The sequence below is a fragment of the Balaenoptera acutorostrata genome, chromosome 10, assembly GCF_949987535.1.
Source record: "Balaenoptera acutorostrata chromosome 10, mBalAcu1.1, whole genome shotgun sequence".
NCBI lineage: Eukaryota > Metazoa > Chordata > Mammalia > Artiodactyla > Balaenopteridae > Balaenoptera > Balaenoptera acutorostrata.
In genome coordinates, this window is record NC_080073.1 from 72449171 (window position 1) to 72593349 (window position 144179).

Consider the following 144179-nt stretch of genomic DNA (forward strand, 5'->3'; position numbering starts at 1 on the left):
ATAAGGGTTAGCCATCCAAGCCAGCATGAGGAGGAAAGTGACTAAAACCCAAAGGAATGGTGCTGGAGCCGACAAAGAGCCCCAAAGGTAGACTGGTCACTATTTGTTGATGGTTTGGCCCGGCGCTGGAACCCACCTGCCATCTCACAGCAGGCTGTGGTCTCCTGAGCAAGAGGAGAGCCCTTCATGCCCTGTAGTCTCAGGGCCACTAGAGTCGGTTTAGATGAGAGCACTATCAGCCAGCCTAAAGTCAGTCCAAGTCCTAAAATGCAATTCCTTGATTTTATTTTGTTATAAACTCTTAGACACAGCACAGAATTAAAAGTGGGTTCAGTAATTCCAATCCCAGTAATTCCAATTCCATTTAGCATTTTGCTTATTTCATTTGGCTCTCCCACCCCTACCTAGCACACACCTCTCCCCATCACCACTGGAGAGGCGTTCTGTGTTTTAGGTAAGTCATAAATGCCATTGCCCAGTCTGGCAAGTCTGCACAGGTCAGTTTCTCAACCTCACCGCTTGCATTTAGGAGAGCTTAAGATGGGTAAAGAGATGATACTTCGTTGCCACAACCTCCAGAAAGCAAATTGGTAACTTATACCACCATAGACATTTGAAAGGTCCATGTTGAATACTGTGCACAGACGGCCTTTATACACCTTTCATTAAGCATAAAAATGACATTCCTCCCTCTTTAAACTCCTTACTGTTGAGCTTGAGCATTCCCAAGAGACTGCCACCTATACTGGCAAGTTTGTCACTACTCTTGACTGCACGGCTGCTGGATTATGCCTATCCTTACATAGGATCTAGATCAATCCTGAGGAGTTTTATAGACACTGCCATTTTGGGCTACAGAAGTTTGAAGTTTTGTTTCCTAATAAAACACGGAAGTGAAAGACACTGTGTCCAGGATTTTGGAAGGCATTCTGGTCCAAGAGTTTAAATTTCTTTAAATCAGAGAAGGTATGATAGAAGGCAAATAGCAGAACTACTTTGCAGGTTACTAAACAATCTGCCACACCACTATTTAATCCTTTACCTATTTGACAACAATGCTCTCTTCATAAGAGTAGTTTATATATTGGGGTAGTTTCTGACTTCATGTTTTACAACAGGAGTAGCTCAATAGAACAGATCACAATTATATGAATTAAGTGCACAAGTAGACTAGCCACACGAGTTATCAATGGTCTGTCATCTTGTTTACTATTCTAGTAGGAGCAATAGGTCAAGTTCACAGTTGTCAATGGGCTGAGGTCTCCTGTTTGAGGGCTTATTCTTCAAGAGATAAGAGGTACGTCTGAGCTGGTCATCTGGCTCTGGGGACTTCAGAGCCAGTGAAATCTCAAAAATCAGGTCTTCAGAGTTTGTCTTCTACATGTCACTTACCAGTCTGGTTTCTTCCTTTCTGACATTCAGTAATTGACCTTGGACTCATGGCTAAACTCTGCCTTTTGATTTTGACTGGGATGGATGCTCCAGCTCTTGTTTCTGAAGCTGATGCTCCAGTTTGGTTCTAGAACAGTCAGGGTACAATGGTATTCCAGCTGACCAGAAGCATCTTTGGGGAAGCCGATCAAGGATGTCATAATTCCTCATGCCCCACAGGGGAACCTCCTTTCCTGAAGTCCTCCAGAGTGCTATTCCATGGTTAAAGCCATCCCTATACCTCAATGCTCAGCAGCTCCTAGGCTTATGTATCCCAAGTGGCCCCTGGGAACTCCATGAATCTAGAGGACTCATGGGGTCCCTGTGAGTATCCACTTCCCATGGAATGTGGGAGCATTATCAGATACCTGAATTGGAAGAGTGACCCAACAACAGGCCATTCAGGGATTATTTTTGAAGAAATTGTTCGATGTCCAGCTGGATCTGGGGACTCCTAGGAAAACCATGCCAGCATATCACACTCCATGTTCATCAAGAAAACTACAATCTGAGTCACCATGCCCTAGCAGGATCAGAACTGACCTGAGAGCACTTCTGTGGAAGGAGTATCTGAATCCATCTGGGATAAGTTGGCTCATACACCCTTGGGCAACCTACAACATGGTAGATTGATTACCCTGAATCTGGCATAAAAGATCCTTAGCTAAGATATGCTCTTTAGCAGTGAGGAATGAGTTCAAATATGATATCTCTAGTCTCTAAGATCCTGTTCTCCTTTTAGGCAGAGAGCACTGGAAAGAGATCAGATAAAGGATGAGCCACAAGTTAGTCAAGCAATAATAACTTAAATCTGCCTGGGCCCATTGAGTTAGGTCAAGGTTCCATCCCAGCCAATGTCATGAATGAGCATCTGGTCTGACAGAGGCTACTAGTACTCTCAGCCATAGTGTTCAATACAGTAAGCAATTTGACATCAACAGTATGGAAAAGGCATGGTGAGTTTGTTAATGCTGAATAGCAATTAAGTCACAGCACCTGTCTTGTCATCCTGCATGGGTGTGACATCAGCAGAACATGAGCATCAGTTAATAGAATGTCTCAGGGCATCTTATTGTGAGGACATTCTAAATGTCTAAATAATGCCCCCACATTCCATGGGAAGTGGATACTCACAGGGGACAATATGCACATGCCCCACTTAGGGCTATGTGTACTCATAGTTCCCAATTTCACATGGAATACCAAGTCCATAGCTTTCCTCTCCTGCATATATACCAAGCAAAAACAGGGGTCAGGGACATGTTGATCAAGAGCAACTGGTCTCCTAACCAAGCCTACTGAATCCATGGGGCTGTCTCCCATTGCAACCTTACAACAGACCTCATCTGAGGTCTGGGGGTTAAGAGTTCTAGTTCCTTACCTACCAGGCCCATGGAGGTGGTGTCCTAGATCACCCAGGCAGTGAGTTCTAGTTGTTAAGGACATGGTATGATCAAGGTCTGAAGGTCTAACTTGTATCTGGTACTCTGACCTCATGAGATTTTATGGCCCCATTCTCTAATACTTAAGTTCTACCCCAGCTGGGGTTGAAGGAAGACACATTGAAAGTGACCAGGAGGAGTTGGGTGGTGTTTTTCTTCATTTCTTTGCTTTTTCCAACCACCAACCCTTTGGATTCATCCATTCTGATCTCAGTAATCTGCCTCAACAATTACCTCTTCAGGATTGGCCTTAAGCTAGACCAATTTTGGTGACAGAAGACACCTGCCTCCTAGAATTGTGCTTTGAAAAGTCCTTGCTTTGTCCCAAAGTTGAACTAAGGCTACTCTCGTTCAGTAAATAGGCTAGATGGTTCTCTGCTCCACTAAGGAGTTCATAGTATTAGATTTTACTTAAAGGATGAAGGAGATCTAACTTTTAGGAGTTGACTTTCAATTGTTTAAACCAAGATACATAAGCCATTCTGCATTCTCACCTCATGTGGAAGTATCTTCTGTAACAAGTTACTTGACCTCCATAAAGGACAAGTGTCATGGACTTGGATTTTGACAGCTAAGTAACTGCTGAGAGATAGATGCAGATAAGAATTTCCATTCAGAAATCAACTTTCATGGGTCATGTTGGAGAAGCTTGTATACAAGGAATGCATGTCCCTGAGGGCTCAGTTCTAATATTGGAAACACTCTCAGTAAATCCAGGTCTTTATCAATGTCTAGGAGACAGCTAATAGCCAACCCAGGCAGCTAACCAGGATACGTTAGCTTGTGCTACCTGAACACTCAGGATTAACTAAAGTCAAGTAGAGGCTCTAGGTTAACAAGGTTAGGTCACAACACGGAATGAACAGTAAGGTCTCTGCAATGGGAGAGAGTGGGTTATTCCATGGAAGAACTGTAGAATTGGGTTAACAAATATGAGCAGGAACTGGAACATTTCTGAGAAGTACAGAATATAGAGGCTGTACGGAGGAGAGTATTGATCAGGAGTATCTTGTGACTCAGCATTTAACATCTCAGTAAGAATACCTGGAACCAGTCCTAACATGCTACTGGAATGGTTCCCTGATGCTTGGACACAGTGGCCTGTAGTAAATGGGATGAGATTAAGGGGTCCAAAGCCTCTGAAAGGTGGTCATGGTAGCATGGGTAAAATAACCAGAGAACCCACCACCTGACCATGTTCCCTGGAAAAGCCTATCCTTCACTAGAACAGTAAATGTACTAGCGAGGATCACTGACATTCCAAGAAGCCCAGAGGGGGCTGTCCTGTGGGTCAAAGCTGAAAGATTCTGCCATGAGACCAGGCTCCCTGGTGTCAGTTGTAATGCTAAGAGTCTAGTGTAGGGGCCAGGTGGCTGCATTTAACTGCTAATGGTAGAGCGGTCTTAACAGGTAGCAAAGGCAGAATGGTCTTGACCTGTAAGAATCTTTGGCAATAGATCAGACCACGGTTCGCCTAGGGGTGAGAGGTTGGCAGCCAACAAGATTACTGCTTGATCTGTATGATCAAAAAGATCAAGAACAGGGGAGAAGGCAAGTTAACCACTGCAAAGAAAATTCATGGCCCCTGTGATGGATTTTTTGATGTCAGCTTGGCTAAACTTCAGTCCTGGACATTAAGCCAAATATTAATCTAGGTGTTGTGAAGGTATTTGAGATTGATTAAAAGCCCGTAATTATTTGACTTTAAATAAGGGAGATTATCCTGCATAGTCTGTGGGCCTGATTCCATCAGTTGAAAGTTCAATCCCACTCATGATCCCCCTTTCCTAACTGCCTACTAACAATAGAGAACTCTGGCCCATGCCTGTGAATTCTAGCCAAGTGTGATCTATCTTGACTGCCAACCCTACAGCTTTAACTTGCTTCACCAGCTTCCACAATCACATAGGCTGAATGTATTATAAGAAACTGGCCTGTAGATATATCTGTCCTATAGTTTCTGCTTCTGTGGTTGAATCCTGGACTGATACAACCCTCACCCCAGTTTCCATAATTATGTTGCTAGACTCAGGCAAAAGACTGAAGGGAATGGATGGTTCCCTTATAGAGGACCCTGCCATGTCATGGCAAATATAGTATTCTCTCATCCTTTCCCAATAGGAACCTATGCCCACTTACCTGGGTAACTATTGAAGGGGAACACTCAGACCTTTCATAGGTCATTGGATAGAGGGTCTGAATGGACACTGATAAAGGGATCTCAAGCCTGATCAGTCCCCTTGATAGAATGGGGCAGGGTATATGGAGGCTAGGTGACAGCAAGACCAGGAATCTTGCAGTGGCTTCAGTGAATCTATAGAACTACTGTGGTTATTTTCCTGATCCCTGAGTACCTAGTCAGATGAAAATGCAGCCACTGACAGAAACCTCACACTAGTTCCCTGGCCCACAGGGCAGAAGTCATCATGGTGGGCAGAAGCCAAGTGGAATCTCCTAAAACTGCTCTCCACCCACAGCCAAGAGTAATTCAGCAGCTGTTCCATACCCTAAATGGGTGGTAGTACAAGGGGTAGGGGCTCCCTATCATCTGTATGATCCATTAGGATGGCTCCTAGAAAACCAGGGTGAATCACGGCATAATTCTGAACTATAAACAAAATGGCTCAACTATAGCTGCTGTGCTGGATGTGGCATCTCTACAACTGATTGAGGCTATTGATCTGGGAACTCCTTCTTAACCCTTATGAGATTGCCAGCCATTCATATTCACTAGGTATGAGCAGCAATACACTCATTGTCTTATACCAGGGTTCTGGCAGTTCTTCCTGTTCTGCCACAATAACCTCCAATGACTTTTATAATCTTGATTTTTGAGGACCACCATACTGGCCCACTATATCAATAGCAAATGTTCAACATTACAAGCAAGTGTTTGATGCCCCTACCAGGACACACGCATGCCAAAGGGAAGATAAACCCTTCAGATATTTAGAGGCCTGCCATATTTGACTTAGGGGGGCAGTGGTTTGAGGTATGCCCGGATATCCACTCAAGAGACTAGTTGTTCTATTAGCATCTTACCCCTCTTTCCCCTTGGGTAGGCCTCTTTGGATTTTTAGGGACAGCATAATCACATGCATGGGATAGTACTGTTTTAAGCAGGGTCTAGAATGAGAGGGCTGAGCAGCAGGTCCAGGAATCAATACAATCTTCCCTGCGGTTTCAACCGTATGACCCTGAACACTGGTGGTGCCAAAGGTACACGTGGTAAAGGTATATCACATGTGTGATATGGAACAGACAGGTTGTGTAGCACAGAACTATTCACTGTTCATAAAAGCAGCCCCTGATCTGTTTCCAGGCTCTAAGATGGACAGAGTGACTGCAAGACATCAAGTGACTAAGGGAACTAGAGTCGCCATTTTGTACATGTATTTTGAACTCAGTTTTGAGTACATCAAGAACTTATTGCACAATAGAAATGGTATGGTGGGTACAATACACAGGGGCAACTCTCCAGCTCACATCTAGACCTTATTGGGAGTTCAAGTTGGTTGAAAGACTCACGTCTTGTTCAAGACGGTCAGCTAAGTATTGGTTTGAGGCAAAAAAAAAAAAAAAAAAAAAAAATTGCTGCCCTGCAGTTTCACTCACAGCCCTGAAAGTTGTGGTGAGAGAAGTGTTCCCAGTCAGCAGAGACTCAAGCACTGTATCTGGTCATGTTCTTGGTGAGGAAGAGGTAGACAAGGATATAGACTCCTGGCTAGTGACTAATCACTTGACTGGGTGGTCAGGAGCCTATAAGGGACAAGATTGTAAAGTGAGACACAAGGAAACTTGGGAGAAATTTGATACACCTATGGGAGCTGGCACAGTATGCTATCTTGTTCCTTTATACTTCTATAGCTCAGAATATTTCTGAAGGTTTTTAACCTTGCATTTGGCCCCTGTGGTCCCTCTGGAGCAGTGAATAAACATTTGAAGATATTGAACCAGATATTCAGGTTGGGAAATTGGAGCTGAAGCTTGACCACAAGTCTCATCAGGAGCAAACTTAGGGTATGCCCTCTCCAGAAATAACTCACCCTCAGGCTGCAGATTAAAGATTAGTTTTGTGTACAAATGTAAACATGCATCTGTGTGCACTGACATCCAGATTCTGTTTGTTATAGTTTACATGACCCCTAGTCAATCCTTTTTTCTAACTCTCATGCCATGGGTTGGGGGTCCTAGGCTGAACTAGCTACTTGGAAACACTAGGTGGGGACTCCCCTCCCTCCATTCACAGGCTGCCAGGCACATCTACCAAAACACCAAGAGACTCAGTGGGACCCCAGTTCTCCCCTTGGGTATGGAGGAAAAATATGTTAGGGGGCCCGCATCCCCTCCTAAGCTAGAGAGACAACTTTCTCCTGCTCAGGGTCAGAAGCAGGAAACTGAATTCAGCTCACGTGGTTTGAATGAATTTGATGAAAGAACCTTAGTGGAATGTGAAGGATTAAGAACAAAAGATGAGGCACTAGGGACTAGCAATGATGGGAATCTACTGCCAACCATAGGACCAAAAGGAAAGAGTTACCTGAGCCCATTGAGAGCCAGAACTATGGAAGAGGGACCCACTTGGCAAAAGCAGCAGGCCTGGAGGGACCTACCTACCTGTGAGATGTAGCGGTAAAGCAGAGAGGGAGTCAGGAAAAGCTACCCAAACCTCTTGTCTTCTAGCCAGTGCATCCCAGTGGCCAAACCCACTTGGAATGTCAGCTTTCAGGGGAGACTGGGGGATGCAGTCCATAGAAGTCTACTCCCACTGGGGCATGGAGCAGAGTGGATCAAAATTAAGGAGCAATAGAGAACAGCCACCTCACTTAGGGGCCAATGCAAAGGGAGGATCAGAAGGGAACAGCCATAGGGAGTTAAGATGGCAGAGGAGTAGGAGGACGTGGAGTCCATCTCTCTCCACGGACACATCAGGAATACATCTATAGATGCAACCATTCTCACAGAACACTGGCTGAACACTAGCAGAAGATCCTGGACACTAGAAAGGACTATAAAGATCCCTGTGTAACTGGGTAGGATGAAAAAAAGAAAGGAGGAGGAGGAGGAGAGGAAGCAGGACGGGACCTGTACCCTGGGACGGGGGAGCTGAAGCAGAGGAGAGATTCCCAAATTCGGGGAAACCCCTCTCCAACGGGGAAATCGATTGGGACAGAAGGGAAGCATTTGAGGCTGTGGGAAGAGGGTGAAGTGGCCAAACTGTGGCAGATGGGACAGAGTGAGAAATACACAGATGGTCCATACTGTGGTCCTACGTGCCCTGGACTGAGACGTGTGTTCACAGGTGTGCAAGGGGCTGGGAGCTGGAGCATGGGGATTAGAAAACAGGCCTGGAGCGAGAACTGCTATTGGTTGTGGGGACGGGAGGGAGGAAATCTGCAGCAGAGAATACCTACGGAGGAAGACTGAACTGCCATGGAAGCAGGGCACTACTGCTGAGTCACATGCAGAAGGAGGAGCCACTACTGTAGCCTCTCTCTCCCCACACGCCAGCACCTGCTGACGACAATAAAAGAAGCCCTCTCAGGGCTGGCCCTCATGCGCTGGCCACTGAGCAATAGAAAAAGTCCTCTCAGGGCTGGCCGTTGTGTGCCTACTGCTGGGAGCCAGAAAAAGCCCAGCCAGGGCTGGCCCCCACGTGCCTTATGCCGGGCGCCAGAAAAGGCCCTCACTAGGGCCATATCTCTTGTGCCCGTGGCTGCCGGCTTCCTTGCACATTTGGCACTGCCAGAGCTCCCAAGACCCAAGCAGTCATACCACCTCTGCACCTTGTCCTCACTGGAGCAGATCCAGGAGCTCCAAGGCAGGCTGAGGACAAGACTCCTGTGGGTGGACCACACACAGAAGTGGGGATAAAACCAAAGCTGAACCCCAGGGATGGGGCGACTAAGGAAGAAGATTGAAAATCTTTCCATCAGCTGTACAAGCTGCAGATTAAATCCCCACAATAAGCTAGGTAGACCCTAGCATCTATGGAATACCTAAGTAGACAATGAGTGTTCCCACAAATAAAAATGGTCTAGCTCTGGCAGCTGTGGACTTTGGGGGCAGCACATGTAGGAACTGGGGCAGATCAGAGTCTGAGTGGTCCCCAAGGGGCCCACAGCAGGTCCAGGGAGCAGCCCAGAGGCAGAGGAAGGTCTCTTGGGGAGGCAGAGGTGGGCTGTGGCTCATGGCGTGTGCAAGGACACTTAGAGAGGAGACCCCAGGGGAGCATAATTATTACTATTAATGTCATTATGTTCTGATTCATTCTGCTGTTGTTTCTGGCTTTTTGTTGTTGTTTCAGTATTTTTTCTGAATTTAGCCTTTTGGGATCTTCATGCTTTATAACATATTTTTTGTTTTTATTTTTTTAAATATCTCTATTTTTACTTTGCTTTTCTGTTGTTCCGTGTTCTTTTCCATTTTTTCCTTTTTTCTTTAATATTTTTATGTTTTTTTATATTTCCATTTCTAATTTGCTTTTCTGTTGTTCTGTGCTTTTTCCCTTTTATTTTATATTTTAAATCAGTTTTATCAGTTTGTACTGTTTCCTTGCTTTATTCTTCAGTTGGCACACTGCTTTGGTTTTGTTTTTAGAATCAAAACTAAGAAACAAAACCTAATTGTTTGATTTCGTTTTTGGGTTCTTCTGTTTCTCTGGTTGTTCTCTTGCTTTTTGTTTTGTTTGGTTCTGTTCTTGTTTCTTTTGCATGTGTGCATGTTTCCTTGTTTGTTTGGTTTTGTTTTTATCATTTCTCTGGGGTTTTGTTAGTTTTTCTTTCTTTAATATATTTTGTTTTATTTTATATTTCTATTTCTACGTTGCTTTTCTGTTGTTCTGTCTTCTTCCCCCTCTTTCTTTTTTAATCATTTTTGTCAGTTTGTTTCTTTGCTTCATTCTTCAGTGGGCACTCTGCATCGGTTTTGTATTTTGGTTTTGTGTTTTTGTTAGTTTTTTTTTTTAATTGTTTGATTTCGGTTCTTGGGTTCCTTTGTATGTCTGGTTGTTCTCTTGCTTTTTGTTTTATTTGGTTCTGTCTGTTTTTTGTGTGTGTGTGCATGTTTCCTTGTTTCTGTTTTTGTTTGATTTTACTTTTTACCATTTGTCTGGGGTTTTGTGAGTCTTTTTTTTTTTAATCCCCTTTATTGCCAGGATGAGCAACTTGCAGGGTCTTGGTTCCTTGACCGGAAGTCGGGCCTGAAGCTCTGGGATGGGAGCACCAAGTCCAGGATGCTGGACCACTAGAGAATTCCTGGCCCCAGGGAAGATTAATTGCTGAGAGCTCTCACCGAGGCCTCTATCTGAATCCAAGACCCAGCTCCACCCAACTGCCTGCAGCTCCCAGCACTGGATGCCTCACACCAAACAACAAACAAGAAAGGAACACAAAGCCATATATCAGCACACAGACTACCTAAAGTCATACTAAGCTAACAGACACCCCAAAACACACCACCTGACATGGCCCTGCTCATCAGAGGGAAAAGACTCAGCTCCACCCACCAGAATGCAGGCACCAGACCCTCCCATCAGGAAGCCTACGCAAGACACTGGACCAAGCCCACCACCAGGGACAAAGAACAGAGAAGCAAGAGGAACTATGAGCCAGAAGCCTAGGGAAAGGAGACCTCAAATAGTGTAAGTTAGAGCAAAATGAGAAGACAAATATCTTGCAGACAAAGGACCAAGATAAAAACCCACAAGACCGAATAAATGAAGAGGAAATAGGCAAACTACCTGAAAAAGAATTCAGAGTAATGATAGTAAAGATGATCCAAAATCTCAGAAATAGAATAGAGAAAATACAAGAAACGTTTAACAAGGACCTAGAAGAACTAAAGAGCAAACAGTAATGAACAACACAGTAACTGAAATTAAAAATACTCTAGAAGGAATCAATAGCAGAATAACTGAGGCAGAAGAACGGATAAGTGAGCTGGAAGACAGATGGTAGAAATAACTGCCACAGAGCAGAATAAAAAGAATCAAAAGAATGGAGGACAGTCTCAGACCTCTGGGACAATATTAAGCACACCAACATTTGAACATTATAGGCGTCCCAGAAGAAAAAAAAAGGGTATGATAAAATATTTGGTGATTATAGTCGAAAACTTCCAACATGGGAAAGGAAATAGTCAGTCAAGTCCAGGAAGTGCAGAGAGTCCCATACAGGATAAACCCAAGGAGAAACACGCCAAGACACATATTAATCAAACTAACAAAAATTAAACACAAAGAAAAAACATTAAAAGCAGCAAGGGAAAAGCAACAAATAACATACAAGGGAATCCCCATAAGGTTAACAGCTGCTCTTTCAGCAGAAACTCTGCAGGGCAGAAGGGAGTGGCAGGATATATTTAAAATGATGAAAGGGAAAAACCTACAATGAAGGTTACTCTACCCAGCAAGGATCTCATTCAGATTTGATGGAGAAATCAAAAGCTTTACAGACAAGCAAAATTTAAGAGAATTCAGCACCACCAAAAATGCTAAAGGAACTTCTCTAGGCAGGAAACACAAGAGAAAGAAAAGACCTACAAAAACAAACCCAAAACAATTAAGAAAATTGTAATAGGAAAATACATATCGATAATTACCTTAAATGTAGATGGATAAATGCTCCAAAAGACATAGACTGACTGAATGGATACAAAAACAAGACCTATATATATGCTGTCTACAAGAGACCCACTTCAGACCAAGGGACACACACAGACTGAAAGTGAGGGGATGGAAAAAGATATTCCATGTAAAGAGAAATCAAATGAAAGCTGGAGTAGCAATACTCATATCAGACAAAATAGACTTTAAAATAAAGACTATTACAAGAGACAAGGAAAGGCACTACATAATGATCAAGGGATCAATCCAAGAACAAGATATAACAATTGTAAATATCTACACATCCAACATAGGAGCACCTCAATACATAAGGCAAGTGCTAACAGCCATAAAAGGGGAAATCAACAGTAACACAATAATAGCAGGGGAGTTTAACACCCCACTTCCACCAATGGATGGATCATCCAAAATGAAAATAAGGAAACACAAGCTTTAAATGACGCATTAGACCAGATGGACTTAATTGATATTTATAGGACATTCCATCCAAAAACAACAGGATACACTTTCTTCTCAAGTGCACATCGAACATTCTCCAGGATAGATCACATCTTGGGTCACAAATCAAGCCTCAGTAAATTTGAGAAAATTGAAATCATATCAAGCATATTTTCTGACCACAACACTGAGACTTGATATCAATTAAAGGAAAAGAACTAAAAAATACAAACATATGGAGACTAAATAATATTCTACTAAACAAAGAGGTCACTGAAGAAATCAAAGAGGAAATCAGAAAATACCTAGAGACAAATGACAATGAAAACACGACGATCCAAAACCTATGGGATGCAGCAAAAGCAGTTCTAAGAGGGAAGTTTATAGCTATACAAGCCTATCTCAAGAAACAAAAAAAAACTCAAATAAACCACCTAACCTTATACCTAAAGCAATTAGAGAAGGAAGAACAAAAATCCCAAGAAGGAAAGAAATTAAAGATCAGATCAGAAATGAAAAGTAAATGAAGGAAACAATAGCAAAGATCAAACTAAAAGCTGGTTCTTTGAGAAGATAAACAAAATTGATAAACCATTCGCCAGACTCATCAGGAAAAAAAGGGAGAAGACTCAAATCAACAGAATTAGAAATGAAAAAGAAGTAACAACTGACACCACAGAAACACAAAGGATCATGAGAGACTACAAGCAACTATATGCCAATAAAAGGGAGAACCTGGAAGAAATGGACAAATTTAGAAAAGTACAACCTTCCAAGACTGAACCAGGAAGAAATAGAAAATATAAACAGATTAATCACAAGCACTGAAATTGAAGCTTATTACAAACCTTCTAACAAACAAAAGCCCAGGGCCAGATGGCTTCACAGGCGAATTCTATCAAACATTTAAAGAGAACACCTATCCTTCTCAAACTCTTCCAAAGTTTAGCAGAGGGAGGAACACTCCCAAACTCATTCTATGAAGCCATCATCACCCTGATACCAAAACCAGACAAAGATGTTACAAAAAAGAAAATTACAGACCAATATCACTGATGAACATAGATGCAAAAATCCCCAACAAAATACTAGCAAACAGAATCCAACAGCACATTAAAAGGATCATACACCATGATCAAGTGGGGTTTATCCCAGGAATGCAAGGATTCTTCAATATACACAACTCAATGTGATACAACTTAACAAATTGATGGATAAAAATCATATGATCATCTCAATAGATGCAGAAAAATCTTGACAAAATTCAACACCCATTTATGATAAAAAGAAAATGTTAGTATTCAATTATAACCCCCACAAATAAAATATCTGTGAGTCCATATGCATATAAATACATAGGTGAATGAATGAATAAAATGGATAAGTAAATACAGGAAAAGAGGAAAAAAACTCTCCAGAAAGTGGGCATAGAGGGAACCTACCTCAACATATTAAAAGCCATATATGACAAACCCATAGCCAATATCATTCTCAATGGTGAAAAACTGAAACCATTTCCTCTAAGATCAGGAACAAGACAAGGGTGAGCACTCTCACCACTATTATTCAACATAATTTTGGAAGTTTTAGCCAAGGCAGTCAGAAGAAAAAGAAATAAAAGTAATCCAAGTTGGAAAAGTAAAACTGTTACTGTTTGCAGATGACATGACACTATACACAGAAAATCCTAAAGATGCCACCAGAAAACTGCAAGAGCTAATCAATGAATTTGGTAAAGTAACAGGGTACAAAAGTAATGCACAGAAATCTCTAGCATTCCTATACACAAACAACAAAAAATCAGAAAGTAGTTGGAAACACTCCCATTTACCATTGCAACAAAGAGAATGAAATACCCAGGAATAAGACTACCTAAGGACGCAAAAGACCTGTATGCAGAAAACTATAAGACGCGGATGAAAGAAATCAAAGATGATACAAACAGATGGAAAGATATACCATTTTCTTGGATTGGAAGAATCAACATTGTGAAAATAACTATACTACCCAAAGCAATCTACAGATTCAATGCAATCCCTATCAAACTACCAATGCCATTTTTCACAGAACTAGAACAAGAATTTTTACAATTTGTATGGAAACACAAAAGACCCTGAATAGCCAAAGCAATCTTGAGAAAGAAAAATGGAGCTGGAGGAATCTGGCTCCCTGACTTCAGACTATACTACAAAGCTACAGTAATCAAGACAGTATGGTACTGGCACAAAAACAGAAATATAGATCAATGGAACTGGATAGAAAACCCAGAGATAAGGTGACCACAGGTACGTGGGTTTATCTTTGACAAAGGAGGCAAGAATATACAACAGAGAAATGACTGTCTCTTCAATAAGTGGTGCTGGGAAAACTGGACAGCTACATGTAAAAGAATGAAATTAGAACAATTCCTAACACCATACACAAAAATAAGCTCAAAATGGATTGAAGACCTAAATGTAAGGCCAGACACTATAAGACTCTTAGAGGAAAACATAGAGTGTTCTTCCTAAGACATAAATCACAGCAAGATCCTTTTTGACCCACCTCCTAGAGAAATGGAAATAAAAACAAACAAATGGGACCTAATGAAACTTACAAGCTTTTGCAAAGCAAAGGAAACCATAAACAAGACGAAAAGACAACCCTCAGAATGGGAGAAAATATTTGCAAACGAAGCAACTGACAAAGGATTAATCTCCAAAATATATAAGCAGTTTATGCAGCTCAATATCAAAAAGACAAACAACCCAATCCAAAAATGGGCAGAAGACCTAAACAGACATTTCTCCAAAGATGACATACAGATGGCCAACACTCACATGGAAAGATGCTCAACATCACTAGAGAAATGCAAATCAAAACCACAATGAGGTATCACCTCACACCGGTTAGAATGGCCGTCATCAAAAAATCTAGAAACAATAAATGCTGGACAGGGTGTGGAGAACATGGAACCTTCTTGCACTGCTGGTGGGAATGTAAATTGATACAGCCACTATGGAGAACAGTATGGAATTTCCTTAAAAAACTAAAAATAGAGCTACCATATGACCCAGCAATCCCACTAGTGGGCATATACCCAGAGAAAACCACAACTCAGAAAGACACAGGCACCCCAATGTTCATTGCAGCACTCTTTACAATAGGCAGGACATAGAAACAACCTAAAAGTCCATCAACAGATGAATGGATAAAGATGTGGCACATATATACAATGGAATATTACTCATCCATAAAAAGGAACAAAACTGAGTTATTTGTAGTGACGTGGATGGACCTAGAGTCTGCCATACAGAGTGAAGTAAGTCAGAAAAAGAAAAACACTGTATGCTAACACGTATATTTGGAATCTAAAAAAATGGTACTGATGAACCTAGTGGCAGGGCAGGAATAAAGATACAGATGTAGAGAACGGACTTGAGGACACAGAGGGGGAAGGGGAAGCTGGGACGAAGTGAGAGAGTAGCATTGACACAATTACACTACCAAATGTAAAATGGATGGCTACGGGGAAGCTGCTGCAAAGCACAGGGAGATCAGCTCGGTGCTTTGTGACCACCTAGAGGGGTGGGATAGGGAGGGTGGGAGGGAGATGCAAGAGGAAGAGGATATGGGGATATATGTATACATGTAGCTGATTCACTTTGTTGTACAGCAGAAACTAACACAACATTGTAACGCAATTGTACTCCAATAAAGATGAAAAAAAAGAATGGAACAGCCATATAACACTTAGTGAGAGGACGAAGTACAGGCCTCTACACCTGGTCTTTCCACAGTCCACACATGCTGGAGTGAGCCTGGACCGGAGCCCAGTGGGCCCTCCTAAAAGGAGCAAAGTGGGTTTCCCAATAGCTAGCTGGGGAATTCAGAGCAGAGTCATTTTGATTTGGAGACAGGAGAATTGCAGCATCTTATTCATCCAGAAATATGGAGTTAAATCCCTGCTGGTTACAGAGCTAAGTAGAAGTGAAGACCCTACATGTTCCCTGCATGTGGCTTCCAGGCTCCGTGTAGCTCCCATACACCCTTGCTCCCTAAACAAGATTAATCTCGTTTTCTTAGTCCTGTTACCAGGGAGGTCAGCTACCTCCATTTTCTCATGGAGTTCAATTAGATAATAAATCAATTCTGATTAAGGAGGCATTATCCTCCTGTTAGAAGAGGTGCCAGAGTCTCAGCTTGGGAAAGCTGCTGTGTTGGGGACTGTTTGAAGGAAAAAAGAAAATCACTATTCTAGGGACTGTTCTCCTCCTAACAAGTGTAAAGCAAAAAAGTTAATATATCTTTCTTCAACTTGTTTTTGGTTTAGCATAGCACTCTTTGCTATTTGAGAACTTTGTCAATGCTACACAAGTGTAATTTCAGTCCATGTCAGAAGGGTGTCTGGCAGTTAGGACATAGCTGAAGAGGACACTGTGTAATGTATTTGTACTACAAAAGTTTTTTAAAAACTTTACATACAGATTAACTCATCTCAGAAATAAAACATTCCGCACAGTAACAAAGATTCCCTGGGTTGCCCTCAACATGAGCTCATGTCCCTCAATATCTCACGTCTAAATGAACAAGGCTTTGAAGATGGAGATGACATACGTGGAGCCCCAACTCAAACTCAACCTGACTTCTTATTTCAGCCATGGCCTGAATTTGAAGCCTTACTTCAAGATTTCAGACAGCACCATACCAGCAACTCACTTCAAGCTTATAACCCTTTGCCCAGAGTGAGCCCCTCTGCATTCACTTTCCGATCCAGGGCTCCCCCAATTCCGTGGATGAAGGCAGGAGCTTGCTAAGCTTTAAAGAAGTTCACAGCACATAAACTGATGGTTAAACACTCCTGGCTCTTCATCCTTCAAGCAAATAATTCCTGGAGGTGTTTTGATGGATCTGAGAGGTCTCAGCAGAATTAAGCCCCTGATATTAACAGCAGGGATACCAATGCCCTTTCTTCCGTCTCCTCCTACTTTGACGACACCCCAAATAAGATACCCTTACACAAGTCCTCCCTCATGTTTTTAAGGGAATCCAGGCTAAGACAGGATCCCTTCACACCCAGCCAGGTGAGGAACCCAGCCTCAGCATGGGTCAAGTTGAGTATGTTTTATAACCAAGTTGGATTTGTTGAGAAACTTCTATTCTTAAGTTTTTGGCTCAGGCAAGAAAGTCACTTGACATCTACCCAAGTTCATTTCCATCAACTAATGGTTGCCTACCACTGCTCAGGGACCTGTCCCATAGATCATTCAAGTTTATAACGGGAAAGTTTTAGAAAGACAGGACTAAGTTTGAAGCTTCTCAAGGATCAGAACAGAGACAAGTTAGTTAATTCCAGCACTTTTCCAATCAACTCAAGGAGAACTGAGTTTGCGCATGCCTCTTCCTTCTCCCATGTTCTTTGTTACTCAGTTCTGACCACTGAATAGCTTTCCCCCCATCTTAGACCTGAGACCCTCTTTTCAAGAGACATTTAAGAAGCCTTCTTGAATCTTAACAGGAGTTGGAAATAGACATTTGACAAATGCATGCCCCTCAGAAACTTCAGAGGTATGTCTTGAAGCAAGTGAGATTGTTGGTGGTGGACCAGTAGAAGAGATGATTAAACCTGCTCAGGCACTTCAAGGACGCAGGCCCTGGAGAAAGGCATCATATACACGTGCACACATTAAGGGATTCTCCATGCAAGTCCACCTTGACATTGCCTTATGGAGCTGCTAACTCCCAAGTGCCGTCAGTTAGTGGTGTTCACTTCAATATGGAATGCTTTCTCAGTCCTCCAAACTCCAGCTCACACACTGGCATCCCGTTAGAACCCTACACTTCAGAATTTCACTTACATCCATAAGCATTCTGGAGTCTTACATGACTAAGCAGCTAATGAATATTCTATTTAATCACATAAGAACTGTCCCTTTACATAAGTCTGTGCGGAGTTGCTTGTAAGCCTGAGTAGGCATTAATAGCCCATAGTTACCCAACTCCTATGCAATTCAAGTCTGAATTGACAGTGGCAATACTAAATCTTTCCTCTTGAAGTTAATGTCGTATGAAAGTTAAAGCTTCAGTCATAAGACTTAAAGCATCTTAATCTAGATTTGTTAAATTGCTACTTAATTGTCTTGAAGCTGGAGGCTGGTGAGCATCCGTTAGGCATGCACATATGCCGCTTTTAGCAGGGCGCTGAGTACCCTCAGGGTGAGGTCAGAATAAAGTTTCTAGAAGGGTTCTCAGAAGGTTGAGTTTCTTAGGGCTTCACCCACTTTAAGGAAGCATGCTAACGGCTAAGTCCATGGTATATTCAGTTTGATGGAGCTCATAGGAAAGGTGGCCATCCTAAAAAACTGTACCCAGATAGAGCTAGTTTCCAAGAATCTCAGAAAGCTCATAAACCAACTTCAAATAATGTTACTATTAGTGTTACTTTCTAGTTCCAACAGTCACCTTTCCAGTCCTGGAATTTTACCATTTGAAATAGTGGATATGAACAAAGTGAAAACTAACAAATAGTCCAGAAGACCAGAAGTGCTGGGTTGAGGCTAAAATGTAAGTAAATGCTCAAGTTAGCAAGGACAGTATGCAAACACAGCTGGAGGGGGTGATAGGAGCCTGGGTCATTCTCTCTCCAAACCCAACTTCCCAGTGTCCCCAGGCTGGCAGAACAGGTACAGAGAAAGCCCTACTGTTGAAGAGATAGGTCTGGGTCTCACCTGAAAGCATCTCTAACAAGATATGCGATGATCTAAAGTTTTCCCACTAGTGCATGTCCTATTTTGTGTAGTAGAATCTTAGCCCATCACCACCCCCTACCCAGCCACTACCACGGTAGGGGGTACCTGAAGCCCGTGGGTTGTTACAGCCTCTGCTGAAGCCTTTATCCTAGAGTCTTCCTCTCAGCCACATTCTGCTCCTGGCTTCTGATCTGATTCACTCTCCCACTTTGTTTTTATCTCCGCCACCAGTGCCTGATACTATTCCTTTGGAGAGGGCGTTCCTTCGCCTAGGACAATTCACGTTGTTCCTTTAACCCCACATGCTCCCACATGGTTACCTTCTCTGCTGCTTGTCCAACCCTGTAGGTGGTACCTAGTTACTTGCAGCTGGAGCTGGGTAACTCCAACACTAACCAATTCCAAGCATGACTTGCATTCTGTTCAATTTAGTAACCAAGATGAAAGACCCTTTGGTTCCTTCTCCCCACCGTGCTGCCAGCTCTACCAACAACCCTTCTTAAAGCAAAGGGAGTCTCCAGAAACTCACGTCTCCCACTCCTTAGGTAAGTCAGCAGGTTCCACTCACACGTTGCCCCTCAAAGAGGGACACTGGCATTGCTCCAAGCATGCCAGGAGGGGGTCCTGTCACATGGAATGCTGACAATCTGCCCGCTTAAGCAGTTAGCCCAGGAGGTGAGATTGACATACTCCTGCCAGTCAACATGCATATTTGCCTCTTGTTAATTAGATCATCTGTTTCTTCATTTCTAAGTGCTTATGTCAAAGGTGCGGGTAGCTAATTAAGCCAGAAGGAGAGATCGCTAGAACAAGTTTTTCCAGCTGAGTACAAAACACAGCAGACATTCCCATCTCTGGTTTGTGGAACTTCCCAAGGTAGTTCTCAGAAGTTGTCACAAAGTTCTCACGTCCAATCCCATGTCTAATGCCTGATGGACAAGGGAAAGTAGATCTTCTCCTTCTGAGTGTGTGCTCAAGAGACTGAGGGTTGGAACTGGCCAGGAGAGGGAAGAAAAGGGGCCATCAGGTATCAGAATGGAGGCCTACAGATCCTGTCAAAGGGGGAAGGCTTGAGGCCACAGCTTAGGAACAGGCGATGCGGATATTCCGAAGTTATTATATAGTGAGCTTGTCAACGCCCACACCCAATCCTGCCCACTACTAACCAAACAGCACCCAAAGGAGTTTGACTTGGGTGAACTGGGCAGGTGGGGAGTCTTGTCCTTAGCTGGAATCCTTCCCAGTTAAGTCTCTGCAGTGAACCATCTGAACAAGCAGCTCAAATAGAATTAAGAGAGAAAAACGCATGAAGCAGAACAAGAGTTCACCTATGGCAGAGCACCAATGGGATGGATTTAAGGAGACCATGTCCCCTCTCTGGAGAACTCAAGTCCCTGTAAATGACCAGATCAGGCAATGCACAACTTGGTGGGCTTACAGCACTTGTGACTTGTGATTCAGGAGGGGGAATTTGGTCCTGAAGAGCTTTGAAGGGCTTTCTTTTCTAGTCATTCTGAAGCCTTACGCCTATTACCACCTGTCCAAATGCTAGCAAGTGAGGAGCCGGCATCTGAGAGATTACTCCAGCGACATGAGACAGCCGTACTGGAAGATCTGAAGCTTCACCACTGCTTTCCACACAAAGCAAGGCAGGACAGAGCGTGGAAACTCGCCAGCTGGAGGCGAGAAACAGGACTGACTTCCCAACAAAGCACCAGAAGGAAGAGACCCCCAGCCATACGTGCGCTCAGACCTGAAAAAGCCTTGAGAACCGGTTTCTATACTGCCCCTCACAGATCCTATTCCCCACTCACCTCCAGCCATATGCAGTGCTGGCCTAGAGGGACCCGTGGACTCTCAAGCCGCCGTTACTTTTCTATCCTTTCCTGCTTGGGGGCAGTGCTCGTGTTTCTCATCTTCCTAGCTAGGCAAGGTACATCTCCAGGAGGTTGTTCTGTTGGGGGGATGTTTCTCTTGAAGACCCTGGACCCTTTCTCCATGCCCAACACCACGCCCAGGAGGTAGAACTCGTGAAAGTGCAGAGCCCCCTAAACCTGGGCCCCCTAAAGCTTATCCTCAGGTAAGTGTACACTGAGCCTCCATCGATTTGTTGATTATCCTTTAAGTGTTCCTGCTGGTTACTCACCCCAGCCACAGCTTTCATTCCTGGCAAACTGGTTTTTTCTCTCTCTCCAGTTTTCAGGGCAGAATTTTGTCGTGTGGCCTCAAGCCTCTGAGATAAGAGTTGTTGCTTCAGTGAATTCCTCTCTCCTGTCCTTACAGCAAGAAAGCCAACTTCCAAGCTCTTTTCATCTTGAGGCAGAAGGTCAAAGTCTAGTTAGGTTAACTTAGAATAAAAGCATCTCAAGTCAAAGAGGTTGACAATCCAGTACCTTTCATTGAAACGTTTTGTAGTAATTTAGAACAATATTCCCTTTGTCTTTAAAGGGATGGAAGCCTAAAGTTGTCCTGTTTCATTCTACTATTGAAGCAAGGAAGGCCTTTCTAAGAAATTCCAGCTGCCCTGAAGAAAGCCACTGGCCAACTAGGTATGAAAGAAGCATTTAATTTACAAGGTTGGGCTTCCCTGGTGGCGCAGTGGTTGAGAGTCTGCCTGTCAATGCAGGGGACACGGGTTCGAGCCCTGGTCTGGAAAGATCCCACATGCCGCGGAGCAACTGGGCCCGTGAGCCACAACTACTGAGCCTGCGCGTCTGGAGCCTGTGCTCCGCAACAAGAGAGGCCGCGATGGTGAGAGGCCCGTGCACCGCGATGAAGAGTGGCCCCCGCTTGCCACAACTAGAGAAAGCCCTCGCACAGAAACGAAGACCCAACACAGCCATAAATAAATTTAAAAAAATAAAATTAAATTAATTTACAAGGTAGTCTTCAAGATGGGCAGAAAATCTGCAACATCCTTGAGATAAAGTGCGCCTTTCTGAAACAAAGGAACTGGGAGAGATTGTTGACGATTTAAAAGACTTTATAGGAAAACCAACTAGTTCTGAAATTATGAGTATGGACAGATCGATCTGCAGGATCTCAAGCTTCTCCGTGACTCTCATCTTGATAAGGTAAGAGCAGGAATCATTTACTCTAAGATTTTTCTTCTGCCAATTAGGTTTTCCTTAAAGAGAACAGAATTAAGACTGTCATGTGAAAGTGTACATGGGATTGTGGAGACTTAGAAAAAGCCAGTTCCGGAAGAGTCTATATCTAGTGGTAAGACCTTGGGTCTCTAGGAAGTGGCTGAAATATCATTCCTGTCCTTCCTGGCCCTGCAGTGCTGTCACCAAGGAAGATCATTCTGGGGCATTCCGGAGAGGAAAGATGAAATCAGGGACTGATGCTGAAACAAGAGCAAGGTGTCAGTCTGCCTTCACCTCAAGTATCCTAAAGAGTTTCTCAAAGAAAAAGGATGGCAGAAGAGGCCATTTCTTCCCGTCTCCCCACCCAGGGCTACCTCTTAGCCTGAGTCTGTCATGCAAGTCCCTACATTACCTCAAATCACCCTAAGAGTTTGGGCTGCCATAGTGCCACCACTTAAGATCAGACCAGACATGCTATGAGCTGGTCCAAAATCTACCCAGACCCACGAAGGGAGCCTGATGGGCTGGAGAACAGGAGTCAAGAGTTCAGAGACTAAGCCATCTCTGTAGAGGCCCATGGCTTGTGACAAGTGGAGTCTGGCAGAGGGGTGGGAGCCCCTATAAACCAGAGCTGCCCTCAAGAGGGCCTCCTCCCCCAGGGCCCAAGCAGGGAGGCTCCTTTATTCCTCAAGGAGTGGCTTCTGTCCTTCCTGTGAGGAGGCCTGTGCTTGAGGACACAGCTACATGAACCCCGCCACTACATCTCACCTACCACTGGTCCCAGGATAAGTCCAAGTTACCCAAAGGCTATGCAGTTTAGTGATGAAGAGGGAACCCCAGGAACCAACCTGGAAGAGGGAGATGAGGCCCAGGTAAGGTTTGAGGGTAGCTTACACTAAGGGGAGGGAGCTACACAGAGGATAGAAGCCTCTCAAACACACCTGGATGGAACTGATACCAGGTGACTTGGGCAGGTACGTGAGGACAGGCCTGTCAATAGTTAGTCATAGGACTGGAAATAAGTCAAGATTCCTATGATCACCATCAAAGCCTCATGGCTCAGAGTTAGCTTTCAGTTTACCCATTTGCACAGGTCAGATGCTCAGAGAACTTAAGCAACTCATTCAAGACATGAGAAATAAGCAGCAGAATCCAGGGTGAAGCTGTATGTGGCCCTGAGGCCTGTGACCTCAACCTTTTGGCTTTAAGACCCTCCATGGCAGAGAATGTGGTGGGCCAATTTAGAGCTTTGTTAGGAGCAGCTTCCCTGTAACGAACCTACAGTCTAGATTCTGCCTAGTTCTGGACCCATCCTCCTCTCCACTCAGATGGGAGGAGTTCTCCTGCTGTAAAGAAAGCAGGATATGGAAGTTAAGTCCAAATAAGCAACTGGATTTATCAGCCCATTATCAGCAGCAGCTGGCAGCCCCATGTTAGCCGTCGCTTTGCATGTTCCTACCTGGCTGCCAGCTGAGTAAGGCCAGGACCCCTCCAGGACTATAATGTGCAAGTGTGTGCACTTCAGACTCGCGGCTTGGCACACAGCCCAGTGTCACCCAGGTGAGGTTGGATCCGAGGGGCAGCCCAGACTGCACAGCACCCAGGCCCTTTCAGGCTCAGGCACATTCTGGCCCTGGGTTTCAGTCACTGCCTGCCCCCAGGGACTTGACGCTAAGCGGAGCGCTGGGCTGAATATGAGTTCCTGGCTAATCTTTACGGAATAAGTTACAGCTGTGGTTACACGACCCTGAGGCCGAGAACTCAGGTTGCAGCCAGTGGCGCTTGTAGACAAACTGGCAAAGAGAGGCTTCAACCTAAAAGATCGAGATTCTATCTGTCCCCCTACTTTTAGTCTTTCATTAGGGCAGAAAATGCGGTTTTAAGTGAACTCTTCCAGGTGAGCTGGCCTGGCTCTGACCGTGTTAAAAAAGTCAGCCGTACTTTGAACCCTGAGCAATTAACAAGCAACTTTCATCCAGGTCTTAACATGTGGCACTTGAAGCAATTGTTCAGGATAAGAACAGGCTCATACAATCCAGGGACAGAGTCTGCCTGGGTAGGTGAGGGAGCTATGCAAGCATGAGGTACCCAGCTGGGTTCAGAGAGCCTGCCAGGCTACAGGGAGGTTATAAGAGAATTCTAACAGATTAACAGGAGGTTCCATGCTGCAGGAGGGAAGGTGCCAAGTAAGACACCTGTGACACTGAATGCCAGGAGCTCTGCGCCAGGTGGGGCACTCTACCGGGCAGAAGCTAATGTGTACTGAGCACATACTACGATGGGCACTGCTCTAAGTCTCATCACATCACAAGATCTGTTTAAAGCCAGTTTCCCAGAGATCAGTCACTTGCCCAGGTTCTCAGAGCTAGTAAGCGACAGAGCCAGGGACATAACCCAGGTGAGCTCCAGCCCATAGCCTGTCACACACCACGTGGCTACGAGGGCACTTCCGTGACACTGAGGCTCTGGTCAACAGTGGCTCCACTGCAAGTCCTGAAAGCAGACAGATCCCAGACCTCAGCACTCCCACCTCCAATTTCAACAAAAGCGACAGCTCCTGAAACTAAGTCGTTTTCAGAGGAGCTGCCTTAGAAACTGATATTTAAGCCCTCATCAGGTTTGGCCCAGAACTGGTTCTGCTGGGCAAACTCCACACCAACAGGCCTCGCCCAATTTTCAGGTGAGGTCGGCACTGCCCACTCAGTTTCCCAGTTCAGCAGGCTGAGCTGCATCCAGGCCCTGGCTTCTCCCACTTCTCAGGCCAGCACATGTGGTCAGTTGCCTGCTGACTCCCTGGAGTTCCTCTTCTGAGCACTTAAGACTTTATTTGCTTCTTTAAAACCTTCTTCAGCCTGTTGGAGTTTGTTTTAATACTGCGCCCTTCCAGACAGGCCAGGATCATCACCCTGATGCTGTAGGCGCTGCAGTCATCACAGCTATGGGGCTCTACGAGCTACGCTTCCAGGTGAGAGAGGACCTCAATCTAGACCTATGCCAGCAGGGAGCCCCCAGGAGGTGTTTAGCTATGATTCTATTAGAGAAGCTCCAGTCAGTCCAGTTCCTACTTGGGCACTCCCCTGGAATGGATCCTCCCCTAAGGAGGATTTGAACAACACAAACCACAGGAAGAAACCCTCATCTTCAAGGGCTGATGCCTTAACTACTATCTGCTGTCCTAGTTCAACTCACATTGATACTCTTTTCAGCTGGAGAGAAACATGTGGGTCTCCAAACTCATTTTAGTTTTTGCCAGATTTGAGATATCTATCCTGGCTTTGCCAATAGCAAACCCTACTCTGCAGTAGCTTATTCCCAAAAGAGACCTTTAGGACGCTTAAAAGGAGCAAAAGGAAAGCAAGCAAGCGGGACTGCCATCTCTGAGACCTGGCCACAGAAGCCAGGCCACAGTTTGGAACGGACTTGAGCAGGAAAGCCGAGTTTATCACCCCATCACAGGAAGGGCTAGAGCTAAGTCACTGCCTACCAGGAACTAGAGTTTTTGGCTTTTGCGAGTGAGAGACAGCAAAGTCATCCCCTCCGGTGCCCATACTCCAACTCAGGGCCCTATGCTCTCCGTGTTAGCTCAAAGCTTACAGCTGTGGAGTTTGGCAGAGCTAGCCTTCTTCACCCCATGCCCACCAATAGGCCATTAGTCCCTGGAACAACCCACACCCAGAAAGAGATCGTTCCCAGAGAAAAGACAGCTTTCCCAAACAAGGAAGAAACCCTAGCTTTGTTTTAGCTACCAAGAGAGGTTTTTAAAGCTTCTACCAGTTGAGAAAAGAAAACCTATGGATAAAGTCTTCCAGCTATAAGAAAGCAGGCAGAAAAAGTCCCCTGGAGAAAGAAGCAGGAGCCTTAGTCTTATGACCCCAGGACTATCTGTGAAGAAAAGAATAAAACCACACAGGAGAGCGCCAACAGAGACTGGCGTTTGGAGACAGCCCCCAGCCGCCGCACCTCCTTCCCAGAGTTTTTCTCTTTTGAAAAAAAAGAAGCAGCTTTATATTCCCCCCTCCAGCCTTTTTCTGCTTTCCCCACTCCAGCTCCGAGGTGCCTTCACAGGTACCACCACTCCCCACAACCTCCTGCAGCCACAACCGTCCCAACCAAGCCACACGCCTGCCCTGAGTGCAAGTTTTATAGGCCACGGAGCCTAGTCCCACCCCTGCCCCAACGCATTCTCGGTGGGCAGTAGCTCCTCTGTTTCTCATTGGCTCCCTCTCTCTCAATCAGCAGCTAGCTCCCGCCCCCTCCACTCATTTCCTGTTTGTAAGTCACCAAGTGCAGTGAAAGCAAGGGGACGCTTTAATTGTAGTCAGCATCCAACCCTTGCTTAAAAACAATCCCAGCAGCGATTGTGATTGGAAAACGAGAGAGTCTCTTCAAAGGCAGAATATATAATTCTTTTCTACGTTCACCCAAATTCCCTGTTAAGAATCACCCGAAGTGCTTATAAATCAGGGCTCTTTCCTGGAAATTATGATTCATGAGGTCTTGGGAGTCTGTGGTTTTCCAGGAGCATCCCGAGGATTTGTGTCTTTAAGGACATTGGCAAACTGCTAAAAGATGGTATTCAAAAATTCCCTTCTAAGAAATGGCTTCTGTTTACCTGTTATGGGTATCCCAGTATTCCCTATTCCTCCTTTGGATTTGAGTTTCTCCAGCAGCTGCCCCGAACAAGCATTGTTTCTGGAAAAGAAAGAAAAACGCAGAGTTTTAGAGAGGGCAGGCCTAGTCCTGATTTTCACAACCTCTCTGCCCTTCAAGGAATGAGCCACAGGTGGGAAGCATCCTATATAAGTCAATTCACCGGAATCAGTTTATGAGTTTAGCTGCTGTTCGCCTTATGGATCTGAGTGAGGTGATAGGGTCAGGCAGGAGCCTTTCGATGAGAGGAACTTGGGGGTGGAATGAGAAAGTTTGAGGGCAGCCAGAAGATGGTAGGAACACACAGGACTTTTGGCCAGAAGATGGCTTTCTGTGCACCATGCCTGTGGCAAGGGAACTTAAGATACCCACCCTGGGATCAGAATAACTTCAAGAAAAGAAAAACGTTAAACTCAGTGGTTAATTCTCTTTCTTGTTGCATATTTGAAAGCTGGTTCTGTAAACATCAACTTGTTTCCTAGTCAAAATCACTGTCAATTCCCTCCTTCTTTCAACGGGTCCTTCATTGTTCTGACTTTCTGTCTTTACTCCTGCGGTTCCTCAGTCAGTCCTTTTCCTCATTGTCTGCCACAAAATTCTATCCATTATTTGAGACCCAGCTGAGATGCTAAATCTTTGTGGTGTCTTCTCTGATCTCCCAGGTTGATTCCCCCCGCTCACCAAGTGTTTGTCAAGCATTTTCTGAGGTGGTTAGGGAATTGAGATGACCAACATCTGGTCTTCTCCCTAAAGGACCTCACACCCTGATTAATAAATTGCTCTTGCTTTGCTCTGTCATAGCATCACTTGCACCTCCATGTAACACACACTCTATTTGCTTTGTGTTTGGTTGCTGTCACACTTGTCTACATCACTGCATTGTAAGCACCTGGAAGGATGACTTCTTCAAATCTGTGCCAAGAATGTGGTACAAATGCAATGTGTTTCTTGAATGAATGATTGAAAAAAAGGAAAAGGAGGAGGAGATGGCCACAGAGAAATCAAGTAAATTCTGCCTCCTTCAGTGTTTTCTCTGTAGCCTCAGAGTTGGGTCTGGGGGGACATGAGGGAAAGTTCTAAACTTCCTTGGGCTCTAGAAACAGTTCCAACTCCATAAAGCTGGCCTGTAAGATCAGGAAGAGCAAATATTACCAGAGTGAGAGAAGGAAGAGATTTCAGGGCAAGAACTAGGTTTCCTATCGTTTATCCATAGTTTATGAGTTCAAGTTCTACTTGACACAACAATGAATAAACTTTGAGAACTTGGGAGGGAGTATAGTGTGGTCTTTAAACATGCAGACTCTGGGTTCACATCCTGGCTCTGCGGCTTACTAGCCTGTAAACTTATATGACTTTGTACAAGTTATGTAATCTCTTTTAAGCTTCAGTTTCTTTGTAGGTAAAATGGGGATGATTATAATAGTACTCATCTCCCAGGATTATTGTGAGGTTTAAATCAGCTAATACATAGAAAACAGAATAGTGACTGGCACATAGTAAGTACTAAATTATTACTATCATCATCATCTGCCATGTAATATTCTTGGGTAAATCATAACAGCTAAACCTTATTGGGCTAGATATAATTCACTTGTTCTAACAGAAGAAATGTAAATTCAACACAGATGTAGACCAAAGTCTAGGCAACAGAGGCATATTGAGAATCGCTGGGAGGTTAAAGGAGTGTTTGTAAAGGCTCCTAACCTATTGCGTGGGCACCCATGCCTTCCCCCACTCAGTCCACATGCTCCTGGTAGAGTCAGATCTCTGAGCACAAGAGGGTCTTGTGTGGCTCAGGATGCAGAGGGTGACTGATGTGTTCATACTCTTGTTACTGGAGAAGATGACGTATCCATTTTCAGAGAAATAAACTATAAATGATTAATTTTGTCTGTGATATATAATGACTTTGCATCATGAGGGCTGTCATTGTATCATAATAATAAGACAAAACAACCTTATGGGTTTCTAATTAGTTTCTGGAAGAAGATTCTGGAAGCAAAAGGGGCCTAATGGCTGCCTGTTTCCTTCCCCAAGGAGGAACTGATAAGCAACTATGGGGCTGGGGCAGCCGTGGCAGGTGAGTATTTGAGGAGGAACGGAAGTGCGAACGGCAAGCCTACATACAACCTGTGGGGCAGAGTCTCCTCCCCTAGTGAAATTCCCTGTGAAAATACCCATCCCTGAGCTGGGGCCTTGGCAGAGATGGACAATTAGATCACTTTAGTTGGTGGTGGAGGCTGAAGGGGGTGTGAGTGTGTGTGAGAGGGAGAGGTGGAGGCTGTTCTGAAGAGGGTGGCTTCTTGTCATGTCCCTGGCAGGATGGGGACAGTCACCTCTGTCCACCTGCTCCCAACTCCACGCTTACCTGGAACCCTGAGGGCTTTCCTCTAAACCAGGGCTTCTCACATGTCACTGTGCGCACAAGTCCCCTGGGGACCTTGTTAAAATGTAGACTCTGATTCAGTAGGTATGGGTTGGGGTCCGAGATTCTGCATTTTCAAATGTTTCCAGGTGATGCTCATGCTGCTGGTACTGGGAACAGACTTTGACAAGGTCAAAGACTTTGTATTCAACAGCATCATCACCACCAGGGAGCTCTTTAGAAATGCAAATTCTTGGGCCCTTCTTCAGAATCAGAAACTTGTTTTAACATGCCATCCAGGAGATCTTGGTTCATGCTGGTATTCTAGAACCACTGTTATGGATGATACATGAGCCAGTCTCATTGGAAGGACAGATGAGGTTTTAGAAAAGTGATATTCAACTAGCATAAAACCCCAGGGTGGGAAGACTTGCCCAAGAGGTTACCCAGTCAAGCCCTCTTCCACGTGGGCCCTGGAACAAGTCCTTTGAACCAGGGGGTGGACCACACCCTTCATGGAACCTTCCGTAGGAACTCATTCTGATGAGGGTGCTTTCCTGCAGTACTAGCTCCCAGCATCCATGAAGCGAAGCCTTGTGGTGGGCATTTCACGGAAGGGGGAGAGGAGAGAAGGATTTGTGGTTGGTAGAAAGAAAGTGGATGCAGAGAAAGGCGGGGTGGGTGGCGTCTCTGGCCTTGCTGCTAACTCAGTACAACATTCACACACACACACACTGCCCCAGGCTGGTGAACAGAACTCTACATTGGGATGGATACAAACCGAGTTTTCAGGGCCTGAGTGGGGTCCCTGAGCTCAGAGGAGAGATGGAAAGGACAGGGGAACACTTTTCACAAAATTCCCCAGCTACCTTCACATCCAGTTAATTAACTAAATTAAACCCTAAAGCCTTACTCATTTTGGAGGGGACCTTTGATGTCTCTGAGCACCGAGCCCAGGGAGGTGGGTAGTGCTGGGCCGGGAACCTCTCCCATGGATGGCCGAGCAGCATTCTGTTAATTGTGGCTATTAAACTGCTTTCCTGGGAGCTGTTTTTGAATCATGTGAAATAGATTAAGAGTCTGTTTTGAATCCCTCAGGGTTTCCTGTGGCACATAATTATAGATGCGCTGGAATAAGAATTCAGGTCAACAATTACTTTAATGAGATGTCTGAAGAGCATGGCCCAGCAAGGCGGAGGGCAGAGGAGGAGCTGGGAGAGGGTGTGGGGGGCAGGAGACAAGAGAAACTGGAGGAGGTGAGGGAGGTAGGGAAACTGGCAGGATGAGGGGGCAAAGGCATGAAGAATTCTGCAAGGAGGTGAGTGGAAGAGGGAGAGGAGGAATGCAGAGCAAGGGAGCTGGAGAAGCAAACAAAGGACAGGGGAGCAGTGTTCACTGTGTCCCACCACGTGCCCGGAACATTTTTAAAGATGAAGAGGGAAAACATTCAGTAAACAAGAGAATGATACTGGGTATCCACAGAGAGGTTCGCAGTCTTAGATTCTGATATTCCTCTCTTGAATTTATCTGGAGACAGTGCAGAGGTATTGACAATGGGCTTTGTCATCAGATAGACTTGGGCCTAATTCATGATCCTTCCCTTTTTGACCTGTGTGACTTTTGACAAGTCACTAAACCTCTTTGAGCCTATTTCCTCATCTGTAAAATGAGGGTTAACTACATAAGCTGCATGTCTCTGTCTTTTCAGGCTACTATAAAAAATTAACATAGACTAGGTAGCTTATAAATAACAGAAATTTATTTCTCACAGTTCTAGAGGCTGGAAAATCCAAGATCAAGGAAGACTTGGTGTCCGGTGAGAGCCTACTTTTTGGTTCCTAGGCAGCTGTCTTTTCACTATGTCCTCACATGGTGGATGGAGTGAAGGATCCATCTGGGGCCTTTTTGAAAAGGGCACTAATCCCACTCATGAGGGCTCCACTCTCATGACCTAAACATCTCCCAAAGGCCCCACCTCCAAACACCAGCACGTTGGAGATTAGGCTTCAACTGATGAATTTTGGTGGGACACAAATATTCAGTCCATAGCAGTGTATAACACTCCTAGCGTGAACTACTACTGTCTGATATATAATAGGTGCCCAAAAAACTATTGTTAGAATGAGGAATCTGAGAGGTTAGTTTTGTCTAAGAGCTCATAGCTAGTCAGTAGCAGAATTGAAATTTAAACCCAGATTTGTCTGATCTCCACTGCCACCAAGGAAAATGTACATGACTGTTCTTTTTTGGGAAAGACAAGTTCTGTTCTCCAGAGGGTCAGCCTCAGCCCATGAAGACTGTCCTTACAAGCTGGTGCTGGAGGCTCAAGGGAGAACCAAAACAGCTCTGACCAGCTTCAATCCAGTCATGGCAGGACTTTAAAATTAAACACAGGTCTGAAGGTCCCACTTCCACAAGCTGGTTTTTACAGACCATGCCCTTGCTTACATGCCCCCACCCCCCATAGGTATATAAGGGGGCATTCATTTTTTAGTTCATTCCAGGGCTTACTGAGTTCCCATGATATGCCCGGTACTATTTCAGGACCCCAAGGAGCAGATGTCTGGTTGGATAACTGTGGCAATCTTGGTGGTGCACTGCTCAAATTCCCTTCAAGTTCTAGAACCTGCTGCAAGAATCTGCCTTTGGAATCTATGAGAAGGTTCATGCCAAGGCCACAGTCTTCCCCAGGCTGCTTTCAGCAAAGACAGAGCATGGGGCGGGAGGTAGGGTGGGTAGTGGAGTAGGGCGGACATGTACTAGAGCTGAGCCATTCCTGCCCAGCGTGGAACTTCTTTAATGGGGGTAGGGGGTGTCTAGGGCTCCCAAAGCCTGGCCAGACTTTCTCAGAGCTGCACTTCAGTCTTAGGCTCTTCCTGCCCCATCCCCCTTCCTTCCCTCTCTCCTTTCTCAATGGTCAGACCTGCATCACAGTCTGAAGGCTCTCCTTGCCTCCTCTTGCTCCCTCTCCCCATACCCCTTATCTTTCACAAGAGTTTCTCCAAGAAATCTCTTGCACTTCTATCTTGCCATCTGTTTCCTAAAGGAACCAAATTGACAAAAGAACCAAGATCCATTGTTTATAAAAAGATTAAATGACAATATAAGCCAATTGAGGAGCAGAAGTCACAAGCCCCTCTTAGATAGCTCTTGAATCCATCCACTTCTCTCCAAGTCCACAGTCGGCACCTTAGTTCAAGCCGCCATCACTGTCAGATCCTGATTGGACACAGATGTCACACTCAAACTGGGCAATTTGTTGAGAGGTTAACAAAGGACAATTTACAAAACTGTGGTCCTGAGATATGGCTTTAGGTTAAAGGAACGAGGGACACAGTCTGCCTGCACCAACTGGGGTGAGGGATGAGTAACCCCACCTCACTCTCCTTCCTCCCTCTATCTCCTGCCAGTACTCCTTTTTGGCCAAACCCAAATGGAAGCCAGAGGAGACGGGAGCCCATTGATGGAAGCCCAGGTCTGCTTCCCAGGGGCACAGAGCAGGGCTAAGAGTGAATCAGGAGAGGCAAAAGAAGCTGTCTGGCACAACTGTGTCTTGCCCAATGCTTTACAAAATCTTGCCCTACCCCGCTGCCCCCTTTTAATCTTTTTCCTCATTCAAACCAGAGTGACATGTTAAAAAGAGTGACCCTCCCAGCTACTTAACCCCATCCAGTGGCTCCCCACAAGGACTGACTTGTGCAAGGTCAAGGAATGTCTACCTGACTCAAGGTTGCATTCCCTGAGCCTAGAACAGGGTGGGCCCCCGCAGATACTTGTTTTATAAGTAAATAAAATGTTATGGGCAAACCATGTATTTTGGAGTCCAGGATGGTGCTGATTTCAAACATTTCTTCCTCTTTTTCCCAAACATTGAAAAGTCCTGGAGTTTCAATGTTTGTGTATCCAAATTCTATCTCTCGGGTACCACTAACAGCACCTACCATGGGCCAGGCACACTGGGAAATGTCTTTCTGAATAGGATGACTAATCTGCACAACTAGTGCCCCCATCCGTGTTTTGCACATTAGGAGATGGACCCAGCAGTCAGAAACAAGTTGCCCATTGACCATCTGGGGTCCCAAAAGAGAATAAAATTCACTTCTTTCACGTTTCCATGCTGTCCTCCCCACAGGCACACTTTCCCCCAGATGCATCTTCCTTATGGGATTATTGCAAGGATTGAGTAAATTAACTCATGTAGAGGGCTTAGAACAGTGCCTGGACCACGGTCAATGTGCAGTCACTGTTAGCTCTTATTAATGCGTCATCCTCTTTCTCCATCACCTTCCAAGCTTCTGTATGGAATATCATTCCTGCCAAGTGGACACTCCACCACCATCTTGCGCATCATATTGATGCAATTTCATATAACGACCTATTCAAGGCTGATGGCATCCTGGACGCCGTCCAAGGCTTGCACCTCTTGTTTGTATTGGCTCCAGGAACTCCAAAGTATCTGTCAATAGTTCTGAAGGAAGAATGAGAGCACGGGTCCAACCCCCTTAGATAAGGAAGCTGAGCCCCCGAAAGGGACCTGACCTGTCCTCACATCAGGAAACCCTACATGTTCTTCCACTTCCCAGTACTCATGCTGGCTTTTAACTCCAGCCCTGCCTCCTCTGCACCCTGGGGGCTCCCCTGCTCTCTGGGCACATCCTCAGAAGGGTCACCCCACCCCACCCCCAGCATTTCTCCCTTCCCATCCCTGCAGTCATGCACTGTAGCCTCCTCACGGGAGATATTTTATTGTAAATCATGGAGGGGAGACAGCACATCATGAGTACATCCCTCCTCCCCCTCCCCCCTCCAATTCTCTCCCCATCTCCCTCTCCCCTCCTTTCATCCCCTCCCCTCTTTTCATGCTCCCACTTTCTGCACAAGCTGAGTTACCCTCCCGGGTCTATGGAGACCTGAGATGCCCTCACTTCAGCAGAATCCCTCGAGCTTCTTGAATCAGACGTCTCTTGGGTACCACTTCCCATCCTATTGGCCTCCCCCTCCTCCAGCACCATTTGTGGTACCCTGTTCCGCACAGACTGAGAGCAGCTTCCTGGACATGTTCTCTGACAGCTCCCACCCCACCTTAGCCTTCATTGCAGCACATCCTTAGCTGGTTCTCCCTCCTTCCCCGATTCACTGCCCTGGTCCTTTGCTCTCACTCTCTGAGATCATTTCCCATGTAAACTACTTGTACACAAGTCCTTTTTCAGTCTGTTTTTGGGGAACCCAAACTAACACACCATGGTCTCCTGGAACAACAATATCTCTTCCTGCCTACCAGTCTTCTCCATGGAATTCCTCATGAGCTCCTTTCCACCTTTCAAAGCCCCACCCATCCTTCAAGGATCATCTGAAATTCCAGTCCCCTGATTGCATTCAACCCACAAGGATCTCTTCTCTTCCTGGGTAGCTGTAGCCCTTTCTAAGCACCTAGAACAGTTCTCTATTCTTATTTTTGTCTCAACATTAATAATGTAATATTAAAAATGAATAATAATTAGCTAACAATAATAATTAATAATAATAATAGCTAACAATTATTGATGTATACAACTGCTGGCTGCCATTTTAAGCCCTAATGAGATTTACAAACAACTTGAGGCCAGGCCTGTGTCTAAGTCCCCATAGAGCCTGGCATAGGGTGTAGCCTGAATTCTGGGAGTCTCTCAAACTCCTTCAGTAGGGGACAGCTCTCTCCTGGGGACCAGAGCCAGGTGGGGAGGCCCCTCTTTCCCCTCTCTGCTGTGTCTGGTTTCTCAACTACAGGAAGACATGAGCTCCTTGCAGCCTTCCTAAAAACTCTATGAAGAAAAGAGAACGGTAACCCATCACAGCGTATGAGTCTGCAAATCCTACTCGACCTCCAAAGCCCAGCTCACATGCAACCTCCTCCACGTAGTCTTTCTCATCCTTCCAGAAAGAACTCTCCATGCTCTAAACTTCCATAGTTCTTTATCTTCACCCTTTTAATGAAGCTTCTCATTTTCAAACACGTCTTGCAGTTAGTTATCCATAATTTGTCTCTCATTTAACAATGAGTAAGTTAATCATTTACCAAGCCCCAGGGCCTACACTTTAGTAGCTGCTCAATACATTTTGAATGAATGAACAACTGGGAGGAGGGGGAAGAGAGGCTGAGAGGCTACAGGCAGAAGATTATCAGGCCTCCTGGCATCCTGTTAAGTCCAGGGAGGCCCACAGTTGCAAATTTATAAAGATTCTGGCAGAGTCTGCTACTTGTCTCCCCAAACCCATTCTTATCTTGTTACATAAGATCAGATCGTTGGGCACACATGGCCACCAGAATACATTTCCCAGCCTCCTGTGAATCACGAATTGCTGATGATTGTGAGCAGAAGTGATGTGAAAATGAATTACAAATTATGTTATTTATTTATTTATTTATTTATTTGGTTGTGCTGGGTCTTAGTAGCGGCCAGCGGGCTCCTTAGTTGCGGCTGGTGGGCTCCTCTGTTGTGACTTGCAGGCTCCTTAGTTACGGCATGCGAACTCTTAGTTGCAGCATGCATGTGGGATCTAGTTCCCTGACCAGGGGTCGAACCCGGGCCCCCTGCATTGGGAGTACAGAGTCTTAACCAGTGCACCACTGGGGAAGTCCCACAAATTATGTTCTTAAAAGGAGTGGCCCTGCATTCCCTGGGAAGGCAGGAGCTGGGGCAGCCACGTTGGGTCCTGAGGTGGGAGCTGCATGTTGAGGTTGGCAGAGCAAGCAGATAAAAGGAGTCTGGGCTCCGAATGATTATAGAGCCACCTGGTTAGTCCTAGACCACTCACTAAGACTTCTACATGAGAGAAGAATAAACTTTTTTGTTGTTTGAGCCGGTATTATTTGGTCTCTCAGTTAAAGCAGCTGAACTTGTATTTTAACTAAAACCAGACCCACTCTGTAAGTCTGATCAGTTCTGAAGGAGTGAAAGGAAAGTATGCACCAGAGATATGTTGGGCCGAGGATTTGTGGTAGGTGAAGGGTGGCGGTGAGGGCAGCTGTGTGGGCTGGATAGGCTCAGAGCACAATATATGTGTGTTTTTAGACATACTCTGGTGTCATCCTGTTGTCTCGTCAAATTGGACAGAACTGACCGTGCTAACTGGAGCTCAAGTGGAGAAGGGCTGGGGAAGGTGTGCCCCACAAGGAAGATGGGGGCAGAAAGCTGATGTAGGAAACCCTGGTGGGAGACATGGAAGGTAACCATGAGTGAGCCTGATACAGGCACTGAGTCTGCAGGGGCCAGAGTGAGATGCTACATCAAAGCCAGACCCAATAGTCGGGGACTGGGATAGGGGGGCCAAGCAAGCAGAGTCTAGGATGATTTCCAGGAATACAGGTGAGCTACATGGTATATGGTAGTAAATGGTTGTATTCTATTGAATTAAAGATAGAGAAGGGCAACTAGGAGCAATTTTTCACCCTGCGCCCTAGCTCATGATGCTATGCTTGGAATACCTGCCCTGACCCGTTTCTTCATTTGTTGGCTTCACTTATCCTAAAAGTCTCGGCTTGGGTGTCACCTTCTCTAGGAAGCCCTCCTTGACACCATAGCTGAGTCAGCTGCCCCTTCTCTGAGCTTCCCCTAGACCATGCTCTTCTCTCTATTGTAGTTATTATCAACCCTTCAATTATTGTAGGAGTGCAATTATTGCAACACAATTTATGACCAGGTTTGACAGGGATCCCCAAGAGCAGTGATCTTTGCTTTCATCCCTTCAGTGTTTCCCATGATTCCTGATACACGGTGGGAGACAGGTAGTCTGAACGGGACCCCAGGGGCAAGTGGGTGGATGATTGCATGGTGTGGAAACATGGTTTGGGGGCCTGAGACATCCCAGAAAATGGGAAGTGAATGGGTTCTCTAAAAACCCATTGAGATTCAGGAGTCGGGGGTGCAGCACTGGGAGGTGGGAGCAGGAAATGAATAGAAGGAAATGGTCAGGCCTGAGCTGATCTCACCAAGGCCCTAGTCCTGCCCAGAACTGCATAACTCAGGTCACCCCACGTTCCCAAATGTGGTGCCCAGAAGGGACAATTATCAATAACCCAAGGAGCAAGTAAACATCCCAGGACTGAACACTGCACATCCCTGATTACGCAATGCTCGTCCTATCCATTTTTCCACCCTGTGCCTCTGGGAGAGCAGAGGCTGCAGAAAATTCAGCCTCTCCCCCTAAGATACACACCCACAACCTGAGATGTGTTTTCTTTGGGGAGGAAGGTCAAAAGGCCACCTTCAAATCCAGGGAGTAGGCCCAGTGAGAGGAATCATGATCTGATGGCTTCTTTTCCTATTTAATCATTTCATTACTAATTAATAGGGTCATTACTACATCTCAAAGGGAAAGAACTGTGATTAAAGGTTAATGCTGTTGCTGCACGCAGCACACCTCAAATTATGTTATAAAAATGTCCAGAGTATTTAATTGAACCTATAAGTAACAGTGTAATTACTCTTAATAATGTACGTGCCTCGTGTTTATTTGTTCCTCTCTGAGGTGCAGAGAGCCCCACGCGGGGGGGTTAGGGAAGATCACGGTGACTCACTGTCACAGCGTGCCCTCCATCTTCTGGTCCTATCAGCTCTTTCCTGGCCCCCACAGGGCAGGAATAATAGGTGACCTGGTCACAAGAAATCCACCCCTTCCCCCTCCCACACTTCTCAATGGGACAAGGTCAATGTTTCCCATGAGGGAAGTGAGGAGAGGAGAGGGGCAGAGAAAGTGGCCATCGCCTGAGCCCTTGGCACTGTACAGTCTTGCCAAGGGGCCGTGATGCTTCAAACTTATGTGTCTTAGACTGGGTGGCAAATGAACAACAAACATTTATTTCTCATAGTTCTGGAGGCTGGGAAGTCCAAGATCAAGATGCCAGCAGCTTCACTGTCTTCCTGGTTCATCGACAGCCACCTGTGACCTCCTGCCTGTGACCTCCCATGGTGGAAGCTGTGAGAGAGCTCTCTCTCTGGAGTCTTTGTCTTTTTCTTTTTTTTTTTTGGAATCTCTCTTTTATAAGAACACCAATGCCATTCATAAGGATTCCACTCTCATGACCTAATTGACCCCCAAATGCCCCACCTCCTAACACCATCACTCTGGGGGCTGGGTTTTAACCTATGAATTCTGGGGAGACACAAACATTCAGCCTATAGCACTATGATCCTCTTTTGTAATGCCTTCCTTTGAAAATACCTTTTCCTCCTCTTGGAATGTCCTCTCCTTTTTTTTTTTTTTTTACAAAGTAGGGTGCATACAGATAATTGGCCGTCAGCACTCATTCTCAACTTCTAGTATTTTCTTCCTTGACTGCAAAAGCTAGAAACCTTAAAACTGCTTTTCCCAGACTCCCTTGCAGCCAGGATTCTGGATGCAAATTAGGCTCCTCCCCCAACAACACTAGATGCACTCATGGGAGATTTGGAAGGTGGCAATGAGACAGTGGCATTTTCTGCTGCTTTGGCTGTTTCCATGGGAGGCAAGTTCATGGAGACGTGAATGTTTCTATATCAGTGTTCCTCACCCTAGGGATGGAGGGGCAGAGAATTGAAGGAGTATAGGACTTGGGCAAGTCATTTATTTTCTCTGTGTCACTTCTCAAATGACAACCAATAAAAAATGCTCCACCCTTTTACAAGGTTGTTGTAAAGATCAACTTTTCAAGAGTATCTTTGAGAAGTTGAAACAACCTTCGTGCTTATGCATTATTATTAGTCCCATACAAGTTTCCTATCTTAAATCAGAATTTCTTCTAAGACAGCCGATCTTGGATGACTCGTGTTTTCATTTTCTACAGATTTTAGCATATAATTCTGAGAGCCTAGATTCATTTCCTCCACTGACTCCTGTTTGCCACTATCCATGTGGGTCCCCACACATAATTCTAGAAGAGTTTGCCAGGAATGATTTCCTCTTACAGAACCAAGTAGCCTTCCTCGCTGGTACATAGCTTTTGCTAGTGCCACTACTCTTTATTCTAAATGTGGATAAGTTGCCTGTTTTCACAGCCAGTCTCACTGTTCAAGCTCCCAGGGTCCTTTGTGGAGGCATAGTCACCCTCTCTAGCTCTCTGGCGTCACGTCCCTTTGTAATGAGCACTTACACGTTTTGGCCAGCAATTCCCCAATTTCACCCTTGAGTTCCTTCACTACTCTCAGGTGAGTGCCATCTGGTCCTAGTGATTTGTCTATATTTAGTTTGTCAATTAGGTATAAAATCACTTGCACATTTGCTGCTATTTGAGTTGGTATCTCTGCCCTGTCAGTCCCAAAAGACAGTCTGGAAGTGGGAATTTTATAGAATCACATAGAATGGTGGAACCTCAGAGCTGAGAGGGTCCTTGGAGAGCCTTTTAGAGGAAACATCATTTAGCTATTCATTCAGCTATTCATTTATCCTAGCAACAATGATTGAGTACCTACTATGTGCCAGGCTGGGTGCTGGGATAAAGCAATGGGCAAGACAGACTCTAAAATTGCCCCTGGTGCCTTTGTCAGCATCATGCTGCAAATCAGTGGCTAAGCTGGGGCAAGAACTCTGTCCCCTGCCACCCAGAATCATCCCTATTAATCATAGGGAAAGGGACACAGGGAGAAAAAAAACGGAGACAGTTGAAGGACACTATGGGGAATAGAACAAAGGGAACTGGGAGAATGAGGGGTGAGTATAAGGAGGTCAGAATAAAGATCAAAGGGAGTAGGAAGGGGGCGCCATATTGAGTTTAAGAGAAAGAAGTTAAGAGGAAAGGAGGAACATGAGGATTCATGACTGGGGTTAGGACTGAAGGGAAGAGCTGAGAAACAGCAGGTGGGGGTCTCTGACCCCTTCATTCTCTTTATGCTTTATTCCTTCCCATCCACACTCTGGTTGGTAGGAAGGGAGGTGGATGCATCAATTGCTGCGGATCGAGCTTATCATCATTATCATCGAGGGAGAAGCATTTATCATCTGGGCAGAGGCTCCCCTCTGAAATCTCTGATAGCCCAGAGTCTGCTCCCAAGGGGATAGGAACCACTGTGACCCTTACAAGATAAAGAAAGAACTGATGGGATTTTCTCAGCCTTAATTATGTAGGGCCCTGGCAGAATGAAGCCAGGAATTTGAGGGCAAGGAGGAGGCAAAGAAGGAAGAAGCCCAGGAGAGGAGAGTGAGGTATCATGTAGGGAGATGCTGGAAATTGTACGGAAACACTTCACTCTGTTTTCTGGACTGCAGGTGTTTGTGATGAGCCGTAAGTGGACAGCTGGAAGTCCAGAAAACAGGGCAAAACATTTGCTGACAATTCCCACACTGAACATGAACATGGAACGTGAGGGAGAAATAAACCTCTGTTGTTGTAAAAGCCACTTCGATTTGGGGCTGTTACCGCAGCATCCTCTAGCCCATCCTGACTGATGGAGGGAGGCTATGGGAGCTGGACAACACTGGTGCTGGCAACAGATCAGAAAAGATCAAAGCCAAGGATTCAACTATTCAAAAGTTTCTGTGCCAGGGAGGGATAAATAATGACAATGGGATGGAAGGATCTGGGTGTCTGGAGGACTGGGGCATGTAGACCCTTTGAGCTAGAAGAGAAGCTAGAAATTGTCATGAGAGGTAGCAGCCTTACCTGACAACAGGATGGGCTCTGGCACTACGTCCCTTTCCTCTACTCCTTGGGCAAGTTCCACTGTGTTTTGGTTTCCTTTTCTATAAAATGAAGATAACAAAAACAGCATCTAAGTATGGGGTTGTTGTTGGGACTAAATGAGTTACCACATACGAGTCAACACGTGTGCTTAGAACACATATAATGAGTTACCACGGGTGCTTGTGAGTTGAGTATCCGACTCACTGTAGGTGCTCAGTACACGTTACCCATCAGTACTGTTCTTTCCAAGGCTCCCAATTTGCAGATAATAAAACCGAGTTCCAGATAGGGTACAGGACTTCCTAGAGATCACATGGCCAACTGACAGCAGAGGAGAGTTCCCTGCAGCCAGCCAGGAAGTGGGCTGACTCTGCCCATAATGGGTGTGGAAGGCCGATGACAAGCATTTAATTTGCTCTTAAGCCAAAACAGTTGTCAGTAAATTACACATTGATTGTAAAAGGGCCTCCAATTAAGATTCACTAATTACATCACCAGCTCAATTGTCATGCAATTCATATACAATTACCCAAGAACAAATATTTAACTACTTTCCTCTTAATACATTCAACTAATATTATTCCTCAAGCTGTGGGATAGGAATATAGAAACATTTAATTGACACGGAGACATGAAATCAGAGAATTAGTGAGACAACGGCCATATTATCCTGTCTGGTGGTGTGACATAGCCCCGGGATAAGGAGAAGGAAGGGGGTCAGAAGAGGGAAACCCCTCGGGTCTGTGTCTTCTGTTCCTATGATTGTAGAGATGGAAGTGGCTGGGGGATGCTAGAGAAACATGGAAAATCCCTGAAGGGAGCTGTCCACAATCCTCCTGGGCTTAAGTTGTCGTCGGGTTGAAGCTGCATGGCAACTTAACTTCCCCTTCTACTCCGTCTTGCTCTCTTCCTTCCCCAGAGTTGTCAATCCCAAAGGCACTCCCTAATGCTCAGCCTGAACACTAAATTGCCTTGTATAGTCTGTTCCAGAAAATTCCATATGTAACAGGAAGCCATTAGATTTTTCTGAGCAGACAAGTGGCGTGATCTGACTTACACATTAACAGTGTGTGATTAAAGGGAGGCAAGGGATGAAGCAGAGACACCTGTCAGGATGTTTTTGTGGGAAGTTCGAGCAGAGCATCTAGACTCAAAGGGTGGAGGGAAAGTCACAGCCAGGGGCCCTGCAGGAGGAGGACTCTGAGAGTCTGGGGTGGGAGAGAGGGGAAAGGGCTGGGGGTGGGAACCTGTCTGGAGGGCAGGAGCGGTGTTCCTCAGGCACCCAGCAAACAGCTCCCCCATGGAGTTACCCCTGGGACCGCCCCTGTGTATCCTGGGGCCACTGAACCCTGGGGCTCCCAGCATCCACGGGGATGCTTGTGGGTTTGGTTTGCAGGGGGAGCTATGCAACTTACATCATATAGAGAGTTATTTCACAGGCTGATGAAATCACTGTAATAGATTAATAATCTGCAATATAAAACGTATTACTTCCTTAAACCTGTCAGTTCAAGAAAAACTGAGTTTTGTTCATAATGTTCTAGAAGCACAGAGCATGAGCAATAAACTCTGGCCTTGAGGAGAGGTGGGGGTCTTGGATGTAAATCTTTTCTCCAAGTCTTCTGAAACATGGGATTCTGTTCACTACTGGCTCTGCCACTTGCAAGCTGTGTGACATTAGTCAAGTTATTTAATCTCTCTGAACCTCTTTCTTCTTCTGTAAAATGGGAATGATTACCACACTAGATAGTCCACCCACTGGGTTGTGGGTAATGAATGAGACACTAGTGTGGCCATAGTTAATATGTTGTAAAATGTCAGAGAAACGTGACCTGGGTATTGTGGCGCCGCGATTTTCTCCGGGATAAGTGCACCCAGGGAAAGAGGGAGGATTTGAGGTGACTAGATTTCTTCTACCAAGAAGACTCTCCAGGCCAGATGTGACTACTCTCACTGCTGAGCCCCAGAGCCCTTCTTACACATTTCTCTAGCAACGTTTTCCTCAAAGAAAATCTTTCCCTATGATTTTTTTTTCAGACTGAAAGACAGGGAAGGGACTTTTCAGATACTGAGTGCCCATGATGTGTCAAGAACTGTGCTAGGTGTTGTAAATATATCACCTCAGACCATGCGTACTTCTTTGTCTTTTTTTTTTTTTTAAGGCTTCACCTTGCGCCATGTGGGATCTTGGTTCCCTGACCAGGGATGGAACCCATGCCTCCTGCATTGGGAGTGCAGAGTCTCAACCACTGGACCGCGAGGGAAGTCCCAGACCATGCATATTTCTGTTAGGAAATTTTGTGAAAGACTTTGGAATGGGGAAAGACTCAACAGTAGAAACTGTTCAGTGTTCTCTTGAGTGCAACCTGCCAGGTTATCTGATTCTGTTGGGGCCTGTGCATTTCATTGTCTTTGAGCCATTTACAACTGTGCAAGTTCTAGAAAACTGATACTAATGAAATGATTCCTGTCCTCGGAAATGCAAATGAAGTGTGTTTGGTGGAGATGCAGCTCTTTTTTTTTTTTTAATTATTTATTTATTATTATTTATTTATTTTTTTGGCTGTGTTGGGCCTTCGTTTCTGTGCGAGGGCTTTCTCCAGTTGCGGAGAGCAGGGGCCACTCTTCATCGCGGCGCGCGGGCCTCCCACCATCGCGGCCTCTCCTGTTGCGGAGCAGAGACTCCAGACGCTCAGGCTCAGCAGTTGTGGCTCACGGGCCCAGTTGCTCCGAGGCATGTGGGATCTTCCCAGACCAGGGCCCGAACCCGTGTCCCCCGCATTGGCAGGCAGACTCCCAACCACTGCACCACCAGGGAAGCCCGCAGCTCATTATTACCCAATGGTTATTGACCGGTTTTGCAGATATATGTAAATTTATTTCAGTATTCCCGATTGCCCATATATGTGTGTTCTTTGAATTCTCCCCTCAATTGGTTGTCGTAACTTACTGGTTCCCTCATTAACTAATGAGTTAAATAAATTCTTTGACGTGTATTCATTTTATGTTCATACGACATGATTTTAACTTAAAAAATTATCTTTTAATACTGCATATCAGAAAATTGAGAAAAGCCTTGCCCAAGGTCACAGAGGTGGAAATCTCAGAGCTGGGATTTGACCTTGGGTCTGGCTGGTTCTTTCCACTTTATGGAGTGGCCTCAATATGTCATGTCCTCTTGATTCATATACATGCCTCTTCTCTCCTGTTTTGTGTGAGTCCTGGAGGATTAAAGGGCCTGGGCCTCACACTCAGGAGTAATTACTGTTGGAGGAGATGAAGGGGCAAGGTCAGACTGGGTTCTGGGCACTACAGTTCATGCAATAGACTGGTGGATGAGGGATGGACTCAAGTGGTAGGGTCAGACGCACCCTGGAGAAGGGCCTGGGTGTGAGTATAGAAAGGGGTGGGGTAGACAGGAGAAATGTCCCTCCCTCTTTTCTACAAAACATCTCCCACCACCTGCCATGTCCAGAATCCTCCTTATAACTATGGTATGGAGTGAGGATTAGGAAAGTCCCCATCTCCATTCCGAAGGACCTTGGATTTAGTCCTCAAATTTTCCTATGAAATGCTCTGAGTGGAAAAAAATGTCAGTAAATAAAGGATGTTGCAGCCATCAAGCCATCACATTACAGCTGCCCTGTGGTTGAGCCCTGAGGGAACTCAGGACAGAAACAGAATGTCCATACACCTGAGACTAACACAACATTGTAAAGCAACTATACTCCAATATAAAATAAAAAATTTTTTTAAAACAGACAAAAATAATAAATCCATTAGTATCTAAAAAAAAATAAGAAGAATGAAAGAAACAGGATGCCTGCCATCAAGCCATCAGCCACTGCAGCGACCCCTGACAGTGCACCCTGAGAAGACTCAGGATAGGAAAACACAGGGTACTAGACCCAGATAGCTGAGGTGCATGTCAAAGGAATGATTTCAATGAGCCCAGACTCTTGCATCTTCCCATACATAGAAAAGCGCTAAATTCCTTGAGATGTCTGGTTTTCTTTAACAGTAATCTTTTGAAATTCTGACTACCTTGTCTTTGTTGCAAAAACTCCTATGTATCCCAGCTCCTCCCTTACTTCTTCAGAGCAGCCCTTCAGAGCTATCCGAGAAGCTGTCTCCTGGGCTTGAAGTCCTCAGAATGTCCACTGAATAAAACATAATTCTCAACTTTTGGGTTGTGCAATTTTTTCAGTCGACAGGCAATCTCATAGAGTCCTTCTCTGGGTCCCACAGCTGCATGCCTGGGTCAGCCCAGATGTTTGGGTGTGCCTCTTAACTTCTGGTTTCTCCAAAATCAGCTTCTCTCTCACTGATCCATCTCACACAATGTACTACCAAATTAATCCTCCTGAAAGAACACTTCGAACGTGGATGGCCCTCCTGGCTGGTGTCAGAAGCATTCAGGAAGTATTTGCTGAGGAATGATGAAGGGCAGGTTTCTTCCTTCCCTCATTCTTTCCTTTTTCCTTTTTCTTTTTTCAATAGATTTATTTTATTTATTTATTTACTTATTTTTTGGCTGCACTGAGTCTTCGTTGCTGCATGCGGGCTTTCTCTAGTTGCAGTGAGTGGGTGCGAGGGCTTCTCATTGCGGTGGCTTCACTTGTTACGGAGCACAGGCTCTAGGCATGCAGGCTTCAGTAGTTGTGGCGCACGGGCTCAGTAGTTGTGGCTCACGGGCTCTAGGCATGCAGGCTTCAGTAGTTGTGGCGCATGGGCTTAGTTGCTCCTTGGCATGTGGGATCTTCCTGGACCAGGGCTCGAACCCGTGTCCCCTGCATTGGCAGGTGGATTCTTAACCACTGCGCCACCAGGGAAGCCCTCATTCTTTCCTTTTTTCATCCAACTAGTACTTGTATTAAATGCTTACCCCGCACTGGCTAACATTATAAAGCATCACCTGGGGGAATCCTAAGAGTTATAAGAAAGGACCTTTCAGATTCAGAAGGAAAGATCTTCTCAATAAATTGTCATCTAATAATATCATAATCCCTACCCATCGCTGATTTATCAGTCCCCAAGCACCTCTCACCTTCTAAGTACCGAATTTGTCTTGTTTATTGCCTGTCTCCTCAGTAAGAAAGTAAGCCCCAGGAGGGCAGGGATTTGGTTTTGCTCTCTTAGTTTTTTCTGTCTTGTTCACTGCCTGCGACATAATGAACAATCCATAAATATTTGTTGAATGAAGAAATGTGTGTGTATCAGGGTCATCACATCAGCCAGTGAAGGACATTTAATCACTTGCATTTTACAGACTAGGAAACCAGAGTTCAGGCACTGACTTGCCTAAGGGTGACCCAGCTAGAGAATGACAGAGCCCGGATTCTGATTCAGGACTCCTCAGTCACGGCACCTGTACACACCAGTCAGGCAAGAGATGCCCAATAAAGGCACACAGCAGGTCAGGAGGTGAGGGTCACTGAGAGCCACCCTGACCTGGGATGTGAAGGACATGAGTGTGGGAGGAGCAGGCAGGGCCTGTCCCTGGAGAAGACGCTAGAGCCCAGAAGGAAGTGGACAAGCTTAGAACCGGAATCAGTGAAGCAGGTCAGGGCCCAGGCAAAGAGTATGTATGGGGAGAAGGAACAAGATGGGGGATTAGGGGTTGATGTTTCATTCATTCATTCATTCATTCATTCAACGTGTACTGAATACTATATTCTAGACACAATACCAGGCTCTGGGAATTAAAAAATTGATTAAGACACAGCACTTGCTCTCCAGGGACTTTTGGTCTAAAGAGGGAGCAACACATATACAAGCAGAAGTTGTGGGAAACATTTGTTAAGAGGTCGGCGGGGCACAAAACTAGGAGCACTGAATTCACGGGGAAGGAGGGACAGAGGTGGGTTGTGGGGCACATATGGCATCACTGAAGAGCTTTGCCTTGAGCTGAATTTCGGATGACTGGTTGGTATTTGCCAGAAGCTGGGGCACGTGCGAGAGGACTCCAGGCAGAGGGAACGCATGAATAGCCGTAGAGGCACGAAACAGGCTGTTGAAGGCGCCAACCATGTATGGGGGTTGCTGCCCGGGGTTGGGGACGATGGACACACAGGCAAGGCCAGGTCAGAGTCCTGTGCGCCAGGCTGGGGGACACAGACTTTATTCCATCCATCAGGGGTCGGCAAACTTTATAACAGACACTGGATGGTAAATACTGTATTTGAGGCTTTGAATTCTGCTGTCGTATTACAGAAGCAGCCACAGACAGTGTGTAAATAAATGGGCGTGGCTGTGTTCTAGGCAAACTTTCTGTAACCGAAGCAGAGGCTGCAGCATGAGTATGCCTTCCCCTGTTACAGACAACGGGCAGCCACGTGTAGTGTTTCAGTGAAGAGCATCGAAAGAAGATTTACGAGGCTAGGATGTGACAGATAGATTGAAACAGGGGACTCGGCGGGGAGCCAAGTGGAACGGCCCATCTGTGAATCTGTAAGTCTGAGCAGCATGGCAGCAATAGGAGATGAAAAGAGCTGTCAAAGCCACTTAGTACAACGAGTGGAGGGACCTAATAGCTAAACTAATAAAAGAGGTGCAGAGGTGGGAAGAGTTAAAAGCGGATCCCAGATCTGAGCATGGGTAGGGGGGAAACAAAGCAGTGGCTTCATGATTTAATTTTAGGCAGTGCTCTGCCACGCTATGTAACAGAGATGTAGATAAAGATTTTCATCAGGAATTGCAAAACAAATCAGAAAAATTGCTTCCACGTGACTGCCAAAGTGGAGAGTCTTTTTAGAAGCAAACATTACCTGCAGGTGGAAGGGAACGGGGGTGGTGGGGACGGGGGAGAGGCGGTATCTTCCAAATAAGCTTTTTGCTAACTTGGAGGGAAATGGATACATCTGGAAAATTCAGAACCGTTTGCATAAGTGATGCGAGGCTGTTCAGGCCGTGTTTCACAAACCCCAGGTGTTACATAAGATAATGTTACTAAAATGTTTGGGACTTAGGGAGAGAAACTGTATAAACATGTGGTTTTACTACAGCTCATAAAAGATGATTGTGTGAAAACCTCAGAAAAATTGAAACTCTGTATAGTATAAATGAATGGTTTTCCCTTCTTCTTTTATGGCTGTGCCTGGCTCAAGACTTGAAGATGTGATTAGAAATGGGTGTCTGGGGGCCGGGCCAAGGTACTAGGATTTAGCAAGTGACCTCTGTCTGTCTCTCGTGTTCTGGTGACTCTGGCGTGAGGGTAAATGGAGATGGTGGGGAGGAATGCATGGGTGTGTGTTCACAGGTGCTCCAGGCCAGGCGTGGGAAGCGAAATGAGTGACTGCAAGTGATCAGCCGGGGCACAGGGAGGTGGCTGGTTCACGTAGCCGAGGCTCTGAGCCACAATCCAGGCGAGCTTGACCTCAATGCATCTCTTTGGCATTTTCCATTTTCTCAAGTAAAATGAAATGTGAAATGGACCTGTTTTTTTTAGCAGCAGCATTTTGTTTTTATTTGCCCACAAGGGGACAGAACACCGGTGTCTTTGAAGAGCTGGCTGTGTGTGCAGCCCCGGGGCTGCTCTCTGGAGCACAGGCTGTGAGAACTTGAGTGCGTCCAGAATACCAGAAAATCGGACAGAAAGAAAGCAGGGAGGATGGGAGGGAATGACAGGCTGGGGTGGGATGGGGGTGGTGAGTGGGTGGTGGGAGAGAGGAGGATTATAATGGGCCACTTGGAAAGGTTTCCTCATCTCAATGCAAGAGTCTTGCTACCACCAGGAGGAGGCTGGGTAGCCCGGAAGGAGCCAAGGCCTGGAGAACAGGTCAGGGGTTCAAGTCCTGGGTCTGCCACTTGCTAGAGGCCAGGCCTCAAGCTATTTACTTAATCTCTCAGAACCTCCTTTCCTCATCTGTAAAATGAGCCTGCAAAGATCTCCAGGCTTGTTAAAGACTTTGTAAACCACCAAGCCCAGGGCCTGCCCATTCAGTTCAGACTAGCCTGTATACGGTCATATATGATCATTGCCAAGTCTTGTTGCCAGCAAGAACCGGGGAGTTCTGACGTTACGTGTCAAGTTCAACCCTGGTTTTCAATGAGTGGTTTCGAAAGGGCTCAGAGGTACTTGGGGCCTGGTTGCTGAAACCTTCTTTACTGACAGACTCTGTGCTGTGTTCTGAGGGTACAGACAAAGCAAGTCACTGGTATTGCCTGCAGGCAGGGAGATGGCGTGTGAGCCCCTGTCACTATAGTTCAAGGTAGATGCCCAGTGCAAGGAAGGCTCCACCGGTGGCAGACGGTGGGGCTTGGGAGGTTCTGCTGCTTATTAGCTGTGTGATTGTGAGAAGATCGCATTACCTCTTAGAGCTGTGTCCCCTATGTCCACAGGAGGATGGAAACAGTGTGTGAAGTCGCCGGGAAGAGTAAATAACATATGAAAAAGCATGGAGTGAACTGCTGATCTGGGTTTGATGGTTATGACGAGCAGGTTTGAGTCCATAAGCTAATTTTCTTTTCCACTCCTCATTTGGCTAATCCCGCCGCTGGAGCCCTCTGATGGGAGGAAAATCGCGCTGAGCTCCAGGAGAGCAGAATTTGTGTCTTATAACTACGTACCAAGGTCTAGCACAGGGCTTGGCAGGTGAGGCTTCTTCTGCCACAGTCAGCATGCAAAAAAGAATGCATTTAATGGACCAGCCAGAGAGAGCTCCCTACATCCCAGTGGCCGGAAACTAGGAAAGGATGGGGAGAAAGAAATCTGCCCTGATCTCTTCTTTTGTGTGTCCAGGACCACTCTCTGCCCCTCTGCACCCAGCTCTGGCCCTGGAGAGGCTGACCTGCAGGGACTACATCAATGGGTGCCTTGCCCTCGGGCTTCTAATTGGGTTCAGCCAGTGGGAAGTACCAGCGGGAGATCAGAAAACAAGGCAGAAAGTGAGGTGAGATATATATCACCTGGGATCCCTCCTGGCCAGGCCACTTTGGTTGGAGCTGCAATCTGCTGAAGGCCACAGCTCCCGCTGGCAGCTCTTTCCCTACAGCTACCATCTGTGGTTCTGGTAGTGACTCTGTCCCTTCATCCCGTCAGGCCCAGGGGAGGTAGCAGCTCCCTGCCGTTGCCAGCACCAGGGTAAGCAACGTCCTTTCATCCCGCCCAGAACTCTGTAAGGAGTCCCTTCGTTAATAGCCCCCCCAATGACCTCACTGTTAACACCCTGGGACCCTGACTTTTACGAAACTTGTAAGAGAAGTTAGGAAACAATGAAAAGCGATTTGATCCAGAAACAAGATGACTGAGAACATAACAAAGAGTTGGAGCACATGGTACCCGGGGAGGAGAGGTTATTGTAAGGATGTTTCTGAGCGTGGGCAGAAGAGCACCTGCTCCATCCAGGGTGGCGGGTCTGATGCAACATGAGGCCGAGACCCAAGGAGCAGAGCCCCCAGTACATCTGCTCCTTCAGGAGCCAGGGGGGCGGGAGAGAAGGCGCTGGTGTAGACAAGGGAGAGAAGAAGAGCTGGGCTTAGGAGGTGAGACTGTCTCCAAAGCCTGAATGCAGTGGGTGAAGCCAGACTCGAGGGCCTCTTTCCACAGCTTCCCCACAGCCAAGTGCCCTGCCAGGCCCTCCTGCCTGAGGACAGTCTGTCCTCTGAAGGACAGATGACCCACATGGAGAGGGTAGACACTAGGGAAATAACGGGGAAAGGTCCAAGGTCTTTGGAAGAAGACCTCAGTGTTCTAAGTGAGAGGTGCAGAAAACAGACCGGACAGGACGGCAGGTCTTTCCTGGGCCGTTGGCCCACCAAGGGATTTGTGGCCACCGTTCAAGGCTCATGGCCCTAAGAATAGGGCTGCCTGGGATTGTAGGGAAGGTGGGGCTTAGGGAGAGGGTGGGACCCAGAACTCCACCGCTCTGTTTTCAGCTGAGTCAACAGAGGGGTTCAGTTTCCATGGAGAAGCTTGGCTGTTTTACTGGAGACAAAATGTCTACTTAATTGTCTCCACACCAGCCATGTCTTTAGACCCCCTTGTCACCCAACACAGGGGACCCTTTCATAAAACTGAGCATGCTTGTATGTGTTCAGAGTCTGTCTCCTCAGCTAGACTGTGTGCCCTCCTCTGGGGTCCTGACTGTCTGGCCTCAGGGCTGAATCCTCCACAGCCAACATCCTGCCCTGACCTCAGGGTCCTCAGTCTGAGGGAAGACACGGCCCTGTCTCAGGGACCCCCAGTCTGAGGGGAGACGCAGCCTTTTCCCCCAGGGAGCCCCAGTCTGATAAGGTGCTCCTGCCCCCGGAGCACCCGGTCTGATGAGGGAGATGGGATTTGCACCACTGGTTTCATAAAAGGAGCTGACCCTAAAGGCAAAGTGCAAAAGTGCTGAGAAAGGGATTTGCGAATGGCCCAGGTCTATGATGTGTGCACTGCAGAGTCAAAGGCTGCAGACAGCCACCTGGGGTGACAGAGGGGCCGGTCCTTGCTGTCAGGGAGCCCTGCCAAAGCCTGGTACCTGTCAGCCTAAGCTGCTAGCAGATGTTCTGCCCACAGGCTGATCACACTGCATGGTCAATTTGCAATATGGGCTTTTGGGATATTGCCAACTGTGTCTAATCCTCTAATCTATTTGTCATGCTCAAGTTGTAAAAAATCAAGCCGAGAGCTAAAGGTCGGGTGACCACAGCCCAGCTGGCCCTGGAGGGATGGGGGGAGTGGGAGAGGGATTGGTCCTTAATGTGACAGGGAAGAAAGGGACCAGCATGGTGAGGGCACAGGTCAGGGACTGCTGAAGTGGGCAGTCCCAGTTCTGCAGGCTGCTGGACATGCCTGTGGGCGGGAGCTCTTTGGTGGCCGTGTGAAGGGAGCTCTGGTCCATAGAAGGGCGTGGGGGAGGGTGGGGGAGAGATCTGGCGTTTGGAGTCCAAGGACCGCATAAATCCATACCTGTATTCCCAACCCCAGGTATAAATACTGGGGTGGCCAAAAAGTTCGTTCGGGTTTTCTGTACAATGTTATGAAAAACCCGAACGAACTTTTCGGCCACCCCAATACATCCACGCGTTTCACAGAGCAGCACCTTCCTTTTGTCAGACAGGGCAAAGGCTGAACACCAGGCTCGGGGGCAAGAACCTGACACAACCCTCCTGGTGCTTGCAATGCCAAGCTGGTGGAAGGTGCTGGGGATCTACGGAGAGCTCCTGTAGGGGAGAGCGGAAAAGGGATGGGAGTGAATCTTGGAGAATGATTTCCTGAGCTCCCAGATTGGGCCCAGGAGGCGGTCTCTCCAGGAGTTGCAGGGACCGTGCCCCAGCCCCTGCCGCAATGTCAGGGCTGGTGGGGAGATCCCGGAAAGCGTGGAGGCTGAGGGCTCCACCACAGTTCTCTCACGAGTTCCTTAAGGTCAAGTGGTCTTAGAACCTGTTGACCACTGAGATGATCCAGTCCACACCCTTCTCTGGGTGCAGATGGGGAAACTGAGGTCCAGACAGGCCCACTGGCTTCTCCGAGATCACTCAGCCCAGTAGCGGCAAAACAGGAGAGAGGGGCTCCCATGCTCCGTCCGGTCCGCCTCCTGTCACGGACGTCACCTCCCTGGGCCCCCTAGGCCTCAGGGGCAGGGGGTCCCGTGCAGCAAGCCCTGAGGTGGAGGTTAGCAGGCAGGAGCTTTATCGGGGCCGCTGGGGCGGGGACAGAGCGGGGACAGGGCGGGGGCAGGGCGGGGACAGAGCGGGGACAGGGCGGAAGCAGGAGTGGGCAGAGGGAGAAGTTGGGCTGCCGTGCAGCCTTCGTGGGAGCCTCAGTCAACCCCATGGGGGGATGAAGATGGGGCTGCTCTGGGAGGGTGTGACCTCGGAAGCTCTCTCCAGCCACGGCAAACCCTCAAGAGGCTGGCAGGTGGGAAAACAGGCTTCCTTCCTGACGGGGACCCAGGGGGCTCCTCACAGAACCACCACCTTGGTAAAGAGGGAAGCGGACCACCTGCCTCGTATAACCTCCACAGGTGCTGTGAGCCTTAAATCCAGTATCATACACACATGCACTCTGCAACAGAGAGTAGACGTGTGAGGTCTATAGCTGGCCTGCTGTGGGCAGCTCTGGTTCGGGTGTTAACAAAACAGGAACACGTGACAGGAGCTACGTCTGCTGCGCATGTCTGAGGGGACCTCGGAAGGGAGGCAGGTGGCCTGCAGGCCCCATGTTTCTCCCAGGTACCACTGTGTGTCCCCTGGTAGAACACCTCTTGGCATTCGAGTCTCTAAGCCAGTAGGGCCCTGCACCCTGCGAGAGGAAGAAGACATTTGGGGGCGGGGTCCCTGGGCCTGCTAGCGAGGGCGCCCACCTCCTCCCTTCCCTTCCTTGGCTTCCCAGACCCATGTAGTCTGGCAGTGGGAGAAGCAGCGCCATAGACTTTGGGGTGAGGTTCTACAACATTTGCATAATAAACCGCCGCCCACTTGATCAGTGAGTGGAGAGGGAAAGACAGTGAGCTTTGGACATGGCTTTAATCTGCTGCCAGCCATGACCAGCTGTGTGGCCCTGGGCAACTTCAGTTTCCATGCGGGAAAAATGAGAATAATCATAGAGAAGATGAAATGACCTGACATATAAAATGCATATTATACTGTGCTAGGTCTGTGGAACATTCTAGATCCCTTCCATCTTTGCTCCTGTCTTTTGGGGAGATCACAGGGACAACCACATGGAGAATAGGACTGGGGGAGCCATCTCCCCTTCTTCTAATCCTTCCTTTTTTTTTTTTTTTTTATCTTGGCCACACAGATTGTGAGATCTTAGTTCCCAGACCAGGGATCAAACCCGGGCCCTCAGCAGTGAGAGAGCAGAGTCCTAACCACCGGACCACCAGGGAATTCCCTTCTAATGCTTCTTAAGGAGAGAGGAACCAGCTCCCCCCAAACCTGTCACCCTCCCATTGTGTCAGATCCTTTGAAGACAAAGCGTGTGGATTCAGCACTTTCTTCCGCCCAAAGTTCCTAGCCCATCACTAGGCACTTTACAGTGGTGGAAAACCCAACCACAGGAGAGGAAAGGGTGCTTCACGACTGTCCGTGCCTTTGGGGAAGGCTCTGAGGTAGCAGCTGGGCTGTGTGAAATGAATGATTCACTCGAGAGGAAATATGATTTTTCTCTGGTCTGTGGAGCTCGTCAAGTTAGGGCTGGCTGATTGAAACCTTGACAGATTAAATAAACAGAGAGGAGCTTCGAGACTGAATCTGTGTGTTCTTCCTCAAGAACCCCTGTGCCTTCCTGGAACTCCCAGCCCAACCCTATTCCCCAGCTCCTAGAATGTTCACCCTCTGTCAAAGGCTCTGCAGTTGGGGAGGGTCAGGACCCAGGTTCAGCAGAGACCGCTAAAGCCGGATGCTGTTTCTTCTGATAGATTCCCAAACTGCCAGCAGCCCCTGTGACACAGTTTTTAAGCAGGATGGAAAACGTGGACCTTATTAAGGACTGGCTCAGGGTGGCTCAAAGCCAGACAGGAAATTCGAACTGAACACTGATGGGGAAAACGTATTGCTTTGTTGCTTGGGGCGGCGGGGGAGTGCCCCTTTCAGACCACACGGGGCAGAGGTAGGGAGAGGGCGGGCGTGCGGGAAGCTACTCATTGATTTCCCTCTCTTAACAGAGGGATGGAGGCCTGGTCCAAGCTGACTGACAACCCAGCTCCCACCTCACCTCCCAGGGTGTGATTCTTAGCCTGTGCTGTGAAGGCATGGAGGACACGGCAGATGTGTATTTAGGTACAGAGAGAGAGCTGAACAAGTCCAGCTATGAAGGGGACACTGGGGTAGGATGGCCGAGGAGAGGAGACACACAGCCATCTCAAATGCACATGAGAAGAACAGCCCAATATTTTAAAGAGAAAAAATTAAATTAGACCCAGTTGAAACAAAACAAAAACACTAACGCAGACAAATGCCTAATATTCCAACATTAGGAGCAAGAGTGTGGTGTGTGTGCAGGATGGGGAAGGGTGACACTCATACCTGGTGACGGAAACTCTAACAGCAGTCTGAGCCCCACAGAATCTAAGCAATATTTTAGTGTCAGTAAGGTCCTTTGAGATGACATTTAAGTACCAGCTGGAATACTGCTTCCTTATCAACCCTCACAGGGTCGTTTTTCCCCAACTGGAAATTCTCTACCTCCTAGCTGGCTCGTTAAAAAACAGCAGTTTGTTTTTATGCCATGTAAATGTCTTGTTTGCTTGAGAATTGTTTTTTCCTGGTTCCCTCCCTAGACTGCAAGCTCCTGAGAGCAGGGATCAGGCCTTATCTAGCTCCTTCTCCTTACACTGTTTCCAGGCGGAGTCCACAGAGAGAAGCGGCCACAGAACATGAAATGTACCAAGCGTGTAATACTCTAGAAGGCCTGTAGAGGGCGAGATGCTGGTGTCCCTCTATCTGTCAGAGGCTGCAGGTGTTTGTCAAACCAGGAGAATTGAATTGTCTACTGAACGGAGAATTGGCTCCAGTTCAGGAGAATTGCTCAAGGCTAAAGGGAGCCTCCACTGGGAGGTTGACCTGGAAGGATGACTAAGAGGAAGGGTCTTGGCCAGAGGAAGCAGTGACCCCATCTTCTCCCCAGGCCTCAGCTGATGTCCAACTGTGCTGGAGACACAAAAGGCTGACCTCCTGGCCTCAAGGTGGGACCAACTCTGTGGTGCAATTTGAGCTCCAGAGCTCCTGCTGGGATCAGGCTGATATGAGTCACGACCTGAGAATACCGCCTTACTTAGCTTTTTATCTCCTGTCCTCTCCCGCTTCCCCCATTCCTCTCCTCCTGAGAGCACTGCCCCAGTAAGTCACGAACAAGAATCCCCATCTCAGGCTCTGCTGCTCAGGAACTGACTCAAGTGCATGGGTGCCCCGTGAAAAGCTGACCCGATGGGGAGCCCTCAGATAAGGATTTGAGTGCAAGTGGCTTATTGGAAAGTGATCCCAGGAAGATTCACAAGGAGTGGGGCAGCGAGGCAGGGAAGGGAGAAAGCCAGGAAGGAGCTCATGGGTGAGGAACTCACCCCTGTGGGCAATTGGCACTCAATCCTGCTGGGGACCCTCAGAGACACCATGAGGAATGCGCCTAAGAATTGTCCACTTGGAGGGGCAAGAAGTTTGGTATTTATCCATCAACTCCTATGCATTCTTGGTTGAGGGTCACTCCTGGGACAGTAAGTCCTAACACTTCCAACCTGCCTGCTCCAGCAATGGGGGAAACACTCTAGGGCAGAGAGACGCAGGAAGCCATGGGTGGCCGCGGCAAGAGTAACAGGTGACTTAGTGGGTAGGCCAAGAGGATATGGCGGGTGCCACCAACAGCACAAGAAAACCAAAACTAAACCACAAGAAAACAGGTTACGTGGCCACCTGGATATTTCCAGGCACATTGCAGTTAACATGGCCCCAAAGTGAACTCACAATTTCCTCCCCATCACCCAACCCCCAAAGCTACTTCTTCTCCTGCTTCATCGCCTTTTGCAGAACCATCCAACCAGTGGACCCAAGCCATTGGTCTAACCTGCTAACAGATCTCTCATTCCCCCAGATCACGAGACACCCTGAGTCCTTCATCCAACACTCTATCTTCGTGCCTGGGGAGGCCCATCATCTTCCATGTCTGCTTGGCTATGGTTTATCATCCTCCAGAGCCTCCCTGCTGTTTATTGTAGTTTGTTTTGTTTTGTTTCCAGGAAGGCCCCCCCCCCCGCCTTTCTTTTTTTTTTTTTTTTTTTAAATAAATTTATTTATTTATTTTTGGCTGCCTTGGGTCTTCGTTGCTGTGCACGGGCTTTCTCTAGTTGTCGCAAGTGGGGGCTACTCTGTGTTGCGGTGCGCGGGCTTCTCATTGCGGTGGCTTCTCTTGTTGCGGAGCACGGGCTCTAGGCACGCAGGCTTCAGTAGTTGTGGCATGCAGGCTCAGTAGCTGTGCCTTGCGGGCTCTAGAGCACAGGCTCAGTAGTTGTGGCGCACGGGCTTAGTTGCTCCACGGCATGTGGGATCTTCCCGGACCAGGGCTTGAACCCGTGTCCCCTGCATTGGCAGGCGGATTCTTAACCACTGCGCCACCAGGGAAGCCCCCCTCCGCCTTTCTTGACAAGACAGATATTTGCTGATCAGATAGCCTGGCCTGGTAGCTCCTCACCAGGCCCTTCACTGAGAGGAAGGACGTGACAAAGACCCATCTTTCAGTCTGAATTCTTGAATCTTCACCTGGAGGAAACACCTCTTGGAGAAACAAGATCCCCTCGCTCAGTGATGCTGAGGGTTTTGTTTGGCATATCACCCTTCCCCTCTTTCTGAGGCTCCCTAGGAGACATTTCTCTATTTTCAGAACCAACACTCCCTGTGTTCCTCCCAGGCAGCTGGGATGCTTTTATATGATGGGCTCTGTGAATCAAGTGATGGATTGAGCCTCCCTTTCCACTGATTTTAGAAAATCAGCCAAATCGTGTCTCACCCCGGGCAAACATAAGGACCCAAATGCCCCAATGTGAACTTCTTTCATGACCTTATTTTATCTTTCCTATTTTGTTTTCCTATTTGTCCTGCTTTCTTCTACATTTGTTTTTGATTTTGTTAATGCATTCATCTACGCTACCTTAAATCCTTTCAAGACAAGGCAGATTACAAATACATACATACACATCAGCACACAAACATATCTACCTCTTACTATTGTCAATAATATTATCTCTTCCCACCCCGAGACCACCCCAGACTGGTACTCATGCATTGCTGTTACACAAATAATCTCCCTACTGGTAAAATCTCCTGCTTCCGGGTCTGATCCCCAGGCCATCCTCTATGTAGCTGCCAAGTTAATCTTTCTAACATGAAAATTTCATAGGGTCACTCTTCTGCTCAAAATTCTTCAGCAGTTCCCTCAACATCTCCAAGATAAATCTAACTTTTCCCCTCCAAAGACCTGAACCCTGACTGTTCAGCCTCACTTCACATTCCTCCCTCCCCCTGTAACCTCCAATACACCCCATTTGACATTCCAGAAATCATGAAAGCACCAGACTGTCTTCCCTGTCCACCTGCCATACTCCTATTCACCCTTTGAGGCTCAGCACGAAATCACCTCCTCCGTGAAGCCTTTCCTGATTCCCCAGTCAGACTGTGAGATGCTCCAGCTATACGACTAATAGAATGTAAGAGCTTTGGCCACAACGTCAGACAAAATGTGAGGAAATTCAGGACCCTACAGACTTGCATTGTGTGTCTTCCAAGCTAGAGTAGAAGACACTAAAATGTCTTAAGAGAGAGAAAAATATGGAAAGTCCAGGCAGGCAGGGAAGGAAGCTGGGTGGGTAAAGGAAGGTATCTGCCCTTTCCCTCGACTCTTCTCAGAAGGTATAATTAGTTAAGGGTGTGATTTGAGCACAGGAACTAGGATTGCAGAAACCCAAATAAAAAAAGGACCCTCCTCCCACTGTCATAGCAGTTGTACCAAGGACCAAACACGTCCATATGGTCGGTTGCATACTGCCTCAGTCTCCATGTCCACTCAGGAAGCAACTGCAGTCTACATGAGATAGTTTCAGTGTAACGGACCTCAGTTATTGACCTAGTAACTTCCACTCTCTTTAGGTAGTAAATCTGCTTGCCTTGCAACAGTGATCCTTAAATGCGGGCCCCTGAGCCAGCAGCACCAGAATCACCCAAACTTGTGAGAAATGCAGATTCTAGGGCCCCAACCCAGAACCATGGTTCAGAACCTCCTGGGCAGGGCCCAGCAACCCAAGTTCTCACAAGTTCTGCAGGAGATTCGTACCCTTAGAACTCCCCGGGGGGGGGCTTAAAAACGATGCTGATCCCCAGGGTTGAGCCCCACTGCCTAGTGGATGTCTTTTCAACCCCAAGTGGTTTTAGAAGAGATGGTAAAACAAATCAAATCTGTGGCACTCATGCTTTTGGATTAGTTAAGGAATATGTTTGACAAACATAGGGATAATGTGTGAATTTGTTATTTGATGGGTTTTTATTGAAAATATGATCGCTTAAGGAATCTCGGAAATTGGTGTTAAAATTCCAATTTAACTTTTTTTAAATTAATTTATTTATTTTTGGCTGCATTGGGTCTTCATTGCTGTGCGCAGGCTTTCTCTTGTTGCAGCGAGCGGGGGCTACTCTTCGTTGCAGTGCGCAGGCTTCTCATTGCGGTGGCTTCTCTTGTTGTGGAGCACGGGCTCTAGGTGCACGGGCTTCAGTAGTTGTGGCACGTGTGGGCTCAGTACTTGTGGCTCGCGGGCTCTAGAGCACGGGCTCAGTAGTTGTGGCGCACGGGCCTAGTTGCTCCGCGGCATGTGGGATCTTCCCAGACTAGGGCTCGAACCTGGGACCCCTGCACTGGCAGGCAGGTTCTTAACCACTGCGCCACCAGGGAAGCCCCCAATTTAATTCAAATGTTACGGTGAGCCCCCATGAACCCAACCCCAGTTTCAACAACTGCCAACTCATGACAAACTTTCCCTTCTACAGCCACTTCCCTGGGAACAAATCCCAGATGTCCTATAGCACCTTATATATATAGAAAGTGACAATGATTCCTTAATAATATCAAGTGTTCCGTCAATGTTCAACTTTCTTGTCTCATGAATGCCATAAAATTTTTTGTTAAGATTTTTTTTAAACCAAGAAGCAAATAAGGTCCCCACATAATGATTGCTTCTTTCTTCAGTTTTTTAATTCACCACTTCATATTTTGAAAAAATTCCCTTGCAATGGATTTGTTAAAGAAAACAAAACTAATAATTGATTAAAAAGGCCTGTGGGGGGGGAAAAAAAAAGGCCTGTGATTTTTAACACTGAAGTTTTAAAATCATTTGAGTAAGTTTAGTGAAAATGTCACTATTAGCCTGATATTTGTAAGTTAATCAATTTACTACAGTTATTGAAACACTTGGGAACCTTTTCTTGTTAGTCATAAGTTTCCCCTCTTAGGCATTTGATGGTCTTAAAGAGAAAAAGATATATTAAATATATGAATGTAGTGAAAAATATTTAGTAAATTAGCTAAGAGTATAAACTGGGTTCTTCTGAGAGAAATGTGTTCAACTTGAATTTATGGAACATTATTCAAAAGTCTCATGAAAAGTGATTATTTCATTTTGACTTAATTTACTAGATTTGTAAATAGAACAAGCACTGTAGTTGAGTGTAGACTTAGGAAAAACAAATTTCAAAATATTTTGTTTTAAAAACCAATTTAAAACCCATGTAATTGTAAATAACCCTTTCTGCACACTTACAAACCCATGCTGACATTTTCAGCCCACTTCAATTACAGCAATTACTGTATTACATGACCATGGCTGTGTCCTGCCCTGTCTGCCTGCTGCCCTGTGAAGTCTGAGCTCTTTGCAACTGGAGGCTCTTTGACCCGGTGATTTCAGGCCCTGGGACCGGCCTGTGATGGGCTCTGGGAAGCCCGTTTGCCTTCACTTGTTGCCCCAGCTGCTGGGGCGCTGGCTGGCAGACCCTTCCCTTCCTTTGGGGACTCCTGCAGCTGCCAGCCACTTGCCCAAGGTCACGCCCCCCTGGGGCAGCCCCTCGCCAGTGCCTGATGCCTGGGGGTGGGGGTGGAGCAAGGCAGTAACTCTGAGGCACCAGAACTCCCAGCCGTGGGCCAGGCTGCAGGTTGCCCTCGGCTGGCATCCCAGCTCAGCGCCTCCCTCCCTGCCCAGGTGCTGACCCCCAGGGCCTTCTTAACAAACATCCTGCACGCCGTTCTCCCCTTCAGAGCCTGCTTCCTGGGACGCCAACCTGCAACCTGACCCACAGAGAGGAAAAGCAGGAGAGAATTATTCCCAGATCAAAAAGGAAGTGCTGATAGAAGTGTAAGATTCAGGAGCCGCCCAACACAGATGCTAACCGACTCCAGCAAGTTCCGGTCAGATCTTCTCCACCCAAAGTCACCACCGCCGCACGTACTGGCCGGGCATCATGGTCCACGGCCAGAGCCTGGGGGCCAGCACTCCTGGGGGCCAGGAGGGAAGGCAGGTTCTGTGGCTCTGGGCAGCTTCATTTTGCATTGACTTTTTCTTTCCTTCCCATCACTTCAGCCAAAAGTCCAACTTCCCCAGCCTCTGTATTATCTGGTTTCAACACATGAAGGACCAGTTCTCAACAATGGGAGGTGTATGTCTTTAAGCTCTGATTTAGTCTAGGTCTAGTGAATTCGAGTGACCCCCTCACTAGCTCTGGGCCTCAGAGTACATTCTCCAGGCTCTTTGTGGCATCAGTTTGAGGCGTACTCCACGGCTCACGTTTACCACCTCCCCAGCTCCCCTACGCCTTGCCTCCTCCCTGCCTCACTGTGACAAGAAAAACAGCTTCTGACAAAAAAAAAAAAAAAAAAAAAACACCTTTTGATTTCTGTCCAAAGAAATTGACAACAGAGTTGCTGTCTGGGCTTTTTACAGTGTGATCACCCCGCTCACACCCAGAGTCTGGACATTTAGATAGGGACGTGAGTTTAGGATGCCTGCCGGAAGTTCCCGCTTCGCTTTTCCAGGGGCAACTTTCAAAATAACCACTTAGTGTTCAGCCCTTGAAAAGTTAGTGACCCCAGCCCTAACCACCTTATAAGTAGTAGGTGTTTGCTACCCTTCTCTGTCTCCTGTTTGCTCATGACCTGGGACAGAGGACTGCCCTTCCCCTGGGTCACAGTGTCCCCTTGCTTCTGGGATCTGCAAGTAATAAATCTTGTGACCCTACTTCCTTTGGGTGGGTGTATTTAAACTGTAACTTCAATCAAGACAACCCTGGGGTTTTCACTTCCCCAGGTGGGAGCTGAGATGCTGAGCGAGCTCTACGCATCCTTCGAGTGGGTGGCTGTGTCCCCTCACTCAGCGGGTCGTAATCTGCTTGTTCTTAACTCAGTACACCAGCTCTGGCCTCTCAGCACACTCACCCATAAACCACATCCTCCAACAGCCAGGTAAGGAGCTGCACAGTGAGCTAGATCGGACTCCTACATGAGTCTTCACTCCAGGGGCCAGCTCTCCATCAAAACCCAGTACTACGGCAGGTGTCCGTGCAGTTTTGTTAAAAGGATAAATGAGGAGAAACCTATGAAGCTTGAAAATAGATCAGTAAAATTTCTCTGCGAATGTATGGGTCGCCAGAAGAAGCAGAGGAAGCCCAACTCATAAGACACATTTTAAAAAGAATCCCTGGTGACGCAGTGGTTAAGAATCTGCCTGCCAACGCAAGGGACACGAGTTCGAGCCCTGGTCCGGGAAGATCCCACATGCCGCGGAGCAACCAAGCCTGCACGCCACAACTACTGAGGCTGTGCTCTAGAGCCACAACTACTGAGCCACAACTACTGAGCCTGCATTGTGGTGCAACTACTGAAGCCCGCATGCCTAGAGCCCATGCTCCGCAATAAGAAGGCACCGCAACAAAAAGCCCGCGCACCGCAACAAAGAGTAGCCCTGCTCACCGCAACTAGAGAAAGCCTGCATGCAGCAAAGAAGACCCAACGCAGCCATAAATAAATAAATAAATAAATAAATGTTTTAAAAAAAGAACCAGGAAACAAAAGTACCATGAAAGGAAAAACCATCGCAGAGGGTATGTCAAGTGGGTGCATTTCTCAAAGAAAGCTCCTCCCACCCCCCCACCGCCCCCCCCACCCCCGCAACCCCAGAAACCAAGTCAACTTGTGAATTGTTTTAAACTTTAAAGACAAAGGCAGGAATTTTAAAGGGGCCAAGGACAAAAGAAAGATAGCACTAAACGTTGGAAGAATTCAAGTAAATCTCAGCCTCTTTTGCAGACTGCAGGGCAAGAGCATTGCTCAGGAAGAAGCTGTACCAGGCGCAGAGAACTGGAATTCTTGGCCCCCAGGTGGCGGGCACAGTCAAGATCAAATCTCCAGGTGGGAAGACCATTCATTAGAGGAAGCAGAGAGAGCCAAGAGCACAGAACTAACTGGACAAAGAGGGAGAATCAAGAGTTTAGAAGGGGCAAGTAGATCTTCACTTTGACATCATCCACACTTAATCACATAAAGTCAACACCGCCAGGAAATTAAACACACGCTGTGAGAGACCATGAGGTGTAAAGATGAAATTTTTACCATTTTATGGCAAATGTCTAACCCCTCTCAGTGCTTAACACGTCTGTTTTCCTACAGTTAACCTTTTTTATTATCTTTTAAATTACATTTGTATACCCTTAAATATTTCAACCCACCTTTCTGGACTAGGCAAGATATATATCATTTAAAAATATACTATTTCATCAAGTAGCCCAGACTCCCAAGATATAAAGAAGTATGAATCAGAAATAAAATCGAGGAGGGACAACCTGGAAAACTAAACTTACATCCTGTGCAGATAAGGGGCTCCCCCTTTATTTAACTCATTCCATACACATTTACTTAATGCCGACAGTGGGTTTGACATTACACTTGGCTCTGTGGGAAAACAGGTGAAACAGGCAGAGTCCCAGCCCCAGTGAGATTATGAATAAAGTTGGTAATTGAGAAGGAAACACATTTTTCTTTTTTTTTTGAATTTTTGAATTTTATCTATTTTTTTATACAGCAGGTTCTTATTAGTTATCTATTTTATACATATTAGTGTATATATGTCAATCCCAACCTCTCAATTCATCACACCAGCACCACCCCACACCACTTTCCCCCCTTGGTGTCCATACGTGTGTTCTCTACATCTGTGTCTCTATTTCTGCCCTGCAAACTGGTTCATCTGTACCATTTTCTAGGTTCCACATATATGCGTTACTATACGATATTTGTTTTTCTCTCTCTGACTTACTTCACTCTGTATGACAGTCTCTAGATCCATCCACATCTCTACAAATGACCCAATTACACATTTTTCTTTTATATTTCTTATAATTTAGTAGAAGAATTATTCTCGGTTCCATAGTAATAAAGTTGATATCTAACTGGAAGTACATAATCCCTCATACATGTTTTTAATTTCCGAGAACTAATATGAAATGGAGAACACGACCAGACAAATAACAGAATAAGAAATAGAAAGCAGTGTTATTAAAGATTTATCCTGCACAACAAAGCTACTCCAGATGGATTCCCTAGGTGCTTTTCTTAACTTTCAGAAAATCAAGGGTACTTGAGTTTTACAAAGTTTTAAGAATATAAAAAAAGATGAAATGTTAGCTAACATTTTTGGAGGCAAATACAGGCTAATTTTCACATCTTACAGACACCAATCATGAAAGCAAACTGGAACAATTCACTTTGGAAGAACAGATGCAAAAATCCCAAATAAAAACTTAGCAAATAAAAGATAGCACCTTATGAGAATTACTCACGAAACCCAAGCCAGGTTTAATCATGGAATTCAAACCATCATACAGGAATTAAAAGCCTCAACATAGTTAACCATATCAGCAGAAAAACAAAATAGCAAGTGTCGTTCCATTACCTTCATACGTGCCAGAAATAACTTCGGCATGTTTAAAAATCCATTTTGTGCAGATCAAAACTGTAATGAGGTACAACCTCACATCGATTAGAATGGTCATCTTTAAAAAGTCTACAAATAACAGATGCTGGAGACGGTGTGGAGAAGAGGGAACCCTCCTACACTGTTGGTGGGAATGTAAGGTGGTGCAGCCACTATGGAAAACAGTATGGAGGTTCCTTAAAAAGCTACAAATAGAGTTGCCCTATGATCCAGCAATCCCACTCCTGGGCATGCACTGCAATGTTCACAGCAGCACTATTTACAATAGCCAAGACATGGGAACAACCTAAATGCCCATTGACAGATGAATGAATAAAAAAATGTGGCATATATACACAATGGAATACTACTCAGCCATTAAAAAAATGAAATAATGCCACTTGCAACAACATGGATGCAACTAGAGATTATCATACTAAGTGAAGTAATTCAGAAAGAAAAAGACAAGTACCATATGATATCACTTATATGAGGAACTCCTTATTTGAGGAGTCCAAAATATGATACAAACGAACTTATTTACAAAACAGAAACAGGCTCACAGATATAGAAAACAAACTTATGGTTACCAAAGGGGAAAGGGCAGGGAGGGATAAATTAGGAGTTTGGGATTAGCAGATACAAGCTACCATATATAAAACAGATAAACAACAAGGTCCTACTATATAGCACAGGGAATGATATTCAATATCCAATAAACCATAATGAAAAAAAATCCATTTTGTATACAATTCTAAGATTCAATGGATAGCTTCTTTCTTTAAATTACTTAATTATTTTAAATGGATTATTCATCTCATTTCAACCTACATATATTGAGTGTCAGTTAAACGCAAGGCACATTATACATGTCGGAGAAATGTTAGCGTTATACCGTTAAAATACAAAAATAAAATAAGACCAAAACAAAGATGCTTTCTTCATTGTATCTATTTACTACCATGCTAGAAGAGCCTGCCACAACTTTTCAAGAGGGAAGACAATAAAAGACATAAATAATGAAGGTAAGGAATAAAAATGTTGCTTTTTACCAGTGACCTAGAGAATCAAAAGAAATCAACCAAAATATTATTAGAGGTAATAAATGAATTTTGTGGAGTTATGGGATATAAGATGCAGCCTCAAAACTCAACTGTGTTGTTACAGACCTAGTAGCACACTGAAAATAAAAACAAAGAGCTCATTTATAGTAATAAAAATTTTGAATATCAACCTGCACCATGAGAGATTTATTCAAATAACATTACAAATATTTAATGGCAAAAAGAAGACATTAATGCCTAGAGAGAGAGATCTACCTCACGCCTAGGAAGACCAAAGGCAGTACGGTAATAGTGCACCTGTGTTTTCCTGATGATCCTCAGCCCCATTAGTTCTCCCTCCCTGTCTACCTAGGTGGGCCAACATCACGGTAAAGGAAGCACCTCATTAAACCCAGAATGGTGGACACAGTCACCAATGTTGCCAGCTTACTTTCTGCTTGGTCTATTTCTTCATCACCGTCTCTGTCTAATCTTCCCAATTCTGATTCCCACTCACTGAATTTCAGGTCCCAATTTTTGGCTCATTTTCCTACTCATTCATTTTGAGGCATCCCCTCTTGGTGAGCCGCCCCTGTGTCCAGATCAACCAGTGATGGTTGTCTTAATGGGTCAGCCTCCAAACACCCCCTTCTTGGGTATTACTTTAGCCAGCAGTGCTCCCAGTGCCCTTGGACAATATAAATATGAGATTTAACAAAATAAAAATGTATATATATATATAAATACATATATATATAAACGTGAGATTTAATGCAATTCAAATTCAAACTTCCATGGGATACTTTAGAGTGGAATCCAATTGGGAGAATGAGTGATGAAATAATTTAGAAAAGATAATAAGGTATGCATGTAAGTTTTATGAAATTTTTTCTGTTATATTTCACTATTAAAATATGTATAAGAAAGAAAAGGTAATTAGGCTGAACTAATCTGAGAAAATAGCTTCAGAGAAGACAAATGATGTTTTTCCAAGGTCATGTGGGAGGTATGGAGAAAAGACAGAATTTGAACTCATATCTTTTTGACACCAAAGGCCGGGCTCTTAAATGTTACTCTCTGTAGACTCCACATGGATCAGAGATAAATATAAAAATCCAATCCATAAAAAAATATAGAAGAAAACATAACAGAATATTTATCTCAGTTCTGGGGAAAATACATTTATGAATATTAAAAATGGAGGTTATCAACGGCAACAAGATGGATGTGTTGAAATCCATAAAACCAAGGATTTCTGTACAATAAAAAGCAATAAAATAAATATCAGAAGGAAAGCAACAGAAAAGGGAAATATATTAGAATATAATCAGAAAAATTTATTGTTCAAAATATATGAAGACTTGACACAATATATAAGGTCGATACCCAGATTCCACAAAATAAGAGATAAAAAAAAAGAAAAGAAAATGCTAACTCAAGGAAATTTAGATGGTAAACCATCTCAGGGAAAAATGTATTCACACTATCAAAGATATGCAGATGAAAACAACTTTAAGGTATAATTATACACATTTAACGAGCAAAACCAAACAAACCATTTTTAGGGAGGTGGGAATGGGCTATTTTCACATTAGGTTTCCAACAGCTACAAGATTTTCTTAACCGTAACTCACATGGGGTCTGTTACCCACTGGCCCCTCTAAGCAGTTTGGAAGGGGCATGATTCATTCTACCCCGGCCAGACTTAGCACAGAAAAGAAATTTAAGAGCCATAGGTGCTAGACAATTCACCTTCCGCAGTGGCATCATCATTATTACCCGTTTGCATGATTCATTTACCTACTTTCCGTCATCCCCCTCTTTATTGGGGTTGTTGAACAATAGACCTTTCTGGGTGGAGCCCATGGGGCTATAGCAACTGGGCATCTTTTAGGTTCTGCGAGGAAGCCAGAGGTCAGGACCGGGAGAGCGAGGCCAGAGGCAGAAGGTGGGCCCAAGAGCAGGTCACCAATCTGATAGGCCAGGGCCAGAGCCAGAATATAGCGATAAGACCTGGGACAGTGAAAATCAGCAAAGATTAGGATATGGCTTGGAATGTGTTATCCAATGGTAGCTTTCCTCACAGTCGCAGGGTGGATAGGCTGAGTCCATTTAAAGGGGAGATTTGGAGGAGACATAAATATCCATCAACTGCCCAGAACCCCAGACTGTTCCTCCTATCTGTCCATTTGCACATGTATTTCTGGCTGCCCAGGATGCTAAGGTGGCTTTATAACCTGTGGACTTAGCTAAGCTGAACCGCATTTCCCAGAATTCCCTTCCCTGTATGTGTTTGGGTAGAACCACAGGAGAAATTTGCAGGAGATTTGAAAGGTAGAAGGGAGGCAGTTGCCACACTTACACCCTGAAGGATGAAATTCAGGCTGTGTTTTAGCTTAGCTAACTTCCCTGGCTGGCGTGGGCAGCGGCAGGGCCCTCAGGTCCCCCAGCTCCCATGAGACCTCCCGGGCCAGGTGTGAGTGAGTGTGGCCCTGCAGCCAGAGGGCCAGCTTCCCCTGCAGGTCACCCAGGGAGAGAGGGCGGAGATGAGAGAGACAGTCACACACCTCAGCCTGTTCCTCGTGGGGTCCAGCTGTCTCTGCTTTCCCCAACTTCAAAACACTTCCCCTCCCAACACCTGTCCTGTGAGTTTAGGGTCGGCCCCAGACAGAGAAAAACTGCTGAAATGAGATTTTACCAGCTCCCACATACTGCCATTTCCCTCAGACAACTCCCATATTCTATGCCGTGCCTAGTGTATCTCTGGTACAGAACTTGGTACCAGAAGTGATTCCAGGAAACAGACTCATAAGGATAAGTTCTCTGAATTGGTTCTGGTTAGTTGTGATGGGTCCTCTAATTTGATTAGATTTAAAGGTATTAATGACCATGTTTCCTGTGGTAAAGAGGTCATTGGTGGCCCATGGCAAACAGCGGTAAACAGCTACTTAAATTCTCACCTGTAGACATCTGTTATCAAGTGACTGTAGAAGGTAAGGCTTGAGGTGACCAGGTGATTGCTGCCATGGAATGTTTTGGTGACAATAAGGAATTTAATTGGGTTGGCTGGTTTCCCCCAACTGTGCTTGGGAGAAAGAAATCAATATGCTCAGGGATTTAAATTCTCACTCAAGTTCTGCTAAAGGTACCTGAACATTCTGTGACGGACCCAAAGGAAACTTTTATCACCTGTGGCCACCAAGATTTCTGAAAACAAGACCCAGAGTCTGAACTCACAAGTGGTTAAACTACACAGCAAGTGAAAATTTCAACCTCTCAGCCTCTTAGGTTAAACTTCGGGCTCTTCTTCGGAAGGGGTGGTACACTGAAAATCAAACGAGGACACATGGAGAGATTCTGATGAAGCTGGAGACCTTGAACCCCTAAATCCTGCCAAGTCTCCTTTTCTAAATGAAGCGGCCTTTCGACTCGTGCCTCAGGAGGCTGGCCTCCCCTTGTGACAGCCTCCCCTGAGGTTTTCAGCCACCTTGCAAGGGACTACTGACTCTCCTGGGCACCCACCCCCCTTCCCATTGCTGAGACCTATAACCAGACTCAAGTTCAAACAGGGCCCGAAGAGTGAGGGAGGAATTGTTACTTGTGAGGAGGTGCCACACATGCCAAAAGAACTGCATGATTTTTTTTCCAATTTATAAATATAGATAAATTTCTCTATACAGAGAAATCTGGAGAATATATGTGCGAATGGAACTTAAGGGTGTTAGAGTGTGAGACGTAAGTGCTGGATTAAGTAGAAGTTATTGAAATGGGCTCACTAAGCAGAGATCCTGGACTTGTGTGTTAGCTCTAATGGCTAGCAGTAGCTCCAAAAGCCTGTTGGGTTGACTGACTGAACCTCCGGACGGTCTACACTAAATCGAGTTGAAACGCCAGTCTTTTTTTGGTACACTGTAGAGGAAGCTCTCCAAAGGCTTAGGGAGACTAGAATGCGAGAACGAATCCTTATATAAGACCTGCTCCCTCATCCACTAAGCCTATCACCTAGAGGACACTCCCTTCACAAAGGATGTAAGAAGTCTATTCAGAAGGGGAAGCCCTGCATTGTTGGAGAACTCTGTAGTAACTATACTCTAAAGGCCAGGAATGGCCATGGGAAATACTGCCTCCAAACTGGGCTCCCTGAATCCATTGGGGATGATGGATCCCTGGGTGACAGGGGACAAGTGACAAGATGGGCATGGTTACTTTGTGGGCAACAGAGCTGAAGCAGTAATCAGAATGATTTGACCTGCAGAGATCTTTGGTGTGGCTAGTTGATCATGGTGGTCCTAAAACAGAAATAGAGGGGCAGCCTATTATAGGTTTACTTGATTTATGTTAAGTAGAAAAGCTTTAAGTATGGTAACAGAAGTCTAACCTAAATTACCAGGATGGAGAGTTCCAGTTCCTCAACCAATTCTCAGATTTGAACCAATTCATAGATCCAGAACATCTGGAATGAAGAGGCCAAGTCCCCTTGAGGAAGGACTTGTGACTATGTGATGGGAAAGGGAAATAATCAGACTTTTCAGGGATTAATATTAGCATTAGTTCCTAGATTCCAGCTACCCCTGTGGAGCAGGGGCTCATGGCGATGAGGTGATCACAGTGGGTCCAGTGGGCCCCCAAGTCCACCCTGTAGGTATTTCAAGAATGTATAACTGGAATAAACATGGAAGCTGGAAGAGTTCCCCACATTGGTTTCTGATCTGGGGAGTGAGGGCTGTCCTTGTAGGAAAAACCAAGTGGAATAGTCATTTGAAGATCTGGTTACTGCTCTAGCTGGGTGGCAACACCTTACAGGGCAGAGGCAATGCTCTCCAGGATGTAGACTATGCTTTAAATCACTAACTGATATATTTTACCTGTAGCACGATTTATGGGGACAGGAATCCAGCAGTAGAGATGAGAGTGGCTTCTTTCACTGTTACCCCCAGTGAGTCACTAGTGAAATGTTTGCTTTCTCATCCCCATCCCTTTGAGCTCTGTTGCCAAGAGGAAAATGCTTATGCCAGGGACACAACTATGGTTCCATTAAACTGGAAGTTGGGATGGCCACCTGGCCACTCTGGGCTCTTCATGCCAGTGATTCAACAGACAAAGAAGGGGGGTTAGCTGGGGTGATGAATCCTGACTTACAAGGGGAAATCGGGTGCTACACAAGGTGGGTAAGGAGGAGCTTATGGAATGCAGGCAATCTCCTGGGCTGCCTCATAATATACTCCCACGTCCTGTGATTAAATGGAAAATGACAACAACCCAATGACCCAGAATCTAAAGTTCTGAGTCACCCCACCAGGCAAAGAACCATGACCATTTGAGGCACTTACTAAGGGGCAGGGAATATAAAATGAATCATGGAAGAAGGTAAGTTATAAATACCAGCTACAACCACATAACCAGATTCAGAAAAGAAGATGCAAGGAGTTATGAATATTTTTCCTTATTTTGATATAAATATATTTTGTATATATTAACCCATTTTCCCTCCTCTCATTCTCATTCATTAAAATGTATTAATAGTAGTTAATTTTATATCTTAGTGCTTGAGTTATACAATATCAAAGAGAAGATATGACACAGGCTGAAGGGAGTTAACATAACCCAAAACTGGGTAAAAGAGTGGTATCTCCCCTTTTGAGGAGAGGGTTGGTGTGTTTTCAGTTGAAGGATAGAGTCACCTCATATTAGGCAGAAGCTTGACTTTGCTATAGTCTATATTTGGAAAGTCAGTATAGTTTAAAAAGCTGTGTATCCCAATGCCCTAATTTCCTTATGTATACCTGATAGACTTGTTGTAAAGGTTAAAATGATGTGACTTAAGACATACAGGAGGCATTCAATTAATGGTATCTTATTTTTATTAGTCATAGTATATTGGGATCAAATGTGATCATGTATAGAAAAACACTTTGTCAACTGTTAGACATTATAAATAAAATGTGCTGATGTGTTTATGATTGAAAGAGAGAGAGACAGACAGACAGACAGACAGACAGAGATGTGTATTGATTGTCAAGTCCTTATGGTGTGGACTGTGGTGGCTTTGTCCTGTGTTAACTTAGCTGTGCTGGAAGTGCATTTCCTGGAATGTGTGGTTTCAGGCTAGAGTTGGCCGCAAGAGAAATTGAGTCAGGTTTGCAAGGCAAGTAGTCCTGCTTCCTCTCCGAAGGTCAGTGTAGGTGGATCTGCTTCTTTGGTTGAATCCTGACTGGTAAAGAGTTCCTCCCTGTAACATCTAGCATATTTCTCTCTGTGGACAGGACAGGGGGCGGATTCTTCCTCCTCGTTTCCATAAAGGGGACTCTCACTTTATTCTCCAAGATGACTGAATGTTGGAATGACGACAGTTGGCCTTTCTTCCCTTCATCCTGTTTAGTCCCCGCCCCCATGTAGAGGAGCAGCCAATCTGATTGGTGAGCACCAGACGTCCTTTGACCAGAGTCCCACTGCTGGGTGAGGTCACTGTCAAAGGCCACTGCTCACATGGGGCACATTCTCTTACCCTCTCAGACAAACACACTCTTAGACTAAAGATACCCTTCTCCTCCTCTTCGTGTTCCCGTTTGGTGTCGGTTACCAAAAGGGAGTTTCCAGGTGTAATTTTGTGAGGAAGGTTAAGAGATTCAGCCCCCTCATCCAACATAACAGTTACTGGAGAGGGAGGGAGGGAGGGAGGGATGAAGAGAGAGAGGGAGAGAGAAAGAGGGAGAGAAAAAGTGTGTGTGTGTGTGTGTGTGTGAATGGACATTTGTTTAGCAGTTAATAAATATAAAAGGTAATCAACAAAATTAAAAAACATTCCATTTTGTCTAGGTTTCAAAACAGCAAACATCAGCTTATTTATTTTTTTAAAAAATCTCTTCTGCTACAGCAGGAAGAGAACAGTGAGCTGTTCATCTTAACCTTTTGGAGTTTTCATTGAGCTTTTTTTAGTATTGAAAATAATGCAACTTCAGAAAGAAGCTTAGGAAGCCTGACTGCTGGTTTATTTATATCAAGTGATAGATTTTTTAAATTGTGAAATGGATCTTCATACAGAAGAGTATAAATACATAGTTACTATAATACTATAAACCAACTATACTTCAATAACAAATAAAATAAAATGTCTGAAAAGTATAGTTTAAAAAACCACAGTTACAGTTTAAAGAATCATTATGAGGTTATTTAATGTTAAGAAATGCCAGTACCTTAGAAGCCCCTGTGAGTTACTCCCCAATTGCATAATCCCTCACCCACAGAGGTAACCATTATACTGTTTTGTTTTAATCATTCTCTGTTTTTACTTTTCACCACTCATGCATCTATCCCTAAACTAGTGTCAGGCACAAACCTAGCTATATAAGGACAGGGCAATGTGGCTCTTGTTAGATGAAAGCTCCCAAGGGAAACCAAGCTGAACGGAGTCTTTCGGTCAGAGTCTGGGAGCAGTTAACTGGGCACACAGTTAACACAAGCCTAGAGCAGAGGAGAAGCTGGGCCAAACCTGCCAGAAAAATCCCATCTGTAGATTAGAAAAAATAAGGTAGGCAGCTGCGATCCTTATGCATAAGTCTTCAACATATCATGAGTCACACGTATCTGGACCAAATGCACTCTATGTCTGTTGTGCAGCTGTCATCACAGGACCTTCATCTATTATATTTGCCTCTGTGATGGGTCCCCTCTTGTATTTCATATCTTCCTCTTTCTGGATCTATTCTCTCATTTTTAGTGAAGCACACCCCAAAGCACATTGTTGAGAAAGGGTGCAAGGGAAGTACATTTTTTGATACTCTGAATATTTGAAAATATCTTATTCTGCCCTTACTCTTGGGTGATAGTTTGGCTGGGTATAGAATTCCATATTGAAGATAATTTTCCTTCAGCATCTTTAAGACCCTGCTTCTTTGCCTTTTAGCCTCCAGCTGCCGTTGAGAAGTCAAAAGCCATTGTGTTTCCTGAAACTTTATAAGTGATTTGCGTTTTCTTTGGAAGCTCTTGGAATCTTCTCTTTGTCCCTAGTGTTCTGAAATTTCACAATGATATATTTCACCCTGAGTCCACTTTGAACTATTATGCTAGGCATCTGGTTATTTTTTTTTTTTTTTCCAATCGGGAAACACAAATCCTTTACCTGATAATTTTGAACCATCAACTGAGAATAAAAATGAAGCTTCTACATACCTAGAAAAAGGCTGACTTTATAAAACCAGTTTAAATCTGTTTGATTAATCAGTGACAAATTGCCTCAGTCTTATATCAATGATAACTTGCTTCATTGAGCACACTTCTAAAAACCAACCAACCCGTGATAGCCACTGAAGGTTAGTCAATCAGTAGCCAACTTACTCTAGTGAAGTGTCGCCTAAGTAAGCACACTTCCAAGGCTAACATAGCCTACCCCCACCTCTAAAACCATGACAATCCCCACATTATCCCTGACTCCAAAACTTTACATAAATACTGCTGTCTGCTTTGCTTGGTGAGATTGCTCCTAACTAGCATGTCTTTTCATTACTTAAGCTAATAATGAAGCAAGCCCCTGTGTATAACTCCCTAATCATATATTCGCTCACCCCCATATGTCACTATTATTTTTTGTTTTAATCTTTTTTTTAAACTGTTTACCACCTATGTGTGTACCCCTAAACTGAGTATCTGGCACCAACCTAGCTGTGTAAGGAAACACTAACACAGCGTCTGTTATATGAAGACTCCCAGAAGTTGAGCTGGGGTGGAGTCTCTTGGCTGTAGCTTTCTGTCTCAAATGTTAAGTGGCAGCCTTTTTCTTTTACGTAACTCTGGGTTTGAAAAACAATGACCAAGTGCTCACTCACACTTAAGATCACTCTCACATCAGAAACTGATGTGGGTGCGGATGTGTTACTGTTTACAACTTATGTTGGACATTTCAGGTACCATTTGTGGTTCTACTCCTGCAGAGTCCCTGGATTGCTTGCCCCAGTCTTGGTTCTCCTCAGCTTAAAACTCCCCTCCAACACCATGCCAAATCTAATAACGCCTTTTGGAAGACTTCCACCTCTTCATGGGACAAGAGCAATCAGTTATCCAAAGAGAAAGAGCGCTGAATTGGGTAATCAGGACACTTGGGTTCAAGTCCCAGTTCAGCAAATAATCAGTGAAGTGACCTTAAGCACATGTCCTCATGTTCCTAACTGTGCTTCCGTTTTCCTGTGAAATAAAGCTTGAACTAAATCAATAGCTCTCCACCTTGGCTGCACATAAGAATCATCTGGCAATTATTTTAAAATACTGACTCCTGAGCCATACCCTAACCAATTAAATGAAATCTCTGAGGGTGAGGCCTGGGCTTCAGTATTTAAATCTCCCACATGATTCTAATGTACATCCAGGGTTGACAGCTTGGACGAGATGACTTCTGAGGGACCATTCAGAGCTTATACTTGGAATTCTAGGAAGTATTGTGATACATAACTGAATAAGTCGGAAATTATGTTGGTAGGACTCTGTTTGTTAGGTTTCTAAGAGAATAAGAAGCATGTAAAAGGCACAACACAAGAACATCTATGATGCAATTTGTCTATATGACAGTTGATGAGCAGTATGCATAATGGAAGCTTGTAGAAATCAATGAACACAAAGTGCAGACTGTAATCTTTTCTCAAGCATGCCTGTAACTGGTGACTGTAGTTGTGAGTGATAAACGTGGTGGGTAACATCCATTAATCACCCTCTAGCTTACTGAGGCTCTATGTGTTGGGAGAAGGGGTAGCTCCAGCTTGTCAGGACCTCAGTCTAAGCAGCTGAAAGGCACGGTGATCACATCTCCAGGGTCCGGGGTCCCTTCTGAAACAAAGGTTGAACCCAGACTTGGACATCATTAAAGACATCATCCTTGTAGTCGACACTAATTGAGGTGGCTTCCGAGTGCTCCCCAATGTCTGGCTCTGACACCCAAGAGGGGGCAGGCCTCCAGGGGCCATGTCTGAACTCTGTGATTTTGCCCTCCAGGAATCTTTTTTCCAAAAGTGGTTTCTTGGGAGAAAGTCCACTCTTCCTGTTTCTGAGATCCTTGAAGTGGTTCTGTTATATGCCCGTCTTGCATCCAGGTTGTTTGGCTATTCCTTTGATTTTTGTGAGCCATCCCAGTATCCTTCAGACAAAGTTCCTTTTTCATTTAACTTAGTTTCTATTGCTTGCAACGAAAAGAATCTTAACTATTACAGGCCCCATCCTCAAATAATACTAACTTCCACTTATTGAATATCTGGTATTCACCAGGTACTTAAATATATTATTGCTAATTCTAAAAACAACCATATGTCCCAGGGTTGCCCAAATAAGAAAATTGAGTTTTGAGTAATTTGCTCAAAAACATAAAGCTAGTAAGCAGCAGAGTCAGGATTTGAATTTACTTCTAACTGAAAATGCTATTTTTTTCTGCTATTCCATGCTAAAAAAAATATTTATTATCTATTGACTAGTCTTTCTACTACCCATATCCAAACTCACTCATACTAGTCTCTGAGTAAATCTCACAAAGAGGATGGGGAAGGGCATGGGAGATTAATCTGTGCCCCACATGCACCTGTCCTTTCTGTTGATGACAGGAGCTTGCTGGGGTCAGAGCCAGGCTCTGAGCACCGAGGGCTTGTGGATGCTTAGTCAATACTAATTAATGGAGATGATAGGAACAAAATTCATGTCCCAAACTTCAGTAAATGAAGATTCAGCATCAGGAAACTTGCAACTTGCATGGACATCCCAGAATAGATGTAGATGAGCATCCTGTGATTGATGAAGAATATTGCTGGAAAGGACCACAGCAGTTGTTTCCTTTTAACTCCTGCTTTTTTTTTTTTTTTTTCAGTTGGGAGAACTGAGGCCCAGGAAGAGGAGGACTGAGAAGGAAAGGATAGCCAGCTTGTCCTCAACGTTGTGGCCAAAGCAGTCAGACCTCTACATCTATGGTTTTTTCCCCACTGGCTTATCCCCCATTGTTTGTCACCTTAATATCCCTATTTCTGATGGCAACGCTGCTTTTGAAAGGGAGTCAGATTTAGAAATTGACCTATCTTTATCCCACATGACCTGACTGTGTACATTTGTACCAGGTTTTGTCCTCAAGGCACCCTGGCTCTGAGAAGGAAGTCCTCATCTTCCCACATAGAGATCCTGTAATCATCTCTTTCTCTCTGGGGATCCTTATTTTCTTATTAGATTTCTGAAATGCAGGTGTTCAGAAGTGAGAGAAAACTGATGTAGTGGCATCTGAGAGACAAGAATCCCAGAAGGATTTGGATTTCAGATGGACACCCTCTGTGTCACAGGTGATGTTCCCCTGATGACCACATGCTGGCAATGCTGCTCGGGGAACCCAGCCCATCAGTCTCTCTGCCTCAGATGTTGGCAGACGTGGAAGCTCCCTGTTGTTGTCCCGAGACCTGAGGATGTACAAACTTCTCACTGGTGAAACCACCCACTGCTTCCTTCAAAGGGTCACTGCAGATCGAAGGGGTTTCCCAGACTCGAGAAGATGTGACACACGCCTGCTCACTGTGCCTCACATCACTGATTTCAGCATGTCTGTGGCAGACAGAGTCCTGCCTCAGGGTACAGAGGAAGCCTCTGCTTTTCTGCCTCCAGGCTTTCTCCGGGGCGGCAGGACTTAGTCCACACCTAGACGCAGCCAGGAAATGCGGGAGAGTTAATAACCGAAAGGGCAATTCCCAACTACTGGGGGACATAAGCCAGGGGACAAATATCTCAGGCGTCCATCCTTCAAAGGGACAATTCTGAGGTATATTCTATATGGTTCCCTAGGGTGGTCCTTACAGGACTGAACCCCAGTTTCCCACTGTGGTCCCCAGCTCACTCAATAATGCACTCTTTAAAAAAAATTACAGCAAATTATATATACACACATATATATGTATATATACTTAAAAATGGTTAAAATGGCATACTCTGTTTATACATATACATTTATATTATATATTTTAATATTTTATATTGTTTATATATTTTATATTATATGTTTCAATTTTTGATAAAGTATGCCATTTTAAGTGTACAATTCAGTGGTATTAATTTCATTCACAATGTTGTACCACCATCACCACTATAGATGTCCAAACCGTTTTCATAATAACCCTGTACACCTTAAGCAAGATATCCCTCATCCCCTTCTACTCCCAGCCCCTGGTAACCTCTCATCTACTTTCTGTCACTATGACTTTGCCTTTTTAAGATATTTCATATAAGTGGATTCATGTAATATTTGTCCTTTTGTGTCTGGCTTATTTCACTTAGCATAAGGTTTTCAAGATTCATCCATGTTGTAGCATGGATCAGAACTTCATTCTTTTTTATAGCTGAATAATATTCCATTTGTATGTGCAGAGCACATTTTGTTTAGCCAGGCATCTGTTGATGGACACGGTTGTTTCCACCTTTTGGCTATAGTGAATAATGCTGCTTGAGTCTCTCTTCTTAACTCTTTTAGGTATATATCCAGGAGTGAAATTCCCGGGTCATACAGTAACTCTGTATTTAACTTTCTGAGGAACTGCCGAACTATTTTCTATAGCAGCTGAACCATTTTGTATTTCCACCAACAATGTATGAGTTCCAATTTTCCACATTTTTGTATTATTATTGTTATTACTGTCATTCTAGTAGGTGAGAAGTGGTATATCATTGCGGTTTTTATTTGTATTTCCCTAATAACTAATGATGTTGAGCATCTTCTCGTTGGCTTATTGGCCATTTGTATATCATCTTTAGAAAAATGTCTAAGTCTTTTGCTCATTTTTAATTGGGTTGTCTTTTTTTGTTGTGTTTAGGAGTTATTTATATATTTTGGATATTAAACACTTATCCGATATATGGTTTGCAAATATTTTTTTCTCATTCTGTAAGCTGTGTTTTCACTTTGATAATGTCCTTTGCACAAAATTTTTAGTTTTGATGAAGTCCAATTTACATATCTTTTTCCTTTGTTGCTCATGCTTTTGGTATCATGTCTGAGAATCGATTATGAAATCCAGGGTCATGAAGATTCACCCCTTTCTCTTTCTCTGTTTTATGGTTTTAACTCTTATATTTAGGTTATTGATCCATTTTGAGTTAATTTTTATATAGTGTGAGGTAGGAGTCAAACTTCACTCTTTGGCATTTGGAAATCCAGTTTTCCCAGCACCATTTGTTGAATTGACTATTCTTTCCCCTTGAATGGACTTGTTACCCTTGTTGAAAATCAACTGACTATAGATTTATGGGTTTATTTCTGCACTCTCAATTCTATTTCATTGGTCTCTATGTCTTTCTTACACCAATATCACTGTTTTAATTACTGTAGCTTTGTAGTAAATTTTGAAATTAGGAAGTGTCTTCCAACTTTGTTCTTTGTTTAAGATTGTTTTGGCTACTCAGGGTCCCTTGTAATTCTATATAAATTTGAGGATCAGCTTTTCTATTTCTGCCAAAAAAGACTTGGAATTCTGATAGTGATTGTGTTGAATCTTTACACTGCCATCTTGACAATACTAAATCTTCCAAGCCCTGAACAAGGGATGTCTTTCCATTCATTTAGGTCTTAATTTTTTTCAGCAACTTTTTATAGTTTTCAGTGTATAAGACTTTCATCTCTTTGGTTAAATTATTCCTTGGTATTTTATTCTTTTAGATACTGTTGTAAATGAAATTGCTTTCTTTTCAGATTGTTCATTGCTGGAATATAGAAACACAACTGATTTTGGTGTGTTGATTTTATTTCCTATAAACTTACTGAATTTGTTTATTGCTTCTAATAGCTTTCTTATTGTTTCTTTGGGGTTTTCTATATATAAGATATGTCATCTGTGAATAGGGATAATTTTACTTCTTCCTTACCAGTTTTGATGCTTTATATTTCTTTTTCTTGTCTAATTGCTCTGGCTAGAACTTCCAGTACAATGTTAAAAGTGGTGAAAGCAGGCATTCTTTTCTTCTTCCTGATCTTAGAACACTTTCAATCTTTTTACCATTGAGTATGATGTTAGCTGTGAGTTTTTCATAAATGCTGTTTATCATGTTGAAGAAGCTCCTTTTCATTTCTAGTTTTCTGAGTTTTTATCATGAAAGGATATTGGATTTTGTTAAATGTATTTTCTGCATCAATTCAGGTGATTTGGGGTTTCTTCCCCTTCATTCTACTAACTTGGTTTATTACATTGATTATCTTATGTTAAACCAGTCTTACATTCCTGGGATAAATCACACTTGGTCATAGTGTATCATCTTTTTAATATGCTGTTGGATTTGGATTGCTAACATTTTGTTGAGGATTCCTGCATCTATAAGCATAGAAGATATTGATCTATAATTTTTCTGTGTGTGATGAACCTTTATGTGGCTCTGTTATCATGGTAATGCTAGCCTCAAAAATGAATTAGGAAGTGTTCCCCCTTTTTGTATATTTTGGGAGATTTTGAGAAGGATTGGTGTTAATTCTTCTCTAAATGTTTGGCAGAACTCACCACTGAAGCCATCAGGTCCTAGACTAATAGTATATTCTTTATTACTTTTCCCTTATTCCAGTTTTTCTCTCCCTGTTCCTCACTTCTTCATCCAGGGATCACCTTCCAAACAAACTCACTGCACCCAAATCTTGCTTCAGCCTCTGCTTTCGGGGGAATCCAAACTAAAAAAATATATAATGTAAATGAGAGATTTTATCAATATATGAAAAGGTAAATGTTGTGTGAAAGAACATTAATTCACTGGACAATCCAGGGAGATGGAGAGAAGGGGAGAGGGGTTTTCTACCCAACACTGGTGAACTAGGTATCATTATGATAGGTTGGAGATTGGAGATTCAAGAGAGAATGCTGAGACTTCCAGGAAAACTGGATGCAACAAGATGAGAAATAGCTGGATGTGCTACTTAAGAGTGGAAGAGCTGGAGAAGGGGTCAGAGCCCATTAAAAAGAAAAAAAGTAGACCACACAAGAGGAAGAAATTTCGGGGAAACGAAGAACACACTGATCAAGATGGAAGACTTAGTCTCCAGCCACTGAACAAGGCAAAGGGTAAAGGCTAGTGGAGGAATTTCTATGGGAAGAGAACAGGATGAGCTGGTAGATATGGTGGGGGGCCGCAGCAGCCCTGAGAATATGCCCAGCAGACCTCCAACTGCAGGGAACTTAGTTGTCCAAGGGCACCCACCACTGTGCTCTGAAATCCAATATCATGTTTGCACCAGGGCAATGCTGCATGTTTCAACAGGCTGCTCCCAACCCATGACTGAGTGCAGCAGGGATACTAAGGTAAGCAAGTCCCGAGAGACGCAGACTCCTCTGACAGGGGACTTTGGCTTGAGAACAACAGCCTTGCCAAACCCCCTTTAGAGTGCGTGGAGGCCTAGGGTGTTTCCAGCCAACCTTCCTTCTCTCTCTCCTTCATTCAGGGCCAGTCTTACTCTGCAGTCTGAAAGCTCTTCTGGCCGCTCCTAGCTTCCCTCCTCATTTTCTCCTTTAGTAGGTGTCCCCCCTATACTAAAACCCTTGCACATTTAATTCTATCCTAGCATCTGCTTTTTGAAGGACCTGAACTAGACATTGTCTGAGACATGTCCATTTTGACCCAAAGTTAAGGAGGTGGACCTGGTGTCCAGGCAGAAAGAGGCCTTGGCTCATTAGACATCATGGGGAGCAAGGAGACTCTGCTGGCCTGGGACAGGAGAGGGGTGATCCAGCAAGAGAGGGCAGTGGGAGGACAGTCCCAAGGACAGAGAGAGAGAGAGCCAGTGACTAGGAGGACTCTGGAAACAGCACAGCTGAGACAAGCCCACTGAATGCATGAACTGGTGTTAAGTCACTTGGGTGAGGTGTTTCATACTCCTTATCTCTGTTTTGCATGGTTGGTGCCCTGAAGTCACCCACACTGTATTAAAAATAGCTGTGTATACTCCAGCGACTGACAACACTCCTGTCCATCTTTCCATTTTTTTCAGGCGGTGGCCACAGGCATTTACAAAGAGCAGAAATGCCAGGCAGCCGGCCTAAGGGACACCTCCAAACCCCACCCATCTGCCTCAGGGATGCTTCAGGAACGTCTCAGACTTCTTCCCACCTCTTCCCTGAAGTGTTTTAGATCAGCCCTGTCTCTCTGTGCCTCTTTCTTTAGGTTGGCGGGAGATCACCCTCCATGGAAAAGTATTTTTTAGATCTCCAAGAAACACAAAGTCAGTGGAAGGCTTTTCAGATGCCCTTGAAGCCATTCCTTTCAACTTCTGAGGGTCAGGCTAGGCTGAGCATCCTTTGGAAAGATGTCTCCACAGGGGAATCGGGCTCCTAACCAGGCAGGGAGGGCTTGGCTTCTGAGGGCTCAGATGGGAGAGCTGACACCCTGCCGTTTTCCAGGGTTAGAAAGCAGGACATGGGACTTCCCCTGGGAACTTCCTGCCTCCTCAGAAAGACTTCTGGATCTCAATATACCCAGAAGGAAAGGGGTTACCTGATTAAGCACCTGAGGCTTTCTCGAGACTGATAAAACCATCCAATATGTCCACGAGACAGAACATTTTTATTTGTGAACAGGTGCAGATAACTTCATAGAAATCACTGAGCCAAAGTGATAAATTGAGCAGGGTGCTATACCAAGACTCAGACCTGTTGGTGGAGTGAGCATTCTTGTTTGAAAGGGAGAGTCCTCACTGGACATGTGTAGAAGGGGATTGGTGGCTCAGGGGCAGAGGTTGGCGAAGGAACGTGTATCAGCCAGGTTCTGTGCAAGAGATGGAAAGGGATCGAAGACATGGGATTAGGTGCCTAAACAGCTCAGGAAGGGCTGGAACCATACAGGCTTCAGTCTGGGTGCAGGACCCTGGAGCTGACCTATCAGTGGAACTGTCCCGAGGCCACCACTGTTGGTCCCAGTTGAGTTCAAGATCACACCCACAGCTGTGAGGCAGGGTCCAGGAATCCAGATTAGGGAAGCCAGCCCTGCAGCTGTGCCCGTGTCATGAACCACTCTTGATGCTGGTAATCAGGTCTGCAATGTGGTTTTTCAGCCGCTGTGTCCACCACAGCTGCTTCTCAACACCCAAGAACATGAAGAACGGGCATTTGAGTGCTGCTGCAGGGGGAAAAGTCACATCTCCACAACCTCCTTTTCCAGCAGGAAAACAGCCAAAAGCAGCAGCAAGGCAGCCTCTATCTCACCTTTGTCCCCCCAAGTCTTGGGCAAGAACACTGAATTACAGAACTTAATTCACATGCAGAATAATAGCTACAGAGAAATCTAAGGAATGTAATTTTTAGCTTTCCAGCCTTTGCAGTGCAGGGAGACACCCTAGGAGTAGGGCCGAATGGAGGGTGGACAAGCTGCTCCACAGCGCCCCCCCCCCCCCCCCGCCCCGACAGGAGGCCTCCTGCATTAGGAGAAGGCTGTGCGCATGTGTAAAGCCCCCTTGGGGGCTGCCCATTCTCTCACGCCTTCTCCATTCTCCTCTCAGAAGGACTCATGGAGACCCAGTATGGCTGGATCCAGTATGCCTCATGTCATATCAAAACCCACTGGACAATAAATTGTATACAGATTTGATTTAGCAATTTTATGGTGTGTGTGTGTGTGTGTGTGTGAAAGAGACAGAAGGAGAGAGAAGAGACACAGACACTGGCATTTTTGTTCTCTGGAATAATGTTGATATTCAACTGTTCGAATAATTTCATGTCCCCAAGATAACAGAGGTTTTGGATACACACAGACCTGGGTTTAAATCCCAGCTCTGCCACTACGTGACTAGTTGCTTGTCTTTTCTGAGCTCAATTTTTTCATCTGTAAAGTGGGACTAGTGATATCGACCTCACAGGGTTATAGCGAGGTATAAAGAGATAAACCCTGGAAAGTTCCTGGCGCAGTGCCCGGCACACGTACACAGGGGCTCTAATGACTATCCTGTTGTCCCAGTTAATACATTTGGCAGGAATTGCCAATGCCTATGCCAGGAAATTGACTGTCCCTCTGATAAATATCAATTGTCTCATGGTGTTTGAGAAGGAGACGTGATGAGATTTCTTCCCTCATGCTTCAGGGAGCCCTCCATAGACCCTCATCACCTGGTGTTCTAGGTGTCACACCTTTCCAGAGATCACCTCTTCCAAACAGAAGGGGTCACATGTGCAGCACAGTGAGGAGGCAGGGCAGTAAGTGGTTCTCATACAATCGTCAGGAGCAGCGTTTGTTTAAACCGTAGGGCAAGACCCATTAGTGAGGAACAGAGGAGCATTGGTGGTTCAGTGGTAGAATTCTCACCTCTCATTAGTGAGAAGCAAAACCAGTTCAGTGGGTTGTGACCAGTATTTTTTCCAAATGGAAGAGGATGGAAGGAAAATGAAAAGAGAAAAGAGGAGATAAGAAAAGAGAATGTGGACATGCATCTTAATAAGAGCACTGTTTGGAGAGACTGTTCAGTTCATAGATGAATGTGTGCGTGTGTGTGTGTGCGCACGCGCGTGAGCGCCAGGCCACAATGTGAAATATACATTATTTGGATCTGAATCATGGCTAACAAGGTTGTGAAATAGTAGTCAAGAGAGCCAGGCCCTTACTTTGGAGTGGGGACAACATGGATAACCAACCTGCTATACAACTTGTCACGAAAAGGGATTTGGTTGAAAATAACTTTATTGCCCGGGAGATAAGTGTATACCTAGACGTCTCTCAACAGCCGCACTGCTCACCTCCCAGCTCCTGGGGTCACTGGGTCACCGGTGACCCAGTGTCAGGTTGCAGGTGTGTCTCGCTCAGAGCCGCCACAGTGGCCGCACACCCGCCCCCTGTCCCGGCCCCTCCCTTGCCGCCCTCCTGTCCCAGGTGCTCCGTACCCCGCTCTCCTCCCGGGCTGCTTCCTTCCGCAGCTCCTCTCCTGCTGTCTCACCTGCTGCTTCCACTGCTAAACGGCTTTCTGCTCTCGGCCAGCAGACAACTCCCCTCACTCCACGGTCTGCACACAGCCACTGCTGCCGACACCGGGCTGGGCCATCTCAGGCTCTCGGGCTCTCTCCTGGCCCCCATGATGGGACATGGGCGGCACCAGGGAGGCCTGCCACTCGCCCCTTGACCTCTCTGAGCCTCTGTTTCCCCATCTGCACAATGGGCAGGATAGTCACACGTGCCCAGGCTGCTCGTCAACACGATGCAAGTGCCACACAAGACGATAAAGCGACTCTCAAACCAGTGAGGTCCTTCCCAGGAGCTGTGCAGGTTTAAGGTGTCTTGTGCTCGTCACGACCCTCCCTGTCTTTCTGATTCCTCTTTGCCCCCCTCCCCGTTCTTCCTTGGTGCTGCTTGGAGCAGCCCATCTAAACACTGTTGATTCCTATGTGCTGTGGTCCTGCATTTAGGAAACTTTTGTCTTAGAAGGAAAGGACCAGCAGGGGACAACCCTCGACCCCTGGACACCCAACACCACCTCATTTTTCATGCTGTCTGTTTTCCTTACTTTGAATCCCCCTGAGTCAAAGGGACCCTCCACTCCCGCTTATACTTGGTTGATTGTAAGACAAATGGAAGTGCTTTAAAAATGTAATGGTACGCATATTGGAATATATATGGTTTGACTCCTGGATGGATAAATAGGATCATCGCTCCCCCTCATCTGGTTTTGGACAATGGGGTGCCACGTACTAAGCCTCACCACAGGCAAGGCTCTGAGCTAGGTGTTGGGCTGATGAATGTTGGGCCTGAAGGACCAGGGAATCTCCTGGGAATCAGATGCTTAAGACATAGGAAACACATTAGAATGGCACTGTCCAGCAGAACCTTCTGTGATGATGGGCATGCTCTATTCATGCTAATATAACAGCCACTAGTCATGCGTGGCCACTGAACACGAATATGAGTGCTAGTAGGACCAAGGAAGTGAATTTTAAATTTTGTTATATTTTAATTAATTTCCATGTAAGTGTAAATAGCCATGAGTGGCTAGTGGCTATCATATTGGACAGCATAGCCTGATGATCTCCTTCTAGTTCCTCCTCCTTGACTATCCCCTGGGAATCTGGCCCGAGTCACTGCTTTCCACACAGGACACTGAGTCTAAGAAAGGTGAACAGGAAGGTCTCCTTGATCCCCTGGGCCCAGCCTCCTGCAGCCCTCCATCCCCACGGCCTCCCCTCCTCCAGCATTCAACAGCCTCCGAATCCAAGATTATAATCCAAGTTATAATGACAGCAAAGACAGCAGCCCAGAGAAGGGGAAAGACAGGAGGATAAATACACATTGAGGAAACCAACATGAAGATTAAGTGATTAAGGGAACAGGGCTCCTGCTGAGACAATCCTGCCTAATGAAGCATCACAGACATCAATCTTTGGACCACGACACTCTATGCCAGGGCCCAGTTCCCTCCCAGCCAAAGAGCTGCCACTTCTTCACTAGCTACCGGTCACCTGAAACCAGGGACCCCTTCCCTCCCGATAAACCATCTTCCAAGGTGAGCTGGGAAGGTGCCAACTCATTTTTCCGTGAGCCTTTTCAAAATAAACAGAGGGAATCCAGGCTGCATACAACCACCATCAGGGGCACCCAGCCCGAAAGCAAAGTGCCAGCCTGGGAGACAGGGGGAGCCCAGGATAAACCAAGGGGCCCTGGAAGCCAGACCTACCTCTGCTGTGAAATCTCTCCCCCAGGTAGGTCACTCACTAGGATCTGGCTTTCCCATTTGTTATGTGGAAATGATGATTAAACTAACACAGGACAGAAGTCTATCCCTAGTGCTCCACACGATGACTGACACATAGTAGGCACCCAACGTGTGCCCCACACTCATGGCTTCATTGACGAATTCAGCTGTCCAACTAGTAATTATCAGAAATGGTCAGCACTCCGACCAGACACTGTGTATGGCCCTATAGAGTCCCATGCAATAGAGGACCTGTTTCAGGAACTGAAAGGGATGAATTTTCTTTTAGGAGTAGAAAGAATCTCATTTTTCCTGCTACCCACTGCAGGGAAGACTGATCTCTCTCGCCTTCCTGCTGGCACAGGGGCCCTCAAATATTCTGATTTATAGGCACAGTCTTGCACCCAGCACGCTTGGTAACTTCGGGCCTCAGTTCCTTCCTCTGTAAAATGGCGGTGGATTCCTGTCCAGCTCTGCAGCTCAAAGATCCCACAGCTTCCCTGCAGAGGGAGACATGCGTATGCTTGGGGACTCTGTTTGACAAAGATTTTCCATGTTGTCACATTTCCTCTTCCCTGTCTCTCTATGAAGATTCTGATTAGACTCCGGGGGGACCTCCTCCTCCCTGATTGTTCCTTCCCCCGCTCACATCCTCTCTTCCCTGCTGTTTCCAACTAGCCTCTTTCGTTCCTCAGCTCTGAGGGTGAATTTGCATATTAATTTGAAAATGAGATCAGTTATTAGCCATAACCTGTCATCTATCATCCAATGCATCTGGACCTGGATTAGATTAAATATTGCCACAGAATAAAGACAGGGGGGAAAAAGAAAACTAAATAATTTAAACTCATTAATTTACTAATCCTCCCGCTTGGCTGGGCTCAGGAGGTAATTGAAAACACGGAGATTCGCTGAGAAGGCATTTGAGATGAACATTGCCAAGCCAAGCCATAGAACGCACGGGACTTCGTGGTTTTTCCCTCTCATTTACCCACAGGGAAGGAAGGAGCATGGTGGGGTGAGGAGGGGAGAGACCCCAAGAACACCAGGGAAGAGGGATGGAGTTTGAGGGCATGGGGTCCAATGCCAACGGGGCCAGTGACTTAGTTTCCAGTACAGTGCAGGGGAGTCTCTGCTCCCCCTACAAGGTTCCAGGAAAGGGGAAGAGGGAGGACACTGTGAGCCCCCCTCCTGCAGACCCTTACCCACCCTGCTCCTTCTGTGCTCTTTCCAGCCTTATACCTAAGAAAGTGCTAAAGTGAGAGTCTGCAAAGGGGCAGCTCAGACTTGTGTTCTTTTTGATCTGATTGCACAGTGTCTTTTTTAAAAGATGAGTTTAACGCCAACACTGTCAAATCAGGAAATTTCCCATAGAAATTCAGATTTCTGCTTCCCCTGACAATGCAAAGCTGGGTCCAGTTTCTTGAAACCAGTGTGGGCGGGAGCTGGTCAAGTTGCCCACTAACTTAGGTGGAGCTTGGGGTCTCTGGAGAACCACCAGGCGGGTTTCGTTCCTTTGTTACGTGCCTCAACCCTGCCCCACACATACGTCTGTGTTTGCAATCCTGCGTTTCAGGGGATAAAGGCCCTTCCCTTGCAGCTCTCAGGAAATGGATCAGTTGCAGTGCGGATAATCAGAATCCCAGACTCATCTTCATCCAGGTATTGCAAGGGTCAACCATATAAGGGCAGGGGCAGGGAACTGATGTTTCTAGAACACACACTCGGCCAGGTGCTGGTCAGGTTAACAAGAGAGGAGAGACATGGCCCTTAGTGTGGGGAGTCTTGGAGGGGAGATGGGCTGTGTCTGTATAAAGAAAACAAACCAAGAAAGAACTTTCTGACAGGAGTTCTGAGAAAGACTGAGCTGGGATTCCCTGCCCTGGTGGAGCTCCCTAGAGACAGTAGATGCGGCAGAGAGGACCAGACACAGCCCCCTGGGGACAGTTGGTGCCCTGACCTGGGTATTCTAGGAGCAGAGCCTCTGCCCGGGGTGGGCAGAAATCACAGTGGTCTGGGCTCCAGGGAGGGCTCTGCCAGCAATTTACTTAGAAGATGGCCCTGGGGCAAACTGCCCAACCGTTCTGAATGCCAACTTCCTCAACCATAAATGGAACTGCCGGTGCTTCTGGCCCTCCCTCTTTCCAGGAGCAGAGAGTAAGATGCGGGAGAGCAATTGCCTCCACTGCAGGGAACTTAGAAGGATGGCAGGGCTGCTCTGCGGGAGACTGGAGTCCCATCCATTCCATGTGCAACCTCTTTTAAGCTACCCAGCCCCTCCTCTCCAGAGTGTGGGACACCTGGCACCAGCCACAAGGGACCTCATCTCCTGCCACAAACCAAATGCTTGGATGCTAGCTCTGTTTATCACTGCTGTAGGGATTAGCTGCTGCTTAATTAATTCCTTAACGAAGAAAACGGTGCGCGTTCCTGCACAGCCAGACACCTGGAGCAGACACTGCCCTCCCCCACCGACCCACTCCCGTGGGCCGGCACTATTATTATAAGTTCTCTTTTAAGGCTGCACCATGAACAAGTCAATTGTCCTCTCTGGGCCTCAGTTTGTTCATCTGTACAATGGGGAGTTAGAACATCATTCGCAAGCATATTATTTTCTGTTTCTTGTCTGTACATCATTCCCCCGCCCCCATCAACTCCATCATCCCCTGAATCTCAAAACAAAAAAGAGAGTGGGCAATAAAAACAACATACTCTGGTTTTTCATCAATTAAGCCCTCTACTCATTCGAGAATCATTTCATTAATCGTTTCCACCCAACCTAGCCTCAGCTCTGTGAAGGCGGGTAGAGAGTCCCTTGATGGCTCCCTAAGTGACTCAAGGAAATGAAGCCAAGTAAATCCCCAGCTCATATCTCACCACTGTGACTCTGGCAGGCTTGTTAGTGAACTTGGAAAATGACCTGTGGTTGACAAGATATCTCTTGGGTTGAGAACGAATCTTACATTTGGGTTCGGTCCCCACAGATCAGATCCCATGAATCACTGCTGGATCAGCACCCGCGGTGCTTTGTACAGCCCTTATCACCAGCATCAGGCTTCTTCGTTTACCAGCCTGTCTCCTCGGGGGGGAAGGGAGCGGCAGCCTATTGGTCCCTCCAATGTCTGCCCCAGAGCAGGCCCTCTGAGAATGATTGTGAATAAAAAAATGAATGATGTGTAGTATCCTAGAACCATTAATTCACTGAGGATTAGGGCTGGGAGGCTCTGTCCAGTTTATCTTCAGTGTGTTCTGGCTGGGCTGTCCCTGCCAGGGGCTTCTGCAACACCTAGGGTTCTGGGCCTTCAGGTTAAGCCTTGGTTGTTCCCTTTGCCATGCTCCTCACCCCTAGGCCTGCTGTTCTGCATCATAAAACTTTGGTGATTAGGGCCAGGATTACAGTGAGGTGAGTGAGACACTTGCTAGGGTGTGAAATTTCAGAGGGACACCAAAAAAAGACCTAGTAACCAAGGATTTTAGCACAATATTTCTGAAAATCAAAACGAATGCAAAAAATATCCATGATGAACAAAACATCAACATTTTAAAGAAAGACAGGATCCAATCCTACACTTGCAAGACCCTGCCTCATTCACCTCCCCCTGAAAGAGTCTTTCAGGAGATAATGCCTCAAAAATAGCTCAGACTGGGAATCTGGAAGTAACATTTGCATCTATTGGCTATGACACTGGTCTCTTGGTTTCCTGAGAAAGTGTGGCCTGGGGTACTGGTTTTCAAATGGGGGGGGGCGGGATTCCAGTGTGTGACATGTGTCCCCTCCCCCACCAGCCCAGTTAGAATTTGAACTCCCCAGGCTAGACGGCCATTGAAGCCCCTGCCAGCTAGTCCAGTAGACAAGCGTTTTAAAGAAAGCCAATCAGGGCCAGGCTGGCCTTGCAGTGACCCACAGCGCATGTGACGAGGTAGTCATGTACTACTCCATCCTTTGGAGCCAGGCCCTGCCATAATTCTGCTGCCCTAAACGCCGTGGGGTGGTGTTTGCTCCGTTTGATGGGATATGGGTGCTGAGTAGGCCCTTACGGATCTTCCGATCCTCGCGGTACAGGTAGAGCCCCTGCCCCCCACCCCCAGGGGCATTTGGCAATGTCTGGAGATAATTTTCATTGTCACAATTGGGGAAGAGGATGCTATTATCATCTAGAAGATAGAGGCTGGGGACGCTGCTGAACATCCTATAAGACCGCCCCCCAACAAGGAATTATTCAGTCCCAAATGTGAATGGTACCGAGGTTAGAAACCCTGAGGTAGAGAAACTAGGAAAAAATGGGTTCAAAACCACATGGCTGGTGAGTGAGGGACAATCCCTGCTTCTCTGATTCCTCGTTGAAAGGCAACCACCTCTCAATCTGTCCCCCCCGAGTCCTGAAAGCTTTGTGGTCGGTTCCTCTGCCCACACATAGGACCAACCCCAACTCAGGCATTTATGAGAGAGGATTTCATAATTTCCTTAGGTCCTTATAGCTTTCCTTGGCTTTCAGAAAGTCCTTCCTGAGGTCTAGCCTTAATCTCTCCTGCTGCCGTTCAAGAATGTTTCGTTTCTCAGTAAGGGTAAAGCTCAGATGTCTCTCTCCTGCTCCAACCCCTTTTGATTGTTTGAAATAACCTACCATAATATTGCTGATTGAGGTTCCCCAGTCAAAGAAGGGAAAAACAGCTCAGGTATCATGAGAAAACGGCCGTTGTTTCCTTAACACCTTCTACATACTGAGATAAGCAAGCACCAAGGTACCTTTCACTTCACCTAGGCAGCCTGTATCGGGTTAATTATGATGACCCCCGGGGCTCTCAAGCGGCTTGAAGAGAAATCCCTCTTTGGCTCAAAGTGACAAATCCTCAATACACAGATCCGATTTGAGAAGGAACCCAGGGAGAACCTGTATCTGTAGATCGGATGAAGAGGATCTGCCCGCAGGAGTCATTCCTTCCCTCAGTGAGCACTTCCTGTGTGCCCAGGCAGTGGCACTTAACCCTGATGTGCTTTAGAATCCTCTGGAGCGCTTGGTCCCACACAGATTCCCGGGCTCACGCCCCTCCCCCGCCAGTGTTGTACTCAGTGGATGGGGTGGAGCCCAAGAGTCTGCATTTCTAACAGGCTCCAAGGGGAAGGTGACGTTGCTGCTGGTCCAGGGACCACACTTGGAGAACCCCTGTGCCCAGCTGTTCTGGATACTAGGGATAGAGCAGGGAATACGCTAAGCAATAAGCCCAATACACAAGTAAACGATGCGGTAGGTTAGAGGTGATCAGTGCTCTGAAAGAAAAGAAATGTAAGAGCAGAATGAGTGGGAATCAGGGATGTGGGGGAAGGAACGGGAGGGGTTGAAATTTTAAATGGAAGAGTCAGGTCTCATTGAAAGAGGGTGACCAAACATGCCAATTTGTCTGGGTCTGTCCTAGTTTTAGCACCAAAAGTCCCCCATTCTGGGGAGCGTCTGAGTCCCAGGCAACCCAGGACAGTTGGTCACCCTACCTTGAGATGATACTGGAGGAAGGAAGGGGAAGAGTGAAGCAGTTGTCTGTGCAGACATCTGGAGGATGCGCGTTCCAGGTGGAGGGAAGAGCCCGCACAAACCCTGCAGCGAGACTTGCCTGTGTGTTCCTGGATAAGCAGAGAGGCTGGAGTGGCTGGAAGGGGGCAGATAAGAGGGAAAGCAGTCGGGCACGAGGTCAGAGAGTAATGGGGGGGGTCAGATCATGCAAGGCCTCCTAGGAGAGGAGCAGCTTTCCCAGTGTGGGTAACGGGCCCTGACTACCGCAAGCGTGCAGGGAGGAGCATGGCTAGAACGCTGGGCTTGGAGCGGGAGACTTGTGATCTAACTCACGTAAGGATCAATCGCTCTGGCTTCAGTATGGAGGACAGCGTGTGGAGGGAGCGTCTTAGATTCTGCCTTGTGGGAGGAAAAGCATCTAAGACAAAAGCTTGCTGGCAGGAGGTTTATTTGACCTGTGATTCCATGGAGAAGAGTGAAGGAGAGGAGAGTGGGAATGGGAAAGGAGGAGAAGAGGGAAGGAGGATGCAGCAACGAGTTGGCCACCAGCCCAGGCCAGTGGGATTTGGTTTTGGCAGGGTCCTGGGAGAAAGACATCTCAGGACTCTCCGTTCGGACAATGCCAGGGGCCAGCACCACCCCACTGCCTTCCTTGCTCTGTTGGTCAAGTGTGGCCTCGCAGCCTTAACTACCACACACTGCTGGGTTGCCCGTGTGTGCTGCCGAGTGGGCTTCTGCCAGCATCCGTGTGCCTCAGGGCCCGAGAAGTCCCAGCACAGGAAGCAAGAGGTATACAGCACGATGTACATTATGTAAGTGCCGTTAAATTGCAACCTGCATGAAGCTGGCTGTAGCCTGCACAGGACCGATTGCCACAGCAGTGGCTGGAGTGAGAAGTGGGGATGAGAGGGTGTGAAGTGTCTGGTACAATCCACCCCTTGAACCACTCAGGCCTTCTTGGGCCTTCTGCTATGTCCAACCCATCATAGAGTTTCCTTCATGGTGGTGGTTGCCTACAATCTCTGCCAAAACTTAATACAGGAAGGTAAGTGGAATTCGCTACAGTCCCTGTGATTGCAGCCGGTCCTGAGACCAAAACTGATATTCTTCACCTCCCTCCTCCAACACACATCCTCGACGTCCCTCTCCCTTGGCCAGCTGGTCTGGGCTGCTTGCCTGTGAGATACTGCTGAGCCTTATCTCCAGGGGCCTGAGCTCTCAGTTGCTTTGCCCTTGTCAGGCTGCGATTGCTGCAGTTGTCTTTACCATGACCAGGCACAGAAGCCCAAGAGACAGCTCAGTGAATTCTTGAGCTCTAGACAAGCTCCTCCCTGCCCTCAATGTGTGACAGCAACCCTAGCTCCTCGTGGGGGTCAGGGCCGATTACTTCCACATACAGAGCCACTCCTTTCTCTGCTTGCTGGTCCACTGGCAGGAGGAGCCCAGAGTGACCACGCTGTGGTCATAGCTTAAGTGCAGCATCCCCTGGTGGAAGCGTGTTCCCTCCCTGGGAATCCGACAGAGCTCAAGGTTATGAGAACAGGGAACAAAAATTCCCTAAGTGGTTCATTAAGAGTGATGGTGAGAGGAGCACCATTTATCAGCCATTGGTTCAGTTTGTATCCTAGTGGGTGGCACCCTAGATCTGGAGAGTATGTCAACTTAGCTTTTCTTTCCCGTTTGCCTCCACACATGCTCATGCGTGTGTACATAGGCACAAACACATGTTCACATGCACACACACAGGCACACATACGACCATGGACAGAGGCCTTTCCCAACTCTGACATTCCATTCCATTCCATTTCCATGTCCCCACTTACCCCCCAGTTCTTTCCATCCTCTGGCCCTCTCTCAGGCCTACTCTCCTCCAGCCTGTGGGCAAACTCCTAAGAGCACATAGCTGTTCTTGGTGGCAGAACTACTACTGCCCTTGCCCCTCCCTGAGGATAACGTTCCACCCAACCCAAGACTAGGGTTCATCTTCCAACCCAAGGCTCTCTCTGCTTCATTGGCCAGTCCTTACTCCTTGTATTTTCTCAGACACCTCCATGTGCACATTCATACACACACAAATATACGATAGCCTTCTAGGACATACTTAATGGACACAGAAGCTAGGCCTCAGCTAAAGCATGTTCATTTAAACCATATGTTATATAATAAAGAATTTGGCAGGTCTTCGTTCTTGGGTCCTGGGAGGGAGCCTCTAAACCTTGGAATTTCCCATGCTATTTATGGTGGGCCCTTAGACAACACCTGAGTTTTTATGCTCACAAGATGAATCAGGATGGGGGCTGGTCACTCCAGAAAGATGAAATATGTAATTAGATGGGTGGGGCTTTGAGCCACATTTCAGCCCAACCTCCTGGGAGGGGGGGAGTACTAGAGATTGAGTTCAATCATATGGCCACTGTTTTAATTGTGGTTTAATCGCCCAGGTAATGAAATCCCAATAAAAATCCTCAACACTATGGTTCAGGTGAGCTTCTCGGGTTGGTAATACTCAACATGGGCTGCAAGAGTGCTGCATCTTGAGGACACAGAAGCTTCACATTTGGGACCCTCCCAGACTTCCTGTGTCTCTTTTTTCGGCAGGTCCTGATTTGTATCCTTTATAATAAAACTGTAGTTATAAGTAGAGCGCTTTTCTTAGTTCTGAGTCATTCCAGTGAACTATCAAACTTGAGGAGGTAGTGGTACCCCTGAATTTGTAGCCAGTTGGTCAGAAGTATCAGTGGCTCTGAGGACCCTTCAGAACTGGGGCTAGTGTCTGACCTGAGGGCAGCCTTGTTGGGCGACTATGCCCTTGACTTACGGAGTTTGACCTAACTCTGAATGGTTAACATCAAAATTGCATTGGACCAAAGCTGGGTGAACTGGGGTGGAGCTGACAAACAGGTTACGGACAGTCTAAGAAGAATTAGGTGAGAGGGAAAGAACAGAAATGAATGACCCAGAAAAGGCAGATTAGAACCCACCCTCTCCCCAGCTGTTCAGAGCATGTAGAAGCAGACTTGATGGTCAGTCCTCTGCACTGTTGAAATATTACAATGCTTTCATCCCCACCGCTGCCTTGAGCCCTCCAGCACCCCGTCCTGCCTCTCTTCCAGGATACCCCCAATACCGACTACCCAAAGATCCAGAAACTAAAGAGTTAACATTGCGGGGTGGGGGGGAGGAGGCGGGGCACAGGCCACACCCCCTCTCACTGGTCAGTGCCGGAGCCCTCCATTTCCTTAAATATTTTAAATTTCAGTCCCAAATTCCAGGGGCCTCAGTAGGGGACCTGTCAGAACAAACCATATTTTCTGGTCTTAAGCTCTGCAAGGACTTTTTCAACAAAGACTGGTCTATATCAGGGTTTTTAGGCCAGAAAAGACAAAAGAAGTGACTGTAAAGTGAAAAATTCAGTCAATTTTGTTATTTGGCAGCTTGTACATTTAGAAGCAATCCATTGGTCGGATTGAATTCAATGTTATTGTGGGTTTTTTCTTTCCCCTTTCCCTACGTTCAGCCAAAATAAGAGTCAGCAAGCTCAGACAGCGTCTCAAAAAATCTCTCTGTGTAAAGAAGGAACTCTAATTGCTCTGTTCCCTCACTCGGATATTTTGGCCAATTTCAAGACGCATAAATAAGCCTGTTATTCAGGCACAGAGGAGAGTGGGATTCATTAATTTAAATGAGTTGATTTGGAGGTCTCTGGGGAAAGCCGCCTGCATTATTCACTTGTTAGTCCCAGGGTATAATTTACAGTGAGTTTTCCCTTTATGTTTTGGACCTAGTTGAAGCTAGGGCATAAATTTCCTCAAGTTATTATTACTATAATTTATTATTCATTGACTGTTGACTCAGTGTAACACAAGCAGTGGCAGAAAGACGCGATCCTCCCAAAGGGCAGGAAAGCCATGTCCCCAACAATTCCAGATGGACATGTAAAGAGCTCCTGGGATCAGAGGAGGGTTCCTTCTCCCCAGGACTGGGACGCCACCTGGAGCTTTTTAGTGTCCACTAAAGTCTCCCCAGGAGAAATAGGCTTTTGGCAGGGAGAGTGCACATGCAGGCTTTGGGGGGAATCGGCCACAAATTGGGCTAATTGTTGACCTTAATTCAGACAAAGAGTCCAATAGGATGGGAAAGGGCCACTGTACAGGACTGGGACAGAAGTGAGACCCTGGGGTGGGGTGGGGCAGGAGATGTTCCCACTTGGGGGCCATTCACTCACTTTTACTTCCAGGTGCTGGGTTAAGAAGCTAAGCGTTTGGGCAGGTGGAAAGCAAGGAGGTGCAGGCATCATCCCCCCCCTCCCCCACCCTAGTTCACATCTGCCCCTCCTCCCTCTCCCACCCAGCTTCTCCCGTGGGGGGCAGAAGTATCTCTCTTCGATCCTCAATCACTTCAAACAGTTGTGCAGCTTGGAGGCGCAGGCCCGAGTGACAGAACGTTTTAGACCTAGCAACAGAAAGCAATTATGTGCTGTTTGGCGCTGCCTATAAGTACAATCAGAATTAGAGGGGAGACAAAAATGATTTCAGAATGCCAAGACTGGGTGACTGTTGACAATGCAATGACACGCCTTGCTCCCTCCCTCCTTCCCTCATTTCTTGAGCTTCAGTTGTGCGCCAGATTCTGTGCTGTATCTAAGAGGCGTTCAGTATTAGGTGTGGGGTGGAGGCGGGGGAAGGACACACAAATCAGTGTGTTCTGCCAAGAAGAGCTCTGGGGGTGCAGGGAAGTTACTTAACCTCACTAAGCCTTAGCTGCCCCGTCTGTAAAAGTGGAGGGCCACCCCACCTCACAGGACAGTTGTGAGGGAAACACGTGTAGTGGACAGAGCACACGGTCAGCGACGATTAGCTCTCTATCTCTGTCGTAACCAGTAAGTGTTACTCTGTTGGTGGGAATGTAAACTGCTGCAGCCACTATGGAAAACAGTATGGAGGGTCCTCAAAAAATTAAAAATAGAGCTCCCATGTGATCCAGCAATACCACTCCTGGGCATATATCCAGACAAAACTATAATTTGAAAAGATGCATGCACCCCTATGTTCATAGCAGCACTATTTACAATAGCCAGGACATGGAAGCCACCTGAATGTCCATCGACAGGTGAATGGATAAAGAAGATATGATTATATATACGTGTGTGTGTGTGTGTGTGTGTGTGTAATGGAATACTACTCAGCCATAAAAAAGAATGAAATAATGCCATTTGCAGCAACATGGATGGACCTAGAGATTATCATACTAAGTAAGTCAGACAGAGAAAGACAGATACCAGATAATATCACTTTTATGTGGAATCTAAAATATGACACAAATGAACTTATCTACGAAACAGAAACAGACTTACAGACAGAGAACAGACTTGTGGTTACCAAGGGGGAGTGGGTGGGGGAGAGAAGGACTGGGATTTCAGAATTAGCAGATGTAAACTATTATGGGATAAACAACAACGTCCTACCGTATAGCACAGGGAACAATATTCAATATCCTGTGATAAACCATAATGGAAAAGAATATGAAAAAGTATATATATGTATAACTGAGTCACTTTGCTGTACAGCAGAAATTAACACATCATTGTAAATCAACTATACTTCAATAAAACTAAAAAAAAAGAAGACAAAAAAACAAAAACAATAAGTGTTACTTATAGATGCAGTGTACTGAAAAGCTATGCTTCCACCAAGCAACGGCTTTTATTTGAAATTGTCAATTAAACATACATACACACACACACATATTATAAATGCACAGCTTGATGAATTCTCACAATTCCATAACCAGATCGAGAAATAGGACATTACCAGGATCCCCAGGACCCTCCCCCTACTATCTTCCTATTCCTTGCCCCACTCCCAAAGATAACAATTATCTTGACTTGGAACGGCATGGATTAGTTTTGCCTGTTTCTGTACTTACCATATAAATGGAATTTCATAGCATGTACTCTTTTTCATCTGAATCCTTTTATTAAACCTTCTGTTCATGGGGGACAGGGGTCATCCATTTTGTGACTGACTTCCCTTTGGCAGTGAACTTTGCAACTGATCATATTTTTATGGAGCTGAGAGCCACAATAACGGCCCACTTTCAGAAACTCTACAGGATCCCACCGGAGTCATTCTGTACACTTATCTTGCCCTTGCTCCCCCATATTTCCCCATGAACTGTATTCTGTCTCCTTTGGTGAAGTGTAAGAACGTTTATGACTTCTCTCACATCCCATTTGGAATAATATATTTGGAAAAATAATAATTGAATGGATCCTTAGTTCTTCCTTCCCTAGTCAAAGCTTCCTCTCACTATACAACTGTTTTAGGAAGATGATAATAATGATGATGATGATGATGATGATGTTGATGACAGTGATGATGGAAGAGGCAGAGGGGAAGATGGTGCAGATGAAGCTGATGCCGGTGAGGACAGGTAACACATTTTATGTTGCTTCTTACGTACCCGGCCTTATTCTAGCCTCCTGACCTGTACTGACTCATGAAATCTTCATCACAACACACTTCTATCCCCACTTTCAATTAAAGAAACCAAGGCACAGAGAGGCTAAAGTATCTTGCCCAAGGCCATCCAGCTGGAAGGTGGTAAAGCCTGGATTAGAGCCCAGCCTGAGTGGTCTGGTTTTGGAACCCTGCTCTCAGCCAGCAGCCAGTCCGGTCACTGAAGGACAAGGATGTCCTCTGAGCCATTTGTATTGTCATCCCTTTAGAGGCAGTGCTCCTGGCTTGCTCCCCTGATCCTCTGCATATGTTACCAAAGCACCAATGACAAGCCTCAGTTGCAGTCTTGCACATGTGTGTTTGCGCATGTGCATGCACACACAGACACACAAACACACGCAGGCACACGATGCTCCCGATTTTAATGCAAATGAGCACATACCACACAGCAGAGCAGTCTCCCTCCACACTTCCCCCCAATCCCACACCAGGTGTAATTATCACTGTCTTTCAGCAGAGCCATAGGCAGTATTCAGTGGCATCAACAAAGGGAAAATCCCTGCAAATCAAGCTGACCTGCTTACAGAGGAAGAGCCATGGCTGCCTGGGAAGGATGACCAGAGCTGTTATCCTTGGGAGAATTTACCCCGGCACCACCAGAATTTCCATTCACTGACTTGATCCAGGCTCTTTAGGTACTGATTTCTATACTTCACAGCCATCCCATAAAGCAGGAGTTACCATTTCCACTTTCCAGTTGAGGAAACTGAGGCTCCGATAAGATGTAGTCAATTAATGGAAGCCTGAGCAGTCTGGTTTGATTTGCCGTGAAAAAGGAATCCCAGTGTTTGTTAAGGAGAGGAACACACTAATGTTTTTTTTTTCTTTTTTTCCCCAACAAAATCAAAGGGACTGGGCCCCCAGAGCAGGAGCAAGGGAGGCCTTAGGTTCAACCCAAGTCACAGTGCAGCGGCAAAGGAAGCTCCCTGGCTCTCTCCTCTGAGCAGATCAGGCTCCTCGCCTCCAGGAGCTGCCACTGCCAGTGGGAATAACGGTGAAAATATGCGTCGACCTCAGGCTCCCCAGGAAAACTACTCCCGTTCTGGGTCCTTCCTTTGGCTTTAATCCTTCTTACCACTTAATGTCTCAGTAAATCTTGTTGACAACTGCTCTATGCTTTCTCCAAGAGCAGTAAACACCTTGTAATTTACAAATCATTTCATCAATAATTGCCTGCAGAAGAAATGAAGCAACCAAAGGCTGGGTGGCAAGGATGGAGAAGAAAGAAGGACCATCCAATACAAGGGTGCTGTTTAAAGAAACAGAGACAGGCACCCGGGTGCTTGGAAAGGGCTGCCTGTCCTCAGTGACTAACTCCTGTTGTCACGCTTAGAGCAAAGGAGTGATGCTGAACGTCCCAGGTGCCTGGCATTTCTCAGTTATTATTTCTAATCCATGTGGCCAACCTGCACAGCCCGCATCATGGTCCCAGCTCTCACATGTATGGGGGCTAAGGCTCACCTGGGGTGAGTAGTCTCTCCAAGGTCAGGCAGCCTACAGATGGCAGAGCCAGGATCCAAGCCTAATTCTGGCTGCCTCCAAACCCATGCAGGCTCCCACGGCCGCCTTGGTCTCCAATGGACGATGGTTTTTAAGAGCACTTGACTGCAATCCATGGGAAGATATAGATGTGACATCTCCCTGGGCTGGAAATTGTCTCTTCGCCCCTTGGGATCCCTGTGCCCCAGGAGCTGTAGGGCACTGCGCCCATGGTTTTCTTGCCCTCTGGCCGGCTCTGCGAGTGGGTAGCTCCAGCAGGGCATGGAAGGGCGGAGAGTGAAGCTAGGGGTATTTTCCCTCCTGGCTTCCTTCCTGCTGGGTTGCAGCAGGCTGGTTGTCCCTCTATAAAAGGCTGTTGCTCCTCCCAAGGTGGCCTTTTCTATAGGACTCCCCTGTTGGGTTCTGGAAAGCACTCCCTCCCTACGTTCCTTCTGCTTCAGGGGTGGTAACAGCCCTACTGCTGCCAGCCCCTGGTCCTGCATCCATGGTTTCCCTATTCTCCACCTTTGTAAACAGTCCGTGAAGCCCGGCGCCAATTATAGTCATTGAAGTGTGTCTTCTGTTTCCTCTTGGGACTTGGACTGGCACAGCGACCCAGTACGCACGCGTGCACACACACACACACACACCTGAAACAAAAACTTCAAGGAAACTTCCTATTCTGCCATGCCCTACTCTGCCTCACGAAATAATTAAAATTTTTTCATGGCCCGCATTTTGGAAAAGTCCATTTTAGACTACACCCATGGTAGCATCCATAGTGATCATCTAGCCCAATCCTGCCTTTCTGAAAACTGAGGTTAGGAAAAAGAAGTAACTGGTTTACAAGGATGTATTGTACAACACGGGGAATACAGCCAATATTTTATAATAACTATAAATGGAGTATAACCTTTAAAAATTGTAAATCGCTATATTGTACACCTGTAACATATAATATTGTACAGCAACTATACTTCAATTATAAAAAAAAAAAAAAAAAAGTAATTGGTCAAGGAAACTTGCTCCAGGCAAAGTCCGGACTAGAACTCGGATAAGGTGACTGCAGATCCTGCTTGCAGCACCTAGACCAAGTCCTGCTGCCTTTGCTGTGGGGACCCTTGACTCTCCCGTGCCTTTCTCTCCCAAAGAACTGGCTGGAATATGGTCATCACCTTACTAACCAGCTTTCCCTTCTCATTCCTGGTCTTCTCCAAGGCCGCCACTTACTCTCCCACTCATGAATGGCTCCACCACGGTCGATGGGAGCCTCGCTTGTCGGGGCTGGAAGGAGACCAAGCCATCACTCAGCCCACCCCTCTCATCTTACAGGTGAGGAAGCATGTCACCCAAAACAGGACTCGCCACTAAATCAGCACAGGCCTGATTCACAGCACAGTGGCCGGGATCCAACGTTAGAGAGAGAAAGGAGCGTGGCCTGCAGCACGTGCAGTCAGGGAGCACCTCGGGAGTCAGGGGGTGCCCCGCCACGGCTCGCCACAGCTCCCCACACCCTCCAAAGGCAGCAGAATCACGAGGAGTTCACAGTGGAGGGAAGGGGAGCCTGAGGTTTCACCCTGATCATAAGCATCTGGGTTTCCTCCTGAGAAAACCTCCTGGTTTTCCTCCCATAAGGGGGAGATGACTCATGACCTTGAAACTGAGCAAGACCCTGTGGGGCTCCTGGGCCTGGAAACCTTTGAAACAGTCGCTAATCAGGGAAGGGAGGGGATGCAGAGACAAGGGAGGAGCAGCCCGGAAACAACAGGGCAGCCTTGCAGCAGGGTCCTAGCGCTGCCTCAGGGGATACACATAAAAATAACTTTGAGCTCTTTACAGATCTAAAACCCCCAACAAATGGAAGATGTCAGCATTCATTCCAGAGAAGATCACAGTTTGATAACCTTGAAAAGCTCATCAGGAGACCACCTGAGACCAGATTGAAGGACTGCAGCAACCCCCCTCCCACTCTGATCCTTATCAGCAACTCCGCCCTTGAACACTTGCTATAAAACTCCTCACCAAATTCTCCCAGGTTGGGATGCACAGTTTTTCGGGGCATGAGTCGGCTGTGTCCCCCTTTGCCTGGCAAAGCAATAAAGCTGTTCTTTGCTACTTCACCCAAAACTCCGTCTCTGAGGTTCAATTCGGCACCTGTGCACAGAGGCTGAGTTTTCGGCATCATTCTCAGTGGTTAAATCTCCTCTCCCAGTCCCTGTGGCCATGGCCTCCAAAGTGGGGAGCACAGAGGGTTAGAAAGCAGAATTGAGGGGGGCAGGGAGGAAATATTTCAATTCCTATTTGTATTTTTTACCTTTAAAAAATGTTTTTCTTCTATTACTTAATGTCATGGCTTTCAGTATTACATGTATAAAACTTACAAATTAATACCCTTATTTTGGGTGTGAGAAGTAAAATGTGTTCATTCTTGGGATACAAATCTGCAAAGGCTCTGCTCTGGGGAACCGGGGACTCTCAGAGTATGGGCTGCATCAGAATCACCCGGGGAGCTCGGTTCAGGGCCCATGCCAAACCCGCTGCAGCAGGTTCCCTGGGTGCAGGGCCAGCAATCTGCATGTCAAGCAAACTCCCCAGGGAAATCCATGGCCATTAGCCTTTGCAGATGGTCACTCTGGACTTTGCCTCTGCAGCAGTTGGGAAGAACACACTTAGTCCACAGCCATCCCTCTGTCCCCATCCCCAGAGCTGCGTCTCACAGAGAAATAGGTCCTGGCAGCCCTGTCTACCACGTGCTGCACACAGGGTGCTTGGCCAAGGGGTAGCACGGGGCTGAAGCCCTTGGGATGTGCACCCTGACACGGGAGCTACCTCTACCTCGAAGAAGGGGCACCTCTTTTCTAGTTTACCCAGAGCTGCCCTGAGGGCTGGCGGTGGCTCTGGGCTGCTCTCCACCTGCCTGCTGGGGGAGCCTGACCTTTCACTAGGACCAGACTGGGATCACCACAGCAAGGACAGCCCCTGTGAGGGCAAGAGGGGAAATGTGACTCAGACACGCCAAAACCAGCCTAGGGTTAGGGAAACACCCCCAAGTCTGGCCCAGGGTTTAGAAAGAACTTCCTGATGTGAGGGTGTTAAAATGGAAAGTCACGGAAGACCCACCTCAGGAAAAGGAGGAGAGAGAAAAAGATGGGATAGAGAAAAAGCAGATGAGAGAGAATAAGACAGGCAGAGACTGAAAGAGGAGAACAGAGAAACGGACAACTACCCTTGAGGGGTGGGCACAGTGAGGAGTGGGCAGTAGGCACCGTAGCACATCTGCCCGACGGGCAGAGCTGGGGAGAGGGTAGGCGGTGGGTTATGGCTCATTTTAGGAAAAAAATTATGCCCCCTGCTAAGGCAGGAGACAGATGGGCTCCAGGTTAGATATTTACAACTGGCTTCCTGTTCACACTTCCTGGGGTGAGAAGAAGTTGGGCTTCAGGCCAGACATTCATTACCAGCCCCCTGTTTACATTTCTGAAGTAAGAGACAAACAGGCTCCAGGACTACATATTTATGACCTGACTCCTGTCTATATCTCGAGATCTGCACCTCGATATAAAATCCAGCAACAGAAATAGGGTAAATAACCAGATGTTGGACATTTTTATGGCAGGGACAGAGTAGGACTAAACCCTGTTAAAAGACCAAGAGGTCATACATTTCCCATCCTTGGGGCAAGGGAAACATTCTGCACATGCGCAGAAAGGCTCCTTGGAGGTCAAAAAGGAGGGGGCACCACCCCATGATATGTGATGCTAAGGCCACCCCATAGGCCTCTGGGCTGAAATCCATCTTGGAAAAAAGTTGCACATGTATGTGGGGGAGGGTCCTAGGGCAGGTCAGGTGTGGAAAAGGAAACCAGATAATTGGCCAAAGGTACACAAAGACCCGGAAGAACTGCCCTATATAAGTGACTTAACGGCCTCTTTACTGCACTCCTCCTCATTAGGGAGAACGCCCACACCCTTTCTCTCCCGGTGGGCATCTCTGCCTTGCTTCTATCTTAACTAAACAAACGGTTTCTCTGTGTGCTCTCCCACCTGTTGTTGCGCTATGTCTCTAAAAATAAACTTTGTACCTGTTTTTACAGTTTTGCCTCCATGAGAAGTGCATTTTTCACTGGGGGCAAGAGCCAGGGGGTGTGGTGGCTAGGATTCCCGGTTTTCATACAGGTTACATAGGTTCAATTCCTGGGCAGGGAATTAAGATCTCGCTTCACACCACCGCTCACTTGCTGCCTCTCTGAGATCACCGCAACCCGCCAGTCTGTATATTCCTTCACACTGGCCCAAAGTGGCTGGAGTAGGAGAGGAAGACCAGGGACGCTCAGCGTTTCTGGGACTTTCCCTGGTGAAGGTGAGGAAAAGCATTTTGCACTGTCAATGTTCTTCCATTGGCCACTGGAGCCTGTTTACATTCGTGTTTTAGCATCTGAGCCGTAAATCAGCAAATTACCTGTTGGGCTGTTTTAGCCAGGATGCTTGCTGATGATGACATTTCCACTGCTGATATACACAGGTGGGATTCTCCAGGGTGACTGCTATTATCACATCATCAGGAGTTTATCTTGGGAGCATTTGGGTTTTGCTGATTTAATAACCAAGCCCTGGTGTCTGTGCCCTCGGGGCAATGTTTAGCCTGATGAAGGGAACTGGCGAGTCCAGCGTCTTCTCCCACAGGTCAGGCCAGAGCTTATTTAAGAGAGAGAAAGTAAAAGGTGCAAGGGGAACATTTGCTTGTTTCATTGGCCATAGACTTTCCTGGCAATAATTTGCAGCAATATAAGGGACCTCTTCAAGGTCATGCATCTTGGCTGGCTGGGTAAGGAAAAGGACTTGGGAAATGCCGGGTGCTTGGTTTTTTAAATGAGTTTGCTGATTTCTCTCAGACTCATCCATCAGCTGATGAATGTCTATTGTTTAACCGATGGTTCCTGCCCAGCTGGCCTGGCTCTCTGCCTGGACACGCTGTGTCTGAATGAAGGCAAAGATGGAGGACTTGCCCTGGGGTCTGGAGTGCCAAAGCCCTTGTATCCAGACCCCCAGGCATAAACCCTGCCCCAAGGTCAATAAGCCACTGAGCCTCATGGCAGAGAGGTAGCTTGGAGAGAGAACAGGCCACCTCTGCACGAAGTGAGATGGGCAACAGTGCCTGTGTCCCAGCTTGCACAGGTCCAACACCCTATTCCCGGACCAGTGATCTGCTGGAGCAGAACCTGTGATTCCTCGCATTTATTCCTGGGGCTTAGCACATGGCTTGACACTCAGCAAATGCTAAGTGCTGGAATGAATGAATGAATGTAGTGACTTGCCCAAGGACACATAGCTGGTGGTGGCACAGCCAGGATACCCAAGACTAGCGCTGTGCTCCTTATATCCCCCCCACTGTCTACCAAGGGGTTAAGTACACAGGCGTCTGGCCCCAGACCCCTGGAGTCTGAGTCCTGGTTTATTTCCTAGCTGCGAGGTGGCTATGGAGGCATGCCTCTCGGATCCCTCTTCAAGGAGGAATTTCCTGTTCAGTGACAGGAGGGCAGTTAGCTGAAAGCCTCTGGTTATAGCACCTTCAGGGGCCACCTCAGTTCTGGAGCTCAGGCCAGTTCCTCCCAGTCGGGGCCATCCAATGACCCAGCATGGCAGGTGCTGGGGCCTGGCCATTTCTGCCCAGAGCCGGATTCGTCTAATGGGCAGTCTGCTGGGGAGCTCCCCATTGGGCGGCCTGAGATGCTGCCATTGTGCATGACCTGGTGAATGGTGGTCTGAGGTGTTCCTGCCCCCTTCCCTCCCCCAGCTTGCAGGTCTGCATTATGGTCTGAAGGCTCTCTCTGCCCAAGGACCATAGTTTGTTATGTAATAAATATGATGATACTGCCCAGGGATAACTGATTCCATCACCTGGACCACAGTGATTGCTGGGGGAGGGAAGTAGAGGAAATACATAACCCAGTTTGGGCCAATGAGTTATGAGATGTTTGAGGGGGGGCTTCTCCAAAGCTCCTTCTTCTTTTATAAGAACCTCTCAGAGAGAAGCTGTTTATCTCCAGATGGTTCTGTAGCCACCAATGTGGTGGGATTGGGGGGAGGGTGGTCAGAAGAGAAAACTGACCCAGGAGTAGAGTGGAGCCCAGGGAATCACAACAAAATGGTGCCAGAGTCCTGCTGACAAGGAGAACCCCTGGATCAAACCATGCCTGAAGCCAGAGACTTTTCAATAATCTGAACTTTTCAATAATTCATTCAATTATATCACCTAAGACCAAGCTAAGTGTTCTATCTATCATTGACAATGAAAATAATCCTGATTCAATTAGGGAACAACAAAAAAAGAGGGATCACCCACCCACCACCCCAGGCCAGGTCACAAAGAAATGAATCTCTGATGGTAAAATTTCAAGTACATGAATGGCAAGGAAATCTCAGGAAGAGGTTTGGGGACAGAGGATTCAGCAGATGTTCCCCAACCCAGATTTCATAGGCAGTGGATGCTCCAGGATCCACCTGTGGCCTGAGAGCTGGATAGACAGAGGCCAGGGTTACAGTGGTGGTATTCCCACCAAGTGGGAAACCAACCAACCCCCTGGGGCAAGAAGAGAGGAGAGCCAGTCCATCTTCCTACACAAACACACACACCCAAAATGAGAGGAGGGAACAAGGGCTGACCTGCGTAGGGAGCCAGAGTAAACCCCACGGTACGTCTGACATCCAGGGTGAGTTCAGGGTTAACTAGAACTATTCCAACACATTGCCCAGCATCCAGGGATCCTAATCTTTGCCCCTCTGCCCCCAACTCCAAAGGCCCAGTGCCCCCACCCCTTGGCTCAGCTTCCTCTCCCAAATGTCATACAAACTGCCCTGCAGAAGTCTTTGACAGGTCCTGCTGAGCTAACTGCCCGGAAAATGCCTAAAACATGGACTGTCTCAATCAAAAGGAGAAAGATGCGCAGCTGATTAGGCCTGCGTTATTTGACCAAGTGTGCTGGCTTAATAGCAATTAATAACAGGGTGCGGAGGGCAGAAATGTCATTACCATTATCGACATCTTCTCTTTGTGGGAGGTGGCTGTGGGTGATGGGAATCTGAGAAACCGATCAAAGATAACGAAGTTCATCTTTCAAGCCAGGGCTGGGTGAGGGGGTCCTTCCTCAGGCTGGGAAAGGGGATCACAGGCCACACCCGGTGGCTTTTGAGGGACACACCAGTTCAGGGCTGCCAGCTGGCCTGACCCTGAAGGTGGTTCAAATTCTGGCATGGGCTCTGCGCCGTGAAGTGACGGTCGAGGTGAGGATGTGGCTGTGGTCCTAGCTCTGCCCTGATGCATCAGGTGAGCCTGGACTAAGTCACCTTACCTGGGACTCAATCCTCCCTCTGTTAATGAGGGGTGGTTCTGGAATCAGTGCTTCTCAAAACAGGGGTCTGTTGGCACTTGGGGTGGTCAAGGACCAGTCCACACATTGCCCCAGGGGGCACATTCACTAGGAATCCCCATTGCCCCCCAACCCCGCAAGATGGCCCCAGCCACTGTGACAACCCAAAACCACACACTCATATCTCAACACATCCCCTAGGGAGACAGTGCCACCCCTGGCTCTGGACCACTCTCTGGTAGCTTTCCTGAACAGCTGGGTGGCCTCCCTGTACCTCAGTGTCCGCATTTCAGAAATGGGGATTATGACGTGCCTGCCTCATTGGGCTATGAAGCTTAAATGAGATACTGCTTATAAAAATGACGAATGGCGCCTGGCACACAGAACAATAAGCTTTACCCACGTGATCCATGTACGGAGCCCCCTCCCAAGTATCTATGATCCAATTTCAATCCTACACGGTACATGCCATTATTCCCATTTTATATCTGGGGAAACGGAGGACCTGAGAGGTGAAATAACTCGACCGATTTCAACAATGGCTCAGTGTGACTTCCCAGCCCGGCCTCTTAACGGCCCATTTGCGGGGGACATGACAAGGCCAGGCACTTACTGGCGTCTGTTATAGGATGTCTGTACTGTGGGGCTGGAGGAAGTCAGGACAGGGCCTGGGGCTGATTACCGTCAGTTCCAGAAGACGGACTGGAGGTGAGGGCCTTCCTGAATCTGCCCAGCTACATGCTTCTCTGGCACCTTGTCTGGAAATCCAAAATTCAGGTCAAGGAGGTTTTCTCCTTGCTTGCTTAAGATGGTTCTAAGGAACAGGACACGAGGGGCTGAGCTCAGGGGACCAGGTCTGCAATAGCAAGGCTGGGGGCAGGGAGTCCAGAGCGTGGCTGGAGAGGCGGGCGGTCGGGGGCGGCTGCAGGAAGGGCATCGTGCTGGCAGGACACTTCCTCCATGATATCCTGGGGCAGCAGAGGAAGGTGGGCAGGGGACAGAGCCCAGAGCCCACACCACACAGAAGCCACAGAAAGCTCCGGGAGACCCCACGGGATGGCAGTCAGCCCCTTCCCTGCGAGCTCCCGCTCCTCAGCGTCTATGAGGCTCTGCCTCACCTCCATGTGCCCACCCCCCAACCTCTGACCTCATCTTGTGCCGCTATGTCCAGACACCCTGACCTTTCTTTTCCTCCCACCTCAGGGCCTTTGCCCTGTGGTTGGTTCTGCCTGGAATGTTTTTCACCCAGACTTTCCCACGCCTGTCTCCTCCTTATTGCTGGATCTTGCAGCTCAGAAACGCCTTCCCAAAACACCCCAGGTGAACCAGTCACACAACCCTGCTTCGTAGCACTTAGCAATGGCAAGAATTGTTTGCTGTTTATCAATATAATGTTCTGAGAGCCTAGAACAGTGTCTGGCACTAAATAGGTCCTCGGTCAATATCAAATGAATGAATGAAGGACGGAGACACACTTTCCGATGGCAGGGAAACTTCGGTCTGAGGGGTGACACAGGCCCATCCTCAGCGAGCCCTGGTCTGAGGGGAGACACAGTTGTTTTTCTTGCGGCAACAGTTATCAGCAAGTACTAACCAAATACATGATCCTTGCCGGCAGTGTGGCTGAGAAGCCACATGCTTACGGGACTGTCAGGGAAGATTCCCATAGGAAGCTGCCTCTGAAAACTGGAGCCCCCACATCTTAGACCCATCAAAGGGGTCTCTCCCTAGTGGACCAACACAGTCCTTTTAAATCAGAGCCAATCAAAGTGGTCATGCTCAGATGTGGCTGGTGAGTGTGATGAGGGACAAACCCCAGAGATCTCTCACCACAGGTCCAGACACACCTATGTGACCACTCCTTTTTGCAGTATTAATACTTGTCTGCCTCCTGACTGGAGAATAATGTGGTCACAGGCCACCCTCTGCTTGGAACTTCTCCCCTCTTCTCTGAGCTCATGTCCTATCTGTATCCCCATTTATAGACTCCAGGACCATGGAATGGGATGCAGGGCACAGCTCACACTGCAGTCTGCCAGTGGCACCCACCTGGAGTTGTGCAGTGCACAACCTGTACAGCTGTGCTTAGCAGCACTGATAAACTCCCAGAGTCTCAGGACTGATAGGGACATCAGAAAGCCTAAAGCACAGTCACTCAACTTTAAAATGAAGAGCCTGAGGCTGCTGGTGGAGACAAGGCTTTTCCAAGGCCATGCAGTGGTGCCTCAGTGAAATGGCTGGGCCGTGGACCCACAGCTCTTGGCTCTCAGAACAGCACCATGAGGTGTCCTCTGCCGTCCTCCCTCCCCTCCTCTAGGACTCTCAGAACGCCCCCTTCCCTCCCCTTCAGCACACCCTGTGCGCCCACCCTGGTTCTGTGCTCTCATTCAGACTCAGTACACGCCATGCTTTGGGGTCTTCCTAGGTAAATCACATCACCAAGCTGTGGCAGCCATCACTGGTCCGCTCAGAGTTGGGGGGCCCCCGCCAGAGTGGGTCCACATCTGTACAACAGTTAGTAATGGGGTGAAAGGAATGACGAGGAGGTGGGGAGGACCCCCATGTCTCCTGGCAGAGTAAAAACACAGAGTCAGACACACTTGGGTAGGAATTGCTCTGCCCCCGACTCTGCCCCTTGCCAGGGGTGTGACCTTGGGTGGTTCACTCAGCCCTTCTGGGCTCCAGATGTCTCGACTATAAAGGGGGCTAAAAATAACCCTCATTTCTCCCCCACACCCCTCACCCCAGCCTAGTCAGGATTACATAAGGTAATTGATGTGAGGGACCGAGCTTGGCTCACGCCATGGCTGCACCTGCCCCTCGGAAGCAAGCCCTCCTCCTGGAAGCCTTTCTCAGCCTCTGTTCTGCATGTGTGTTATGGCTCTTCCCCGTGGAAGCCGTTTAAAGGCAGGAACTGCTACTGGGAAGAGAGAAAATCTTTGGCACAGCTCGGCCATTACCAGAGATGTTTAACCAGCCCGCGTTCAAGGCAGAAGGACGTGCATGAAAGCGTTTTATCTTCCTCCCACAAAGGGAGAGCAGAGCCCTGTGCCAAGCCGAAATGAAGGCTTGATTTTTTTAAATAGACATTTAGGATTCACTGATGCTTTGCTAACCCCCAGTCCAATCACGACATCAAGGAAAGAAAAACTCCATTTTCCGCTAAGATGCTGAAATGGCCCTTTCCAATTAGGCGGTGGGCTCTGGGAGGGCGAGCCGAGGCAGGCGGCCCAGAGCCGTGTCTGCTCATCTGTGTGTTTCTGGGTCTGTGAGCACCTGGGAGCTGAGCGCACGTGTCCTGGGTGAGGGGGCTGGCCTCCAAGCCATCCTGCCCTCTGGGTCTCCCACCAGGCTGAGTCCCTGGTTGTCCCTGGGAGGGATGTGAGACCTGTTCGTTAGCAGTCACTTACATGTTTTGCATATATCAGTAGGTCTGATCATCTACTTTGAATTAGCAAAGACCAGGACTCTCACAAAATTGCCCACAAAACGCGACTACGTGCTAATAACACCATCCATCTGAAACCCACCATTCCCCAGCTCCCCATGGCTCCCTGTCTGTCAAGAGAACACACACTCGTCTATTAAGACTCAGCCCAAGGGCGGTAATTAAAGCAACAACGACAAACACTTGTATGTCCCTTTTGCTGTCAGTCACCGCTCTAGCTGCTTTCCGCATATTAACTCATTTCATCTTCGCGTAACTGTGATGCTTCAAGAATGGCCACAAATCCTTCCCACTCTTCCCACTGGAGAGTTTGAGTCTAAGTCTTCTCACTTTGAACCTGGGCAGGCCCTGGGTCCACTTGACGAGTACAATGTGGTGGAAGTGATACTGTGCCAGTTTCTAGACCAGACCTGAAGACACTAGCAGCTTCCACCTCCATCTCTTGGTGCACTCTCTTTGGCAGCCCTGGGCTTCCATGGAAGGAGTCAGACTAGTCCAAGACTGCCATGCTGGAGGGACCACATCCACGTGCTTTAGTGGACAGTCCCAGCTGGACCCAGCCTCTCAGCCATCCTGGCTGAGGTGCCAGACATGTGAGTGAAGCCATCTGGGACCTTCCAGCTGAAGTACCATTGAGTGACCTCAGCTGATGCCACGTGGAGCAAAAGCACCAAGCAGCCAAGCCCTGCCTGAGTAACTGCCCACAACATCATGAGGTATAATAAAATGGCAGGAGTACTTTGTTAGGCAGCAGTAGATAACCAGGACAACCTTCTGAGGCAGGTCCAATGGAATACCGTTTGACAGCTGAGAAAACTGAGACACAGAGAAGTTAAATAGTTTGCCCATGGTCACACGGCTAATAAGGGATGAAGCCAGGATTCAAAACCCAGACAGCCTGGTCCCAAAGTCCATGCTCCCTCTTCTCTGAACCTGAAATTGACTATTATTCCACTGTGTTAACATCTCTTGAACTTACCCATTGGTAAATCTTCTCCCCTACTGGATGCAAAGGCTACTGAAAGGCAGATACCAGTTCTTAGTCAATGCATAGCCCTGTCCTGGGACAGAGGAAGAGTGCTCAGTGTTTGCTGAGAGTGGAGGGTGGTGGGGGGTGGATAGATCGATGGACTGATGGATGGACAGATGGGCTTGGATAGGAGAGAGCCTGGAGAACGTGGAGGAGCTAGAACTGTTTGGGGTGTGGGCTTATTAGAGCTGCCATGTGAGGATCAGCATGAGGGAAGCAGAGGGGTGCAAAGACTCCCTTGACTAACTGTGTGGCTCTCCACCCTCTCTTCTCCAGGGCCTCACTGAGAGTCACTCTTTGAGGCTAAAGATTAATTCTGAAAAGCACTTCTATTTTAGTGTTATATGTTGCCTCCATTCTTTTTTTTCCCCCAGCACAATTTTAACAAGGACCAAAAACTTCCACTAATAGATATGTCACGTGCCTGAAATGTCTAGTCACCAGCTGAACACTAATTGTACCTCTGAATGTCCTGGTAGCCCAGGCAAAAGGGGAAATACATTGTAGTTAAGAGTTCTCATCTGGGGGAGATTTGCTGACCTCTTAGATCCAGAACCAGCAACCCCAATAACCACCTTGCAGAAGGCTCACCTCTGACCCTCAGGCAGGGAGCCCCTCCACACTCAGCCTCTGGACGCACGCACCCCATGTGTTCACCACCAGTCCGCCCTGAATGCAGTGGTGCTTCTTCCTAACTCCTCCTCTGCTGTTCTCAAAAGGGCACGGGCTTGAGTTCATTCATCTCTCAACCATGAATCCTCAGCACTGCAGATGCTGTGCTTCTTGCCAGAATAGTCAGTGACCGCAAGGTCTTCCAAACCTCTGGAAACTTCTGGAGAAACAAGAGTCCCTGGGCTCCTCCCACCAGCACTCTTCTCTTTAAGATTCCAGGCAAACAAGAGGATTTCTATTATCTTGTCCAAGAGTATTTTTCCAGGAAGAGTGGTTACGCTGAACCTCAATGGAAATTTCCACTGGGGCTTTTCTGTTCTCTGGAACCCATTACACAGAGCAGCATTAAATTTACAGGATGCAATCCCTTAGATGTGGATGGTTAGGTTACATAGTTCACAGGAGCAGATAAAAAGAGGCCAAGAGGGGCTTCCCTGGTGGCACAGTGGTTAATAATCTGCCTGCCAATGCAGGGGACAGGGGTTTGAGCCCTGGTCTGGGAAGATGCCACATGCCACGGGGCAACTAAGCCCATGAGCCACAACTGCTGAGTCTGCACGTCTGGAGCCTGTGCTCCGCAACAAGAGAGGCCGCGATAGTGAGAGGCCCACGCACCGCGATGAAGAGTGGCCCCCGCTCGCCGCAACTACAGAAAGCCCTCTCACAGAAACGAAGACCCAACACAGCCATAAATAAATGAATGAATGAATGAATGAATGAATGAGGCCAAGAGACTCATCTGGAGAGATGAAAGTTCTCCTGCAAAGAGGGTGGTCTCTGCTCAGAGTTCAGAAAGAGAAGTCTGTCCTTCCAGGAGGGTTTTATTGCATAGATGGTTCTTACAAAGGATGCTGGATAACATAACAGTTGACCCAGAGATGTTCATTGTCTCATTAACCTCCTGAGAGTGACCAGGACAGCAGATTCTGAGCTACTTAGAGAGAGCGTCCAGAACAACCAGGCACAGCGGTCGCCCCTCCTGCCCTGCCCCCACCAGCCTCTACCACTTGGCTTTACTCAAGGCAGGTAATGAACAGACTTGAGGAAAATGCTTAATCCCAAGCCAGATGCCACATTCACTCTACCAGGTCTCCTCCCTGCCACCTCCCACCGTGCGCACGCACACACAATTTCCCCAGTCTCTGTGTTCATGGAACTAATCTACTTTACTACCACCTTGAGGAACGTGTGAATCACTGAGCAAAGACAGAGAGACAGCTGAAGGTAAGTTATTTTTGGAAGGTTGTCATTTTGAAGCCCCAAAGGCAGGCTTCTCTAGGGTGGGTGAGGCTGAGGAAGATGACAGGCAGGTTGGGCCATTCCCTCTTCCCTGAACAGCCCTTTCTCCCCCACACTCTGGACCTTTGCACTGTCTGTTCCCTCCACCTGGGATGCCCTCTTCTGATCTCCATCTTTTCCTGGCAAAATGCCATCTGTCTCTCTCCAGGCCCAGACATTCCTGATCTCTCCACCCCAGCGTAAGCTCCCCGAGCTTAGGGCCCTTACCTCTCATGTCATAGAGTTGCTTCATGGTAAACAGTGTACACTCTGGAGCCAGTGGCCTGGGCTCAACTTAAGACTGCTACTTACTAGTTGTGTAATATGGAAGAACAAATCTGACTCCATATTGGATCTGTTTCTTTTACTTTCACCTTTGTATTCCATTGCTTTTGCTAGGATAAGAATGTTGCCTGTAGCTTGAAATATACAGGATAGACCATTCTCAAGGCTCTGACCTTTAAAGGTATAACACTTTTCCATTCATATAGAGATAAAAAGTTGCAGAACAGACAATAACATTTGTTTTGTTAGAGGTTTATAGGAACATGGTGACTGGACCTACAGGGACAGCTGCAAGAACAAAGGATTCTGACACCAAGAGGTCTGCAGCAATCAATCACACCCCCTCCCCTTTTACTATAAGAGAAGCCTGAATTCTAACCAGGGTAAGATGGTTCTCTGTGATGCTAGCCCATCATCTTCTCCATTTGCTAGCTTTCTGAATAAAATCACTATTCCTTGTCCCAACAACTCGTTTCTCAGTTTATTGGCCTGTCATGCGGCAAGCAGTACAAGTTTGGACTTGGTAACAGCTGTGCAACTTTGCGCAAGTTACTGAATCTCTCTGTGCTTTAGATGCCCCTTCCATGAGATGAGGAAGATACCCATGTCTACCTGATTAGGGTTGTTGACAGAAGTTTAAAAGCAATGACTGTAAGTTGCTGTCATTATCATTATCCCTGGGGACTGCGTGCTCAAGGCTGGGGGGGCACTCAAAGGAGCTTGGAATGCCTCCTGAACTGCAGCGTGGGAATAAGGAATTGGCTGCAGTCCGCTAGGGAAGTGGGGATTGAGAGACAATAATGCAGTCGGGGCAGCTCCAGGAGTAATACGGGGGCCCAGGGACGGGGTGGGGCTGGAGGTCCTGCCCAGCACATCCTGACTGCCTCTAGCACACCCTGAGATCTTCCTCAGCACCAGCCCACATCTCCTCCTCCAGACTCGGGGACCATCTGAGAGCAGACTTGAAAGGGAGCTCCTGCCTCAGATCTGCTCTGCAGGGAGTTGCAGCATTGGTAGGCTGGAAAATGTCCACAGTCCACTCTTCGGAGGAGGGGAGGAGCAGCTGTGATTTACAGTGTCTGCCAACTTCCAAGGTGTAAATACTCCCAGCATGGCGGGTTTCAAGCTCCTGACACGATGTCACTGAATGCAGAGTTGAGAATGGATAGGCAGTTCCCTCTATTACATGGCAATTTCACTATATGCCCACGATAGATGTAAATAACCTGAAGCGCATGGATCAGAGTAAAATACACAGAATTAGAATGTAGCTAAATAATTACAAATAGGTTTCAAACATATATTACATATCTTTTTGATATTATAATTTAATATAATTTTAAATCATGGTTGTGTTTAAAAAGTAGCTGTCAGGATGCCTGAAACGGTTGGTTGTTTGGCCTGAGGCGACCCAACACTGGAGCCTCCCCAGGCTCTTTGGTGGGGCTAATGGCAGACTCTGGGAGGGCTCAAGCCAAGGAGTACTTCCCAGAACTTCTGCTGCCAGTGTCCTTGTCCCCACGGTGAGCCACAGCCACCCCCCACCTCTGCAGGAGACCCTCCAACACTAGCAGGTAGAGCAAATGAATCTAAAAAGTTATATGGAGTCCAGTTCCACCCTGAAGTTGGCCTTACAGAAAATGGGAAAGTAATACAGAAGAATTTCCTCTTCGACATAGCTGGGTGCAGTGGGACCTTCACTGTGCAGAACAGAGAACTTGAGTGCATTCACGAGATCAAAGAGAGAGTCGGCACAGCAAAAGTTTTGGTTTTGCTCAGTGGTGGAGTAGACTCAACAGTTTGTACAGCTTTGTTGAATCGTGCTTTGAACCAAGATCAAGTCATTGCTGTGCACACTGATAATGGCTTTATGAGAAAACGAGAATGTCAGTCTGTTGAAGAGGCCCTCAAAAAGCTTGGAATTCAAGTCAAAGTGATAAATGCTGCTCATTCTTTCTACGATGGAACAACAACTCTACCAATATCAGATGAAGACAGAACTCCACGAAAGAGAATTAGCAAAACCTTAAATATGACTACGAGTCCTGAGGAGAAAAGAAAAATCATGGGGGATACTTTTGTTAAGATTGCCAATGAAGTAACTGGAGAAATGAACCTGAAACCAGAGGAGGTTTTCCTTGCCCAAGGTACTTTATGGCCTGATCTAATTGAAAGTGCCTCCCTTGTTGCAAGTGGCAAAGCTGAACTCTTCAAACCCCATCATAACGACACAGAGCTTATCAGAAAGTTGAGAGAGGAGGGAAAAGTGATAGAACTTTTGAAAGATTTTCATCAAGATGAAGCAAGGATGTTAGGCAGAGAACTTGGACTTCCAGAAGAGTTCATTTCCAGGCATCCATTCCCAGGTCCAAGCCTGGCAATCAGAGTAATATGTGCTGAGGAACCTTATATTTGTAAGGATTTTCCTGAAACCAACAATATTTTGAAAATAGTAGCTGATTTTTCTGCAAGCATTAAAAAGCCACATACACTATTACAGAGAGTCAAAGCCTGCACAACACAAGAGGATCAGGAGAAGCTGATGCAAATTACAAGTCTGCATTCACCGAATGCCTTCCTGCTACCAATTAAAACTGTGGGTGTGCAGGGTGACTGTCGTTCTTATAGTTATGTGTGTGGAATCTCCAGTAAGGATGAGCCTGACTGGGGATCTTCTATTTTCCTGGCTAGACTTATACCTCGCATGTGTCACAACATTAACAGAGTTGTCTATATATTTGGCCCACCAGTTAAAGAACGTCCTACAGATGTTACCCCCACTTTCTTGACAACAGGGGTGCTCAGTACTTTACGCCAAGCTGATTTTGAGGCCCATAACATTCTCAGGGAGTCTGGGTATGCTGGGAAAATCAGCCAGATGCCGGTGATTTTGACACCTTTACATTTTGATCGGGACCCACTTCAGAAGCAGCCTTCATGCCAGAGATCCATGGTTATTACTTTTGATTTATACTAGTGATTTCATGACTGGTATACCTGCAACCCCTGACAATGAGATCCCTGTACAGGTGGTGTGAAAGATGGTCACTGAGATTAAGAAGATTCCTGGTATTTCTCGAATTATGTATGACTTAACATCAAAGCCCCCAGGAACTACTGAGTGGGAGTAATAAACTTCTTGTTCTACTTAAAAAAAAAAAAAAAAAAAAAAAAAAAGATGCCTGAAACTTCAGCAATTGGTTCTCCCCTCACTGGTAACCCTGATACTCTTTGTAGCACGTACCTACCTCAGGACCTTTACACCTACAGTCCCCCCCACATGGTATGCTCTTTCCCCAGATAACCCTGTGATTCCTTCCCCACTTCCTTTAGCTCCAGCTCAAGCACCACTTTGTCACTTATTAAAAGACATTCTCGGGCTTCCCTGGTGGCGCAGTGGTTGAGAATCTGCCTGCCAATGCAGGGGACGCGGGTTCGAGCCCTGGTCTGGGAAGATCCCACATGTCACAGAGCAACTCGGCCCGTGAGCCACAATTACTGAGCCTGCGCGTCTGGAGCCTGTGCTCGGCAACGAGAGGCCGCGATGGTGAGAGGCCTGCGCACCGCGATGAAGAGTGGACCCCGCACCGCGATGAAGAGTGGCCCCCGCTTGCCACAACTAGAGAAAGCCCTCGCACAGAAACAAAGACCCAACACAGCCATACATACATACATACATAAAAAGAATGTAAGCAGACAAGAATAGCATTAAAAAATAAAAAATTAAAAAAAAAAAAAGACATTCTCTGGCCATTCTATATAAATAGCAGCACCCTTTCCCTCAGCCCTTCCTAACCCCCAGCTCTGCTGTATTTTCCTCCAGAGCCCTTGACACCACGGACACTCTATTTGTTCATTCATCATCCATCTTCCCCCACTGAAATCCCCACAAGGACAGGGATTTCTGTCTACTGTGTTAACTGACCCCCAGTTAAATTATGTCTGATAGCAGGTACCAAACATAGATCCATAGAATAAGTATCTACAGCTGTCCAGATTCTAGAAGGTGCAGCCACAATCATCTCATCTGCTCTTAGCAGCAGGGTGGTTATGACGACTCCCATTTTACAGAGAACTCCTTCCCCTACCACAGAAGGTATGAGGCTTTGGGATAAGTTGACTTCCCCAAGATCACAGCTAGCCAGACAACCTGCCAGACCAGTATTCCATTCTTGTGACCACAAACCCGGGTTCTGCCCTCAATACTGCAATGCCTCTCAGAAAAGCAGGAGAGCTCCCCTGGGTGATGCACCCCTGAAGGCCCAGGATTCGCAGTCACACTATGTATTACCTCTCTTGAGCCCCCAGTGAAGTTCCTGGGACACATTAACTGCTCAATAAACAGGTTTCTAAGTTGAAGTCAGACAAGTTCTTTTCCCAATGCCCTCCCTCACCCTCGCCCTGCACGCTCCCAAAGTCCCATCCCTCCACCTACAAGATCTCCTCCACCATTGGGAAGCTCTAATGAAGCTCTAAGGTGAAGCTTTGTCTGCTAAGGTTTAAGACATTTTTTCAGGTCAGATGTAATTGCAAGCATCCTCATCTCCTAGCACGCTACCTGGCACAAGAACATGCTCAATAAATAAATCTGATTGAATAAAGCGTGTGTGTGTGTGTGTGTGTGTGTGTGTGTGTGTGAGAGAGAGAGGATGAAAAGACTGCTACACTGACGGTGGGGTTTCAGGTACCCTATGAGGCAGGGAAAGGAGAGAGGGTCCTCTGGAACTCCACTTCTTCTCGGGGAGCACCGGAGGCCGGGTGTGGAGGAGTAGATGTGTGTGCAGGTTGAGGTGGGGTTTTAATTATCTGCTCCCCACCTCTTCCGAAAATTACCTGCTTGTAAAGGGGAAATACTGACTGTTTCCTGGACACCTTTTTTTCTGGAGAGGAACAGAGGCAAGTTGGGGAGAATCCAGGCCTTCGGGCAACCTTGGGCAATAGGAGCTGGTTGTGTCCTCGGTGATTGCAAGGCTTCCCAACCTTATCCAATGCTACCAATCACCTGCTGTAATCGTTAAGCAATTCAAATTCCAGGCTATGGTTGTCACATTAGCAGACATCAGACTCACCTGGAGAGCTTGTTCAAACAAATGGGGGGCCTGGGCCCTGGCCCTGGAGATTCCGATTCAGTAGCGCTAGGGTGGGACCTGACTGTGCAAGTATAACAAATCCTCAGGTGTGCCGGGTGCTGGCGTTCCTGGGACCACACTTTGAGAATCACTGCCCTAGGCCAGCTCCCTGGACCAGAATCTCCAGGGGAGGGATCGGTGTTTTTCACAACTTCCCAGGTGATTCTCAGCACCAAGACAGTTCAGGAAGCTGCTAAAATCTGAGGGCCACCTGCAGCCGAAGCCCCTGGGACCCTTGTTACGAGGCAGATTCCCAGGCTCTGCCTCAGCTCTGAGGAATCAGAAACTCTGGGCGTTGGGGCCCAGGAATCAGAATTTAACCATTACAGTTTGAGAGTCCTGACCCTATATACAGAGGAGTAATCACTTAGTAATCAAAGTGAACGCCAAACCAGGCTGTTTTCCAATGAAAGAACAATCCAAGGTTCGGGCAAGCTCTTGTTGCCCTGGGAGTCTCAACCTCCGCCCCCAACCCTCCCAACCCCGGGGAAGTTTGGCCAGAGCCCTCTGGACCCTGGAGCTCTCTCTCTCTCTTTAGGTGCAAGAGCCACGGGGGCACAATTCCCCAAGCACGCCGCTCTCCCTCACGCTGCCGTGCCTTTGCAGCTTTGCACAACCTAAGGTCTCAACCAGGATGCTCTCTCCGCCTCCTGGCGTCTCTCACATCTCAGCCCTCACTCATGCCTCCGTGACGCTCAGTGACCTCCAGCCCGCAGGCACGCTCTCCCCGGACTCGCACTGACCTTGCACGATTGTCTACTACTGCTCTTGCTGCAGGGACGGGGCCAACGTATTGAAGGATCACAGCCGTCCCCACCTTCCAGGGCGTTGGTCCTGCTTGGTGATGCCTCGGTTGTACTGGCCGCGGATAACAGGCAGGGAGGAACATTGGGACGGTGCTACTGAAACCGTGGTTAAATCCACTTCGCTTGCCTTCACTAATCCAGGTCGTTTTAAGACTCGCCTGTCCTCCAAGCGGCATGTAGCCTAAACAGTAAGATGTTTGCTCCAATTGTGTCCCAGGAACTTGGAGTCAGTTGCCTAGTTCAAGCTGAGCAGGTTAAGACCGGAAGAGATCCCCAACCCTTCAACTGGGCATGCGCGAGTGTCCTTGGTGAACTTTTGCACGTGTGGCGGCATATAGTTTAGTTACGCCTGCACAGAACAAAGATTATCACACCTTTTTCCAATCACCTTTCCCCCACGCTTCCCACGCCTGAGACTGCCCTGCTTCTTTATTCTTTATCCCATCAATACCCCCGAGGCCGTTGCCTTCAGGTGGACGTGTTTGAGATTTCTCCTCCTGTCTCCTTGATTGGCTGCCTTGCAAATAAACCCTCTCTTTGCTGCAAACCCTCTGTGTCTCAATGTTTTGGCTTCCTGTGCATTGGGCAAAACAAACCTAGTTCGGTAACACTACCAGTGGAAGCATGGTGGAAGCATGACACAGGTGGGCTGGAGTTCTGGAAAAAGCAGACCCATCTAGAGAGCATTTTCTAGAGGGAAGTGGAGGTTAAAGAAGATTTTTAGGGAGTTTGGGTCTCTGCTGTGAGATGTAATTCCCACCTCACTCCTCCCCCTTCCACAGAATCTTCAGCAAAACTGCTCATTATTTGCAAAACCTTTTGGATGCAGGTTTTTCTGTATCATTACTGTGATGCTGTGCTGATATGTTCCTTAGATGGAGTCAAAAAGGCCCATTTTCAATGGGTCCTGACACTGTACTGTCCTGTATTAGTTATTGCTGCTTGACAAGTTACGTTAAGACTTAGTGGTTTAAAACAGCAATAAATATCTATGGTTTCTGGGTCAGAAATTTGGATGCAGCTTAGCTGGGTGGTGCTGGCTCGAGATTTCTCATCAGGTTGTGGTTAAGATGTTGGTCAGGGATGCTTTCATCTGAAGGTCTGGCTGGGGCTGGAGGAGCCCAGGAGGAGAAGCAGTGGCTTCCCACGGATCCCTCACACAGCTGCAGAGCTGATGCTGGCTTGGCAGGAGGCGCTGTGCGCCTCAGGGTGGCCTCTTCCTGGTTGCACGAGTGACTTGAAGCTGGCTGGCTTTCCCCAGAGTGAGCAATTCAAGAGAAAGAGAGGCAGACGGAACAACGTCTTTTATGACCTAGCTTTGGGAGTCACACACTGTCACTTCCACTACATTCTATTGACGAGGAAAAACATCACTAAGGACATCCCACATTCAACGGAATTAGGCTCCCCCTTTTGAAGGGAGGAGTGCCAAAGATTCCGTGGGCAGATTTAAAAATACCCCAGTTGTCATGTATGGGAGACTGGGTACCTACTTCTGGTACATAGGAGATGCTTACTAAATGTCCGGTGAACTGGACAGACAGCCCATCTTTCCCTAATGCCACTCTGAAGCTGAGATGGAACAGGAAGCAGCGGTGACTGGACGGGGGCAGCACTGTCTGTGGGCATCTCTAGCTGTCCGACGCTGCTCTTGGCTGCCGGCCTATCTGGGACATACAGAGCAGCCTCTCGCGGCCTGGGTCTCTGACCAACAGTGTCCTTCCAGCTCTGTGCACCCCTCTGGCTCCCAGCCTCCTGTTTATGCCTCTTACGTGACTCCTGTTGACTCTAAAAGGCCTGGACAGGCAGCCACTTCCACATGGGGTTTGCTTCCAGGCCTGGATTCCTTCTAGAGGGAGACTATTATTCCACTGTGACATGGTAGGGACAGATCAAGGGGGTGGGAACGACCTTCCTCCAAGGCTACTACAATATGGATATTAATCAGACCAGCTCCTTTCCTCATAGCCTTTATATGTACATTTCAGCCTCCAAGACTTTGCTTGTGCTGTTCCCCCACCCAGAATGCCCTTCCTTGTCCTCTCTGCCCTGCTAGATCCTGCTCCCTGGGAGGCAGTGTGGCATAGTGCGGAGAACACAGGCCTTAGAATCTAAAGGCGGGAAGGAACTCAAGGCTCTGCTTCACCATACAGTACTTGAGCACCTTGGACAAGTCAGCCCATGACCTTTCTGAGCCTCGACGTTTCCCATTTGTAAAATGGGTCTATTATACCACCTTAGGGTATAATAAGTCGTTTCTAGGCTTAAATGAGAAAACAGAAGGGAGAGTGCTCTTTGTGCAGCATAAAGCACTATAGGTAAGGAATCTTTATTTTTCCTTTTCATCCTCTTGAACCCAGCTCGGTTCTAACTCTCCCAGGAGAACCTCTTCACATTTATGACTCTTTCTAGCAATCACGTTTCAACCACACACACCTGCATTTAATCTGACACCCTCAGATTTTTCTTCTCATTTGTGTTGGGCCAGTTTCTGACATGGAGTGTTGAGTCCAACAGGACTTGCCTGTGTCTCTACCACATCACACAGCACAGTGCGGGGTCCACCTGGGTGCTTGGAGCACCGTGCCCACAGACCACACAGGGGCATGCTGATTTTGGGGGCTCCGTTTTCTATTCTGCTGTCTGTGATCCTGTAGATCCCCGTTTAGTGGAGATTCTGTGCAGCCGGTCTCCAGCTTGCATTTAGTTTCTAATGGCCCACGCCTGTTAGTCTCATCAAAGAACTGCCTTTGGGAACTGCTTGGTCCACACTTGCAGTGGACCAAGTGCCTGGGAGTGTACACCCTCTCTGGCTGCCGGCAGTCCTTAGTCAATGACTGACCTGTGCAGAAGTCTGAAAGCCCGGCTCCCTTGCCTTAGAAATGCAGAGGTATAATTTATGCTCCAGCGCTCCCGCTGGGGCGTGGCCTGAAATTGCCCCCCTTTGCCTCGCCTTCCTCGTCCTGCTTCCCCGACTCCTTTGCAGCTTCCTAAAAACATCCTTTGCGCACGAATCCTCAGCTCCGGATTTACTTCTGAGGAACCTGCCTAAGAGATCCCCATCCAGGCTCCCATAAGAATGAGCAAGGTGGCATTGATGAGCCACGTGGACCAAGATCTGCAGAAAGGAAAGGGACGGAAGAAAACCACGTGGCTTCGCCTCTTTTGGTTGCTTCCTGATCACCACCAACGCCGCAACTGGGGAGAAGAAAGAAGTGATTCATTTTCAGTTTACATTTTCTTTAACATAACAAAGTCCCGCTTTTGGAGGCTTAATTGGATCTATTCTTGGGTGTGACAAGGAGTTAGTGGGAGATGAAAGGGGCACATCAAGGAAGAAAAACAAACATTCCAAGTGAATAATGTAAGATCACATCCATAATTAATGGCATTTGGCATGTTTCCCCTGGAAGCCTAATCATAGCGTGGAATGTGCTAATTAGAGCGGTTTGGTGCAAATCAGTCATTGCAGGTGTGGAAAAGCTGCCTCTGTTCTTTTCAGCACTGGTGGCGGCTGTGACACTGGATCCTCAGGTGGGGTGGGGCTTGAGTAAATGATGGAGCTCCGTTTTGAAACGTCTAATGGTGTGAAATGAGTTTCTCTTCTTGTTGAGGACGGGGACATGTATGCGGTATGTGGTGTCTGATGGCGGGACACGGCAAGTTGGAGCTGCAGAGACATTTTAGGTTAGTTCTTTCCCTCTCTTATCTTTGGGGAAGACAAGAGAATGAAACAGGGTCAGAGCTGGAAGGAGGGAAGTGAGGAGAGGAAGTAGCTCCCCCAGCCCCTGCACCTACCCAACACCCAGTGGGATAGGGGAGATGACCTGTTGCAGGGCCAGGTGCACCTCGGAAAAGGTAAGGCACCAGGGCGTCTTTGGTTTACTCTTTCGTGTCCACGCTCCACCCCAAGGAGGCTGAAACCACGCACTCAGCCCTGCCTGATGTCTGGCTTCTGGTCAGATTTAGCACACGGGAGCCCCTATTTGAGATTGGAGGGAAGGAGGGAAGAGATAGAGAGCTCAGGTGACTTACCTCCCATCTCCTCCCTCCTCCTTGCTGGGATCTGCCTGACCCCCTAGAGCTGAGATTCCACTTGTTGTAGGTCAGCCCTCTACTCACAGCCTTCTCGTCGCAGGGTCTCGCTGACCTGGGCTTCAGGGCCTGGGGCATCACATCCCCACCCTTCCCAGCCTGGTCTACAAGTGCTCCCCCTTGTGGGTCCCTCTCTACCTGCACCTTTGTAAACACCCCTTTAATAAATTCTCCTCAAATGATCCTTAATTTGAGGGTGACCTTTCTTAACAGCTGTGTCAAGACCCTGAAAAAGAACTAGTTCACAAGAGTGACATTCTTTTTAAGTGGAGTGCTCTCCCTTAAAAGCCAGTGTTTTGGCCAATATTCTCTGGCAGTCTTTATTAAATGCGTCCGTTATTTCCCTGCTGTCTGAAAGAGAAGTAACTACACATGATTGAAAAGCTACCCTTGCTAACTCTTTATGAACATCAACTGTTGTCCCATGGTGGGCACTGCAGGCTTTGGCGGCTGTTATGGTCTGAATAGTGGCCCCCCAGATTCATATGTTGAAGCCCTAACCTCCTAATATGACTGTATTTGGATATAGAACCTTTAAGGGGGTGATTAAGGTTAATGATGTCATAAGAGTGGGTCCCTAATCTGGTAGGACTGGTTTTCTTAAAAGCATAGGAAAAGACACCAGAGCTTTCTCTCTCCTCCTGTGCCCACAGAGGAAAGGCCACGTGAAGACACAGTGTGGAGAGAGCAATCTGCAAGCCAAGAAGAGAATCCTCACCAGAAGCCAACCCTGCTGGCACCCTGATCTTGGACTTCTAGCTTCCAAAATTATGAGAAAATGAATGTCTGTTTAAGCCACGCAGTCTATGGTATTTTGTTTTGTCAGTCTTGAGGCAGGAGATAGATGGGCCCCAGGTTAGACATTTACAACTGGCCTCCCATTTACATTTCATGGGGCAGGAAAAAAGTTGGCTTTGGGCTGGGCACTAGCCTCCTGTTTGCATTTCCTGAGACAGGAGATAGATGGGCTTCAGGTTAGACATTTAAAATCAGCCTCCTGGGACTTCCCTGGTGGCGCAGTGGTTAAGAATCCGCCTGCCAATGCAGGAGACATGGGCTCGAGCCCTGGTCCGGGAAGATCCCACATGCCACAGAGCCACTAAGCCCATATGCCACAACTACTGAGCCTGCACTCTAGAGCCCTCGAGCCACAACTACTGAGCCCACATGCCACAACTACTGAAGCCCGCACACCTAGAGCCTGTGATCCGCAACAAGAGAAGCCACCGCAATGAGAAGCCTGCACACCGCAACAAAGAGTAGCCCCCGCTCGCCGAAACTAGAGAAAGCCCGCATGCAGCAACGAACACCCAAAGCAGCCAAAAATTAATAAATTAATAAAAAATAAAACAAAATAAAACCAGCCTCCTGTTTACTTTCCAAAATGGAAGAAACTACAGAGACAGGGTAAATGTGGATGCCTTAAGATAACAGTCATGGTAAGAACAAAGAGGGGCAAAACCTTGTTTGAATAAAGGATCAAGGGATCTCTGCTTCCCCCCTCCTTGGGGCAAGGGAGACACCACACATGCGCAGAAAGGCTCCTTGGGGGTCAAAAGTCAGAGGACAATGCTAGGCCATGATGAGTCTTGGTTCTCCCAGATGCCTTCACGTCAAGATCCATCTTGGCTGAGAGGTGCGTGTTCACCTAAAGGGAGGGCCCTGAGACAAATTAGCCGGGAGGACAAAACAAGATGATTGGCCAGAAGGAAGACAAAGACCTGGAAAACTGTCCCTTTATAAAGGATTTAAACTTCCCAAAGGCATGACTCTTTCTCTCTGGGTTTGCCCATGGGTCTTTCCACATGTACTCTGCTTTTCCAATAAACTTTTTACATTTCTCTTTACCTTCTGCCTCCTTGCCTGAATTCTTTCCTGACAAGGCAGGCAAGAGCTGGGGGTTTAGGGTGTAGCCTCTGGCCTCTGTGGTCTAGCAGTTAGGACTCCCGGTACGGGAACTAAGATCTTGCTTCCAGCTACTGCTTGCTGCTGCTTGCTGCAAGCTGCTGCTTACTGCTGCATGCGTCCAAAATCAGTCTGATCACAGACTAATACAGAGACTCCAGGATATAGAACAGTTTGCCCTTGCCCTAAGTGGTTCCAAATTTCATGCCCACCCTACTCCGGTTTTATAGTTTCTTTGCCTTATCTCTGAGCTATTACCTCTTGTGGCCAATAACGTCGCTACCTTTAGCATAGCCATCCCTTACTCACTTAAATCTTACTTGTTTCCTAGTATTAAACTGTCATGTGAGACCAGAAAAATAAAGCTCATTAGAATCATGTATAAAACAAGAGTTAATAGGTTCTGAGTGAGGGTCTGAATTGTTCTTCCTTGAGTAGCGCATGTATTTTAATGCAGAGACTTTATCATGAGGACTTTTTAAATGCCCGGAAGCCATTTTTTTCTTACTCTGGAATCCTTGTTATATTCTTGTACAGCTGAGGTTGCCAAATCAGTGGCCTAAGGAAAAAACGTGGTATCACAGTAACTTCTCTCTTTTCTTTTCTGAACTGGTTAGAACACAATGAAACTTCAAATCTTGTACGATCAGGTCTTACCTCACACCTGAGGATCCTTTGGCTTGAAAGTATTAGAAACTTGGCTCCTGGCCCCTGCTACATGCCGCCTGGTAGGAGAGGGGCCTCTGGATTCATTTAGCCCAGTGGGTTCCTGGAGAATTTGATTAGCTCTCAGGCCTTGCATTAGCCATCCTTTGTCTCAGCCTGGACGGCCCTGCAGCCAGTTGATACGGGGCGATTTTATGAGGCAACTCCCCTCCACCCTCCTCGGCTTGTAATGCTCATTGGCAGAGACAGCTAATCGATTGCTGCTCCTTGCCAACCCCCCAGATATCGACTCAGGTCTTGGGAAGACTTTATAAAGAGTCATCAGGGGGAATCTTCCAGTTCAAATTGAATTGTGGGCCATTAAATCTCTTTAGTAAAAGACTGCGCCTCATATCATATGCCAATGCACCTTCTGAATTTTTAACCTGCGCAAGAGAACAACCGCCTTTCCTACAGCCATCTCAGCAGGTTCCGGGTTTTTTTTTTTCCCTCCAGCAGATCTAGTTAATTGTTATGGATTTTCCAGCAGGTAAAAGAATTTGGAGTTTGGAAAGAGCAGGCTTTGTTTTCTCTTCCAAAGAAAACCAGTTCAGGTGGCTCTGCCTAGAGACACAGGAAGGAGGGAAGAAAGAAGGAAAAGGCGAGAGGATGGGACCTGGGGTGACTGCCATCAGGGGCATCTCAGACAAAACTGGCTATTGACCAGATGCCACACGTGTGCACCCCACACATGCAGCTCAATACACACAAGCAGACCCACATGCGTGCACACACACGTCCACACCAAAGGCACATATATGTACACAGATACACACATAACACACATGTTCATGTGCACACATGCATACACACGATGTGCACACAAACACACCTGTGCGTGTGCAGATGCCCAAACATACACACACGAATGCACACACACCAGCTTCATCATTGTTAACATGTGACATTAGGTGAGTTATGTAACTCATTAGATGAGTTATTAGATGACATTAGATGAGTTATGTAACTTCTCCCAACCTTGATGTTCTCATCTATAAACCCAGAGGTAATCTGGGTCATCGTGCAGAATAAATTAGTCCATAGGTGAGAATCCTCAGGCATGTAATAGGTATTAAACGTCTGGCCCTGCTGCCTGCAATCCTTGGTGAGGTCTGTCATGGAATCAGAGATGGGAGGAGCTTTTAAAACTCTCATTTTATCCAGGAGGACACAGAGGCCCCCATAGAAGACATACTTTGTCCAAGGTTACCCAGCGAGTTAGTAACAGGTGGGACTAAACTCCTGGTCTGCTTCTTTCTAGTACTGTTTTCTATTACGCTGCCTCCATCAAGGAGAAAGAAGAGGCCTGGCCAGCCACATGCTCAACCCCAACAAGATCACTTGTTTTTATTAACAACTCCCATTTGTGTAGCATTTTACTCTTTTCAAAGAGCCGAGGCTAATTAGAAATCGCAGTCCTCAGAGAGGCTGCCCTGGGCTTCCTGCGGGCGCCCTTGCCCAGGGTGAAGGGAAGCGAAGCTAGAGAATAGGTCTCATTTAATACGAAGACGTCACTCCCGGGTCTGACCTCCCGGGCCTGTGTGTGTGCCTTGAGAGGGCAGGGTCACCTGGGAACGGCCTCAGGCTCCCCTGCCCAGCAACACCATTGACTTCAGCAAAGGCAGCAGTGCATTATGGATGCAGGTGCAGGCCAGGCTGGGAACCAGAGCCCAGACTCACAACACAACATGTAGTCAGGAGTGGAGGAGGAGCCAAAGTCAGGAACACCGGAGTCGGAGTTAGGACAAGAATTTGATTTAGTAAATATTGCCAAGCACTCTGCCCTGTCTGGGAATGGTTAACAACACACACAAGGTGTGTGAGGCTGGAAACGCCCCTGGCCTTGCGGGGCTCACAGTTTAGTCACATTTGAGCACTCACCACTTGCCATGTACTATTGTCAGGCTCTCCATGTAATCACTCATCCAATCTTCAGAACAACTCTATGAGGTAGGGTCTGTCATTATGCCCATTTTACACACGAGGAAATGGAGGCAAAGAGAGCTTAAGTCTCTGACCCAAGGTCTAAGTAATACAAATAGGATCTGAATCCACACACCAATGATGCCACTGTTCATTTGGGTTCCCCTACAGAGGCCTGAGTAAGGACTTGTGTGCAAGTAGCTTATGCAGGAGCTGATCCTGGAAAACTCAGGAGGAGGAGTAGGGAAGTGGGGCAGGGAAGGGAAGGAAGCCAAGACAGACAAGCATTGACGATCAGATCCCCAGCTGATCCTGCTTCATCTTGCTAGGAGCTCTAGAAGCCAGTGCAGAACCTGCACCTTGGACTTCTGTGCCCATGGAGGTGAGGGAGCTGGGGCATTTATACACCTGCTCCCGTCAATCACGGGCTGAGCTACTCCCGGGTTGTTTATTTCCCAGCTCTTCTAGCCCTCCATGAAGGGGCACAAAAGGCTTCCAAAGCCAAGGAACGCTCTCAGCCAAAAAGTTAAAAGCATCTGGAAGTGGGCTGTCGTGTACCAGAGGGGATATGGGAGGGGGGCACTGACAGTTCAGTGTGGCCACCCCAACATTCTAGATGGCAGAAGAGGACAGGGATCCTCGCCTCCAGCTCAGATATTGAAGCAGGTAGACCCAGAGGGGTGAGCGATTAAAGATCTGAAATACCTGGTACATGGGGTGATGTCCCCACCTCCCCTCATCCCAGCTTACAGATCAGCCCCTGCAGCCTCATTCCATGAACTTCCCCAAGTCCTAGCACAGAACCTTCCTGTCAGGCCTGAACATGGGGAACTTAAGTTCAAGGATGAGACAAAGACCTCACCTGATCCAACAGCTTCACCTGTTTTACCCCTGCCGCCACCCTTGACTTTGAGAGGCACAACACCACCTGTGTCATGTACATGTCCCTAATTCTCCCACCCTGGCAGGGGAGCTCCCGCAACGCAAGGCGTGTAGGCAGGAGAGGGAAGGAACTGGATGTCCCACTGCAAAGGGCCGCTTGCCCCCAAGGTTGTGAGCCCTGATACACTGGAAGCAACAGCCCGGCTCAGGAGAGGAGAGCTGGCGGCGATGAATATATACATCCTTGTCTGCTGTGAATTGGTGTAAGTGGGCTGTTCTGTTGGCTGAGTATTGGCGAATGCTGGTGGAATGTGGAGACAAGTCAATAGACATATGTAACAAGAAATCATTGCATTTAAAATGACCTCCCCCTGCAGGCTTTGGGAAACTGTCGCTATCAAGGAAAGAAGTGGGCCTCCGCTGAGCCGGGAGATGCTCGTGGGCTTGGGCGGCTGTGCGATCCTGCGGATCAGACCGTCCTTCCTCATCCGCTCAGCAAGGATTTGTCAGGCACCGTCCAGGGTGACCTTGGCACTGGGATGTGGACGAGGAGCCAGCATGTTCACGGTAACTCCCTGCCCGGGGAAGGGTCAGAGTTATTCTTGATCTGCTGGAGTTTACATACATATTTTTTTATTCCAAGCGCTCAGGGCAGCACTGACATCCAAAAGCCTGTTGCCTCATGGAGATAACAGTTTCCTTACCTGTAGGTTGGGGATAATAGTGACCCCCAGAATTGTTATAAGGAATAAAGTCTATGAAGTATCTAAACTACAGCACATGCCTGGCGCTGGGTGTTACTGTAACCATCACTGAGCTGCTCATTGTCTGTCTCCCGTCTGGAAAGGGGGCTCCATGAGGGAAGAGAGGTGCTGTTGACTTCCTCTCCGCCCAGGCCGCAGGGCGTGGCAAATTGTGGTTTTCGGTAAGCAGTGAATGAATGAATGAACGAGTGAGTGAGTGAGTGGAGTTGTGACAACTCCTGATACGTAGTAACCTCGAGCTTTATTGTGTAATAAGATTTTAACCCCAGATTAGGTAAATTCCCCTGTACTTTTCTCTCAAACACCCATCCCAATCCTATTTACTAATATTTTCTATCATCATTTGCTTACTAGCTGTCTCTTCTATTAGAATCAAAGTCCATGAGTGTGGGGTTGTGTCTTTCTCTTCACTGTGTATCCCTAGGGCTGAGCATTCTTCCAAAGCTGGTGCTCAATGATAGATGGAAGGGAGGAGTGGAAGATGGAGGGATGGAGGAAGGGAGGGAGAGAGGGAGACAAGGAATATGAAAAGTGGCAGAGTGACTTGGAAAGCTGTAGGCGCTGAGCACCAGAGGCTTTCGCTGCCCTTGTGATGGGCAGGCGGGGTCCTCGGCTGGGACTAGGGGTGGGGGTAGAACAGATCTGCACGAATGAGTCTGTGATCAGGAATGAGGCTGCCCTGCTTGACTCTGTGAACCTCTCCCTTGCTCCAGCCCCCAGCTTGGCATGCTGTTCCCTCAGCAGCCTCTGTGTTTTCCCAGGGAAGAGAGTTGTGGTTCGGTGCCTGCTAATGCCTGTTAATGATGCCTGTTAATGAACCTGGCCCGTGGAGGGATTTCATTTCCTCCCTGCAAAGGTCACTCTCTTCCCCCCACCAGGTGGAGGGGTGCACAAAACAGAGGGGGACCAGGCAGCTTCTCGGGGGAGCCCCACTGCCCAGCTCCCTAGGACCTGTGCCAGCTTTGCACATCCCTGGCTGTGCTTGGAAAAGGCACCGAATGCCCCCGTTTGTCTCTTGGTAAAAAGCTGTGTTTTCCACCTTGTAATTAGTGTGGCTCTGCTTGCAACACCATGTTCCTTTAATCACCAAAGGGTAAGCTTGCAGTTAGCATAATGCAACATGTTCCTGCTCAAACACACAGGCAGGAGGAGGACAGAGAGAGAGAAGGGCTGAGCAGTGGACCCACAGGCAGCATTCTTGCCTGGGAGAGAACAGCCATCTTCTGGGGCAGAAAGTGGACTGGAGCATTGCCGGGGGTGGGGGTGTTGGAGGGGTGGGGGGGACACATGCTGAGAAGCCAGAGGAAGGGACAGGGAAGCTCCTGGCCCTGCCCTCAGGAGCCCCAGTCTGAGGGGGAGACAGGTCCCTTGACCTCAGGGGATCCCCAGACTAACGGCAGAAGGAAGGGAAGTAAACTCCATTAAGCTCCTACTGTGCACAGGCTAGATGCCCCCGCCGCCTCACTTTACCCTGTGGTGTAAGCGGAGCTACGTGTCACACACCAAGGGGCATCACTTGTGTGGAACACAAGGAGGGTGGTGCCCTGAAGGTGGCTCTGGGTATAAGCATGCCTTCCTCCAACTTGCAGACAAGAGGATGGGAGACAGACGCTAAGCCCAAGGACTCACAGCTGAAAGCTTGGAACCAGGATTTGAACTTGGTCTCTGAATTCAGGTCATGTGCCGCTTGGGCAGTTCCTGGTGTGTGAAAGAAAGTGGGACAGAGAGAGAGCAAGGCCTCCCTGCACATCCCACGTCTCAGCTGGCTTGCCCTGAGACAAAGGCTCACAGGCCTGTGGGCAGTTTCCCGGGAAGTGGTCCCTGCAAGTGGGATGGAGTGAGAAGGGGAAATGGCACCAAGAAGGGGAAAAGCAAAGCCAAGTTTGCATTGTCGGATTAGCCACCTGTGTGGGCAACTGGTTCTGGACCCCACGGGTCATCTCAGGAGTCTTGGGGCATGTGTCTCAGAGCTGCACACCAGGAGATGAGTGGGAGGAAAAAAATTCTCAGTGGCTGCCGCCCCCTCTTGACCAAGGGTGGCCAGTGCTTCCTGGTTGCAGTTACCTGAGCACCAAGCAGGTACTCCAAGCGAGTACTCCCATGATGGATCTGTTTCTTTTACTTTCACCTTTGTGTTCTATTGCTTTTGCTACAAGTTAAGAATGTTGCCTATAGATTGAAATATACAGGATAGCTCATTCTCAAGGCTCTGACTTCTAAGGGTATAACACTTTCCCATTCATACAGAGATAGAGATAGAGATAAAAAGTTGCAGAACAGAGAATAACATTTGTCCTGTTAGAGGTTTATAGGAACATCCTGACAGGACCTACAGGGACAGCTGCAAGAACAAAGGATTCTGACACCAAGGAGTTTGCAGCAAACAATCACCCCCCCTCCCCTTTTAGTATAAAAGAAGCCTGAATTCTAACTGGGGTCACATGGTTCTTTGGGACACTAGTCCACAGCTTTCAGCTGTGAGTCCTTGGGCTTAGCCTCTGTCTCCCATCCTCTTGTCTGTAAGTTGGCGGAAGGCATGCTTATACCCAGAGCCTCTAAGCTGGTCTGCTAGCTTTCTTGCTCTGCTAGAACAATGAAGTCACTGTTCCTTGCCCCAACACCTTGTCTCTCGATTTATTGGCCTGTCATGCAGCAAGCAGTATGAACTTGGACTTGGTAACACCAGGAGAGCCATGCTGGGGCCTCAGAGAAGCCCTGGGCAGGAAGCAAGAGATGCAGGTCACCGGCAGAGATGAGGGCTGCAGGGCTGCACCTGCAAGAAGCTGGTCCAAACCTATCCGAGACCCTGAGCAGTGACCAGAGAAAGGGGCCTTGCCAAGCAGCTGAAAGTGATGAACAAACAGTGTCTGGGAAGCAAAGACTGAGAAGGAGTTAGGAAGTAAAAGTCTCATTGGGAAGTACCACTTGAGATGGAAAAGAGAGAAAGCAGACTGGACAGGGGAGTCTGCCTTGGGAGCTAGAGCCTACAAGGACCCAGTCTTCTAGTCCCTAACAACAATCTGAGATTCTGTGATGGGGACATATATCACAGTCCTCTTGGCCCCAAACAGATGCAGTGGTAGAAGTTCCTAGCTCAGAATTCTGCCATCCTTGGCCAGGAAGGATTCTGATTTGTGGTGGAGGCTGCTAGATGTCCTCATTCTCCCTTTCTTCCATCTTCCTTAGTGATAGCATCCCAAATTTTTTGCTGGGCACATAGACTCCTGGAATAAAGTTTATATTCCCATCTGTCTTGCAAGTAGGTGTGGCCATTTGACTGAATTCTAGCCAATAGGACATAAGCTAAATCAGCATAGACAGCTCTTTGGAAGTCTTCTTAAAGGGATAGGTGCCCTTCTCTTCCTCATTTCCTTTACTTTGCTGGCTGGAATGTGGCTGAGATGGCTGGAGCTCCAGCAGCCATAATGGATCACACAATGAAAGCTGTGTGCGGAGGGTGAAGGGGCAAGAGGATGGGTCTTAGATGCATATAGAGCTGCCATACCAGCCCTGGGCTACCTACTTCTGTAATTGATTAATGTTAGACAGAAATGAATGTCTGTCTTGCTTAAGTGACTATTTGGGGTTTTCTGTAATTATTTGTATATGTATCTATCTCCCTAGTGTGGGGACTCAGGGAAAGCAGGGACCTGACAAAACTTATTTCTCTTTGTGGCTCTTGCCCCTATCATGGAGGCTGTCATAGTGTTTGTTGAACGATACACTTTCATTCCCACCTGACTCCTGGAAAGGTGACCTAACAACCTCCCTCTAGTCTCATACTGAGAGGGCAGAATGGAATCCTAAGCTGGAGGTCCAGGGTCCAAGCGCCCAGTTTGGGCCACACCCTGCACCACTCAGTTCTACTATTCAGGAGGCCTAGGGGCAAGAGACAGAAACCATGACCCTCGGTGGGGAACCCCTCCAGAGGCACATGGCCCAGTGAGCAGTGGCCTGCTGCAACAGGCTGAGGGAGAGGTGTCCGGAAGGGCTGGTAGCTCTTGAAACTGCCCCGCTCTCTCTTGCCTCGTGGACTTTGCACCTGCAGGTCCCTCTGCCGGGCATGCTTTTTCCTTCCCCCAACCTCCCCTATTTTGCTTGCCTGGATTACTTCTCCCAGATTTCAACAAAACTACTCCTTCCTGGAAAATTTCTTGAAGCCTCACCCCCGGTAAGCGCTCCCTCGGCTGTGCTCACCCCATCTTAGAAGTACTTTCCATACTGGACTGTGCCCTCCGTGAGGGCAGGGACTGCATCCCCTTTCTTGTGGAACCTGGTGCAGGTGGGCCCTCAGGGAGGGCTCTTTGCGCAGCCTCTGAGCCTCCCACAGGAGGAGAGCTTGGAAGTCAGGTGGCTTGGAAAGGACCGGACAGCTCAGTGCCAGCCACGCGTCCCAGCCCTGTGCTTCCAGCCCTTCCGCCATCTTCTTCCCTCCCTCCCCTCTCCCCCACCCCCCTCAGCAATGCCCTGGCAGGACTGAGTGTTTTCTGCTCTTGGTAACCTGTGACCAAAGCCACTTGCAGCTAATTAGCACTGGCTGTGTGTTTGACCCCTGCCCCTGGCTGGCGCACGCCACCCCAGCTCATTCCCATGTAATGGGCTCAGCACCCGCCTGGCAACACCACATCTCTTCCCCTTCACATGATTGAGCTTCTAGCCTGAGGACTTTTTTCTTTTTTCTTTCTGGTTTGCTTCACTTTATAATGAACACTTTCTTCTGGCTGTTCTCTTCCCTCCTCCACTCACTGTGTGTGTGATGCTGGCTTGGGTCCCCTAAAGACAGGCTGAGGCAGTCGTGGGCCCTGCCCCTGGGGAACCTTTAGTTGGGGCTGACACGATGATGTGGAGGGACAAGGATGGGGCACAGGGATGCACAGAGGGAGGGACCCCAGAGAACATGTGGTCCAAGGTCTACCCACTGTGCAGAGGAGAAGACTGAGGCCCAGAGAGCGTGAGCAAGCAGATCAAGATGACTCAGTGATCTAAAATGTCTTAGCCCGGGTCCCCCTAAGCCCCAAACAAAGTCTGAAACAAGGTCTATGGATATGGGAAGAAACAGAAGTAGGGAGCCGGGAAGAATGAAATAGGAAGGAGAATAAGCCAGTTTGAGTGCTTTACCATCACACTGGGGGCCTCTAAGTGCTTCTAAAATTTCTACTCAAGGTGGGGGTGGGGTAGGGTAAGAGGGCACTATTTATCCTTCAGCTTCTGGCCATCACTGGGCAATGGCTGCCTCATGCCATGGCGGTGTCAACATCCTTGCACTTTTTAAGGTTGTTCATATGTCTGCATGCTGGGCAGGTTCTAGGCAGCTATTGCCAAGGTGGGGGGAGGGGTGCTGTGAATAGCTGATTCCCACAACAATGGCTATGATGAAAAGTTGGGCTGAGAGGTTGGGCACATGTTGGAGCTGACATATGATGGAGCTGTGCAAGGACAAGAGAGCATGGCCAACTGCCTCAGTCAGGGATGTGTTGGGCAGCAATGATCAGAAAACCCAACTTCAGTGTCCAAAAAAGAGAAAACTTCATTTTTCTCCCATAATAAGACTAGGTAGCTAGCTACTGGTACAAGTTCAAGGACGTCCGCCCTGGAGTCTGAGATTTTCTTAGTCTTTCTGTTCTCAGCCCAGGATGGTTGCTGAAGTTCCAGCAATCACATTTGCATTTTCAGCAGGAGAAAGTGGAAGTATGGTGGAGGGGAGAGAGGCAGTATCTTTATTAGGTCAGCAAAAGCTGTCCCCATGATCCCTCCAGCACATGTTGATTGGCTAGAAGGGTTGTCACTTAGTACCTTCACGTGGAAGGGAAGGGGGCTGGAATGAGGGCTGGGGCAGCCAACCAGCCATCTGCCATCCAGACATGGCCCCATTTTCTTTTTCTTTGTGCAGCTGCTGTCCTGTTCCCCTGTCCCCACTACACACTTCATTTGTTGCTTCTAACTCATGGCTGGCCCTGGTCTTTGGGACAATTTAGGCATATGTTGGATTCTTTTCACTGAGACCAGACAGATGAGAACAGATGGAAAATAACCATGAGTTGCTCCATTTTTTTCTTCCTCCACTTCTATCTCCCTTTGAAAGAAGGAGAAGCCCCTGGGGGAGATGAAGCGGGCATCATCTGATTCCATCAATGACTGAGCACTGGCCGTCATGAGAAGGGTGTATTTTCATGTGGCTGTTCCCCTCTCCTGGCCAGTGGGTGATTTCACCCAGTGATGAGCCTAGAGGAGGGTGCTGAGGGGAGAAATGAGATCTGGGCCCCCGCAGCTGTCCCTGTGTGTGCTTGGGACACGGGGATGCTGGGCAGTGAGGGGTCCCTGCCAGCTGCACACCTGACCCAATCACCATCCATCCGAGGGCTTTGGTTAAGTTCAAAGTCCTGAGCAGTTATTCAGTCTCCTCCAAACTCCAGATGGGCAGGGGCACTCATGTCCCAGCCTCTCTAGACAGCTTAGCAGGAAAACCTTTGTCTGGACTCCCCAAAAAGCCAACCCTGAGATAAGAATTCGAGTGACAATAAGGGAGCTGAGAGTAAGACAAGGAATGGAAGGAGCCCATGGACAGTGATATCATCCTAGGTCCCACTGTGGGCAACAGAGTCCTCTGGGAGACCCTGTGGAATGGAGCTCAGAGTTACCCACCCAAGGGATAGGGAGCTGGGGTATGTATACACCAACTCCGTCAGTTACCGGTGAGGGCTGCTCCCAGGGCCTGTTAACTCCTAGCATTCTGGCTGTCAATGTGAGCAGGCAGAACAGAATCCAGCTGCCAGAGAAAGCCCTCTGGTGAAGAAATGCAGAGGGTGCCAATTGGGAGCTAATCTGGGAGCGGCTAAAATGGTCAAGGCCGGGGCCAGCGGGTGGAGCCCCGACAGTGGCTCCTGCAGACAGGCGATGTCCCAGCTGGGCACAGCTCAGTGGGCACTACCAGCATTTTGGTGGAACGATTTTTCTTGGGTGGAACAATCGCTCTTTGTAGGATGCTGGCATCCCAGGCCCATCACACTTCCTCGTCACTGTGACAACCAAAAAGGCCCCCCACCCCGCACATTTCTAAGTACTCTCCCTCAGTTAAGAACCGTTAAGAATGGTTAAGAACTGTCAATCCAGTCCAACCCCTTTGTTTTCCAGATGAAGGCAAGTACTTGCCCAGCAACACACAGCTAGTTCTGAGAGGCGGAGTCAGACCTGGAGGGCAGGTTTCCTGAGTCGTTAACTTGCTTGTTCCCAAAAATATTGGGACGGTTCAGCACTCACTCACTCATTCATGCATTAATCAAAAATTATTGAAATGTTCTGTCTGAGCTCTGGGCCCAGTGTCCCCTCACTAGCCTGGCACCCTCCTGCTGGGACCCAGACCCCTCCTGCTTATTCCAGCCTCCCTGGAGGGGGCCGTGTGCCCTGTGGCTGACGGGCTCTGTGTGAGGGGAGGGCCCGTGGCTACAAGATGGGCTGGCATGGGCTGTCGCTGGATGGGAACTTCACTCTTGAACAAGGCTTCCCCGATGCCCTTCCCTGCTGCTGACAAGGGCCCCACAGCTGCAGTGACGGTAACAAGGCCCTTAAGTAGGGAAGAGAATGCTTTGGGGATGCTTCCCGCAGCCCTCTCGTCCCTGTCTCCAAACCATCCCTCTGCTGTCTGCCCGCGGCACCTGCAGCCAGGCTCCTGGCCACTCTCCCCACTCCAGGCCCCTGGCTCCTCGTGATTGGCGGCCCTGCTCAGCCTGGCACAGACTCCTGGCACCGGGTGCCCTGTGAGCACAGCGCCAGCCTTGGAAATGATGGAGGGTCCCTGGCTGCTGCACCGAGGGGCCTGGTTACCCTCCCTCCCTGTCTCCAGCCAGGATCCGCCCGGCCTGGCTCGCTCTGCTCTGCTAAGGGCCGGGACCAGATGGCGACTTATCAGGGCTGATTTACAGCCACAGCTAAGTCGGCTGAGGATGAGGCGTGGATGCCAATGGGCCATGCCCTGACAGAGGGGCCTGCAGGGTAGCGATGGGGGACAGAGTGGGGAGAGACAGGACGTGCCCCAAGGAGAGAAAGTGGGACAAAGAGCGAAGGAGAAGCACGGGGCCGTAAGAGGAGAGAGAGGAGTGGGAGAACAGAGTCTGGGAGACGTGAGGGAGGAAGCAGCACAGCCGATGTTTATGGGGTACTTACCATATGCCAGGCCTGCATTTTCTCATGGGCTTTGCTTTAGAGCCGGGCTGTCCAATCTGGTAGCCACTAGCCCCAGGTGGCATTTTAAGCTAAAATTGAAATTAATTATAATTAACTATAATTGAAAATTCAGTTCCTTAGTCACACGAGCCACATGTCAAATGCTCCATAGTCACACGCGACTGGTGGTTGCTGCTTCGCACAGTGTGGATACAGAACATTTCCACCGTGGCAGAAAGTTCTATCGCACAGGCTGGCAGAGGGAAGGCCGATATCAAACAATAGCTGAAACTTTCATGTTGCTAATACACACCTGTATCTCCATCCATCCATCTACCCACCTATCTATCTGTCTACCTACCTATCTACATATCTATCTAACATCTATAGCGAATCTATATCTATATAGATATCAGGCACTGTTCTAAGAACTCTACATGTAATAATTCATTTATATCAACCCTAGATGGTAGGTATTTATCTCAAAGGTCAGCAATATTTACAGCAATATTTTCTGTAAAGAACCAGATAGTAAATATTTTAGACTTTAATATTTTAGGCTTTGTGGGCCCTGCAGTCTGTCACAAATGGCTCCATTCCACTATTGTAATATGGAAGCAGCAGTATGGGGGTGGCTGTGTTCCAATAAAACTTTATTTATGGTCACTGAAAGTTTAAATTTCGTATAGTTTTCACGAGTCACAAAATATTCTTCTTTTGACTTTTTTCAACCATTTAAAAATGTAAAAGCCTCCTTAACTTGTGGGCCAGTCAAAAACAGGCAGTGGATTGGATTTGGCTCATGGGCCTGATTAGATCACCCCATTTCACAGATGTGGAAACTGAGGCACAGAGACACCATCTGGGTTGTCTGAGGTCACACAGATAGAAATGGCAGAGCTGAGATTTGCACCCAGGTAGTCGGGCTCCAGAACCTAGGCTCTTAACCTCTTGACACATTAATGAACAAAGTCATTTCAGGTAGTGATGATTGCTGGGAAAAACTATAAGTGTGACATGGTAGCAACCGGGCGTGGGTGGGTGGGTGGGGTGGTCACCTGTATGTGAAGAACAAGGAAGACTTTGAGAAGATGCCTTTTGACTCAAGACAGGGATGACCAGAAGGATCCAGCCACAGGACGAGCCAGGAGAGCAACCTAAGCGTGGAAGGGACAAATGCTATGCCCTACAGCAGGACCACAGGCCAGCGTGGCTGAAGCACAGAGGGACAAAGGCATAGAGAATGAGAGCAGAGACGGACGTGACCACAGTTTCATGAACCATGATAAGAAGGCAGTATCGTAAATGTGATGGGTCCTTTGGCATTTTAGCGGAAGAATGATTGACGCGATTCACATATAAAACCAGAAAGAACCCTGGGTGCATAAAAGAGGTGGGCAGCTAGTTAGGAGGCTACTGCAACCACACACACAAGCAATGAGTGGCTTGGAATGAGGCAGGGGCTGTGGAGACATAGGTACAAGGATAGTTATGGGTTATGTTTTGTATTGGAACCAACAGAACTTATTGTTCACACGGATATGAGAGGAGAGGGAAAAGCCTGGAATTGCCTCCTAGTCTGGGGGTTTGAGTGATGGGTGGAAGGTATTGCCATGTAGAGATTGGAAGGACAGGACAGGAACAGGTCTGGGGTGGGGAAATCAGGACTTCTGCTTTGGGACATGCTAAGTTAGAGATGCCATTGGACATCCAAGCAGTGATGTCAAATAGGTGGTTCTGTATTGGAGTCTAGAGCCCAGTGGAGAAGCCAGGGTGAGGGATATAAATCTGGGACCAAGGAAGATATGGGCAACAAAGAACAGTGGGTCCCAGAACTGCACACAGCCTCTGAGGGGGGCGTCGAGATGGAGGCTCCAGCAAGGGAGAGAGAAAAGGAGCAGGAAACAGAGGGAGAACCACGAGTGTGAGGTCACAGAAGCCAGGAGAAGAGAGAGTTTAAAAGATCTAAGAGAACTTAAGAATATGTCAAAAGATGCAGGATGGTCCAGCAAGATGGAGATAGGTGACTAACCAATGGGATTCAGCCACATAGAGGACAACGGTGACCTTGAAAAGAGCAGCTTCCATAGGTGGTAGAACTAGAAGTTTCCACAGCATTACCTCATGGTTAAGTGGGGTGCCAGAGCAGGACAGGGGTGAGGAAGGTGGCATGGGAGAGTCCCGTGGCCGGCTGAGGGCAGCGGGAGTGAGGTACAGGCCAATCTTGTGATACTATGACTCCTCAGGGGAGTGGCATTCTGGGAGCTCCAGGAATGAGCTCCAAGTTCCCTGAGTTGCCTGAGATGCACCTTCCTGAAACCTCTACTGCCCCATCTCACACTCCCTCCACACCCAGCCCTGCCCAAGTTCGTGTGGCTGGGCCACCAGGCACCAGGGCATGGCTGGCACGTGCTGTTCTACAACAGACCTGGTTTGTTTTCCCCACTCACCGGCGCCACCTCCAGGTAAACTTTATTGCCTCCTAAAGGGTGGGGAGTGGGGGTCCCGTCTTCTTCTAACTATCTGCCTAGTGTCCCAGGCTGTGTGCTGCCCTCCAGCCATGGGGTGCACTCCGTGCCCAGAGGTCAGGTCACAGCGGAGCCTGTGCAAGGCTGAAGATCACTGCAGCCACCAGGGGGAGGGTGCAAGAGTCAAGCCTTCTTTTTCCCGCAGGAGCCACTGACCACCTCACAAGGTCCAGGGCAGGAGGTCACCAACAACTTCCCTTCCTTCCGAATACTTGAAAGCAGAACGCCTAGCGCAGGGGTGGGCAAACTAGGTCTGCGAAGGGCCACACAGTAAATATCGTAGGTCTTGGGGATCCTATGGTCTCTGTCACAACTACTGGACTCTTTCTTTTTGGCTTGAAAGCAGCCACAGACATGATATAAAACTTTATTTACCGAATCAGGCAGTGGGCTGCAGTTCTGCTGACCGGTTAGGGACCTGGGGCGGGAAGGGGTCTCAGGGGGAGAGGGGTGGGCGCTGGGCTCCAGCAGAGAGGATGAGAAGGCCTGGGAAGGACCGCAAACTGGGCACTAGAGGTGAGGAAGGGCCCTCGGAGGGAGGTGACAGGATAGACAGTCTGATACCTACTCCTGAACTTAACTACTTTTTGGTAGGAGGCAGAGGCTCTAACCGGCAGGTATTGGAGAGACCAAGAGCAGGCAAGGTGGGCGTGTGCACCTGTGTGGGGGGAGGGGGCCAGCAGGAAGGGCTAGCGGTCCAGGCTGGAGGTGGCTTCATGGGCTGCCCCATCAAGCCACCTCCCCCAGGAGCTGCAACAATTGTTTCCTGTGGTTCAAGTCACCGCAGGCTTCCAGCATAGGACAAGCGTAACCATTACCCCTTCCCACTGAAATGGCAGTAAAGACGGTCCAAAGGGAGTGTATCCATCCCCTGCAAGACAGCAGGGAACCATCCATGGACCAGAGGTCTGAGAGGAGAGCAGGGAGTGATTGAGTCAGATCACGGGAGAACCCAGAGCAGAGAGGCAACCCGCCAAACTCACCAGGTCTTAGAAGGACAGCAGGGAGGGAGAGACTCTGTCTTCTCTTGCAGCCGACAAATGCGAGGCCAGAAGAGGAAGGCAGGTCAGAGTCAAAGTGATTAGTTGGGAGACTGTCTACAGAACAGCTGTGCAGTCAGCTGCCCCCAGGCCCCAGCGTGGAGAGTGGCTGCAGGGGTGATGTTTACCCCTGGCTGGAACCGGAATGGTGCCCTGGGAGAAAAATTTCCTAAGACTTCTGGGATGTAGGTGTTAGCCTCACACCATCACACCTTCCTTCACGTGTCAACATTCCATGCTGTGCACATTCACAGAGTTTACAGGAAGGCCTCTCATTCTGGGGACTTCTGATTCTCATTTTATCATTTTATACCCTTCTGTACTGTTGGATTTTTTTTTTTTTTACTACAAGCATGTATTACATTTAAAAAATTTCTTAAGAAGAGCTAAGATAAAATATTTATACCACATTTAACAAAATACTAATATTTATACTATTTGAAGAGTTTTTATAAATAATCATAAAGGCAGCGCTATAAAAATGCGTAAGGAATATGAATAGGCAATTTACAACAAGCAAAAGGCTGGTGTGTCATACAGAGCCCAGACAGAAAACAGAGTTCACCCCCAGATGGTTCAAATGATGGCAATTTCATAAAGGATCAGCTTATGGGGGGTGAACAGGGTTGAGGGAATGAGCAAGGGATGGCGAGGCCCCCAGAAGCCAGACAGCGTAAGAGGCTGTCACCACTCATGGGCTAAACGGACTTCAGTCCCGCGAGAGGTGAGGCGTGCGGAGGGGCTGCCCTGGGGGAGCTGTAGTCTTAGAACAATGCCAACATCGGAGACATGGGGCTGAACCAGGGAAGAAATACCCCGACCTCTCTCTCCTACCACCCTTCAAACTGCTCACCCAGCATTCCAGAAAAACACTCCAGAGGCAAATTCACACATAAAATCTTCATTGTAGCATTCCTTATAATAGGAAAGATGGGAAATAATGTTAATTAATGTCCATCAATAATAGTGATTATAATGTTGGTAAAGATCATGAGAGCTAATAGTTTTGTCTGTGTGTGTGCGTGCACACGTATGTGCCAGGATTGATTCTAAGAAATTTGCATGTATTATCTCATTTAATCTCACAATAATCCTGTGTGGCAGGTACTATTATTATCTGCATTCTACAGAGAGTTAACTGAACATTAGTAGAGGTGGAGTGAAATTATGATATAGCCACTTTATGGAACGGTACGGCCATTTAAAAAAGAAGATAGGTCTAAATACATGAATCTGAAGAGAAACACATTAAGGGAAAAAAGGTCATAGAAATGTCTGTATAGTATAATCTCTTTTATATTTTCAAAATATCAACTGTGTGTGTGTGTGAGTGTAGAAGAAAGGCATGGAAGGACACACTTGACAAATACTGGTGCTCACCAATGGGAAGGGGGACTATTGGGGATTGAAAGAATTTCATTTTTATCTTACATGTAAGCAGAATGTACTCACATATTTCTTGTGTACAAAAAACATGAAGGAATAAACAAGTGAAAAAAAATAGAAGAACGAGCCTCCGTGTTGAAACTGGGGTTTCAACCCACCAATGTGGCCACTGCCCCTGTCTAGCTGTGTGTTCTTGCTCCTTGCTTCTCTAGGCTCAGTTTCTTTGTCTACAAAGGAGGGTTCTAATGGCTGTACCCGCCCTATAGCTGGCGTGAGGAGTAGGTGGGTAGCCAGTGAGGAGTGTCCTACAGCTTTCACTGCTGAGGGCGTGGGTTAAATCCCTGGTCAGGGAACTAAGATCCCGCAAGCAGAATGAAAAAAAAAAAAAAAAAGAGAGATAGGCAGAATGATTAATAACAAATGCACATGTATGTCTACACACAGCCGAGGTCAGCAGTGTGGCAGACTTGAAGTTTTATAGAAAGTGGCATCTGTTTGGTTAGGGAAAATTGTTAGAAAAGATACATGCAGTACACCTCAACAGATAGAGGTCATATGATATATAGCTAGCACAGGGATTCTCGATCTTCTGGAAGTATGAGAGTCACTTGGGACACCTGTTAAAATGTAGACCACTGGCCCCTCTCAGAACTCAGAGAAGGTTCTTGTGTAGCAGGTTGGGAATGGTCCCCAGGAACCTGCATCTTGAAAAGTATCTTGGGTAATTCTGGTGCAGGAAGCCTGCAGACCACCATGTGAGGCCACCTGGGCAGCAGGTGGAGCATGGACTTGAAGGTAGGGCAGAGTCTGCTTCCCAGCTCTCCACTCACTGGCTGCGTGACCTGGAGTAAGTGATTTAAACTTACTAACCTCATCTCGTCTTATGTGAAGGACGGAAAACGTCCGGATCTCATGGCTTTGCTGTGAAGATTAAACCGATGATGTATGTAACCTGTCTCCAACACATTAGGTGCTCAAGAAAGGAGAAACTCTTACTATAAAATAAATCATTCAGGTATTCAAGACAAAGAACTAGGGTGGGTAAACAAAACAAACAGCTCACAGAAATGAATCTCATATAGTCCTACGTAGCAGCTGAAATTCTAGTCCTGAGTTTCCTGAGGTCAAAGCAGAGAAGGAAACATGCTCGGTTATAAGATTCAGTGACCATAAAATAAAAACAAACCCATTGTTTAAGACACTTTTACCCTAAGAAAGAATTTCCTTATAGGTATATTTCATGAGAGGTGTATAACATAGTGGAAAATGTCCTTGATAACATCCCTACTTTAAATACAAAGACATTCTTCTATGTCCACAGATGTAGGCACTGGTAAAAGAAGGCCAGTAAGTGCCATGCTTCCCGCCCCGGGATGGCTGGGGAAGGTGGGTGGGTAGGGGCCCACTTCTGGCCTTAAGGCTCCCTAGTGTCCAGGGGACACTGTCCTCCCTGACCGAACAGAGCTCGAAACCCAGACCTGAGGCCTGCCCTGCCCTCGTGTAGGCCAGGCACGTCCTCTGTGCTTGGCTGCTCAGTTGGGCAGAAAATGGCCTGAAGAATCATGTCCTGGGAATCAGCAGCCTCATCCCCTGATCAGAACTTGGAACAGAGGCCAAGGTCATTTAGTAGAAACGTGAGTTAGAGAACCCCAGGCATATACCTCTGTGACTTTTTAGACCTTAATAGTAATTATTTGCAGAGTGTTGCCAAGCCCCCTCTGAAGGTCTATTTTAATAAAGCTCACATGCTCTGAGCACACTGATGAGTGTT

General features: G+C 47.2%; 1 protein-coding gene and 1 long non-coding RNA gene across 2 annotated transcripts in view; one reads left to right on the forward strand and one right to left on the reverse strand.

The window, feature by feature from the left end:
- Positions 1-22563: 22563 nt before the first annotated feature.
- LOC102999090 (GMP synthase [glutamine-hydrolyzing]-like) lies at positions 22564-116216 on the forward strand. Its single transcript, XM_057555767.1, is given in 5 exon segments — positions 22564-22626; positions 24642-24719; positions 25801-25819; positions 114657-116050; positions 116052-116216. Coding segments are annotated over 5 exon segments (1719 nt in total).
- Positions 116217-122250: 6034 nt separating this feature from the next.
- LOC130709017 (uncharacterized) overlaps positions 122251-144179 on the reverse strand; it is a 42297-nt gene continuing 20368 nt past the window's right edge. The window contains exons 2-3 of the long non-coding RNA XR_009009433.1: positions 137455-137543; positions 122251-122690 (exon numbers count right to left, since the gene is read on the reverse strand). This is a non-coding gene — a long non-coding RNA (uncharacterized LOC130709017). The remainder of the gene's footprint in view (positions 122691-137454; positions 137544-144179) is intronic.